The 144,179-nt window shown below is 47.9% G+C and overlaps 1 protein-coding gene and 1 long non-coding RNA gene across 2 annotated transcripts; one reads left to right on the plus strand and one right to left on the minus strand.

Annotated features, from left to right (window-relative positions):
- Nucleotides 1-27,224: 27,224 nt before the first annotated feature.
- Nucleotides 27,225-96,828, minus strand: LOC134934218 (NXPE family member 3-like). The gene is made up of 6 exons (XM_063929705.1): nt 96,803-96,828; nt 95,287-95,791; nt 92,541-92,761; nt 58,320-58,390; nt 39,767-39,979; nt 27,225-28,160 (listed from the first exon to the last, which is right to left on the minus strand). The coding sequence occupies exons 1-6, from the start codon at nt 96,826-96,828 to the stop codon at nt 27,628-27,630; spliced, it is 1,569 nt and encodes a 522-aa protein (XP_063785775.1). The 3' UTR covers nt 27,225-27,627.
- Nucleotides 96,829-100,201: 3,373 nt separating this feature from the next.
- Nucleotides 100,202-138,990, plus strand: LOC134934800 (uncharacterized). The gene is made up of 3 exons (XR_010179811.1): nt 100,202-100,274; nt 138,756-138,828; nt 138,929-138,990. It is a non-coding gene; the product is annotated as an uncharacterized LOC134934800 (long non-coding RNA).
- The last annotated feature ends 5,189 nt before the right edge of the window (nt 138,991-144,179 follow it).

The following is a 144,179-nucleotide window of genomic DNA, read 5'->3' on the forward strand; positions in this document are numbered from 1 at the left end:
GGATGTCACCTCCTAGGGGGTCGACACCAGAATGGATGCCTTTATTTATGGAATTACGGGATAGTGTCAACACGCTAAAGCAGTCGTTTGTCGACATGAGACGGCCGGACAATCAGTTAGTGCCTGTCCAGGCGCCTCAAACACCGTCAGGGGCTGTAAAACGCCCTTTGCCTCAGTCGGTCGACACAGACCCAGACACAGGCACTGATTCCAGTGGCGACGGTGACGAATCAACCGTATTTTCCAGTAGGGCCACACGTTATATGATTTTGGCAATGAAGGAGGCGTTACATTTAGCTGATACTACTGGTACCACTAAACAGGGTATTATGTGGGGTGTGAAAAAACTACCTATAGTTTTTCCTGAATCAGAAGAACTAAATGATGTATGTGATGAAGCGTGGGTTGCCCCCGATAAAAAGATGCTAATTTCAAAGAAGTTATTAGCTTTATACCCTTTCCCGTCAGAGGTTAGGGCGCGCTGGGAAACACCTCCTAGGGTGGATAAGGCGCTCACACGCTTATCTAAACAAGTGGCGTTACCCTCTCCTGAGACGGCCGCACTTAAAGATCCAACAGATAGGAGGATGGAAAATATCCAAAAAAGTATATACACACATACAGGTGTTATACAACGACCAGCTATAGCGTCAGCCTGGATGTGCAGTGCTGGAGTAGTTTGGTCAGAGTCCCTGATTGAAAATATTGATACCCTGGATAGGGACAATGTTTTACTGTCTTTAGAGCAAATAAAGGATGCATTTCTTTATATGCGTGATGCACAGAGGGATATCTGCACACTGGCATCACGGGTAAGTGCTATGTCCATTTCGGCCAGAAGAAGTTTATGGACGCGACAGTGGTCAGGCGATGCGGACTCAAAACGGCATATGGAAGTTTTGCCGTATAAAGGGGAGGAGTTATTTGGAGTCGGTCTATCAGATTTGGTGGCCACGGCTACAGCCGGGAAATCCACCTTTTTACCTCAAGCTACTCCCCAACAGAAAAAGACACCGACTTTTCAACCGCAGTCCTTTCGTTCCTTTAAAAACAAGAGAGCAAAGGGATATTCATATCTGCCACGAGGCAGAGGAAGGGGGAAGAGACACCAACAGGCAGCTCCTTCCCAGGAACAGAAGCCCTCCCCCGCTTCTACAAAAGCCTCAGCATGACGCTGGGGCTTCTCAAGCGGACTCGGGGGCGGTGGGCGGTCGTCTCAAGCATTTCAGCGCGCAGTGGGCTCACTCGCAGGTAGATCCCTGGATCCTGCAGATAATATCTCAGGGGTACAGGTTGGAACTAGAGACAGATCCGCCTCGCCGTTTCCTGAAGTCTGCTTTACCAACGTCCCCCTCCGAAAGGGAGACGGTTTTGGAAGCCATTCACAAGCTGTACTCTCAGCAGGTGATAGTCAAGGTACCTCTTCTACAACAGGGAAAGGGGTATTATTCCACTCTATTTGTGGTACCGAAGCCGGACGGCTCGGTAAGACCTATTCTAAATCTGAAGTCCTTGAACCTGTACATAAAGAAGTTCAAGTTCAAAATGGAGTCACTCAGAGCAGTGATAGCGAACCTGGAAGAAGGGGACTTTATGGTGTCCTTGGACATCAAGGATGCGTACCTCCACGTTCCAATTTACCCCTCACACCAGGGGTACCTCAGGTTCGTTGTACAAAACTGTCACTATCAGTTTCAGACGCTGCCGTTCGGATTGTCCACGGCACCTCGGGTCTTTACAAAGGTAATGGCCGAGATGATGATTCTTCTTCGAAGAAAAGGCGTATTAATTATCCCATACTTGGACGATCTCCTAATAAGGGCAAGGTCCAGAGAACAGCTAGAGAGGGGATTAGCACTGTCTCAAGAAGTGCTAAAACAGCACGGCTGGTTTCTGAATATTCCAAAATCCCAGTTAATGCCGACAACTCGTCTGCTGTTCCTAGGGATGATTCTGGACACGGTTCAGAAAAAGGTTTTTCTCCCGGAGGAAAAAGCCAAGGAGTTGTCCGAGCTTGTCAGGAACCTCCTAAAACCAGGAAAGGTGTCTGTACATCAATGCACAAGAGTCCTGGGAAAAATGGTGGCTTCTTACGAAGCAATTCCATTCGGCAGATTCCATGCACGAATTTTCCAGAGGGATCTGTTAGACAAATGGTCAGGGTCGCATCTTCAGATGCACCAGCGGATAACCCTGTCTCCAAGGACAAGGGTATCTCTTCTGTGGTGGTTGCAGAGTGCTCATCTATTGGAGGGCCGCAGATTCGGCATACAGGATTGGATCCTGGTGACCACGGACGCCAGCCTGAGAGGCTGGGGAGCAGTCACACAAGGAAGAAACTTCCAGGGAGTGTGGACGAGCCTGGAAACGTCTCTTCACATAAACATTCTGGAACTAAGAGCAATCTACAATGCTCTAAGCCAGGCAGAACCTCTGCTTCAAGGAAAACCGGTGTTGATCCAGTCGGACAACATCACGGCAGTCGCCCATGTGAACAGACAGGGCGGCACAAGAAGCAGGAGTGCAATGGCAGAAGCTGCAAGGATTCTTCGCTGGGCAGAGAATCATGTGATAGCACTGTCAGCAGTGTTCATCCCGGGAGTGGACAACTGGGAAGCAGACTTCCTCAGCAGACACGACCTTCACCCGGGAGAGTGGGGACTTCATCCGGAAGTCTTCCACATGCTGGTAACCCGTTGGGAAAGACCAATGGTGGACATGATGGCGTCTCGCCTCAACAAAAAACTGGACAGGTATTGCGCCAGGTCAAGAGATCCGCAGGCAATAGCTGTGGACGCGCTGGTAACGCCTTGGGTGTACCAGTCGGTGTATGTGTTTCCTCCTCTGCCTCTCATACCAAAAGTATTGAGAATTATACGGCAAAGAGGCGTAAGAACGATACTAGTGGTTCCGGATTGGCCAAGAAGGACTTGGTACCCGGAACTTCAAGAGATGATCACGGAAGATCCGTGGCCTCTACCTCTAAGGAGGGACTTGCTTCAGCAGGGTCCCTGTCTGTTTCAAGACTTACCGCGGCTGCGTTTGACGGCATGGCGGTTGAACGCCGGATCCTAAAGGAAAAAGGCATGCCGGAAGAAGTCATTCCTACTTTGATTAAAGCAAGGAAGGAAGTAACCGTGCAACACTATCACCGCATTTGGCGAAGATATGTTGCGTGGTGCGAGGATCGGAGTGCTCCGACGGAGGAATTTCAACTGGGTCGATTCCTACATTTCCTGCAATCAGGATTGTCTATGGGTCTCAAATTGGGATCTATTAAGGTTCAAATTTCGGCCCTGTCGATTTTCTTTCAAAAAGAATTGGCTTCAGTTCCTGAAGTCCAGACTTTTGTTAAGGGAGTGCTGCATATACAGCCTCCTGTGGTGCCTCCAGTGGCACTGTGGGATCTCAATGTGGTTTTGGAATTTCTAAAATCTCATTGGTTTGAACCACTAAAAAAGGTGGATTTAAAATATCTCACATGGAAAGTGACCATGTTACTAGCCCTGGCTTCGGCCAGGAGAGTGTCAGAACTGGCAGCTTTATCTTACAAAAGCCCATATCTGATTTTCCATTCGGACAGGGCAGAACTGCGGACTCGTCCGCATTTTCTCCCTAAGGTGGTGTCAGCATTTCATCTGAACCAGCCTATTGTAGTGCCTGCGGCTACAAGTGACTTGGAGGACTCCAAGTTACTGGACGTTGTCAGAGCATTAAAAATATATATTGCAAGGACAGCTGGAGTCAGAAAATCTGACTCGTTGTTTATATTGTATGCACCCAACAAGATGGGTGCTCCTGCGTCTAAGCAGACGATTGCTCGTTGGATCTGTAGCACAATCCAACTTGCACATTCTGTGGCAGGCCTGCCACAGCCTAAATCTGTAAAGGCCCACTCCACAAGGAAGGTGGGCTCATCTTGGGCGGCTGCCCGAGGGGTCTCGGCATTACAACTTTGCCGAGCAGCTACGTGGTCAGGGGAGAACACGTTTGTAAAATTTTACAAATTTGATACTCTGGCTAAGGAGGACCTGGAGTTCTCTCATTCGGTGCTGCAGAGTCATCCGCACTCTCCCGCCCGTTTGGGAGCTTTGGTATAATCCCCATGGTCCTTTCAGGAACCCCAGCATCCACTAGGACGATAGAGAAAATAAGAATTTACTTACCGATAATTCTATTTCTCGGAGTCCGTAGTGGATGCTGGGCGCCCATCCCAAGTGCGGATTATCTGCAATAATTGTACATAGTTATTGTTAACTAATTCGGGTTATTGTTAAGAAGCCATCTTTCAGAGGCTCCTCTGTTATCATACTGTTAACTGTTTTTGATCACAAGTTGTACGGTGTGATTGGTGTGGCTGGTATGAGTCTTACCCGGGATTCAAAATTCCTCCCTTATTGTGTACGCTCGTCCGGGCACAGTACCTAACTGGCTTGGAGGAGGGTCATGGGGGGAGGAGCCAGTGCACACCACCTGATCGGAAAGCTTTACTTTTGTGCCCTGTCTCCTGCGGAGCCGCTATTCCCCATGGTCCTTTCAGGAACCCCAGCATCCACTACGGACTCCGAGAAATAGAATTATCGGTAAGTAAATTCTTATTATTTAGCACATCTATGACCAATTACTCTGACATGCGGGGGGACGCCCAGCACAGGACTAATCCGCCCCGTATGTCAGGACCGACCCCCCAGCACAAATACAAAAGCATCGCACAGCGGCGATGCTTTTGTACTTGACAAGTAGCTCCCTACCTGAGCAGCTCCTGCACGCAGCCACCGTGGCCGCCCCCAGCATGGCCCGGGCACGCCTGTGTTGCCTAGATCGCGCCCCCAAATTTGCGGGCGAACGCCGCTGGCCCGCCCCCCCAATCGCATCTCTGGCATGCACATGAGCACTGCGGTGCTTGCGCATGCGCAGTTCAGACCTGATCACCCGCTGTGCGAAAACGCACTGCAGCGATCAGGTCTGAATTATCCCCATAGTAACTTAATAACCAGCAATGTACTGTAGATCATTTCCTATACATACAAAGTATTGAGCAAAGGCTGTGAATACTTATGTACATGTGATTTCTTCGTTTTTTATTTTTAGTAAATTTGCAACCGCAGACTGACAGCTGTTTCAACCAAATGTGGTCTTCCCCAGGGGCCCCTGAGGAAAACCACATTTGGTCGAAACAGCTGTCGGGCTGCGGCTGGATAATCTCTGCTTTTGCACCTGAAATGTGAGTGCTGGTATTTTTCTTTTTCTGTACCTGGGAGAAGTGAGTGTGCTTTTTTATATATATATATATATATATATATATATAAAACAGCAAAATGACAGCACTCAGTAAAAATCAAATTAAACTGACATGGTGGTGTAGGGTCCTGGAAGTTAATACAGACACTCACTTTTGCAAAAGAAAAGAAAAAAAGACCAGCACTCACATTTTGATGATGAAAAGAAAAAAGGGGTTTATTCCTTACAGAAGAAACATCTGGACATGATCCTAGTACTACAACCCGACGGCCGTTTCAACTCTCCGTGGTTTTCGTCAGGGGCAGCCTGCCCCTGACAAAAACCACGGAGAGTTGAAACGGCCGTCGGGCTGTAGTACTAGGATCATGTCCAGATGTTTCTTCTATATATATATATTGTGACAAGAACACTGGGATAGTGTTTGAGGGCAGGTATATTTGTCCCAGGTTCTTGTCTTACATGTTTTAGAAAATGTTAACTTCTAGGAAAAATGCTTTTTGTTTTGTCTGAACCTTTTCAGTTTGCTGTAAAGGCTCTGAGAGAGAGATAAGGCGAGTTCTAGACATTGGGCCCAGTTCGGGTCTTTGGCCTCACAGAGGGCTAATCAGGGTTTCAGCTGTGTAAGAGTGATATAGTGCTTCTAACCTGATTAGTATGGGCAGACTGCCTGGGAAGGCTGCAGGATCTGTGTGTGAGAGACACGCTTTCTGATGCAAGTAAGCTATACAGTATGTACTGAAGAACTCTGTGTTTTGTTTAGTGACAGTTAGGAACGTCTTATGTTTAGTTAGTGCCGGACAGGCAAGGTATTTTTATTTTGGGGTTTGTTTTATTTTCTGTTTCAATAAAACTGGCCGGGGTCAGTTGTACCAGAAACTGGACTTGTGTTGTTCCTCAGCTGCTGCGTGCTGCCATATTCCCCAGGAAAAGGCACCTTGCACCCCTACAGTGTTACAACTTGGTGGAGAATGCGAGCAGGCCGTTCTGCGCATAAGTGAAAGCAGCAGCTTTGTGAGGCCTGCAGAAAACGGTGGTTTATGCAGATACAGCCCAGTGTGAAGTTACTGAGACTCACCCCTGAGGGTTTGATATATGTCCTGGGTGAAAGCAGCTGCAAAGCCGCCTGAAAAATCTGTTGACATGGAGGATCTGCTTAAAGCCTTGCTGCAAGCTACAGCGGCTCAGCAGGAGGCCAACCGACAGCAGCAGGTGGCAATGGAGGAAAATTGGAGACTACAGCAGTAGGCCAACAGACAGCAGCAGGTGGCAATGGAGGAAAATAAGAGACAACAGCAGGCAGTTGTTGATGAACTTTACAGGCAACAGCGTCAGGATAGAGAGGCCTTAGCAGAAGTGGTGCAGAGACTTGCAGCTCGGGTTGGAGATGTGGCCGTCAGTGCTCCAACCAGCTCTAGTTCTATACGAGCCAGTCACTTCCTGCAGAAAATGACAGAGGCTGATGATGTGGAGGCCTATCTGACCACGTTTGAAAGGACTGCCGAGCGTGAGAACTGGCCGAAAGCACAGTGGGCCAGTCTGCTGGCACCTTTCCTGTCAGGTGAGCCCCAAAAAGCTTACTTTGATTTAAGCCCTGCTGAGGCTCGGGACTATGATAAACTAAAGACTGAGATCCTGACCCGCCTGGGAGTCACGCTGTCAGTACGAGCACAACGGGTGCACCGTTGGCTGTACGCCATGGAGAAGCCTCCGCGCTCCCAGATGCACGACCTTATTCAGCTAACAAAAAAATGGCTACAGCCAGAGACATTAACTGGTCCCCAGATGGTGGAAAGAGTCGTCATGGACCGCTACTTGAGATCTTTGCCCATGGTCCTGCGCAAGTGGGTGAGCCATGGAAACCCGGGTACTGCTGACCAATTAGTGGACATGGTAGAGAGGTATTTGGCAGCAGAGGAACTACTGATGACCACCCAGCAACCCATAGATCCTCGACAGCGCCCTTCAGTAAAGACTGGTAAGACTGTTCCGTGGGAAAACGTTGCTGGGCGGTTAAGAGAACGCAAGGCTGGAGAGACTGTAAACACTGGCCCTGGAAACAGGCCAATGGGGCTAGAACGGTCTATGCTGCCCAAATGGGTTGATAATCGTGTGGTTAAATGTTTTAGGTGTGGTATGCCAGGTCATGTTATTGCCAATTGCCCAGTCACGCAAGAACCCATGCAATGTGATGCTGCCTTTGAATGTCGCAGAATGTCTTTCTTTGCTAGGTTAGCCTGTACTGTGGTACCTTCACCTGAGCTGGAAAAACAAATGTGTGATGTGTTCTTAGAAGGTAACCGGGTAGAGGCCTTGCTAGATTCAGGAAGTTTAGTTACCCTCGTGAAAGCTGGGTTAGTGAACCCCTTAAAGGTCCAGCAAATACCTATTGGGGTAACTTGCATACATGGGGATACCCAACATTATGCCACTGCTGAGGTGAATATAGAAACTTGTTGTGGGTCAGCAATGGTTAAAGTGGGACTGGTCCCTACCTTGGTGCATGAGGCCATAATAGGGAGGGATTTTCCTCATTTTTGGAAACTGTGGGAATCACGGTTATCAACAGATGTGAGAAGTAAAAAGCCAGTTGATAATACCGGTGATTTTATGGATGTACGTGGGTCTTCGGAACTTTCTGGCCCTTTGCCTTTTGCTAGTTTGGCTGGGGAAGTGACAGATGGGGAGTCCAGTGAGGACCCTCTTGCCGGGAACAGAGACATAGTAGTTAGAACTGAAAGCGTGCCTGACCTGGAGGTAAAGAAGGATCTGTTTGCGTCTGAACAGTTAAAGGATCCTACCTTAATAAAGGCTAGAGAGAATGTTAAGATTGTTAATGGGGAACCTGTGGTACCAGGTGACAGGGTTACGTATCCCCACATGGCCATCTGTAATGAGCTCTTGTACCACATTGTCAAAAGGGGTGAGGATGTGGTGGAACAGCTGGTAGTTCCCCAGCCTTATCGGAGAACGGTACTAGATTTAGCTCATAGTCACGTTACCGCAGGACATTTAGGGGCAGAAAAAACCACTGAAAGAGTTTTACAAAGGTTCTTTTGGCCAGGGGTTTATAAAGAAGTGTCTGAATATTGTTCTTCCTGTCCTGAATGCCAGTATCATGCCCCTAGACCCCATTTCAGGAGCCCACTAGTTCCCATGCCTATTATAGAGGTCCCGTTTGACAGAATAGCCATGGATCTCGTGGGGCCCTTGTTAAAGTCTGCTCGGGGCCATCAGTATATCCTGGTAATTATGGACTATGCCACTCGATATCCTGAGGCTGTCCCTTTACGCACTATCACAACCAAGGCGATAGCTAGGGAGCTGGTGCAGGTATTTAGTAGAGTGGGAATACCAAAAGAAATTTTGACTGACCAAGGTACTCCATTTATGTCAAGGATCATGAAAGAATTGTGCAAGTTATTTAAGGTCACTCACCTCAGGACGTCCATCTACCATCCCCAAACTGACGGGTTGGTGGAAAGGTTTAATAAAACATTAAAAAGTATGTTAAAAAAGGTTGTTGAGAGAGATGGGAAAAACTGGGATTGTTTGTTGCCCTACTTGTTAATGGCCATCAGAGAAGTTCCTCAGTCCTCTACGGGGTTTTCTCCATTTGATTTGTTGTATGGTAGACACCCCAGAGGGCTGTTGGATGTTGCCAAAGAGACGTGGGAAGGACAGCCCACTCCTTATAGAAGCGTTATTGAGCATGTAACACAAATGCAGGATAGGATTGCAGCCGTGGTACCTGTTGTCAGAGAGCACATGGAACAGGCCCAAAGTGCTCAACAGAGGGTCTATAACCGGAGTGCCAAGATACGGGAATTTGCTCCTGGAGATAGAGTTCTTGTTTTGGTACCCACTGTGGAAAGCAAATTCCTAGCTAAATGGCAGGGTCCATTTGAGATTAGGGAAAAAATGAATGAGGTTAATTACAAAGTATACCAGCCGGGAAAGAGAAAACCCGAACAGATCTACCATGTTAACTTAATCAAACCCTGGAAAGATAGGTTGTCTCTGTCAGCGGAGCCTTGCCCTTCGGTGTCTTCACCCCGGTTGCTTCCCGCAGTGAAGGTGTCAGAGACATTATCAGCTGATCAGAACAATCAGGTTAAAGAATTTCTCATCCAAAATAGGGAGGTATTTTCAGAGCTGCCTGGCCGAACGACCATAATAAAACATGACATTGTCACAGAACCAGGGGTCAGGGTTCATTTAAAGCCATATAGGATTCCTGAAGCTCAGCGAGAAGCTATTTCTAAGGAAGTTAAAACCATGTTAGAACTTGGAGTCATAGAGGAGTCTAACAGTGAGTGGTCCAGTCCCATAGTGCTCATCCCGAAGCCCGACGGTAGCATACGCTTCTGTAATGACTTTCGTAAGTTAAATGAGGTGTCCAAGTTTGACGCATACCCCATGCCCCGTGTGGATGAGCTTGTAGAAAGGCTGGGAACAGCCAGGTTTCTCACCACATTGGACCTGACCAAAGGTTACTGGCAAATACCTTTATCTGATAGCGCCAAAGAAAAAACAGCCTTTTCGGTTCCGGAGGGGCTGTACCAGTATAAGATGTTACCCTTTGGGTTGCATGGGGCTCCAGCAACCATTCAACGGGCGATGGATAAAATTTTGAGGCCCCATAGAAAATATGCAGCTGCCTATTTGGATGATGTGGTAATTCACAGTACAGACTGGGGGTCACATTTGGTTAAAGTACAAGCAGTACTGGACTCAATCAGAGAGGCAGGGTTAACTGCTAACCCAAAGAAGTGCTGCCTCGCAATGGAGGAGGTCAAATACTTGGGCTTCACCATAGGCAGAGGTCTGATTAGGCCCCAATTGAATAAAGTTGATGCTATTCAAAACTGGCCTCGTCCAGTGAATAAAAAACAGGTAAGGGCTTTTTTGGGAATTACTGGGTACTATAGACGGTTTATTCCTAATTTTGCGACCACAGCGGTGCCGTTGTCAGACCTTACCAAAGGGAAGCAGTCAAATGTGGTGAAATGGAACCCTGATGCAGAAAAGGCGTTCCAAGCGTTAAAAGTGGCTTTGTGTTCACAACCGGTGTTGATAACACCAGATTTTTCAAAAGAATTTGTGGTACAGACAGATGCCTCAGAGGTAGGGATAGGTGCTGTGCTGTCCCAAACCAGAGATGGGGACGAACACCCTATCATTTATTTGAGTAGGAAACTCAATGAGCATGAAAAAAGGTATGCCATTGTGGAAAAGGAGGCTTTGGCCATTAAGTGGGCACTAGATACCTTGAGATATTACCTCTTGGGTAGACAATTCAGACTAGTGACAGACCATGCCCCTTTAAAATGGATGTATGTAAATAGAGGCAAGAATGCTCGTGTAACTAGATGGTTTCTAGCGTTGCAGGACTTTAAGTTTACTGTTGAACATAGACCGGGAACACAATTGGCCAACGCAGATGCATTGTCTCGCATCTTCTGTTTGGGGGCTACAAGTGTTCCGGCCCCTAGGTCGAAACAGGGGAGGGGGATATGTGACAAGAACACTGGGATAGTGTTTGAGGGCAGGTATATTTGTCCCAGGTTCTTGTCTTACATGTTTTAGAAAATGTTAACTTCTAGGAAAAATGCTTTTTGTTTTGTCTGAACCTTTTCAGTTTGCTGTAAAGGCTCTGAGAGAGAGATAAGGCGAGTTCTAGACATTGGGCCCAGTTCGGGTCTTTGGCCTCACAGAGGGCTAATCAGGGTTTCAGCTGTGTAAGAGTGATATAGTGCTTCTAACCTGATTAGTATGGGCAGACTGCCTGGGAAGGCTGCAGGATCTGTGTGTGAGAGACACGCTTTCTGATGCAAGTAAGCTATACAGTATGTACTGAAGAACTCTGTGTTTTGTTTAGTGACAGTTAGGAACGTCTTATGTTTAGTTAGTGCCGGACAGGCAAGGTATTTTTATTTTGGGGTTTGTTTTATTTTCTGTTTCAATAAAACTGGCCGGGGTCAGTTGTACCAGAAACTGGACTTGTGTTGTTCCTCAGCTGCTGCGTGCTGCCATATTCCCCAGGAAAAGGCACCTTGCACCCCTACAGTGTTACAACTTGGTGGAGAATGCGAGCAGGCCGTTCTGCGCATAAGTGAAAGCAGCAGCTTTGTGAGGCCTGCAGAAAACGGTGGTTTATGCAGATACAGCCCAGTGTGAAGTTACTGAGACTCACCCCTGAGGGTTTGATATATGTCCTGGGTGAAAGCAGCTGCAAAGCCGCCTGAAAAATCTGTTGACATGGAGGATCTGCTTAAAGCCTTGCTGCAAGCTACAGCGGCTCAGCAGGAGGCCAACCGACAGCAGCAGGTGGCAATGGAGGAAAATTGGAGACTACAGCAGTAGGCCAACAGACAGCAGCAGGTGGCAATGGAGGAAAATAAGAGACAACAGCAGGCAGTTGTTGATGAACTTTACAGGCAACAGCGTCAGGATAGAGAGGCCTTAGCAGAAGTGGTGCAGAGACTTGCAGCTCGGGTTGGAGATGTGGCCGTCAGTGCTCCAACCAGCTCTAGTTCTATACGAGCCAGTCACTTCCTGCAGAAAATGACAGAGGCTGATGATGTGGAGGCCTATCTGACCACGTTTGAAAGGACTGCCGAGCGTGAGAACTGGCCGAAAGCACAGTGGGCCAGTCTGCTGGCACCTTTCCTGTCAGGTGAGCCCCAAAAAGCTTACTTTGATTTAAGCCCTGCTGAGGCTCGGGACTATGATAAACTAAAGACTGAGATCCTGACCCGCCTGGGAGTCACGCTGTCAGTACGAGCACAACGGGTGCACCGTTGGCTGTACGCCATGGAGAAGCCTCCGCGCTCCCAGATGCACGACCTTATTCAGCTAACAAAAAAATGGCTACAGCCAGAGACATTAACTGGTCCCCAGATGGTGGAAAGAGTCGTCATGGACCGCTACTTGAGATCTTTGCCCATGGTCCTGCGCAAGTGGGTGAGCCATGGAAACCCGGGTACTGCTGACCAATTAGTGGACATGGTAGAGAGGTATTTGGCAGCAGAGGAACTACTGATGACCACCCAGCAACCCATAGATCCTCGACAGCGCCCTTCAGTAAAGACTGGTAAGACTGTTCCGTGGGAAAACGTTGCTGGGCGGTTAAGAGAACGCAAGGCTGGAGAGACTGTAAACACTGGCCCTGGAAACAGGCCAATGGGGCTAGAACGGTCTATGCTGCCCAAATGGGTTGATAATCGTGTGGTTAAATGTTTTAGGTGTGGTATGCCAGGTCATGTTATTGCCAATTGCCCAGTCACGCAAGAACCCATGCAATGTGATGCTGCCTTTGAATGTCGCAGAATGTCTTTCTTTGCTAGGTTAGCCTGTACTGTGGTACCTTCACCTGAGCTGGAAAAACAAATGTGTGATGTGTTCTTAGAAGGTAACCGGGTAGAGGCCTTGCTAGATTCAGGAAGTTTAGTTACCCTCGTGAAAGCTGGGTTAGTGAACCCCTTAAAGGTCCAGCAAATACCTATTGGGGTAACTTGCATACATGGGGATACCCAACATTATGCCACTGCTGAGGTGAATATAGAAACTTGTTGTGGGTCAGCAATGGTTAAAGTGGGACTGGTCCCTACCTTGGTGCATGAGGCCATAATAGGGAGGGATTTTCCTCATTTTTGGAAACTGTGGGAATCACGGTTATCAACAGATGTGAGAAGTAAAAAGCCAGTTGATAATACCGGTGATTTTATGGATGTACGTGGGTCTTCGGAACTTTCTGGCCCTTTGCCTTTTGCTAGTTTGGCTGGGGAAGTGACAGATGGGGAGTCCAGTGAGGACCCTCTTGCCGGGAACAGAGACATAGTAGTTAGAACTGAAAGCGTGCCTGACCTGGAGGTAAAGAAGGATCTGTTTGCGTCTGAACAGTTAAAGGATCCTACCTTAATAAAGGCTAGAGAGAATGTTAAGATTGTTAATGGGGAACCTGTGGTACCAGGTGACAGGGTTACGTATCCCCACATGGCCATCTGTAATGAGCTCTTGTACCACATTGTCAAAAGGGGTGAGGATGTGGTGGAACAGCTGGTAGTTCCCCAGCCTTATCGGAGAACGGTACTAGATTTAGCTCATAGTCACGTTACCGCAGGACATTTAGGGGCAGAAAAAACCACTGAAAGAGTTTTACAAAGGTTCTTTTGGCCAGGGGTTTATAAAGAAGTGTCTGAATATTGTTCTTCCTGTCCTGAATGCCAGTATCATGCCCCTAAACCCCATTTCAGGAGCCCACTAGTTCCCATGCCTATTATAGAGGTCCCGTTTGACAGAATAGCCATGGATCTCGTGGGGCCCTTGTTAAAGTCTGCTCGGGGCCATCAGTATATCCTGGTAATTATGGACTATGCCACTCGATATCCTGAGGCTGTCCCTTTACGCACTATCACAACCAAGGCGATAGCTAGGGAGCTGGTGCAGGTATTTAGTAGAGTGGGAATACCAAAAGAAATTTTGACTGACCAAGGTACTCCATTTATGTCAAGGATCATGAAAGAATTGTGCAAGTTATTTAAGGTCACTCACCTCAGGACGTCCATCTACCATCCCCAAACTGACGGGTTGGTGGAAAGGTTTAATAAAACATTAAAAAGTATGTTAAAAAAGGTTGTTGAGAGAGATGGGAAAAACTGGGATTGTTTGTTGCCCTACTTGTTAATGGCCATCAGAGAAGTTCCTCAGTCCTCTACGGGGTTTTCTCCATTTGATTTGTTGTATGGTAGACACCCCAGAGGGCTGTTGGATGTTGCCAAAGAGACGTGGGAAGGACAGCCCACTCCTTATAGAAGCGTTATTGAGCATGTAACACAAATGCAGGATAGGATTGCAGCCGTGGTACCTGTTGTCAGAGAGCACATGGAACAGGCCCAAAGTGCTCAACAGAGGGTCTATAACCGGAGTGCCAAGATACGGGAATTTGCTCCTGGAGATAGAGTTCTTGTTTTGGTACCCACTGTGGAAAGCAAATTCCTAGCTAAATGGCAGGGTCCATTTGAGATTAGGGAAAAAATGAATGAGGTTAATTACAAAGTATACCAGCCGGGAAAGAGAAAACCCGAACAGATCTACCATGTTAACTTAATCAAACCCTGGAAAGATAGGTTGTCTCTGTCAGCGGAGCCTTGCCCTTCGGTGTCTTCACCCCGGTTGCTTCCCGCAGTGAAGGTGTCAGAGACATTATCAGCTGATCAGAACAATCAGGTTAAAGAATTTCTCATCCAAAATAGGGAGGTATTTTCAGAGCTGCCTGGCCGAACGACCATAATAAAACATGACATTGTCACAGAACCAGGGGTCAGGGTTCATTTAAAGCCATATAGGATTCCTGAAGCTCATCGAGAAGCTATTTCTAAGGAAGTTAAAACCATGTTAGAACTTGGAGTCATAGAGGAGTCTAACAGTGAGTGGTCCAGTCCCATAGTGCTCATCCCGAAGCCCGACGGTAGCATACGCTTCTGTAATGACTTTCGTAAGTTAAATGAGGTGTCCAAGTTTGACGCATACCCCATGCCCCGTGTGGATGAGCTTGTAGAAAGGCTGGGAACAGCCAGGTTTCTCACCACATTGGACCTGACCAAAGGTTACTGGCAAATACCTTTATCTGATAGCGCCAAAGAAAAAACAGCCTTTTCGGTTCCGGAGGGGCTGTACCAGTATAAGATGTTACCCTTTGGGTTGCATGGGGCTCCAGCAACCTTTCAACGGGCGATGGATAAAATTTTGAGGCCCCATAGAAAATATGCAGCTGCCTATTTGGATGATGTGGTAATTCACAGTACAGACTGGGGGTCACATTTGGTTAAAGTACAAGCAGTACTGGACTCAATCAGAGAGGCAGGGTTAACTGCTAACCCAAAGAAGTGCTGCCTCGCAATGGAGGAGGTCAAATACTTGGGCTTCACCATAGGCAGAGGTCTGATTAGGCCCCAATTGAATAAAGTTGATGCTATTCAAAACTGGCCTCGTCCAGTGAATAAAAAACAGGTAAGGGCTTTTTTGGGAATTACTGGGTACTATAGACGGTTTATTCCTAATTTTGCGACCACAGCGGTGCCGTTGTCAGACCTTACCAAAGGGAAGCAGTCAAATGTGGTGAAATGGAACCCTGATGCAGAAAAGGCGTTCCAAGCGTTAAAAGTGGCTTTGTGTTCACAACCGGTGTTGATAACACCAGATTTTTCAAAAGAATTTGTGGTACAGACAGATGCCTCAGAGGTAGGGATAGGTGCTGTGCTGTCCCAAACCAGAGATGGGGACGAACACCCTATCATTTATTTGAGTAGGAAACTCAATGAGCATGAAAAAAGGTATGCCATTGTGGAAAAGGAGGCTTTGGCCATTAAGTGGGCACTAGATACCTTGAGATATTACCTCTTGGGTAGACAATTCAGACTAGTGACAGACCATGCCCCTTTAAAATGGATGTATGTAAATAGAGGCAAGAATGCTCGTGTAACTAGATGGTTTCTAGCGTTGCAGGACTTTAAGTTTACTGTTGAACATAGACCGGGAACACAATTGGCCAACGCAGATGCATTGTCTCGCATCTTCTGTTTGGGGGCTACAAGTGTTCCGGCCCCTAGGTCGAAACAGGGGAGGGGGATATGTGACAAGAACACTGGGATAGTGTTTGAGGGCAAGTATATTTGTCCCAGGTTCTTGTCTTACATGTTTTAGAAAATGTTAACTTCTAGGAAAAATGCTTTTTGTTTTGTCTGAACCTTTTCAGTTTGCTGTAAAGGCTCTGAGAGAGAGATAAGGCGAGTTCTAGACATTGGGCCCAGTTCGGGTCTTTGGCCTCACAGAGGGCTAATCAGGGTTTCAGCTGTGTAAGAGTGATATAGTGCTTCTAACCTGATTAGTATGGGCAGACTGCCTGGGAAGGCTGCAGGATCTGTGTGTGAGAGACACGCTTTCTGATGCAAGTAAGCTATACAGTATGTACTGAAGAACTCTGTGTTTTGTTTAGTGACAGTTAGGAACGTCTTATGTTTAGTTAGTGCCGGACAGGCAAGGTATTTTTATTTTGGGGTTTGTTTTATTTTCTGTTTCAATAAAACTGGCCGGGGTCAGTTGTACCAGAAACTGGACTTGTGTTGTTCCTCAGCTGCTGCGTGCTGCCATATTCCCCAGGAAAAGGCACCTTGCACCCCTACAGTGTTACAATATATATATATATATATAGTATCCAAATGATCCGGCACTCTAATTAATATCCATCTGCCTGGGTGCCATTGTCTGATGTAGTATAAAGAATGGAGTCCGAACAATCAAATGTTCCAGACAGACACGGCACTCCAGGACTGCATGTGAAAATATTTAATGGTGCAGCTTCAAAGCACAGGCATATTACAATGCGGCATTTCGGGCCATGCAAGGCCCTTCGTCAGGTAATGCTAGTGCTGGCAACAAAACGAACAAACATATACATAATGTATATGTTTGTTCGTTTTGTTGCCAGCACTAGCATTACCTGACGAAGGGCCTTGCATGGCCCGAAATGCCGCATTGTAATATGCCTGTGCTTTGAAGCTGCACCATTAAATATTTTCACATGCAGTCCTGGAGTGCCGTGTCTGTCTGGAACATTTGATTGTTCGGACTCCATTCTTTATATATATATATATATATATATATATAGTGACAAGAACACTGGGATAGTGTTTGAGGGCAGGTATGTTTGTCCCAGGTTCTTGTCTTACATGTATTAGAAAAATGAAAACTTCTAGGAATATGTTTTGTTTTGTTAGAACCTTTTCAGTTTGTTGGAAAAGCTGGGTAAGGGCCCTGAAAGAGAGATGGGGCAAGTTCCAGACATTGGGCCCAGTTCGGGTCTTTGGCCTCACAGAAGGCTAATCAGGCTTTCAGCTGTGTAAGAGTGTTATAGAGCTGCTGGCCTGATTAGGGTGTGCAGACTGCCTGGGAAGACTGCAGGATCTCTGTGAGAGAAACACGCTTCCTGATACAAGTGAGCTATACAGTGTTTGCTGGAGAACTTTGTGTTTTTTGTTTTAGTGATAGTTAGGAACATCTTGTGTTTAGTTAGTGCCGGACAGGCAAGGTATTTTCTTTTGGTGTTTGTTTTATTTTCTGTACAATAAAACTGGCTGGGGCCAGTTGTACCAGAAACTGGACTAGTGTTGTTCCTCAGCTGCTGCGTGCTGCCATATACCCCAGGAAACGGCACCTTGCACCATTATAGTGTTACAATAAATAAATATATATATATATATATATATATATAATTAGTGCCTTTCCCTGTATATAGAACCAGGGGTTCCGGTATGAATGGTCGACCATGTTATGGTCGACAGTCATTAGGTTGACCGCTATTGTTCGACATTGACATGGCCGACATGGACACATGGCCGACACATGAAAAGGTCGACATGAGTTTTTTAACTTTTTTTGTGTCGTTTCTTGCGTAAAGTGACTGGGAACCCCAATTAGTGCACCGCGTCCCCTCGCATGGCTCGCTTTGCTCGCCATGCTTCGGGCTTGGTGCCTTCGCTCCGCTACCGCTTCGCTCGGCACAGATTACCGTTCCAATCGTAGTGCACGTGGATCGTAAAGTATGGAAAAGTTCCCCAAAAGAAAAAACAGTTAAAAACCTCATGTCGACCTTTTCATGTGTTGACCTTTCATGTGTCGACCATTTGCACGTCTCGACCATGTGTCCATGTCGACCATGTCAATGTCGACAAATAGTGGTCGACCAAATGTCTGTCGACCATAACATGGTCGACCATCTGAACGGATACCAGAACCAGGATACTGTAGGTCTCCAGTCCATACACCTGAATTACTTGGTGTATTATGAACTCCCTATATTTATTCAAAATTAAGATTTCAAGTGTCTTCTGATATGCGGCGGTAAAGCCGTAGCTGTAGTTTTAAAGCCTTTAAGCTCCTAATTACCAGGGCCGCCTCTCCCTATAGGCTTAATGGCCAGATGCCCAAGGGTCCTAGTATTCCAAGATTCTGTGGCTGATAAACCCCCACCCAGACTGACCAAACTGTAGCCACAATGATAGCACCCCCATCTGGGGAGAAAAGAGAAAAAAGGCTTCCTAACAGCTTCACAGATCCGAGTGCTGCATCCAAAGCATCACAGAATCCCGATAGTTCCAGCATCGGCGCAACGAAATCCCCTGGATTACAGAGAAACCAGAAATGACAGGTGATGGCAGTGAACACAAATGTATGTTTATTGTAGGTAACACAGGAACACTTGAAATGCAGATACTGACAATGTAGGTGAATCACTGATACAGCAGGAGACGTGTGTGCATAATAAGCAAACTAAAGTCCAGAATCACAGCAGAATGCAAGCTAGCTTTAATATGCAGGGATGTCAGATGCTGATAGACAGGAGACTTGAAGCAAATGATAAGCAAACAAATATCCAGACATAACAGAAGCCTCGACAAAGCTATATGCGAAATGCGCGCATCGGCATCTCCCCCCGCTCTGATGTGTTTGCATTAACTACCCCACTTCGTTATAACTGCGGAGGTTGGACTGCTGCACGGCAAACGGGAATGCCCGTCAATCGGACAAATGCCGATTCACTAGGTGCCGCTGCAGCAGCTTCACCCCCGCAGTCTCCAGTGTCTGATTCGTTTCTTCTGTAGCATACACACAGAAGGTTGCCACTCTGCTATACAGCTTGAATGGATACATGCTGATCGAATAGACATAGTTGCAGCTAATATATCTCTGTGCTTCATAGCTTCCAATCCGTATTAATGAGTGGGAGTTGGACTGCTACACGGTAAATGGGAATGCCCATTAATTGGATAAAAACCGTCTCATCAGGCACCGTGGTAGCAGTCTCACCCTCGTTGTTTTTCAGCATGTCAATTAATTATTTTCTAACATATGTATAGGAGGCTGATATTCTGCTATACGGCAAATACGGGAACTCCCGAATTAATGTATACTGTTAGAACATATGCAGTTACAGCAGACTTACTTTTGTGTCTCATAGCCCCATATTTAGAAGATTAATTATTTCCTCTTCAGCATATGCACAGGAGGCTGACATTGTACTATGCGGCAAATATGGGAATGCCCGAATTACTAGCATACTGACTGAATATATGTCGCTATAGTATACTTAGCTTGGTGTTTCAAAACCTTATACTTTCTAATAAACATATAAAGGCCATTTGAAGGTGTACCATCAAATTTACTTTTCATAAACTCTTAAATACCTTTGTAGTCACCTAACTAATCCTGTATGCATGACATCAAGTGATAGTATTACAACCTAGTGATGAAACACTTGATACTGTAATTAGATCAAGATTAAATCAATACATGTTGTTCTGAGATCCCGAGGGGCTCCCCTTGTGTTATACCTACCTATTAATTTATATTCATGGGAGTCTGATGTATGGTAAAATCATGGCGTCTATTGAAGCTGCACAATAAGTCTATCTATACTAAGCACTCTCCTCACAGATAGTGGTATCCGGCCCCATCAACGTTGTTCATTAATTGATCGGATCACATTAGTGAATCCCAGTGGACACGTTGCCATTATATACAGTAAGTGTGTCAGGGGATCCTAGTGCGTTTTAAAGGCTAGGCACAATAGACACTATTAACCTGTATTAGGAATAGAAATCATTCCATTATAGATACGAATCAAGGTGCCAACTCTGGTACTTATATTTACAATCACTACACAGGTACAACTAATCCCATACAGATATAACTGATTTCTGGAAAGGTGGGGCAGTGGCAGCAACTTCTGCGTGTACAGCATTTTTGAAATACAATGATACACTTGCAATAATAGATATTCTCAATAGAGTCGTCTGTATAGATCTCATGACACATATTCAAATATCACCCATCCAATAATACACTTTAGGTGACTGCATGTGGCTGTTGATACAGCTGTGAAGACACTGGGAGTGAATACCCAGGTGAAACTGGATAAATAATTGAGGACACCAAAATTGGTTTTTAGTATCAAATCTCACATAACATCCAATTCACTTAATATATATAGGTTGTTCAGGGTAGAGTATTTGACTCAGATCAAGAGTTTATTATGACACTTATATTATAGAGGACACTGTGAGCTGAAAGTATGTAGCAGCCACCAATCGTGGCTTCATCCAATCAATGGGTTAATACTTAAATAATCTTTACTGGTAGTTTTTGTATCCATCAGAGCGGATATATTTTAAATCTTACCACTTTTCTATCTTAGAGCACTTGATCTTTCTAAATTCTATCTGTCATTTTAACCATATATTTCGCTACGCTGACCGATTTACGGCCTTTTATGTGATAATAAAAGTTATATTTTAAATTTCAATTTCTTTCTGTGCACCTTACTAGTACAACCCCATTCTCTTTTCTCTATAATAACAGAAGGATAACCTGAGCAGGTGCAGAAGTTCCTTAAGTGTAGCTGATACTGGAGTCCAACATGGACAAGGAAATACAGTAACCAAACTGGAAGCATGAGAAGGACCCACACAAGACCTACATAGGACCTACACAGGACCAACACAAGACCTATACAGGACCTACACTCAGGGCCGGTTCTAGACCTTGTGGCGCCCAGGGTGAAAGTTTCCTGTGCTCCCCCCCCCCCCCCCCTCCCGGTTAAATAGAGCTGGTGCGCGTCCAAAAATAGGGGTTTGGCCAGTTATCCCCTGTACTTTTGCCCCCCTGTAGCCAGTGCCGTTTCTTGCGGCACTTTACGGGTCCCTGATTCCCTCCTCCTCCTCCTTACCGAGTACTCCTGCTCGGGGGGCAACCGCGACAATCCGGGAAACTCCGCTCCCCGAGCAGGAGTACCCGGGAAGAGGAGGGGGAGCCAAGCTGGAAAGAGGACGTGCCGGCGGCCAGCGCGAGGAAGGAGAGGCGGCCTGCCCCGAGGAGCGGGAAGATCGTCTTGATATGTAAGTTGTATATCTCTCCCCCCCCCCCTCACTCTACCTTTCTTCCCCCACTTGACACTTGCCTGCCGTACTGTATAGAATGGGGACACTTTCCTGCCGTGCTGTGTAAAATGGGTACATGTGCCTGCCGTATTGTGTAAAATGGGGACTCTTGCCTGCCGTATTGTGTAAAATGGGGACACGTGCCTGCCGCAATGTGTAAAATGGGGACACGTGCCAGCTGCAATGTGTAAAAGGGGGACACGTGCCTGCCGTATTGTGTAAAATGGGGACATGTGCCTGCCGCAATGTGTAAAATGGGGACACTTGCCTGCCACAATGTGTAAAATGGGGACACGTGCCTGCCACAATGTGTAAAATGGGGACACGTGCCTGCCGCAATGTGTAAAATGGGGACTCTTGCCTGCCGTAATGTGTAAAATGGTGACATGTGCCTGCTGTATTGTGTAAAATGGGGACATGTGCCTGCCGTATTGTGTAAAATGGGGACATGTGCCTGCCGTATTGTGTAAAATGGGGACACGTGCCTGCCGTATTGTGTAAAATGGGGACATGTGCCTGCCGTATTGCGTAAAATGGTGACATGTGCCTGCCGTATTGCGTAAAATGGGGACATGTGCCTGCCGTATTGCGTAAAATGGGGACACGTGCCTGCTGCAATGTGTAAAATGGGGACACTTGCCTGCCGCAATGTGTAAAATGGGGACACGTGCCTGCCGCAATGTGTAAAATGGGGACACGTGCCTGCCGCAATGTGTAAAAGGGGGACACGTGCCTGCCGCAATGTGTAAAATGGGGACTCTTGCCTGCCGCAATGTGTAAAATGGGGACACTTGCCTGCCGTACTGTGTAAAATGGGGACACGTGCCTGCCGTATTGTGTAAAATGGGGACACGTGCCTGCCGTATTGTGTAAAATGGGGACACGTGCCTGCCGTATTGCGTAAAATGGGGACACTTGCCTGCCGTATTGTGTAAAATGGGGACACGTGTCTGCCGCAATGTGTAAAATGGGGACACGTGCCTGCTGCAATGTGTAAAATGGGGACACTTGCCTGCCGCAATGTGTAAAATGGGGACACGTGCCCGCTGCAATGTGTAAAATGGGGACACTTGCCTGCCGCAATGTGTAAAATGGGGACACGTGCCTGCCGCAATGTGTAAAATGGGGACACGTGCCTGCCGCAATGTGTAAAATGGGGACTCTTGCCTGCCGTAATGTGTAAAATGGTGACATGTGCCTGCCGCAATGTGTAAAAGGGGGACACGTGCCTGCCGTATTGTGTAAAATGGGGACACGTGCCTGCCGCAATGTGTAAAATGGGGACACTTGCCTGCCGCAATGTGTAAAATGGGGACACGTGCCTGCCGCAATGTGTAAAATGGGGACACGTGCCTGCCGCAATGTGTAAAATGGGGACTCTTGCCTGCCGTAATGTGTAAAATGGTGACATGTGCCTGCCGCAATGTGTAAAATGGTGACATGTGCCTGCTGTATTGTGTAAAATGGGGACATGTGCCTGCCGTATTGTGTAAAATGGGGACATGTGCCTGCCGTATTGTGTAAAATGGGGACACGTGCCTGCCGTATTGTGTAAAATGGGGACATGTGCCTGCCGTATTGCGTAAAATGGTGACATGTGCCTGCTGTATTGTGTAAAATGGGGACACGTGCCTGCCGTATTGTGTAAAATGGGGACACGTGCCTGCCGCAATGTGTAAAATGGGGACTCTTGCCTGCCGTAATGTGTAAAATGGGGACACGTGCCTGCCACAATGTGTAAAATGGGGACTCTTGCCTGCCGCAATGTGTAAAATGGGGACTCTTGCCTGCCGTAATGTGTAAAATGGTGACATGTGCCTGCCGTATTGTGTAAAATGGGGACACGTGCCTGCTGCAATGTGTAAAATGGGGACACGTGCCCGCTGCAATGTGTAAAATGGGGACACTTGCCTGCCGTATTGTGTAAAATGGGGACATGTGCCTGCTGTATTGCGTAAAATGGTGACATGTGCCTGCTGTATTGTGTAAAATGGGGACACGTGCCTGCCGTATTGTGTAAAATGGGGACACGTGCCTGCTGCAATGTGTAAAATGGGGACACGTGCCCGCTGCAATGTGTAAAATGGGGACACTTGCCTGCCGTATTGCGTAAAATGGGGACACGTGCCTGCTGCAATGTGTAAAATGGGGACACTTGCCTGCCGTATTGTGTAAAATGGGGACACGTGCCTGCCGCAATGTGTAAAATGGGGACACGTGCCTGCCGCAATGTGTAAAATGGGGACACGTGCCCGCTGCAATGTGTAAAATGGGGACTCTTGCCTGCCGTAATGTGTAAAATGGTGACATGTGCCTGCCGTAATGTGTAAAATGGGGACTCTTGCCTGCCGTAATGTGTAAAATGGTGACATGTGCCTGCCGCAATGTGTAAAATGGGGACACGTGCCAGCTGCAATGTGTAAAATGGGGACACGTGCCTGCCGCAATGTGTAAAATGGGGACATGTGCCTGCCGTATTGTGTAAAATGGGGACATGTGCCTGCCGCAATGTGTAAAATGGGGACACGTGCCTGCCGCAATGTGTAAAATGGGGACACGTGCCTGCCGTACTGTGTAAAATGGGGACACGTGCCTGCCGCAATGTGTAAAATGGGGACACGTGCCTGCCGCAATGTGTAAAATGGGGACACGTGCCAGCTGCAATGTGTAAAATGGGGACACGTGCCTGCCGCAATGTGTAAAATGGGGACACGTGCCTGCCGTATTGTGTAAAATGGGGACACGTGCCTGCCGCAATGTGTAAAATGGGGACACGTGCCTGCCGCAATGTGTAAAATGGGGACACGTGCCTGCCGCAATGTGTAAAATGGGGACACGTGCCTGCCGCAATGTGTAAAATGGGGACACGTGCCTGCCGTAATGTGTAAAATGGTGACATGTGCCTGCTGTATTGTGTAAAATGGGGACATGTGCCTGCCGTATTGTGTAAAATGGTGACATGTGCCTGCTGTATTGTGTAAAATGGGGACATGTGCCTGCCGTATTGTGTAAAATGGGGACATGTGCCTGCCGTATTGTGTAAAATGGGGACATGTGCCTGCTGCAATGTGTAAAATGGGGACACTTGCCTGCCGCAATGTGTAAAATGGGGACACGTGCCTGCCGTACTGTGTAAAATGGGGACACGTGCCTGCCGCAATGTGTAAAATGGGGACACGTGCCTGCCGTATTGTGTAAAATGGGGACACGTGCCTGCTGCAATGTGTAAAATGGGGACACTTGCCTGCCGTAATGTGTAAAATGGTGACATGTGCCTGCTGTATTGTGTAAAATGGGGACATGTGCCTGCCGCAATGTGTAAAATGGGGACTCTTGCCTGCCGTAATGTGTAAAATGGGGACATGTGCCTGCCGCAATGTGTAAAATGGTGACATGTGCCTGCCGCAATGTGTAAAATGGGGGCACGTGCCTGCCGCAATGTGTAAAATGGGGACACGTGCCAGCTGCAATGTGTAAAAGGGGGACACGTGCCTGCCGTATTGTGTAAAATGGGGACACGTGCCTGCCGCAATGTGTAAAATGGGGACACGTGTCTGCCGCAATGTGTAAAATGGGGACTCTTGCCTGCCGTAATGTGTAAAATGGTGACATGTGCCTGCCGCAATGTGTAAAATGGGGGCACGTGCCTGCCGCAATGTGTAAAAGGGGGACACGTGCCTGCCGCAATGTGTAAAATGGTGACATGTGCCTGCCGCAATGTGTAAAATGGGGGCACGTGCCTGCCGCAATGTGTAAAAGGGGGACACGTGCCTGCCGCAATGTGTAAAATGGTGACATGTGCCTGCCACAATGTGTAAAATGGGGACCTGTGCCTGCCGCAATGTGTAAAATGGGGGCACGTGCCTGCCGCAATGTGTAAAATGGGGACACGTGCCTGCCGTATTGTGTAAAATGGTGACATGTGCCTGCTGTATTGTGTAAAATGGGGACATGTGCCTGCCGCATTGTGTAAAATGGAGACACGTGCCTGCCGCAATGTGTAAAATGGGGACTCTTGCCTGCCGTACTGTGTAAAATGGGGACTCTTGCCTGCCGTACTGTGTAAAATGGGGCTTTTTTTTTTTTTTTATCCTGTGGTGGCCGTGATGATGAGATCAGATGAGGCCACGCTCATTTTAATGAAGCCACGCCCAGTTTAACAAGGCCACGGGAGCGCGCATGCTTTTCCTTTTTATATCTATGGGGGGAAGGCGCATTTTGAAGTCATGCACTGGGAGCCAAATTAGCTAGAAACGGCCCTGCCTGTAGTTGTGCCCTCTGTAGCTGTGCCCCCCTGTAGCTGTGCCCCCTGTAGATTTGCCCCCAATAGCTGTACCCCCAGTAGCTGTGCCCCCTAGCTGTGCCCCCAGTAGTTGTGCCCCCTGTAGCTGTGCCCCCTGTAGTTGTGTCCCCAATAGTAGTACCCCAGTAGTTCTGCCCCCTTTAGCTGTGCCCCCTGAAGTACTGCCCCCTGTAGTGCTGCCCCCAGTCGCTGTGCCTCCAGTAGTTGTGACCCCTGTAGCTGTGCCCCAGTAGCGCCACTTACAAACACACACAATTTTTTTAAAAACAACATCTACGCAATACTTATCAGCCCCGCTCCTGCTTCCGGACCACTGCTGCGCTGACCTCCGTCTCTGGCCGCCGGCTCCTCTCTATGGGAGAGATGTTATGACGTCTCTCCCATAGCAGCGCCGCACTGACACTAGAAGTCAATTATGACCTCTAGTGTCTGTCAGTGGATTCGGCTGCAGCGGGCGCCCACACAGCTCACGGCGCCCACTGCAGCCCGGGAGAGGGGAGTGGGTATCAGTAGCGGCTTTTGCCACGGCGGCAGGGGGGCCCTGGGGACAGCGGAACACCGAGCAAAAAGCCTGCTTGCCAGTGGCAAGAACCGCTACTGCCTACACAGGACCTACAGAGGACCTACACAGGACCTACACAGGACCAACACAGGACCTACACAGGACCAACACAGGATTTCAGATCTCAGGCAAGTAATATTAATGACCCAGCACTGAATGCTGAGCTAGGGAGAATAAATAGGCCAGGAACCAGGTGTTTTACATGCTGGTAATTGGAACCTGACCACAATTCAAAGATAGAAATGCAGTGTCTTAGGTAGCATCCAGTACTGCAGCACACAAAGCAGCTCCCCGGTGACCCCTAATGGTAGGAAAACATACTGCTAGGTAACATACCAAAATATAAAAGACAGAAATACTGTAACAATCGGTCATCTGAGAAAGTCAAAGGCCATCTACTAGTGAGGCCAGGAAATCTGCATCCTTCGACACAGATCCTGGCCTTTGCACTCCCAACACATCCCTATTTTTGGTAACACAAGCCAACCACGTCCCCGCTCTTTCCCCAACTGAGAGCAACAAAGCAGGACCCATTTTGCATATTTATATAGTTATTTATATAGCGCACACATATTCCGCAGCGCCTTAAAGAGAATATTTGGCCATTCACATCAGTCCCTGCGCCAGTGGAGCTTACAATCTATATTCTCTATCACATGTACACACTAACATTCACACTAGGGTTAATTTTAGTTGGAAGCCAATTAACCTACCAGTATATTTTGGGATTGTGGGAGGAAACCCACGCAAGCAAAGGGAGAATATACAAACTCCAAACAGGAACATGGTGGGAAATGAACTCATGACTTCAGTGCTGTGAGGCGGTAATGCTAACCATTACACTGTCTGTGCATATGTTTTGCGTACTACTCTGACTCAGGCCAATAGTTTTATAGTCTATATACTAACCTAACTATTGCAACGATAATTTATAATATATTTACGCTTGTGTGTATACGAGTATATTTGCAATATTTAGTTTTTGCTTTGTTTTTGGAAACCACCCTCCTGGATAGTCTTTGATTACAGCAACAGCGGCAGGGTGAGAAAGAGCAATACAGCCACCGTGAATAGGTGCCTATGAGTGGCATTTAGGAAATTTTAAATGGGTTGCACCCCCAGCATCACTAGACACTATCCTATGGCACTGGTCACACCCCCTGTGGCGGAACGCGGAAGGCACTTAAAACCATTTGCAAATAACAAGAGGACAGGCAGGCAGAGTAAACCATTGAGAATGTTGGTAACTTATATGGTTAAAGGCTTTATAGTAAAGTTCTGTAGTTGTCCTCTTAATAGTTTTAGAATAGAAACATTTTAGTAACTCATTTTGCATCATCTCCCCATCCATTTAGTAATAAAAGCTACATCATAAAAGCTGTATTTGTGTCCATAAGCTTGCATGATTCTTGTGTTGACTTTTTTTAATTAACTTTAAAATGATTTATTAGACCTGTTATGTTTTACTTCATGGTAATACAACTGTAATAATTACTATACATAATAACCAAACAGTCCCTTGTGCCTCATTGTGGACATACGTAGGACAGCATAAGGTCCACCTCATTCCTGATGACTTCTGGCCCTGGGTGCATGTCATCAGGGAGATAGTGACAGGATGTCATGTCCCAGACATCCAGGATAGTGACAGCCATTCCTTTGAAGGTTGCCCTCATTAATGTGTCCAGCTGAAGAGACAGCCAGTCACTGATATAAATGGTTTTAGGACCCGTGTTGGCTGATTTAATTATTACATTGGTCTGAGGGCTACGGGAAAGTAAAGATGCAACTGCCTGACGAAGCCGGCCCAACCTTTGTATATAAAACCTCACAGGGAAGGTGGTGAAATGGGCCCATAGGTTCAGCATAACAACGGTATCAGGCCCTCCACCAATTCCAGCCAATTCAGTCGTCTCATAATGAATGTTAGAGAGCAAGGTCTTGCGAGCCCTCACGGGAAGTCCATGGAACCTCCACCGAATGGCCAGACCAGCTTCAGCATCCACTGCTAGCAAGGGTCCTGTATACGTATTAACGTGCAAGTCTATCCCCATGAGACCTGAGAAGAAAAGATTAAATATTTATTGTAATATGAGTAGTACAAAGTTAGAACTTCTTTCATTTAATTAATAATAAAGAATTTGTGAAGTAACAATGAGTGCGCAAAAGCAGCTAGTTAGAAAGAGTTGCCCCAAAGAGGTATCCTCCACCTCTCACCTGAACAATACACACACAAGGGCAACAGTCAACTTTACCAGCGCTTGTAGAGGAACTCCTTCACTCTCATCTCTATAAATAACTCTCCAATCATTTGATATAAAAATAGAGAAAGAGGTACAGTATATAGTGAAGTACAGTTTTTTTTAACAATAAATACAAAAAATGCAATAAAATTCTCTACACAAACACTGTGTAGCAGCTATTCGTGCTTATAATATCCACAATAAAAGGCAGGTATCTACATACAGCATACAATTTGGACAATTACCAGATGTGTTGGAACTGCTAGCATACAGTTCAAAACAAGCATAGATTAGGTGGAATCCCGGTCATTCCATCCAATATCTAGAGATGGTATTCTGGATCAGGTCCTATAATTGTGCCAGTGGGTCCTGTATTCTGTGATACCAACGCGTTTCCTCCCCTCCTGGGGACTTTATCAAGGTGAATGTTATGAATCCTATGCCGCTGTGACCGGGTATTTAAACCCCTATTGTCCAATCTGAGCCTCCGGATCGCAGCTGGATCCTATACATATATTTACTACAAGTCCCATGATCCTACAGTGCACTCTGGACTTCCTGTATTGTGCTTAGCATTGTCCCAGGGAAACCATGACAACCGGAGACTCCAATACAGTTGTATCTCAGGTGTCGATACGTTACTTCCGGTCTTTAAACTTACAACGCGGCTTTATTTTAACCTTGTCCCGCGGTCAACACGGCTCTGTGGCAATGTGTATTCCGGGCTTCTGTTGTATTACATATTTCTTTAATGCCCGGGATCCATTCTGGTGAAGATAATTTGTTCCAATACGTCACTTCCAGTGACGTAACCGCATAATTAGGAACATGCAGTGATGTCCCACAATCATTCTAATGCGGTACCTGGCGCCACCTATAGTCTCCAGTCGATAATAATTATAAGAGACAAGTGATAGATTAAAAAACTTCATATAAAATTCATTATGTCTAAAACTCCAATAACCGTGGCCTTATTCATAAAGTGCTCTTAATCCAAAGTGCATATGAAAGTGCATAATGAAGTGCAAAAAGGTGCAGAAAGGATATTAATAATGGAAGAAAGATACATATTCACTGAATAGGGAAACATGTATAATAAATAATTTGGGTTTCATAGGGCTCATAAAAACCATTTAACTTCAATGTCCAGATTTAGGCCTCCTGGCTGTAGAGTGCCCAAATCGTATATGGCCTTCATTTCTGCTCTTGCCAATTGGCTGTTATCTTCTTTTTGCCTCCAATTTGGTTTTATATGTTGTAACCCACAAAATCTCTTTATTCCTGAAAAACACTTTTGATGATGTTTCATAAAGTGATCTGATAACGCATGTGTTATTAATCCTTTTCTTATATTACGGAGATGTTCTCCAATGTGGACCTTAAACGGTCTGGTTGGTCGACCGATATACCACAATCTGCATTTACATTCTGTCCCGTAAATTGTATTGCTGGTGTTGCATGACATAAAGTCTACAATTTAAATATTTTACCATTTATAGTGACTTCAGTCAATTTCATGCTTGAACCCAAACAAAGGCCAATACAAGTGAGGAATTCACAATGGAGTGGGAACGGATTTTAAAGGCTTGTTCTTTAGATTGAATAAATCCAATTATAATGGATAGGAATAAAGAGCTGGTCAAATTAGAGGCTGAAATTGAGAATTATAAAGAAATTATACATCCTTTTGTTGATCTGCAGGATTATAAAGATTTAGAGAAACGCATATCAGTTTACAAAAAGAATGAAAAAGCCATTGTAGAACGTAAGGTGAGGAAATTTAATAGAGACAAGAAGAGGGAACATTCAGGAGATTTAGAGGAGGAAATAGAAGAATTGGGTTCTATAGAGATAGAAGAATCGCCAACCCCGAAAAAGAAGGCTCAACCTAAGGTCAGAGGTGTAGCTAGGGTTTTCGGAGCCGAGGGCAAGATGGAAAATGGCGCCCCCCCCCAAAAAAAAAAAAAACAGCAAAAGAAGCATGTGCGCGCCGTGAGAAAATGGGCGTGGCCACACACCAGAAGGGGTGTGGCCACTAAAATGGCCCACAGTGCCAGTTACATTGCCCCACAGTGCCAGATACATACCCCACAGTGCCAGTTACATGCCCCACAGTGCCAGTTACATTGCCCCACAGTGCCAGTTACATTGCCCCACAGTGCCAGTTACATTGCCCCACTGTGCCAGTTACATGCCCCACTGTGCCAGATACATGCCCCACACTGTGCCTGATACATGCCCCACTGTGCCAGTTACATGCCCAACTGTGCTCTCTCTCTCCCCCCCCTCCCCCCGGTCACTCACCGCTTGCTCTGATATGTGAGGGGAGTAGAGCGCAGCGCCTCTCCTTCCCCTCACCGCTCCAGGTCTCCGTTGGCTGTGTGGCGCCGGTTCGCTAGCCAATCAGGAGCCGGTCCGCAAGCTCTGATTGGCTAACGCCGCCGGAGACCGGACACAGCAGCGCTGCTAGGGCTGACAGCGGCGGGGAGGGAGAGACGCTGCACTCTCCTCCCCTCACATTTCGACTTGACGGGGCGAGTGGGGCATGATGCCCTGGCCGCCGGCAGCGCTCCCCTCTCCTGGGCCTGCCAAGGCGCCCAGGGCACGTGCCCCACTCGCCCTACCCTAGATACGCCTCTGCCTAAGGTTGATAAATGGATACCGCCCCAATTAAGAGGTAAAGGGAGGAAAACATTTGAAAAACAAAGGAACCATTCATATAATAAAAGATATAATGACAACAGGGGTGTATATACAGACCCAAGTTTATGCCCGTTACAGAGACAGAATAACATAGGAATGGGGGCGCAAGACTATCGCCAGAAACAGTGGCATACAAGGAACCAATCAAAAAAAGATACAATCAAGGATATCTACGAAATGATCAACAGGGGAGGGGATCATCTACCCAGATAGAAATTTCAAATAGATTCAAACCCTTGTCTAGAGACCTAGACTCAACCCCTTTTTTATTCCGAAGAAGGAAACAAGACCAGCTAAGATAAAATATAGGGGATGTAGAGGAGGAAAAATTAATAAGAAATTGAATCTGAAAAAACATAGGAAAGACAAAAAGATAAAATCTAAGAAGAAGGGTATAAATTTCTTCAGACAAAATTATTGAACCTAATTTGGTAGACATAGGTAAAATTAAGATATTCAACCTCAGTGATCCCCTCCTAGCAAAAGAAGAGATTACACTTCTGGAAAAGGGATTAAAGTATGCCCCATCTTTACCCCTGAATAAGTTTGCCACCTTTGTAGATTTAAATACATTTATTAGAAAACTGAGTATAATTTTTTTTTTCATTAGTAACGGCAGTGATACCCAAATTAATGTGACAGATAAGGCTGAAACTCCTTTTAGACCTAAATCGGTTTTTAACCCTTCACATATGAGGGGTAATTTCATGGAGAATTTTCTGAAACTTGTCTCCGATGATATTTTAAAAATAGATACAAAACCGACAAGACACAATCTGATATACAAAAAAAAGATTGGCCTTAAAAAATCTAAGAGAGAATGAAGATCTTATCATAAAACGTGCAGATAAGGGTGGGGGAGTAGTAATTATGTCCAGAAGGGATTATGAAATAGAAGTACTAAGGCAATTAAATTATGGATCAACATATCAGGGATTGAGATTCGATCCTACATCATGGATTCAGGACAACCTTAGGGTCCTGCTGGAGACATATAAAACAAAAGGGGCATTAGAAGAGAGGGAAGTGAAATTTATCCTGACTGAGGAACCAAAAATCCCCATATATATTCTCCCCAAGGTCCACAAGGACCCCATAAAACCACCAGGTCACCCAATAGTATCGGGGATAGATTAAATAACCTTGAACCTATCAGAGTTTATAGACTATTATCTGCAGCCATTGGTGATAGAAAACTGCTCACATATGAAAGACACCTGAGATGTCCTTAATGTCCTGAGTTTAATTAATTGGGAAATTGGGGGACATTCTTGTGACTGCAGATGTACGCTCCCTGTATACCATTATAGAACATCAAATGGGTATTGAGGCAGTGGAAGCAGCATTACGACAGAGTAATTTATGTATAAATTTACAAAGTTTTATTGTTGAAGGGGTCTGTTTCATTTTAAATAATAATTATTTAATATTCAATGGCACATTTTATTTGCAGAAGATCGGTACTGCAATGGGCTCCAGGTTCGCTCCTAGCTATGCGAATATTTTTATGGGACAATGGGAAACCAAATTTATTTGGAATGATAATCCCTTCAGAACGAACCTGGTGTCCTGGAAAAGATATAGGGGGAGATGTACTAAGCCTGAAAAGTGATAAATATCACTGTGATAAAGCACCAGCCAATCGGCTCCTAACTGCCATATTACAGGCTGTGTTTGAAAAATGACAGTTAGGAGCCGATTGGCTGGTACTTTATCACTGTGATATTTATCACTTTTCAGGCTTAGTACATCTGGCCCATATAGATGATGTGCTTTTTATTTGGAGAGGCGGTGAAGTACTTTAAATGATTTTTATAAATATTTGAATTAAAATTCATATAATATATTTTTCACTTTTGAAAGCAGCAACAACAGTGTTAACTTTCTGGATGTGACAATATACGTAGAGAACAACATGCTGCAAACTAAAACTATACCAAACCTACGGATTCGGGAGCATACATTAGGGCAGATAGTTGCCATCATTCTAATTGGCTTGACTCCATTCCGGGGGGCTGGGGGGGGGGCAATTTAGATGGCTAAAAAGAAATTGTACACAACCAAATACCTACTGCATTCAATCTGACTTAATGCAGAAGAAGTTTGTCGCATCAGGTTACGATGCGGAAAAAATCACGGAAATTAAAGATCTAGTGGCAAAAATTGATAGAAAGGACTTACTAGAAACAAAACCAAAAGTGAAATGGGTAGATAATAAATATGAATGGTCATTTGTAACAACTTACAATAGTCAATATAAGGCTATTGAGCAGTCCATTAAAAAACATTGGGTGGTCCTAAAAAAGGATCCAGGCATAGGATCATTATTACCAGCAAATCCAAAATGTATCTATAAAAGATCCCCGAATTTAAGTAATCAATTGACAAAAAGTGCATTAATGCCTACAACACATATGACAACTGTCAAATCAAAAAGCTTCTTTAGGTGTGGCCTTTGTTTGGGATGCAAGGGTGTAAAAGGTACAAGCATGAAACTGACTGAAGTCACTATAAATGGTAAAATATTTAAAATTTTAGAGTTTGGTGGAAATTTACTAAGCTCCCGATTTTGACCGAGATGGTGTTTTTTCTTCAAAGTGTCATCTCGGGAATTTACTAAACTCAAATCACGGCAGTGATGAGGGCATTCGTATTTTTTTGGAACTCAAAGAAAAAAATTACTAATGAATACACCATCGGTCAAATACGCCTGTTATTTGGTAGAACTCGGTAATTTACTAAAAAGTGTAATTCACAAACACTGCCGGCAATAGCCAAACACTGCCGTGAAAAAATACAAATCGTAAAAAAATGCTAAAATAAAACAGACCTGCTATTTTTTACCGTGTTCTGATAGGTATGCACGGATCCATGAGATCCGTGCATGTTTATCAGTGGGAAGGGGTGGGAAAGTGTTAAATTTGTAGGAAAAAAATGCGTGGGGTCCCCCCTCCTAAGCAAAACCAGCCTCGGGCTCTTTGAGCCGGTCCTGGTTCACAAAATATGTGGAACAAAATGACCAGGGTTCCCCGATATTTCATAAACCAGCACCGGGCTCTGCGCCTGGTCCTGGTTCCAAAAATACGGGGGACAAAAAGCGTAGGGGTCCCCCGTAATTTTGAAACCAGCACCGGGCTCCACTAGCCAGGTACATAATGCCACAGCCGGGCGACACTTTTATATTGTTCCCTGTGGCCCTGGCATTACATACCCAACTTGTCACCCCTGGCCGGGGTACCCTGGAGGAGTGGGAACCCCTTAAATCAAGGGGTCCCACCCTCCAGCCACCCAAGGGCCAGGGGTGAAGCCCGAGGCTGTCCCCCCCATCCAAGGGCGGCGGATGGGGGGCTGATAGCCTTTTTGTAAAAATGTGAATATTGTTTTTAGTAGCAGTACTACAAGTCCCAGCAAGCCTCCCCCGCAAGCTGGTACTTGGAGAACCACAAGTACCAGCATGTGGTGGAAAACCAGGCCCGCTGGTACCTGTAGTACTACTACTAAAAAAATACCCCAATAAAAACAGGAGACACACACCTTGAAAGTATAAGTTTATTACATACATGCACACCTACATACATACATACTTACCTATGTTCACACGAGGGTCGGTCCTCTTCTCCATGTAGAATCCATGGGGTACCTGTTGAAAAAATTATACTCACATAATCCAGTGTAGATCGGTCCTCTTCTGTTCTTTGTAAAATCCACGTACTTTGCAAAATAAAAAAACGGACACCCGACCACGCACAGAAAGGGGCCCCATGTTTTCACATGGGACCCCTTTCCCCGACTGCCAGGACTCCCCCCTGACTCCTGTCTAAGGGGGTTCCTTCAGCCAATCAGGGAGCGCCACATCGTGGCACCCTCCTGATTGGCTGTGTGCTCCTGTAGTGTATGTCAGGCAGCACACGGCAGTGATACAATTTAGTGCCTATGCGCTCCATTGTAACCAATGGTGGGAACTTGGCGGTCAGCGGTTGACCGAAAGTAACCTCACCGCTGACCGCAAAGTTCCCACCATTGGTTACAATGGAGCGCATAGGCGCTACATTGTATCACTGCCGTGTGCTGCCTGACATACACTACAGGAGCACACAGCCAATCAGGAGGGTGCCACGACGTGGCGCTCCCTGATTGGCTGAAGGAACCCCCTTAGACAGGAGTCAGGCGGGAGTCCTGGCAGTCGGGGAAAGGGGTCCCATGTGAAAACATGGGGCCCCTTTCAGTGCGTGGTCGGGTGTCCGTTTTTTTATTTTGCAAAGTACGTGGATTTTACAAAGAACAGAAGAGGACCGATCTACACTGGATTATGTGAGTATAATTTTTTCAACAGGTACCCCATGCATTCTACATGGAGAAGAGGACCGACTCTCGTGTGAACATAGGTAAGTATGTATGTATGTAGGTGTGCATGTATGTAATAAACTTATACTTTCAAGGTGTGTGTCTCCTGTTTTTATTGGGGTATTTTTTTAGTAGTAGTACTACAGGTACCAGCGGGCCCGGTTTTCCACCGCATGCTGGTACTTGTGGTTCTCCAAGTACCAGCTTGCGGGGGAGGCTTGCTGGGACTTGTAGTACTGCTACTAAAAACAAAATTCACATTTTTACAAAAAGGCTATCAGCCCCCCATCCGCCGCCCTTGGATGGGGGGGACAGCCTCGGGCTTCACCCCTGGCCCTTGGGTGGCTGGAGGGGGGGGACCCCTTGATTGAAGGGGTTCCCACTCCTCCAGGGTACCCCGGCCAGGGGTGACTAGTTGGGTATGTGATGCCAGGGCCGCAGGGACCAATATAAAAGTGTCCCCCGGCTGTGGCATTATGTACCTGGCTAGTGGAGCCCGGTGCTGGTTTCAAAAATACGGGGGACCCCTACACTTTTTGTCCCCCGTATTTTTGGAACCAGGACCAGGCGCAGAGCCCGGTGCTGGTTGATGAAATATGGGGGAACCCCGGTCTTTTTGTTTCACATATTTTGTGAACCAGGACCGGCTCAAAGAGCCCGAGGCTGGTTTTGCTTAGGGGGGGACCCCACGCATTTTTTTTAAAAGAATTTTAACAATGTTCTTTTTTTTACGAAAGGTGCACAATGAAGCCCAGCACGGATCTCACAGATCCGGCCGAGATTCATTGTGTTAATGTCGGCAGTGTTTTACAATTCACTCCCGTAAAACACTGTCAAAAAATACGAATGACATACGGAAAATATGAAAATGCAGAATACGACAGCTTAGTAAATTAGTTGTAATAAATTCAAAAAGTTGCAATTTTACACTTTCGATGTCATTCGTGTTTGAACTTTAACCTCATTCGGAAAAATACGAATTTTAGTAAATTTACCCCTTTATGTCATGCAACACCAGCAATATAATTTACGGGATAGAATGTAAATGCAGATTGTGGTATGTCGGTCGCACAACTAGACCGTTTAAGGTTCGCATTGGAGAACATCTCCGTAATATAAGAAAAGGATTAATAACACATGCGTTATCAGATCACTTTATGAAACATCATAAAAAGTGTATTTCAGGAATAAAGAGATTTTGTGGGTTACGACATATAAAACCAAATTGGAGGCAAAAATAAGATAAGAGCCAATTGGCAAGAGCAGAAATGAAGGCCATATACGATTTGGGCACTTTACAGCCAGGAGGCCTAAATCTGGACTTTGAAGTTAAATGGTTTTTATGAGCCCTATGAAACCCAAATTATTTATTATACATGTTTCCCTATTCAGTGATTATGTATCTTTCTTCCATTATTAATATCCTTTCCGCACCTTTTTGCACTTTCATATGCACTTTGGATTAAGAGCACTTTATGAATAAGGCCACGGTTATTGGAGTTTTAGACATAATTAATTTTATATGAAGTTTTTTAATCTATTACTTGTCTCTTATAATTTTTATCGAGTAGAGACTATAGGTGGCGCCAGATACCGCGTTAGCATGATTGTGGGATGTCACTGCATGTTCCTAATTATGCGGTTAAGTCACCGGAAGTGATGTGTCGGAACAAATTATCGTCACCACAATGGATCCCGGGCATTAAAGAAATATGTAATACAACAGAAGGCCGGAATACACAACGCCACAGAGCTGTGTTGACAGCGGGACGAGGTTAAAATAAAGCCGCGTTGTAAATTTAAAGACCGGAAGTGACGTATCGACACCTGAGATACAACTATGTTGGAGTCTCCGGTTGTCATGGTTTCCCTGGAACAATGCTAAACACAATACAGGAAGTCCGGAGTGCACTGTAAGATCATGGGACTTGTAGTAATTATATGTATAGGATCCAGCTGCGCTCCAGAGGCTCAGATTGGACAATAGGGGTTTAAATACCCGGTCACAGTGCCATAGGATTCATAACATTCACCTTGATAAAGTCCACAGGAGGGGAGGAAACGCGTTGGTGTGACAGAATATAGGACCCACTGGCACAATTATAGGACCTGATCCAGAATACCATCTCTAGATATTGGATGGAATGACCGGGATTCCACCTAATCTATGCTTGTTTTGAACTGTATGCTAGCAGTTCCAACACATCTGGTAATTGTCCAAATTGTATGCTGTATGTGGATACCTGCCTTTTATTGTGGATTGTGGATATTTTAAGCACAAATAGCTGCTACACAGTGTTTGTGTAGAGCATTTTATTGCATTTTTTGTATTTATTATTAAAAAAAACTGTACTTCACTATATACTGTACCTCTTTCTCTATTTTTATATCAAATGATTGGAGACTTATTACAGAGTGGTGGGCTAACTAAGGTCGCCATCCACTTCGCCAACTCCAACTCTCTGTGAATCCCACGTGAGGAAGTGAATCCTCTTTCCTTTTTCCTCTCTTGCTTCTGGCAACAACGTCTATGGTGTCTGACCCTTCAACAGCATACAGTATACAGTACATTATTTAATTGACTAATAGCTTTGAATTCCCCAGTTGTGCCCACCATACCTCAATTTAATATTGTATAGGTAGCTAAAATTGGTATAGAGCATTATTGGGGAGGGAGGAGATGGTAAAGGAAAATAACTGAAAAGACAACCGAGGACTGAGATAAGTGGGAAGTAAATGAAACCCCTGAGGCAAGGCTGTGGATGGGCCCAAAAAGTGTTGTGATAGAGAGGGATGTGGAGGATCCCTCTCTGGGAAATTTTGTGATGGAGTTGCCCATAGGTTAATATGGTCTTAATCCATCTTTAAATTGGGTTAGCAGCTAGAGCCAAACTCTGGAATGCTTTGCATTCTGGATCTTGGTAAATTCAACAGCTAAACAACCTCCCGTTCACTTTAATAAATATGCCCCTTAAGGTCAATTCCCCAGCTGTAATGCTGCATTTTTTCCCCTAGGCATTATTTGCTCGTAACAATTTTCTGTTTAGAATTTAGATTGTTAGCGTCCCTGGTGCATGGTCTTACTTATATTATTAAATATGCTCTGTTAGCATTTAAAATCCAAATTTCGAACCACAGGAAGATCCTAACTTGGACTTGTTTTATGAGGAATCTCCTCAGGAGATCCAAACCAGGTTTTGTCTCAGTTTGGATCCACAAAATTCGGGTGGGTTTGAATTTCTAGAGAACTGAACCGCACATCTCTATAAATAACTGTTAATTATTATAATAATAAATTAGGTAAAGTACAGTAGGCTGCTTAAAAAAAAATCTTTCAAAAACTGTTAAATCATGTAAATTTTGCAAACCAAACTCGAAAATTTGGATTTCAAATCCGAATTTGAACCATGGTGAGATTCTAATCAGTACAGATTGGCTCTCCTCAGGCGGTCAGTACCAGGTTTTGGTTCAGTTAGGATCCACAAAATTTGGTTGATTTCAGGATTCTGGAGCACCGAACCCCACATCTCTAGGTAGAAGATGCAATCCTAATCTCTAGAGTTGATGGTAAAACCAAAAAAGGTTTCCCAAGGCATTAAGTAGATGGGTTGTGAGATTTTAAATAATCAGACTATCCTCCGTAGTTAGTAAAATGAGTACACTTTAAAAGGGGCAATGGTTCTCAACCTCAACCCTGAAGTATCCCTGGCCAACAGGTCATGTTTTCAGAGCTTTTGTCTGTGGAAGCAGGTGGGATAATTACTGACCCAGCGAAATAGATGAATTTACCTATACATGATTCAAGAAATATACCAAACATGACCTGTTTTTGGTGCTTGAGTACTGGAGTTGAAAAACACTCATATACTGTAGAGCAATGGTTCTCAAACTTGGGGGGTAATTCCAAGTTGATCGCAGCAGGAATTTTGTTAGCAGTTGGGCAAAACCATGTGCACTGCAGGGGAGGCAGATTTAACATGTGCAGAGAGAGTTACATTTGGGTGTGGTATGTTCAATCTGCAATCTAAATTCCTGCTGCGATCAACTTGGAATTACCCCCTTGGTCCCAAGGAACCCAAACAGTTAAAAATGTTCAGGTCACCTAGCAGGTGCACAGGTGTAGTCATTACTGACTGACACATTTTTAAAGATCCAGAGGAGGAGCTAATTACTCCACTTGTGATTCTGTGAGGACACTGTAAATAACACGGGCCTTGAGAAGAATAAAAGCTTCAATTAAGATCTTACTCAGGTTTTAATACAAATAGAGATTCTGACAGAAAATCCCAGATACAAAGAGGTCTTTACATAAAATTATGTGCATCATACATAGATAATGAATATCTGTAGGAACACATTACAGTGAAAAACATACTGGGAATGAAGTCCTTCAAATATTCCAACCACTGGCGCAGAGTGGAATCTCCAATCATATAGATATCCTTCCCCTTGAGACAGGCAAGAGCATCCGATGGCTGAAATTGGCGCGCCAAACATGTTAGGGACCTCCAGTTGTCACGATAATAAAAGCCAGAAGGCTGCGTAGATTTCTGATCAGGTCTGCAGGCCGAGAGATTAGCAGCAAGTCCTACAAGAGAGTGGACTGAATGAGGGATGAAAATAGCTCAACTCAGTTTAAAGGGTGAGCCAGCTCCCTATCTATTTGAGCTGTATTGTTTTACTTCAGATTCGCTTATACAAATAAAACTAACAAATCACCTCTAGACTGCTAACTCCTCTAGAAATCCCTGCATTTCAATAAAGGATGTGCCTCCTATAAACATTTGTAGAGTAATGCTGGGTGCACAATACAAAGACAAAAATAAGATTTTACTTACCGATAAATCTATTTCTCGGAGTCCGTAGTGGATGCTGGGGTTCCTGAAAGGACCATGGGGAATAGCGGCTCCGCAGGAGACAGGGCACAAAAAGTAAAGCTTTTCCAGATCAGGTGGTGTGCACTGGCTCCTCCCCCTATGACCCTCCTCCAGACTCCAGTTAGGTACTGTGCCCGGACGAGCGTACACAATAAGGGAGGATTTTGAATCCCGGGTAAGACTCATACCAGCCACACCAATCACACCGTACAACTTGTGATCTAAACCCAGTTAACAGTATGATAACAGCGGAGCCTCTGAAAGATGGCTTCCTTCAACAATAACCCGAATTAGTTAACAATAACTATGTACAATTATTGCAGATAATCCGCACTTGGGATGGGCGCCCAGCATCCACTACGGACTCCGAGAAATAGATTTATCGGTAAGTAAAATCTTATTTTCTCTATCGTCCTAGTGGATGCTGGGGTTCCTGAAAGGACCATGGGGATTATACCAAAGCTCCCAAACGGGCGGGAGAGTGCGGATGACTCTGCAGCACCGAATGAGAGAACTCCAGGTCCTCCTTAGCCAGAGTATCAAATTTGTAAAATTTTACAAACGTGTTCTCCCCTGACCACGTAGCTGCTCGGCAAAGTTGTAATGCCGAGACCCCTCGGGCAGCCGCCCAAGATGAGCCCACCTTCCTTGTGGAGTGGGCCTTTACAGATTTAGGCTGTGGCAGGCCTGCCACAGAATGTGCAAGTTGGATTGTGCTACAGATCCAACGAGCAATCGTCTGCTTAGACGCAGGAGCACCCATCTTGTTGGGTGCATACAATATAAACAACGAGTCAGATTTTCTGACTCCAGCTGTCCTTGCAATATATATTTTTAATGCTCTGACAACGTCCAGTAACTTGGAGTCCTCCAAGTCACTTGTAGCCGCAGGCACTACAATAGGCTGGTTCAGATGAAATGCTGACACCACCTTAGGGAGAAAATGCGGACGAGTCCGCAGTTCTGCCCTGTCCGAATGGAAAATCAGATATGGGCTTTTGTAAGATAAAGCTGCCAGTTCTGACACTCTCCTGGCCGAAGCCAGGGCTAGAAGCATGGTCACTTTCCATGTGAGATATTTCAAATCCACCTTCTTTAGTGGTTCAAACCAATGAGATTTTAGAAAGTCCAAAACCACATTGAGATCCCACGGTGCCACTGGAGGCACCACAGGAGGCTGTATATGTAGCACTCCCTTAACAAAGGTCTGGACTTCAGGGACTGAAGCCAATTCTTTTTGAAAGAAAATCGACAGGGCCGAAATTTGAACCTTAATAGATCCCAATTTGAGACCCATAGACAATCCTGATTGCAGGAAATGTAGGAATCGACCCAGTTGAAATTCCTCCGTCGGAGCACTCCGATCTTCGCACCACGCAACATATTTTCGCCAAATTCGGTGATAATGTTGCACGGTTACTTCCTTCCTTGCTTTAATCAAAGTAGGAATGACTTCTTCCGGCATGCCTTTTTCCTTTAGGATCCGGCGTTCAACCGCCATGCCGTCAAACGCAGCCGCGGTAAGTCTTGAAACAGACAGGGACCCTGCTGAAGCAAGTCCCTCCTTAGAGGTAGAGGCCACGGATCTTCCGTGATCATCTCTTGAAGTTCCGGGTACCAAGTCCTTCTTGGCCAATCCGGAACCACTAGTATCGTCCTTTCGCCTCTTTGCCGTATAATTCTCAATACTTTTGGTATGAGAGGCAGAGGAGGAAACACATACACCGACTGGTACACCCAAGGCGTTACCAGCGCGTCCACAGCTATTGCCTGCGGATCTCTTGACCTGGCGCAATACCTGTCCAGTTTTTTGTTGAGGCGAGACGCCATCATGTCCACCATTGGTCTTTCCCAACGGGTTACCAGCAAGTGGAAGACTTCTGGATGAAGTCCCCACTCTCCCGGGTGAAGATCGTGTCTGCTGAGGAAGTCTGCTTCCCAGTTGTCCACTCCCGGGATGAACACTGCTGACAGTGCTATCACATGATTCTCTGCCCAGCGAAGAATCCTTGCAGCTTCTGCCATTGCACTCCTGCTTCTTGTGCCGCCCTGTCTGTTCACATGGGCGACTGCCGTGATGTTGTCCGACTGGATCAACACCGGTTTTCCCTGAAGCAGAGGTTCTGCCTGGCTTAGAGCATTGTATATTGCTCTTAGTTCCAGAATGTTTATGTGAAGAGACGTTTCCAGGCTCGTCCATACTCCCTGGAAGTTTCTTCCTTGTGTGACTGCTCCCCAGCCTCTCAGGCTGGCGTCCGTGGTCACCAGGATCCAATCCTGTATGCCGAATCTGCGGCCCTCCAATAGATGAGCACTCTGCAACCACCACAGAAGAGACACCCTTGTCCTTGGAGACAGGGTTATCCGCAGGTGCATCTGAAGATGCGACCCTGACCATTTGTCCAACAGATCCCTTTGGAAAATTCTTGCGTGGAATCTGCCGACTGGAATTGCTTCGTAAGAAGCCACCATTTTTCCCAGGACTCTTGTGCATTGATGTACAGACACCTTTCCTGGTTTTAGGAGGTTCCTGACAAGCTCGGATAACTCCTTGGCTTTTTCCTCCGGGAGAAAAACCTTTTTCTGAACCGTGTCCAGAATCATCCCTAGGAACAGCAGACGAGTTGTCGGCATTAACTGGGATTTTGGAATATTCAGAATCCACCCGTGCTGTTTTAGCACTTCTTGCGACAGTGCTAATCCCATCTCTAGCTGTTCTCTGGACCTTGCCCTTATTAGGAGATCGTCCAAGTATGGGATAATTAATATGCCTTTTCTTCGAAGAATAATCATCATCTCGGCCATTACCTTTGTAAAGACCCGAAGTGCCGTGGACAATCCGAACGGCAGCGTCTGAAACTGATAGTGACAGTTTTGTACAACGAACCTGAGGTACCCCTGGTGTGAGGGGTAAATTGGAACGTGGAGATACGCATCCTTGATGTCCAAGGATACCATAAAGTCCCCCTCTTCCAGGTTCGCTATCACTGCTCTGAGTGACTCCATCTTGAACTTGAACTTCTTTATGTACAGGTTCAAGGACTTCAGATTTAGAATAGGCCTTACCGAGCCATCCGGCTTCGGTACCACAAAAAGAGTGGAATAATACCCCTTCCCTTGTTGTAGAAGAGGTACCTTGACTATCACCTGCTGAGAGTACAGCTTGTGAATGGCTTCCAAAACCGTCTCCCTTTCGGAGGGGGACGTTGGTAAAGCAGACTTCAGGAAACGGCGAGGTGGATCTGTCTCTAATTCCAACCTGTACCCCTGAGATATTATCTGCAGGATCCAGGGATCTACCTGCGAGTGAGCCCACTGCGCGCTGTAATTTTTGAGACGACCACCCACCGTCCCCGAGTCCGCTTGAGAAGCCCCAGCGTCATGCTGAGGCTTTTGTAGAAGCCGGGGAAGGCTTCTGTTCCTGGGAAGGAGCTGCCTGTTGCTGTCTCTTCCCTCGACCTCTGCCTCGTGGCAGATATGAATAGCCCTTTGCTCTCTTATTTTTAAAGGAACGAAAGGGCTGCGGTTGAAAAGTCGGTGCCTTTTTCTGTTGGGGAGTGACTTGAGGTAGAAAGGTGGATTTCCCGGCTGTAGCCGTGGCCACCAAATCTGATAGACCGACTCCAAATAACTCCTCCCCTTTATACGGCAAAACTTCCATATGTCGTTTTGAATCCGCATCGCCTGTCCACTGTCGCGTCCATAAAGCTCTTCTGGCCGAAATGGACATAGCACTTACCCGTGATGCCAGTGTGCAGATATCCCTCTGTGCATCACGCATATAAAGAAATGCATCCTTTATTTGTTCTAACGACAGTAAAATATTGTCCCTGTCCAGGGTATCAATATTTTCAATCAGGGACTCTGACCAAACTACCCCAGCACTGCACATCCAGGCAGTCGCTATAGCTGGTCGTAGTATAACACCTGCATGTGTGTATATACTTTTTTGGATATTTTCCATCCTCCTATCTGATGGATCTTTAAGTGCGGCCGTCTCAGGAGAGGGTAACGCCACTTGTTTAGATAAGCGTGTTAGCGCCTTGTCCACCCTAGGAGGTGTTTCCCAGCGCTCCCTAACCTCTGGCGGGAAAGGGTATAATGCCAATAATTTCTTTGAAATTATCAGCTTTTTATCAGGGGCAACCCACGCTTCATTACACACGTCATTTAATTCTTCTGATTCAGGAAAAACTATAGGTAGTTTTTTCACACCCCACATAATACCCTGTTTAGTGGTACCTGTAGTATCAGCTAAATGTAACGCCTCCTTCATTGCCAAAATTATATAACGTGTGGCCCTACTGGAAAATACGGTTGATTCGTCACCGTCACCACTGGAGTCAGTGCCTGTGTCTGGGTCTGTGTCGACCGACTGAGGCAAAGGGCGTTTCACAGCCCCTGACGGTGTTTGAGTCGCCTGGACAGGCACTAATTGATTGTCCGGCCGTCTCATGTCGTCAAACGACTGCTTTAGCGTGTTGACACTATCCCGTAGTTCCATAAATAAAGGCATCCATTCTGGTGTCGACTCCCTAGGGGGTGACATCCTCATATTTGGCAATTGCTCCGCCTCCACACCAATATCGTCCTCATACATGTCGACACACACGTACCGACACACAGCAGACACACATGGAATGCTCCTAACGAAGACAGGACCCACTAGCCCTTTGGGGAGACAGAGGGAGAGTTTGCCAGCACACACCAAAAGCGCTATATATAACAGGGATAGCCTTATAATAAGTGCTCCCTTATAGCTGCTTTATATATATCAAAATATCGCCATAAATTTGCCCCCCCTCTCTGTTTTACCCTGTTTCTGTAGTGCAGTGCAGGGGAGAGACCTGGGAGCCGTCCTGACCAGCGGAGCTGTGAGAGGAAATGGCGCAGTGTGCTGAGGAGATAGGCCCCGCCCCTTTTCCGGCGGGCTCGTCTCCCGCTATTTAGTGAATCCAGGCAGGGGTTAAATATCTCCATATAGCCTCTGGGGGCTATATGTGAGGTATTTTTAGCCTTTATATAGGTTACATTTGCCTCCCAGGGCGCCCCCCCCCAGCGCCCTGCACCCTCAGTGACTGCGTGTGAAGTGTGCTGAGAGGAAAATGGCGCACAGCTGCAGTGCTGTGCGCTACCTTTAGAAGACTGCAGGAGTCTTCAGCCGCCGATTCTGGACCTCTTCTGACTTCAGCATCTGCAAGGGGGCCGGCGGCGCGGCTCCGGTGACCATCCAGGCTGTACCTGTGATCGTCCCTCTGGAGCTGATGTCCAGTAGCCAAGAAGCCAATCCATCCTGCACGCAGGTGAGTTCACTTCTTCTCCCCTCAGTCCCTCGTTGCAGTGATCCTGTTGCCAGCAGGACTCACTGTAAAATAAAAAACCTAAGCTAAACTTTTTCTAAGCAGCTCTTTAGGAGAGCCACCTAGATTGCACCCTTCTCGGCCGGGCACAAAAATCTAACTGGAGTCTGGAGGAGGGTCATAGGGGGAGGAGCCAGTGCACACCACCTGATCTGGAAAAGCTTTACTTTTTGTGCCCTGTCTCCTGCGGAGCCGCTATTCCCCATGGTCCTTTCAGGAACCCCAGCATCCACTAGGACGATAGAGAAATGGCCATTGCACTGACTGAGTAGCCAATTAGGTAAGCTATACACACTTACTAATTGGTCGCTCGATATGTAGTGCCAAACATCACAAATGGGCGGGCAATTGAATTTGCTTGCCTTGCTATGACTATATTGTAGTGGCCACCACAGTGGGTGGGAGAGGAGGTTCACTGAGCAAGGGAAGAGGAAAAGGAAAGAAGATAGGGACACAGAAATTACTAACAGAGTTGTTGAAGTCCCAAAGATGACAGAAGAAAGGTTGGGAGAGAGAAAGTGAGTGAGACATGAAGAAAATTACTGAAAAATAGGCAAATGGTAGGTATTCCCACCATGTTAGTGGCCCAAAGGTCTGAAGTGTGGGAGAAGGCCCCCAAAGGAGAGAACAGTAGGAGAGGTGGTGTAGGTTTAGGATAGCCAGTGATAGTGATAGAAAGGAAGAGGGGAAATTAGAGAGAGAAAGAGATTCCAAACAGAGAGGCTTGTTGTACATTGATCTGGTATTCCCTAGAGGGTAGAAGAAATATTTGTATGAGGTTGCTGGGGTTTCCCATCTGCAGAGGTGGCAGTGCCAGATTAAAGTCCACACGGGCCTGGAGCTGAAATTTATGAAGGGCCTATTTTGTGTTGAGGTGATGGTATCGGGATGCAGAGAAAACGGATAGGGATGAGGGTATTGGGATGTAGGGGCAGGGTGTAGAGGTGAGGGTATCGGGATGCAGGGACAGGGTGTAGGGGTGAGGGTATCGGGATGCAGGGACAGGGTGTAGGGGTGACGGTTTCGGGATGCAGGGACAGGGTGTAGGGGTGAGGGTATCGGGATGCAGGGACAGGGTGTAGGGGTGATGGTTTCGGGATGCAGGGACAGGGTGTAGGGGTGAGGGTATCGGGATGCAGGGACAGGGTGTAGAGGTGAGGGTATTGGGATGCAGGGACAGGGTGTAGAGGTGAGGGTATCGGGATGCAGGGACAGGGTGTAGAGGTGAGGGTATCGGGATGCAGGGACAGGGTGTAGGGGTGAGGGTATCGGGATGCAGGGACAGGGTGTAGGGGTGACGGTTTCGGGATGCAGGGACAGGGTGTAGGGGTGAGGGTATCGGGATGCAGGGACAGGGTGTAGGTGTGAGGGTTTCGGGATGCAGGGACAGGGTGTAGGGGTGAGGGTATCGGGATGCAGGGACAGGGTGTAGAGGTGAGGGTATTGGGATGCAGGGACAGGGTGTAGGAGTGAGGGTATCGGGATGCAGGGACAGGGTGTAGAGGTGAGGGTATTGGGATGCAGGGACAGGGTGTAGGGGTGAGGGTATCGGGATGCAGAGACAGGGTGTAGGAGTGAGGGTATCGGGATGCGGGGACAGGGTGTAGGGGTGAGGGTATTGGGATGCAGGGACAGGGTGTAGTGGTGAGGGTATTGGGATGCAGGGACAGGGTGTAGGAGTGAGGGTATTGGGATGCAGGGACAGGGTGTAGGGGTGAGGGTATTGGGATGCAGGGACAGGGTGTAGGAGTGAGGGTATCGGAATGCAGGGACAGGGTGTAGGGGTGAGGGTATCGGGATGCAGGGACAGGGTGTAGGAGTGAGGGTATCGGGATGCGGGGACAGGGTGTAGGGGTGAGGGTATTGGGATGCAGGGACAGGGTGTAGTGGTGAGGGTATCGGGATGCAGGGACAGGGTGTAGGAGTGAGGGTATCGGGATGCAGGGACAGGGTGTAGGAGTGAGGGTATTGGGATGCAGGGACAGGGTGTAGGGGTGAGGGTATTGGGATGCAGGGACAGGGTGTAGGGGTGAGGGTATTGGGATGCAGGGACAGGGTGTAGGAGTGAGGGTATCGGGATGCAGGGACAGGGTGTAGAGGTGAGGGTATCGGGATGCAGGGACAGGGTGTAGAGGTGAGGGTATTGGGATGCAGGGACAGGGTGTAGAGGTGAGGGTATCGGGATGCAGGGACAGGGTGTAGGAGTGAGGGTATCGGGATGCAGGGACAGGGTGTAGAGGTGAGGGTATCGGGATGCAGGGACAGGGTGTAGGGGTGAGGGTATCGGGATGCAGGGACAGGGTGTAGGAGAGAGGGTATCGGGATGCAGGGACAGGGTGTAGGAGTGAGGGTATCGGAATGCAGGGACAGGGTGTAGGGGTGAGGGTATCGGGATGCAGGGACAGGGTGTAGGAGTGAGGGTATTGGGATGCAGGGACAGGGTGTAGAGGTGAGGGTATTGGGATGCAGGGACAGGGTGTAGAGGTGAGGGTATCAGAATGCAGGGACAGGGTGTAGGGGTGAGGGTATTGGGATGCAGGGACAGGGTGTAGGAGTGAGGGTATCGGGATGCAGGGACAGGGTGTAGGAGTGAGGGTATTGGGATGCAGGGACAGGGTGTAGGGGTGAGGGTATCGGGATGCAGGGACAGGGTGTAGAGGTGAGGGTATTGGGATGCAGGGACAGGGTGTAGGGGTGAGGGTATTGGGATGCAGGGACAGGGTGTAGGGGTGAGGGTATCGGGATGCAGGGACAGGGTGTAGAGGTGAGGGTATCGGGATGAAGGGACAGGGTGTAGGGGTTAGGGTATCGGGATGCAGGGACAGGGTGTAGAGGTGAAGGTATCAGGATGCAGGGACAGGGTGTAGAGGTGAGGGTATCGGAATGCAGGGACAGGGTGTAGGGGTGAGGGTATTGGGATGCAGGGACAGGGTGTAGGAGTGAGGGTATCGGGATGCAGGGACAGGGTGTAGGGGTGAGGGTATCGGGATGCAGGGACAGGGTGTAGGAGTGAGGGTATTGGGATGCAGGGACAGGGTGTAGAGGTGAGGGTATTGGGATGCAGGGACAGGGTGTAGGAGTGAGGGTATTGGGATGCAGGGACAGGGTGTAGAGGTGAGGGTATCGGGATGCAGGGACAGGGTGTAGGGGTGAGGGTATTGGGATGCAGGGACAGGGTGTAGGAGTGAGGGTATCGGAATGCAGGGACAGGGTGTAGAGGTGAGGGTATCAGGATGCAGGGACAGGGTGTAGGAGTAAGGTTATCGGGATGCAGGGACAGGGTGTAGGAGTGAGGGTATTGGGATGCAGGGACAGGGTGTAGAGGTGAGGGTATCAGGATGCAGGGACAGGGTGTAGGAGTAAGGTTATCGGGATGCAGGGACAGGGTGTAGGAGTGAGGGTATTGGGATGCAGGGACAGGGTGTAGAGGTGAGGGTATCGGAATGCAGGGACAGGGTGTAGAGGTGAGGGTATTGGGATGCAGGGACAGGGTGTAGGAGTGAGGGTATCGGGATGCAGGGACAGGGTGTAGAGGTGAGGGTATCAGGATGCAGGGACAGGGTGTAGGAGTAAGGTTATCGGGATGCAGGGACAGGGTGTAGGAGTGAGGGTATTGGGATGCAGGGACAGGGTGTAGAGGTGAGGGTATCGGAATGCAGGGACAGGGTGTAGGGGTGAGGGTATTGGGATGCAGGGACAGGGTGTAGGAGTGAGGGTATCGGAATGCAGGGACAGGGTGTAGGGGTGAGGGTATCGGGATGCAGGGACAGGGTGTAGGAGTGAGGGTATTGGGATGCAGGGACAGGGTGTAGAGGTGAAGGTATCAGGATGCAGGGACAGGGTGTAGAGGTGAGGGTATCAGGATGCAGGGACAGGGTGTAGAGGTGAGGGTATCGGAATGCAGGGACAGGGTGTAGGGGTGAGGGTATTGGGATGCAGGGACAGGGTGTAGGAGTGAGGGTATCGGGATGCAGGGACAGGGTGTAGGAGTGAGGGTATTGGGATGCAGGGACAGGGTGTAGAGGTGAGGGTATCGGGATGCAGGGACAGGGTGTAGGGGTGAGGGTATTGGGATGCAGGGACAGGGTGTAGGGGTGAGGGTATTGGGATGCAGGAACAGGGTGTAGGAGTGAGGGTATCGGAATGCAGGGACAGGGTGTAGGGGTGAGGGTATCGGGATGCAGGGACAGGGTGTAGGAGTGAGGGTATCGGGATGCGGGGACAGGGTGTAGGGGTGAGGGTATTGGGATGCAAGGACAGGGTGTAGTGGTGAGGGTATCGGGATGCAGGGACAGGGTGTAGTGGTGAGGGTATCGGGATGCAGGGACAGGGTGTAGGAGTGAGGGTATCGGGATGCAGGGACAGGGTGTAGGAGTGAGGGTATTGGGATGCAGGGACAGGGTGTAGGGGTGAGGGTATCGGGATGCAGGGACAGGGTGTAGGGGTGAGGGTATTGCGATGCAGGGACAGGGTGTAGGAGTGAGGGTATCGGGATGCAGGGACAGGGTGTAGAGGTGAGGGTATCGGGATGCAGGGACAGGGTGTAGAGGTGAGGGTATCGGGATGCAGGGACAGGGTGTAGGAGTGAGGGTATCGGGATGCAGGGACAGGGTGTAGGAGTGAGGGTATCGGAATGCAGGGACAGGGTGTAGGGGTGAGGGTATCGGGATGCAGGGACAGGGTGTAGGGGTGAGGGTATCGGGATGCAGGGACAGGGTGTAGGAGTGAGGGTATCGGAATGCAGGGACAGGGTGTAGGGATGAGGGTATCGGGATGCAGGGACAGGGTGTAGGAGTGAGGGTATCGGGATGCAGGGACAGGGTGTAGAGGTGAGGGTATTGGGATGCAGGGACAGGGTGTAGAGGTGAGGGTATCAGGATGCAGGGACAGGGTGTAGGAGTTAGGGTATCGGGATGCAGGGACAGGGTGTAGGAGTGAGGGTATCGGGATGCAGGGACAGGGTGTAGAGGTGAGGGTATTGGGATGCAGGGACAGGGTGTAGAGGTGAGGGTATCAGGATGCAGGGACAGGGTGTAGGGATGAGGGTATCGGGATGCAGGGACAGGGTGTAGGAGTGAGGGTATCGGGATGCAGGGACAGGGTGTAGAGGTGAGGGTATCGGGATGCAGGGACAGGGTGTAGAGGTGAGGGTATTGGGATGCAGGGACAGGGTGTAGAGGTGAGGGTATCAGGATGCAGGGACAGGGTGTAGGAGTGAGGGTATCGGGATGCAGGGACAGGGTGTAGGGGTGAGGGTATCGGGATGCAGGGACAGGGTGTAGGGGTGAGGGTATCGGGATGCAGGGACAGGGTGTATGAGTGAGGGTATTGGGATGCAGGGACAGGGTGTAGAGGTGAGGGTATTGGGATGCAGGGACAGGGTGTAGGGGTGAGGGTATTGGGATGCAGGGACAGGGTGTAGGGGTGAGGGTATTGGGATGCAGGAACAGGGTGTAGGAGTGAGGGTATCGGAATGCAGGGACAGGGTGTAGGGGTGAGGGTATCGGGATGCAGGGACAGGGTGTAGGAGTGAGGGTATCGGGATGCAGGGACAGGGTGTAGGGGTGAGGGTATTGGGATGCAGGGACAGGGTGTAGGGGTGAGGGTATTGGGATGCAGGGACAGGGTGTAGGAGTGAGGGTATCGGGATGCAGGGACAGGGTGTAGAGGTGAGGGTATCGGGATGCAGGGACAGGGTGTAGAGGTGAGGGTATTGGGATGCAGGGACAGGGTGTAGAGGTGAGGGTATCGGGATGCAGGGACAGGGTGTAGGAGTGAGGGTATCGGGATGCAGGGACAGGGTGTAGGAGTGAGGGTATCGGAATGCAGGGACAGGGTGTAGGGGTGAGGGTATCGGGATGCAGGGACAGGGTGTAGGGGTGAGGGTATCGGGATGCAGGGACAGGGTGTAGGAGTGAGGGTATCGGAATGCAGGGACAGGGTGTAGGAGTGAGGGTATCGGAATGCAGGGACAGGGTGTAGGGGTGAGGGTATCGGGATGCAAGGACAGGGTGTAGTGGTGAGGGTATCGGGATGCAGGGACAGGGTGTAGTGGTGAGGGTATCGGGATGCAGGGACAGGGTGTAGGGGTGAGGGTATCGGGATGCAGGGACAGGGTGTAGGGGTGAGGGTATCGGGATGCAGGGACAGGGTGTAGGAGTGAGGGTATCGGGATGCAGGGACAGGGTGTAGGAGTGAGGGTATCGGGATGCAGGGACAGGGTGTAGGAGTGAGGGTATCGGAATGCAGGGACAGGGTGTAGGAGTGAGGGTATCGGGATGCAGGGACAGGGTGTAGGAGTGAGGGTATCGGGATGCAGGGACAGGGTGTAGGGGTGAGGGTATTGGGATGCAGGGACAGGGTGTAGGAGTGAGGGTATCGGAATGCAGGGACAGGGTGTAGGGGTGAGGGTATCGGGATGCAGGGACAGGGTGTAGGGGTGAGGGTATCGGGATGCAGGGACAGGGTGTAGGAGTGAGGGTATCGGAATGCAGGGACAGGGTGTAGGGGTGAGGGTATCGGAATGCAGGGACAGGGTGTAGGGGTGAGGGTATTGGGATGCAAGGACAGGGTGTAGTGGTGAGGGTATCGGGATGCAGGGACAGGGTGTAGTGGTGAGGGTATCGGGATGCAGGGACAGGGTGTAGGAGTGAGGGTATCGGGATGCAGGGACAGGGTGTAGGGGTGAGGGTATTGGGATGCAGGGACAGGGTGTAGGAGTGAGGGTATCGGGATGCAGGGACAGGGTGTAGTGGTGAGGGTATCGGGATGCAGGGACAGGGTGTAGTGGTGAGGGTATCGGGATGCAGGGACAGGGTGTAGGAGTGAGGGTATCGGAATGCAGGGACAGGGTGTAGGAGTGAGGGTATCGGAATGCAGGGACAGGGTGTAGGGGTGAGGGTATCGGGATGCAAGGACAGGGTGTAGTGGTGAGGGTATCGGGATGCAGGGACAGGGTGTAGTGGTGAGGGTATCGGGATGCAGGGACAGGGTGTAGGAGTGAGGGTATCGGGATGCAGGGACAGGGTGTAGGGGTGAGGGTATTGGGATGCAGGGACAGGGTGTAGGAGTGAGGGTATCGGGATGCAGGGACAGGGTGTAGTGGTGAGGGTATCGGGATGCAGGGACAGGGTGTAGTGGTGAGGGTATCGGGATGCAGGGACAGGGTGTAGGAGTGAGGGTATCGGGATGCAGGGACAGGGTGTAGGGGTGAGGGTATTGGGATGCAGGGACAGGGTGTAGGAGTGAGGGTATCGGGATGCAGGGACAGGGTGTAGGAGTGAGGGTATCGGGATGCAGGGACAGGGTGTAGGAGTGAGGGTATCGGGATGCAGGGACAGGGTGTAGGGGTGAGGGTATCGGGATGCAGGGAAGGGTGTAGGAGTGAGGGTATTGGGATGCAGGGACAGGGTGTAGGAGTGAGGGTATCTGGATGCAGGGACAGGGTGTAGGGGTGACGGTACCGGGATGCAGGGACAGGGTGTAGGGGTGAGGGTATCGGGATGCAGGGACAGGGTGTAGGGGTGAGGGTATTGGGATGCAGGGACAGGGTGTAGGAGTGAGGGTATCGGGATGCAGGGACAGGGTGTAGGAGTGAGGGTATCGGGATGCAGGGACAGGGTGTAGGAGTGAGGGTATCGGGATGCAGGGACAGGGTGTAGGAGTGAGGGTATCGGGATGCAGGGACAGGGTGTAGGGGTGAGGGTATCGGGATGCAGGGACAGGGTGTAGGAGTGAGGGTATCGGGATGCAGGGACAGGGTGTAGGGGTGAGGGTATCGGGATGCAGGGAAGGGTGTAGGAGTGAGGGTATTGGGATGCAGGGACAGGGTGTAGGAGTGAGGGTATCTGGATGCAGGGACAGGGTGTAGGGGTGACGGTACCAGGATGCAGGGACAGGGTGTAGAGGTGAAATAAATGGAGGGATAGGGTGTAGGGGTGAGGGTATCGGGATGCAGGGACAGGGTGTAGGGGTGAGGGTATTGGGATGCAGGGACAGGGTGTAGGAGTGAGGGTATCGGGATGCAGGGACAGGGTGTAGGAGTGAGGGTATCGGGATGCAGGGACAGGGTGTAGGGGTGAGGGTATCGGGATGCAGGGAAGGGTGTAGGAGTGAGGGTATCTGGATGCAGGGACAGGGTGTAGGAGTGAGGGTATCTGGATGCAGGGACAGGGTGTAGGGGTGACGGTACCAGGATGCAGGGACAGGGTGTAGAGGTGAAATAAATGGAGGGACAGGGTGTAGGGGTGAGGGTATCAGGATGCAGGGACAGGGTGTAGGGGTGAGGGTATCGGGATGCAGGGACAGGGTGTAGGAGTGAGGGTATCGAGATGCAGGGACAGGGTGTAGGAGTGAGGGTATCGGGATGCAGGGACAGGGTGTAGAGGTGAGGGTATCGGGATGCAGGGACAGGGTGTAGGAGTGAGGGTATTGGGATGCAGGGACAGGGTGTAGGAGTGAGGGTATCGGGATGCAGGGACAGGGTGTAGAGGTGAGGGTATTGGGATGCAGGGACAGGGTGTAGAGGTGAGGGTATCAGGATGCAGGGACAGGGTGTAGGAGTGAGGGTATCGGGATGCAGGGACAGGGTGTAGGGGTGAGGGTATCGGAATGCAGGGACAGGGTGTAGGGGTGAGGGTATCGGGATGCAGGGACAGGGTGTAGGGGTGAGGGTATCGGGATGCAGGGACAGGGTGTAGGAGTGAGGGTATCGGAATGCAGGGACAGGGTGTAGGAGTGAGGGTATCGGAATGCAGGGACAGGGTGTAGGGGTGAGGGTATTGGGATGCAAGGACAGGGTGTAGTGGTGAGGGTATCGGGATGCAGGGACAGGGTGTAGGAGTGAGGGTATTGGGATGCAGGGACAGGGTGTAGGGGTGAGGGTATTGGGATGCAGGGACAGGGTGTAGGGGTGAGGGTATTGGGATGCAGGGACAGGGTGTAGGGGTGACGGTACCAGGATGCAGGGACAGGGTGTAGGAGTGAGGGTATCTGGATGCAGGGACAGGGTGTAGGGGTGACGGTATTGGGATGCAGGGACAGGGTGTAGAGGTGAGGGTATTGGGATGCAGGGACAGGGTGTAGAGGTGAGGGTATCGGGATGCAGGGACAGGGTGTAGAGGTGAGGGTATCGGGATGCAGGGACAGGGTGTAGAGGTGAGGGTATCGGGATGCAGGGACAGGGTGTAGAGGTGAGGGTATTGGGATGCAGGGACAGGGTGTAGGAGTGAGGGTATCGGGATGCAGGGACAGGGTGTAGAGGTGAGGGTATTGGGATGCAGGGACAGGGTGTAGGGGTGAGGGTATCGGGATGCAGGGACAGGGTGTAGAGGTGAGGGTATTGGGATGCAGGGACAGGGTGTAGGGGTGATGGTACCAGGATGCAGGGACAGGGTGTAGAGGTGAAATAAATGGAGGGACAATACAAAACTCCTATAGATCACCCTGATAAGCTCCATAGTTGCCTGTGCCCAGGTGTGTGTAGTAGTCTAAATCAGACCATCATGTGAGAGAGTCTCTAACCAATTGCTAGTGGTGCTGAAACACCTATGATGATTGGGCTCTTACCTACTGTGCCAGCAGCAGTATTTCTTTACAAGAGCTCAGGAAGTCCTTTCCCGGGAACATGTCTAAGTGACTGCATACAAAATTGTTCGAATTAGGAGTGGGAGCAGGCTGCAAGATGCAGTGCCATGCAGGGGTCTCCACGCCATTGCAATAGCAACTCGCACCCTAAGCCCACACTAGATAAGAGACGCCTACACTAAATAGTGAACAAATACATATACAGATGTGTCCTAGTACATTCCTGCTGCGGGAGGCAGCGAGTCACAGTGCTGCCGAAATGTGTGATAGCGCAGGTTCCCGTAGCCAGCGAGTCTCCCATTGACTGCTGGAAGGTGGCTTCCCCTGGAAAATATACATCTCCCGCTACCCTCGCTGAAGGAGATTCTTTGGCTCCTTGTACATAGTGTACAGGTATCGGAAGCATTGCCAGGGTGGGGTGGGTTAGGCTGTGTCAAAGGGGGGCACGGCTATGGTTAGGAACTAGGGGGTGGGTTAGGCTGCAGGGTGGGGTTAGGGTTAGGCTGTGTCAGAGGGGGGCACGGTTAGGTTTAGGCACTAGGGGGTGGGTTAGGCTGCAGGGTGGGGTTAGGGTTAGGCTGTTTCAGAGGGGGGCACGGTTAGGTTTAGGCACTAGGGGGTGGGTTAGGCTGCAGGGTGGGGTTAGGGTTAGGCTGTTTCAGAGGGGGCACGGTTAGGTTTAGGCACTAGGGGGTGGGTTAGGCTGCAGGGTGGGGTTAGGGTTAGGCTGTGTCAGAGGGGGGCACGGTTAGGTTTAGGCACTAGGGGGTGGGTTAGGCTGCAGGGTGGGGTTAGGGTTAGGCTGTTTCAGAGGGGGGCACGGTTAGGTTTAGGCACTAGGGGGTGGGTTAGGCTGCAGGGTGGGGTTAGGGTTAGGCTGTTTCAGAGGGGGGCACGGTTAGGTTTAGGCACTAGGGGGTGGGTTAGGCTGCAGGGTGGGGTTAGGGTTAGGCTGTGTGAGTGGGAGGGGCACGGATCTGGTTAGGAACTAGGGGGTGGGTTAGGCTGTGTGAGTGGGGGGGGCACGGCTAGGGTTAGGCACTAGGGGGTGGGTTAGGGTTAGGCTGTGTGAGTGGGGGGCGCTGTTAGGGTTAGGCTGCAGGGGGGTTAGGGTTAGGCTGTGTGGGAAGGCAGGGGTAGGGCGGGGGGAGGTGTGAGCGCCGGGAACCTGTACATATAACACACACACTATACATACTGTACATATACTGTACAGTGTAAACACTGTGTACATACTGCAGAAAAGGCAGCTAGTGGGGGTGAGGGGTTAAAGGAGGGGCTGCTACATATTACATATAAGGAGCATGTATTACATATATATTACATATAAGGAACATGTAGTGGGTCACGCTTACAAGAGTGATTAGCCTGCATAGTATTATACACATGTGTGTGACACACTAACCATGTTTTCTGCGATCATGTTGAAGTTCTTCTGCGCCGGGTGCCTACAATTTCATCCTTCAGCCTCCTATGCAGGCAGCCAGTGTGTGTGAGGGCGACTGTGCTCCAATTGGCTGAATGACTTGTGTGATGTGTCACTCAGCCAATAGGAGCACAGCAGAAACTGCTGAGGAGTTCCTGCACTGATCAGGAATCTCCTCAGCGTTACTGCAGGGCAGTCCATGCTCCGTGATAATAGTAGGAGGAGTCACGATGAATTTACCTGGCAGCCGAGTATGACTGTGAGGTAAGCCATAAGGTTGGCCGTGCTAGGGGGCGGAGCTACGGGCTGGTCCGGGGCGGAGCTTAGGACAGGATCTTGGGAAAGACTGAGACTCAGGAGGAGTCAGCAGGACCCCGCTGCTGTGCGTGAAGTGGTCGAGACTTCGGACGGCCGATTTGGGGTCCTGTGGGCCTATTTTCAATGGGGGGCCTGGAGCTGCAGCTCCATCCGCCCCATTGTTAATCCGGCTCTGAGAGGTGGGCAGGAGTGCAAAGAGAGGCGCACTGTGAGTGATGCTGAAGAAGAGACGGGACATGACAGAAAGAGAGAGGTGGGAGTCAAGGGGAACTGGGAGAAGGGACACGGCGTAGCAGGTGGTTACATGTAGGAGAGCATCAAAGGTAGCAACAGTGGTGGGGACAAGGCATGGGCAAGAGTTTGAATAGTGCAGGAAGAGTGAAGATGCTATGAGGCAAAACAGAGACAGAAAAGAAGAAAAGCGACAGTGAGAGAGGGTAAAAAAAGGGAAGAGGCAGGGAAAGAAGAGGGGGAGATAAGAGGTAATTCCAACATCGATTCAATTATTCACTAGTAATATTTAATTACTAGTAATATTGTTAATATAATTTAAAATACAGTTTGATTGTGAAGCACTAAATGCCCTCTGGTGTTACTATTATGAAAGCACATGGCTTATGCAGGGCAGTCGAGAGCCGGGCTGGGCCCAGGTACTTTTCAAGGGGCGTGGCCTAATCACAGGAGGTGTGGTCATGTACCCTTAGAAAAAAATACTGGAAAAAATTGCATTTTAAGCACCTCCTTGGCCACACTGCAGCCCAGTACACAGCAGAGTGTGCTGGGCTGAGGAGAAGAGCTGGCAGGTAAGGGGGAGGGGGCCTGGGCCCCTACTGTACCCCTCCATCAGACCTGGGCCCAGGTAATGTGCACCCTCCCCCCCCCCCTCTCTCGACACCACGGGGCTTATGCAACCAGTTATGTGTATGTAGGTGCAAATAAATACATGTTCCAAAAATGCTGATTTCAAACTGAGCTATAGAAAGAAAGGAGGTCATTGAGCAATACAGCTATTTCTCTTTGGGACTGAAATAAAAGATGCAGAAAAGTGATAGTCATTTGAAAAAGATAAAATAAATTGTGGCGGAGGCGAATATGTAGCTTCACGTGTCATATGGCATGTGATGTGCCAGGGACAAATTCACAGAAAAGACCCACAATGGGCATAGCTCAAGGGAGAAAGAGTACTTTTTAAAATAAAGTTCTACTTCCTCTTCCTCCCCTTTCTCTTCTTCTACTTCTCTCAATCTTGTTTGCTTGTCCTTAGCACATTATACATGTTAAAATGATGTGTAAGGCATCTTGCACCTAATTAAAATCCCCCCCATCCCTCGTAGTGTCAATATTATCCTGCAGCCAACTTACCCAATGAGCTGGAGGCTGAGAGGACCTTGATTGGAGAAACGTTGCCAGAGATAATCCTGTCGGTGACAGGGCTGGGGGAGGGGAATCGCTGGTTACACAGATTGAAATTTATCAGAGGCTTAAGAAGAGATTAACAAATTTAAAAGATACATTTTAATTGAGGATCCAGTTTTTCCAATTCATTCCTCACATACAATTATCTTGTTATACTATTTATGAAGCCAAACTGCTGATGTCTGGTGCTCGGTAAGTGAATAGTTGCTATAGAATATCTAGCCCTGCAACAACTTCATTTTATTCATCTCTGGCTCACTGCCGTCAGTAAGGCCATACGGATTACCTGTGATATCTGGCTAATAATCTTATTTCATCCCAGTATTTGCATCCAGTGCCAATTATGTCATAAATGAATAACAGATCCCTACTCTGAGCCTCACTAGAACCATGGGGTTGATGTATCCTGAGCCTAACCTCCTCTCCTATAGTCTAACCCTCCTCCTAGTACCTAACAGTAACCACCCCTCTATTAGCCTAACCTCCCCTCCCGTAGCCAAACCCTAACCCTCCCCCTAGTGCCTAACCCTAACAACCCCTCCTGTAGCCTAACCCTAACCCTCCCCCTAGTGCCTAACCCCAACAACCCCTCCTGTAGCCTAACCCTCCCCCTAGTGCCTAACCCTAACAACCCCTCCTGTAGCCTAATCCTAAGCCCCCCCTAGTGCCTAACCCTAACAACCCCTCCTGTAGCCTAACCCTAACCCTCCCCCTAGTGCCTAACCCTAACAACCCCTCCTGTAGCCTAACCCTCCCCCTAGTGCCTAACCCTAACAACCCCTCCTGTAGCCTAACCCTCCCCCTAGTGCCTAACCCTAACGACCCCGCCTGTAACCTAACCCTCCTCCTAGTGCCTAACCATAACCACCCCTCCATTAGCCTAACCCTGCCCTACCCTCCCATAGCCTAACCCTACCCCTAGTACCTAACCCTAACAACCCCTCCTGTAACCTAACCCTAACCATCCTCCTAGTGCCTAACCATAACCACCCCTCCATTAGCCTAACCCTGCCCTACCCTCCCATAGCCTAACCCTACCCCTAGTGCCTAACACTAACCACCCCTCCTGTTGCCTAACCTTAACCTCCTCTCCCATAGCCAAACCCTAACCCTCCCCCTAGTATCTAACCCTAACCTCCCATAGCCTAAACCTTACCCTCCCCCTAGTGCCTAACTATAAACACCTCTCCTGTAGCCTAACCCTAACCCCCATAGCCTAACTCTAACCCTCACCCTAGTGCCTAACCACCTCTCCTGTAGCCTAACCCTAACCCTCCTCCATAGCTTTACTTCAACCCTCCCTCCAGTGGCATAACTACCACCCCCGCAGCCACTGCGGAGGCGCAGGGCTGCAGGGGTGCCGTCACTGATTGCTGCTGTGCTGTCTGGGAAGGAGTGTACAGTCCGGGAAGGAGGGCACAGCGCGCGTCTCTCCTGACTCCTGTGTCTCCGGAGGTGGTGGCGTGTCTGTCAAATGCAGTGCTGGTTCGTGAGCCAATCAGAGCTCATGGACTGGGAGCCAATCAGGAGCCGCAGCTGCCGATCCGCGAGCCCTGATTGACTCATGAACCTGTGCTTCATTTGACAGACACGCTGCCGGAGACGCAGGACGGACACAAGAGAGGCGTGTGCTGTGCCCTCCTTCCCAGACTGTACCCTCCTTCCCGGACAGCACAGCAGCAGTGAGCGGGAGAACGGTGTGTACCTGCCACTGGTGGGGCATATTTGGCACTAGGGGCATATATGTAGCTGGCACTGGGGGGGCATATGGGGCACTGGGGGCATATGTGTTTCTGGCACTATGGGGCCATATTTTTATCTGGCACTGGAGGCATATGTGTCACTGGGGGCACACCCCTGGCAACAAGCATTACCCCCTAGCAACAAGCATGACACCTGTTGCATGAAACCCCTGGCAACGAATATTACCCCCTGGCAACGAGCTTGACACACAGCACATGATACCCTTGGCAACAAGCATAACACCTAGCACATGAAACACCTGGCAACGAGCATAACACCTACCGCATGAAACCCCTGGCAACGAGCATGACACCCTGAGTATGAAAACCCCTGGCACCATGCATGAAACAAAGAGCATGAAACCTCTGGCAATGAGCAGGTAATTTTAAAAGTAATTTGAAGCCTTACTGTATGGCTTAATGTGTAATGGGCATTGTGGTGTGTGGCATAATGTATCACGGACATTGCGGTGTGTGGCATAATGTATCATGGACATTGCGGTGTATGTCATAATGTGTCACGGACAATGCGGTGTGTGTCATAATGTGTCACAGGCATTACGGTGTGTGCTATACTATATTTCTCTGACGTCCTAGTGGATGCTGGGGACTCCGTAAGGACCATGGGGAATAGCGGCTCCGCAGGAGACTGGGCACAGCTAAGAAAGATTTAGGACTACCTGGTGTGCACTGGCTCCCCCCATTATGACCCTCCTCCAGACCTCAGTTAGAATCCTGTGCCCGGCTGAGCTGGATGCACACTAGGGGCTCTCCTGAGCTCCTAGAGAGAAAGTATATTTTAGGTTTTTTATTTTACAGTGAGATCTGCTGGCAACAGACTCACTGCAGCGAGGGACTAAGGGGAGAAGAAGCGAACCTACCTAACTGGTGGTAGCTTGGGCTTCTTAGGCTACTGGACACCATTAGCTCCAGAGGGATCGACCGCATGGAACCGGCCATTGATGTTCGGTCCCAGAGCCGCGCCGCCGGCCCCCTCACAGAGCCATAAGCAAGAAGAGTCCGGAAAATCGGCGGCAGAAGACACCAGTCTTCACCAAGGTAGCACACAGCACTGCAGCTGTGCGCCATTGCTCCTCATACACACTTCACACTCCGGTCACTGAGGGTGCAGGGCGCTGGGGGGGGGGGGGGGGGGGCGCCCAGAGCAGCAATAAAAACACCTTGGCTGGCAAATATATCACAATATATAGCCCCAGAGGCTATATATGTGATAAATACCCCTGCCAGAATCCATAAAAAAGCGGGAGAAAAGTCAGCGAAAAAGGGACGGAGCTATCTCCCTCAGCACACTGGCGCCATTTTCTCTTCACAGTGCAGCTGGAAGACAGCTCCCCATGCTCTCCCCTGTAGTTTTCAGGCTCAAAGGGTTAAAAAGAGAGGAGGGGCACACAATTTAGGTGCAATATTGTTTATACAAGCAGCTATTGGGGGAAAAATCACTCATTTATAGTGTTAATCCCTGCATTATATAGCGCTCTGGTGTGTGCTGGCATACTCTCTCTCTGTCTCCCCAAAGGACTTTGTGGGGTCCTGTCCTCAGTCAGAGCATTCCCTGTGTGTGTGCTGTGTGTCGGTACGGCTGTGTCGACATGTGGGATGAGGAAGGTTACGTGGAGGTGGAGCAGAGGCCGATAAATGGGATGTCGTCCCCTGTGGGGCCGACACCAGAGTGGATGGATAGGTGGAAGGTATTAACCGACAATGTCAACTCCTTACATAGAAGGCTGGATGACGTAAAACAGCTGTGGGACAGCCGGCTTCTCAGCCCGCGCCTGCCCAGGCGTCTCAAAGGCCATCAGGGGCTCAAAAAAGCGCCCGTTACCTCAGATGGCAGACACAGATGTCGACACGGAGTCTGACTCCAGTGTCGACGAGGTTGAGACATATACACAATCCACTAGGAACATCCGTTACATGATCTCGGCAATGAAAAATGTGTTACGCATTTCTGACATGAACCCAAGTACCACATAAAAGGGGTTTTATTTTTGGGGAGAAAAAGCAGCCAGTGTTTTGTTCCCCCATCAGATGAATGAATGAAGTGTGTAAAGTAGCGTGGGTTCCCCCAATAAGAAACTGGTAATTTCTAAAAAGTTACTGATGGCGTACCCTTTCCCGCCAGAGGATAGGTCACGTTGGGAGATATCCCTTAGGGTGGATAAGGCGCTCACACGTTTGTCAAAAAAGGTGGCACTGCCGTCTTAGGATACGGCCACCTTGAAGGAGCCTGCTGATAAAAAGCAGGAGGCTATCCTGAAGTCTGTATATACACACTCAGGTTATATACTGAGACCTGCAATTGCCTCAGCATAAATAGTGCTGCTGCAGCGTGGTCTGATACCCTGTCAGATAATATTAATACTCTAAGACAGGGATAATAGTTTGCTAACATAGAGCATATTAAAGACGTCGTCTTATATATAAAGGATGCACAGAGGGATATTTGCCGGCTGGCATCCAGAATTAATGCAATGTCCATTCTGCCAGGAGGGTATTAGAAACCCGGCAGTGGACAGGTGATGCTGCCTATAAAAGGCACATGGAGATTCTGCCTTATAAGGGTGAGGAATTGTTTGGGGATGGTCTCTGGGACCTCGTATCCACAGCAACAGCCGGGAAGAAAAATTTTTACCTCAGGTTTCCTCACAGCCTAAGAAAGCACCGTATTTTCAGGTACAGTCCTTTCGGCTTCAGAAAAGCAAGCGGGTCAAAGGCGCTTCCTTTCTGCACAGAGACAAGGGAAGAAGGAAAAAGCTGCACCAGCAGCCAGTTCCCAGGATCAAAAATCTTCCCCCGCCTCCTCTGAGTCCACCGCATGACGTTGGGGCTCCACAGGTGGAGACAGGTGCGGTAGGGGCGCGTCTCGGGAACTTCAGGGACCAGTGGGTTTGCCCACAGGTGGATCCCTAGGTTCTGCAAATAGTATCACAGGGATACAGGCTGGAGTTCGAGGCGACTCCCCCTCGCCGTTACCTCACATCAGCCTTGCCTGCTGCCCTCGGAGAAAGGTAGTACTGGCGGCAATTCACAAGCTGTACTTCCAGCAGGTGAAATCAAGGTACCCCTCCTTCAACAAGGCCAGGGTTACTATTCCAAAATGTTGTGGTACCAAAACCAGACGGTTCGGTGAGACCCATTCTAAAATTGAAAGCCTTGAACACTTATATACGAAGGTTCAAGTTCAAAATGGAATCGCTCAGGGCGATTATTGCAAGCCTGGAGAATTTCATGGTATCACTGGACATCAAGGATGCTTACCTGCATGTCCCTATTTACCCTCTTCACCAGGAGTACCTCAAAACTGTGGTACAGGATTGTCATTACCAATTCCAGACGTTGCCGTTGGTCTGTCCCCGGCACCGAGGTATTTACCAAGGTAATGGCAGAAATAATTATCCCGTACTTGGACGATCTCCTTATAAAGGCGAGGTCCAGGGAGCAGTTGTTCGGAGGAGTAGCACTATCTCGGGAAGTGCTACAACAGCACGGCTGGATTCTGAATATCCAAAGTCGCAGCTGGTTCCTACGACACGTCTACTGTTCCTGAGTATGGTTCTGGACACAGAACAGGATAAAAAGGGTTTCTCCCGGAGGAGAAGTCCAAGGAGTTGTCGTCTCTAGACAGAGACCTCCTAATACATATACAGGTGTCGGTGCATCAATGCACGTGAGCCCTGGGAAAGATGGTAGCTTCTTACGAAGAAATTCCATTCGCCAGGTCCCATGCAAGGATTTTCCAGTGGGATCTGTTGGACATGTGGTCCGGGTCGCATCTTCAGATGCATCGGCGGATAACCCTGTCTCCAAGGGCCAGGGTGTCGCTGTTGTGGTGGCTGCAGAGTGCTCATCTTCTAGGGGGCCGCAGATTCGGCATACAGGACTGGGTCCTGGTGACCACGGATGCCAGCCTTCGAGGCTGGGGGGCAGTCACACAGGGAAGAAACTTCCAAGGCTATGGAAAAGTCAGGAGACTTCCCTACACATAAATACTCTGGAACTAAGGGCCATTTACAATGCCCTAAGTCAGGCTAGACCCCTGCTTCAACACCGGCTGGTGCTGATCCAGTCAGACAACATCACGGCGGTCGCTCATGTAAACGACAGGGCGGCACAAGAAGCAGGATGGCGATGGCAGAAGCCACAAGGATTCTCCGATGGGCGGAAAATCCTGTGTTAGCACTGTCAGCAGTGTTCATTCCCGGAGTGGACAACTGAGAAGCAGACTTTCTCAGAAGACACGACCTCCACCCGGGAGAGTGGGGACTTCATCCAGAAGTCTTCCAAATGATTGTACACCGTTGGGAAAGGCCACAGGTGGACATGATGGCGTCCCGCCTCAACTAAAAGTTACAAAGATATTGCGCCAGGTCAAGGACCCTCAGGCGATAGCTGTGGACGCTCTGGTAACACCGTGGGTGTACCAGTCGGTGTATGTGTTCCCTTCTCTGCCTCTCTTACCCAGGGTAATGAGAATAATAAGAAGGAGAGGAGTAAGAACTATACTCATTGTTCCGGGTTGGCCAAGAAGAGCTTGGTAACCAGATCTCCAAGAAATGATCTCAGACCCATGGCCTCTGCCGCTCAGACAGGACCTGCTGCAGCAGGGGGCCTGTCTGTTCCAAGACGTACCGCGGCTGCGTTGGACGGCATGGCGATTGAACGCCGGATCCTGAAGGAAAAGGGAATTCCGGAGGAAGTTATCCCTACGCTATTTAAAGCTAGGAAAGAAGTGAACGCTAACCATTATCACCGCATATGGCGGAAATATGTTGCATACTGTGAGGCCAGGAAGGCCCCAAAGGAGAAATTTCAGCTAGGTCGATTTCTGCACTTCCTACAGTCAGAGGTGACTATGGGCCTAAAATTGGGTTCCATTAAGGTCCAGATTTCGGCTCTATCGATTTTCTTCCAAAATGGAACTGGCTTCACTGCCTGAAGTTCAGACTTTTGTTAAGGGAGTGCTGCATAGTCAGCCCCCGTTTGTGCCTCCAGTGGCACTGTGGGATCTCAACGTGGTGTTGGATTTCCTGAAGTCGCATTGGGTTGAGCCACTTAAATCCGTGGAGCTATAATACCTCACGTGGAAAGTGGTCATTCTGTGGGCCTTGGCGTCGGCCAGGCGTGTATCAGAATTGGCGGTTTTGTCATACAAAAGCCCTTATCTGTATTTTATATGGGAAAGGCGGAATTGAGGACTCGTTCCCAATTCCTTCCTAAGGTGGTATCAGAGTTTCATGTGAACCAACCTATTGTGGTGCCTGCGGCTACTTGGGACTTGGAGGATTCCAAGTTACTGGACGTAGTCAGGGCCCTGAAAAGTATATGTTTCCAGGACAGCTGGAGTCAGGAAGACTGACTCGCTATTTATCCTGTATGCACCCAACAAGCTGGGTGCTCCTGCTTCTAAGCAGATGATTGCTCGCTGGATCTGTAGCACGATTCAACTTGCACATTCTGCGGCTGGACTGCCGCACCCTAAATCTGTAAAAGCCCATTCCACAAGGAAAGTGGGCTCTTCTTGGGCGGCTGCCCGAGGGGTCTCGGCTTTACAACTTTGCCGAGCTGCTACTTGGTCAGGGGCAAACACGTTTGCAAAATTCTACAAATTTGATACCCTGGCTGAGGAGGACCTTGAGTTCTCTCATTCGGTGCTGCAGAGTCATCCGCACTCTCCCGCCCGTTTGGGAGCTTTGGTATAATCCCCATGGTCCTTACGGAGTCCCCAGCATCCACTAGAACGTCAGAGAAAATAAGATTTTACTCACCGGTAAATCTATTTCTCGTAGTCCGTAGTGGATGCTGGGCGCCCGTCCCAAGTGCGGACTGTCTGCAATACTTGTATATGGTTATCGTTAACTAAAAGGGTTATTGTTGAGCCATCTGTTGAGAGGCTCTGTTATGTTCATACTGTTAACTGGGTATCATATCACGAGTTATACGGTGTGATTGGTGTGGCTGGTATGAGTCTTACCCGGGATTCAAAATCCTTCCTTATTGTGTCAGCTCTTCCGGGCACAGTATCCTAACTGAGGTCTGGAGGAGGGTCATAGTGGGAGGAGCCAGTGCACACCAGGTAGTCCTAAATCTTTCTTAGCTGTGCCCAGTCTCCTGCGGAGCCGCTATTCCCCATGGTCCTTACGGAGTCCCCAGCATCCACTACGGACTACGAGAAATAGATTTACCGGTGAGTAAAATCTTATTTACTGGCATTGTGGTATGTGGTATAATGTATCAGGGGCATTGCAGTGTGTAGCATAATGTATAACGGGCATTGCAATGTGTGGCATAATGTGTCACAGGCATTACGGTGTGTGGCATAATGTGTCAGGGGCATTATGGTGTGTGGCATATTGTGTAATGGGCATTTTTGTGTGTGGCATAATGTCTAAGGGTCATTGCAGTATGTGGCATAATGTATACTGGGCATTACTATAAGGAGGAAAAATGACAAATAATGTAAGGGGCATGAATCAGGATTATTTTTTTTCCTGTGGTGAAGGTTGCAAAACTGGGGTATGAGGTGGTGTTTTCCAGCAATGCCATGCCGCTTTAAGCAAAGCCATACCCATTTCAGGAAGGCCATGCCCCCTTTTTGCGTCGCATAGATTGATCACTTTTCTAGTGGCAATTATGGGTGGTGGGGCGCCAGAGAATGTTTTCGCTTGGGGGAGAAAAATTTCTAGTTACGCCACTGCCTCCCTCCAGTGCCTACCCCCTAACCACCCCTCCTGTAGCCTAACTCTAACATCCCCTCCTGTAGCCTAACCCCACTGTAGCCTAACCATAACATCCCCTCCTGTAGCCTAACCCTAATCCTCCTGTAGCCTAACCCTCCCCCTAATGCCTAACCCTAACAACCCCTCCTGTAGCCTAACCCTAACATCCCCTCCTGTAGCCTAACCCTCCCCCTAATGCCTAACCCTAACAACCTCTCCTGTAGCCTAACTCTAACATCCCCTCCTGTAGCCTAACCCTCCCCATAATGCCTAATCCTAACCACCCCTTTGTAGCCTATCCCTAACCCCCCATAACCTATCCCTAACCTTCTCCTAGTGCCAACTGTAATCTCCCCTCTTGTAGCCTAACCATAACCTACCCTTAGTGTCCAACCCTCCACATAGTGCCTAACACTCTGCTGCCAGTCTGTACAACACGAGGACATTGCAAATGTCGACATTAAGATTACATCACGGTTCTATGTCTCTGTGTCTGCAGAATGAACCTTTGAAGGGTCTCTATACCAAAGGAAGAAAAGGAGGCCAGAAGGTGTTTCTATTTACAAGGCTATACATCCTTCTGGTTCCAGTAAGCATTGCATTCATGAGGAAGCATATAATGTAAGCCCACTGTCCTTATCCAATCCTGGGGCAGAACCGTTTTTTGAAACACCATTTTGTGAAACTCTCTAGGGTGTTCTTCATTATACTTTATTTATTATGAAATAATTGTAAAGTGCCAGTATATTCCATTGTGCTTTAAAATAGGAAACAAATCATCATGAATAAATTGAAAATGTGTATTAACAATCAGAGAAGTAAGAGGGCCCTGCTCGCTAGCTTACAATCTATTGGATAACAGGAGTGTAATACCCGAAGAGGGATGTATCGGGATCCCGGCACTTGTTTTGTGATGTCGGCCATGCACCACTTTAGCTGCCTTTCTTTGTACCATCTTTAATGTATTAATATACTTCTAAAAATATGGCCTACAGAATTGAATACAGTATTCTAGATGAGGCCGTACCAATGACCTATACAGTGGCATTATTACTTCTTTCTTTTTGCTGCTGATTCCTCTCCCTATGCAACCAGGTATTTGACTAGCCTTCCTCATTGCTTTGTTATGTTGCTTACTTGCCTTTACGCAGGGTTGGACTGGACCACAGGGGTAAAGGAGAAACCCCCGATGGGCTCCACTGCCTGGAGGCCCACTCAGATTCCAGACTGTGCAGTTGAATTATACAATTTACACTGCACAAAAAAATAATGGGAACACTAAAATAACACATCCTAGATCTGAATGAATGAAATATTCTTATTAAATACTTTGTTCTTTACATAGTTGAATGTGCTGACAACAAAATCACACAAAAATGATCAATGGAAATCAAATTTATTAACCCATGGAGGCCTGGATTTTGAGTCACACTCAAAATTAAAGTGGAAAAACACACTACAGGCTGATCCAACTTTAATGTAATGTCCTTAAAACAAGTCAAAATGAGGCTCAGTAGTGTATGTGGCCTCCACGTGCCTGTATGACCTCCCTACAATGCCTGGGCATGCTCCTGATGAGGTGGTGGATGGTCTCCTGAGGGATCTCCTCCCAGACCTGGACTAAAGCATCCGCCAACTCCTGGACACTCTGTGGTGCAAGGTGGCATTGGTGGATGGAGCAAGACATGATGTCCCAGATGTGCTCAATTGGATTCAGGTCTGGGGAACGGGCGGGCCAGTCCATAGCATCAATGCCTTTTATCTTGCAGGAACTGCTGACACACTCCAGCCACATGAGGTCTAGCATTGTCTTGCATTAGGAGGAACCCAGGGCCAACCGCACCAGCACATGGTCTCACAAGGGGTCTGAGGATCTCATCTCGGTACCTAATAGCTGTCAGGATACCTCTGGTGAGCACATGGAGGGCTGTGTGGCCCCCCAAAGAAATGCCACCCCACACCATTACTGACCCACTGCCAAACCGGTCATGCTGGAGGATGTTGCAGAAAGCAGAACGTTCTCCTTGGCATCTCCAGACTCTGTCACGTCTGTCACATGTGCTCAGTGAGAACCTGCTTTCATCTGTGAAGAGCACAGGGCGCCAGTGGCGAATTTGCCAATCTTGGTGTTCTCTGGCAAATGCCAAACGTCCTGCCTGGTGTTGGGCTGTAAGCACAACCCCCACCTGTGGACGTTGGGCCCTCATATCACCCTCATGGAGTCTGTTTCTGATCGTTTGAGTAGACACATGCACATTTGGGGCTTGCTGGAGGTCATTTTACAGGGCTCTGTCAGTGCTCCTCCTGTTCCTCCTTGCACAAAGGCGGAGGTAGCGGTCCTGCTGCTGGGTTGTTGCTCTCCTACGGCCTCCTCCACGTCTCCTGATGTACTGGCTTGTCTCCTGGTAGCGCCTCCATGCTCTGGACACTACGCTGACAGACACAGCAAACCTTATTGCCACAGCTCACATTGATGTGCCATCCTGGATGAGCTGCACTACCTGAGCCACTTGTGTGGGTTGTAGACTCCGTCTCATGCTACCACTAGAGTTAAAGCAACGCCAGCTTTCAAAAGTGACCAAAACATCAGCCAGAAAGCATAGGAGCTGAGAAGTGGTCTGTGGTCACCACCTGCAGAACAACTCCTTTATTGGGGGTGTCTTGCTAATTGCCTATAATTTCCACCTGTTGTCTATTCCATTTGCACAACAGCATGTGAAATTGATTGTCAATCAGTGTTGCTTCCTAAGTGAACAGTTTGATTTCACAGAAGTGTGATTGACTTGGAGTTACATTGTGTTGTTTAAGTGTTCCCTTTATTTTTTTGAGCAGTGTACATAGGTTACCTTATACTGCACAGGACAATGGTGTATTTTCCACAGTGCATTGTTTATATGATATATACACAAATTGACCAAGCGCTGATCAAACCCAATTCCTGCGCAGCCAGTAAAAAATAGGGGTTACTCGACCCTATAGCGTTTGAAAAGACTAAAAAACACAACAATATTACAGGGCACAGGAGTTGGATATATTCAATTTATTTAAAACATATAAAGAATCTGTATAAAAAGTATATATAAAAACAGTAAATTATATCCACCGGCCTGTAGTATTTTCCACACTAAGAAATTAGTGACATACGTTATAGATCAAGCAGAGAATGTAGCAGAGATAGCTCCTTTCTAGTTTGATTTGCTACTATTTAGATTACTTGAATATAAATCAACAAAGTGTCAATTTAAGTATCAACCAATTTCACCTGAGCTGCTACTAAAGTTACATTCCTTGCTGTGCATAAGCCTACAATGCCTAGGATTCCTTTTCAGAGGGCCGACATTTCTGTATTTAAAATCCTTTTTTTTATTGATTTTATGTAATATTCTAATTTTCTGAGATTTTGGATTTGGGGTTTTCTTAAGCTGTAAACCACAATCATCAAAAATAGGATTTTAATTACTATACCACCAGTAAATCCTTTTCTCGTAGTCCATATGGGATACTGGGGTCTTAGTACGATGGGTACAGAAGGGGTCCAAAGGAGCCAGTGCACTTTAATTTTTTTCAACTGGGTGTGCAGGCTCCACCCCTCTATGCCCCCTCCTACAGGCAGTCTAGGTAAAACTGTGCCTGAAGGAGAATGGACATACTTGAGAGAAGGAACATAACAAACAACGAGTGGTGAGATTCACACACCAGCACACCAATAACATAAACCAACCAGCAATGGCTGGTAACAAAACAGCAACAGCTGAACAGGTAACTTCAAGATGAGAAAAAACATGCAGAAAAGTCAACACACTGAGGCGGGCGCCCAGTATCCCTTATGGACTGCGAGAAAATTATTTATCAGTAGGTAATTAAAATCCTATTTTCTCTAGCATCCATAAGGGATACTGGTGTCTTAGTATGATGGAGACGTTCCAAAGCTTCCAGAATGGACGGGAACGTGCGTAGACGTCTGCAGCACCACCTGCTTAAACTGGGTATCCGCTTTGGCCAGGGTATCAGACTTGTAGAACTTCACAAAGGTGTTCTTCCTCGACCAGGTAGCAGCTCGGCATAGTTGCAAGGCCGAGACTCCATGGGCAGCCACCCAGGAAGACCCCACCGATCTTGTAGAGTGGGCCTTCAGTGACTGTGGAACAGGTAAGGTGTCATGACTGAGGTTTTTGTGAACCCAGCGTATGTGTGTATTTGGCTGGTCTGTGAAGATCAGTGAGATGAAGTAGTATAGAGCAATCCCTGACCGGGGATCAAACCCAGGCCTTGGCAGAGAGAGCCGTATACTGACTACTGGATCACCAGGGACATGGTGTGGTTAACAGGATGGTGAATGTATTGGTGAGAGTGAACTGGATATACTGTCACATGAGTAAGTGTTAATGTACCCAAGGTTGCTATGAAACAGGTTCTCTGGAGTTACACAGATCTGGGGAAAGAGCTGAAGACGTTGAACTGGACTGTTTACTGGTGGGACTGGAACTGGGCTGGTTACAAGCGAGACTGAGAACTGGGCTGGTTACTGGCGAAACTGAGAACTGGGCTGGTTACTGGTGAGACTGGAACTGGGCTGGTTACTGGCGAGACTGAGAACCGGGCTGGGTACTGGTGAGACTGGAACTGGGCTGGTTACTGGCGAGGCTGGGAACTGGGCTAACTGGAAACGCAACTGTATGTAGAACAATGACTGTGGCTGTGACTTTCAGACGAGGATGAAGATGAATTGAAGTCTGTGGCTGTGTCTTTACGACAAGACTGAAGAATACTGCAGCTGTGGCTTTAAGACTAGACTGAAGAATACTGCGGCTTTGGCTTTAAGACGAGACTGAAGAATACTGCAGCTGTGGCTTTAAGACGAGACTGAAGAATACTGCAGCTGTGGCTTTAAGATGAGACTGAAGAATACTGCAGCTGTGGCTTTAAGACGAGACTGAAGAATACTGCAGCTGTGGCTTTAAGACGAGACTGAAGAATATTGCAGCTGTGACTTTAAGACGAGACTGGATAATACTGCAGCTGTTGCTTTAAGATGAGACTGAAGAATACTGCAGCTGTGGCTTTAAGATGAGACTGAAGAATACTGCAGCTGTGGCTTTAAGACGAGACTGAAGAATACTGCGGCTGTGTCTTTAAGATGAGACTGATGAATACTGCGGCTGTGTCTTTAAGACAAGACTGATACTGGATATCAATGGTAACACAACTGTAATCCAGACTGGGTAGCTAAAAGAGCAGAGTTTTACAGGAACCAAAGTACAAGTGTTACCTTACGGGAGCTCAGCTTCTAAGCCCGCACATAACTGTGTGACACAAGGAACTGGCAGATTCTGTAACTCAAGTCTCCTGACTTATATTTCCTGGTCCTTGGTGATTGGTCAGCAGAGTCAGGTGATTCAGAGAGTCTAGGGCTGGCACAGGATTGGATAACTCCAGGTCAGGTGATCAGACTCTGTCATGTGAGTACTCCAGATTAGGCTCTGATATGGAGTGAGGCCTAGCAGGCCGAAAGAACACTGAAGCCTGAACTTCTACTGAACTTCTACAAATGAACAGAGGATGCTGGCTTTTAGGCCTAAATGCCAGCTTGCTGAATTCAGATTCACACAGAAGGTTAATCACCACAGATGGAGCTCGTTAACTCTGCACTCAGGAACCTCACGGTACTGGCAAGCTGTTTATCCCAGTGAGCAGAAAAGACATAGGATCCAGGATAGATGACAGAGGTAAGTCACCAAATATGAGAACTACAGTCAGGATCGTGACAGTAGGCTGCTGAAACATAGGCCTGTTGAATAGTCAGTCTAAGCCAACGAGCAATGGACTGCTTAGAAGCAGGGCAACCCTTCTTCTGTGCATCATAGAGTACAAACAGGGAATCCGTCTTTCTTATCTGAGCCGTCCTCTTGATGTAGATCTTCAAGGCTCGCACAGCATCCAATGACTCCAAAGGAGCAGAAGTGCCAGAACCTGACGGAACCACAATAGTTGCTTCAAATGCAAAGCAGAGACAACCTTCGGCAGGAACTGCTGCCGAGTCCTGAGCTCTGCTCTGTCTTCGTAAAAGACCAAGTATGGGCTTTTACACGATAAAGCCACCAATTCAGAGACAAACCTAGTAGAAGCCAGGGCCAGTAACATTGCTGTCTTCCATGTAAGGTGCTTGTCTTCTACTGTCATCAAAGGTTCAAACCAGGAGGACTGTAGAAATGCCAATACCACATTCAAATCCCAGGTTGCCATTGGTGGCACAAAGGGAGGCTGTATGTGAAGTACCCCTTGCAAGAAGGTCTGAACTTCAGGAAACACTACCAACTTCTGCAAGAAAATAGAGAGGGCTGAAATCTGGACCTTAAGGGAGCCCAGACGTAAGCCCATATCCACTCCAGCCTGCAGGAACCATAGGAAATGTCCCATGCGAAAATCCGCAGGATTATATGTGCGCTCCTCGCACCAAGAGACATATCTTCTCCAGATATGATGGTAGTGCTTTGACGTCACAGGCTTCCTAGCCTGAATCATGGTTCCAATAACCCTTTTGAAAAGGCCTTTTCGAGCTAGTATGTTCCACTCAACCACCATGCCGTCAAACGAAGCCGCTGTAAGTCCGGATAGACGAATGGTCCTTGTTGAAGAAGATCTCATTGGCAGAAGCCAAGAGTCCTCGACGGACATGTCACAAAGTTTTGCATACTACACCCTCTGAGGCCAGTCTGGGGCAATCAGAATTGACAGGACTCTTTGATACCTGATTCTCTTTAGCACCCTTGGGAGCCACGGAATCGGAGGAAACAGGTAGACCAACCGGTAAGGCCATGGCGTCATCAGTGCATCTACTGCTATTGCCTGAGGATCCCTGGTTCTTGAACAATACCATAGAAGCTTCTTGTTGAGCCGAAATGCCATCATGTCAATCTGCGGGCAACCCCACAGGTCGGTGATCTGCCGAAACACCTGTTGGTGGAGGCCACACTCTCCCGGATGGAGATCGTGATGACCTAGGAAGTCCGCTTCCCAGTTGTCCACCCCCGGAATAAAGATGGTCGACACTGCTGTTGCATTTCTTTCTGCCTAGAGGAGTATCCTTGACACTTCTTGCATGCAGCCTCTGCTCTTTGTTCCTCCCTGTCGACAGATGTATGCCACCGCTGTGGCGTTGTCGGACTGAACTTGAACGGCCCAATACCAGAGCAGAGGAGAGGCCTGAAGCAGCACATTGTAGATTGCCCGTAGTTCCAGAATGTTGATCGGAAGTAGGGCCTCGTGAGCTGCCACCTGCCCTGGAACTGAGCCCCTTGGGTGGCAGCTCCCCATCCTCTCAGATTTGCGTCCATTGTGAGGAGGATCCAATCCTGAATCCCAAAACTTCGACCAACCAGCAGGTCTGAGGACTGTAGCCACCACAGGAGGGAAATCCTGGCCTGAGGGGAGAGACTGATGATACGGTGCATCTGAAGATGTGATCCGGACCACATGCTTAGGAGATCCAATTGAAATGTTCTGGCATGGAACCTTCCATATTGGATCACCTCATATGAGGCTACCATCTTTACCAGCAGTCGAATGCAAAGATGGATGGAGATCCGATTCGGCCGTAGAACCGCTCGGACCATCTCCTGGAGCGTCCTTGCCTTGTCCTCTGGGAGGAATACCTTCTGAAACATTCCCAGGAACAGGAGCTGCTGAGTAGGCTCCAGGTGAGACTTCTGCAACTTGAGAATCCACCCATGATGTGACAGAAGCTGAATAGTGCGGTTGATATTGAGCAATAGAAGCTCTCTGGATTTTGCCTTTACCAAGAGATCATCTAGGTAAGGGACGATGTTGACCCCCTGGATTCGGAGCTGAAACATCAATTCTGCCATCACCTTCGTGAAAACCCTCGGAGCTGTGGACAGGCCAAAGTGCAGTGCCTGGAACTGGTATTGATCAGTCAACAGGGCAAACTACAGGTAAGCCTGGTGAGGCAGTCAAATTGGGATATGGAGATAAGCGTCCTTTATTTCCAGCAAAACCGTGAACTCCTGTTCTTCCAGACCCAAAATCACTGCTATCAAGGACTCCATCTTGAACTTGAAGACCTTTAGGTAAGGGTTCAAGGATTTTAGATTCAATATGGGCCTCACTGAACCATCCGGTTTTGGTACCACAAACAGGGTGGAGTAGAAACCCTTTCCCTGTTGTGATAGTGGCACAGAAACAATGACTTGGGACTGGGCCAACTTTAGGACGGCCTGTTGCAGTGTAAATCGTGTATCCTCCAAAACTGGTAAGCTTGATTTGAAAAATCGGTGTGGGGGAGCACTGTCGATCTCCAGCTTGTAGCCCTGAGAAAATAGCTCCTTTACCCAGGCATCCTGACAGGAGCTTTCCCAGATGCAGATGAAGTGATGCAACCAAGCTCCCACCTCGAAATTCCCTCGGGGTGGGGGAACACCATCATGCCGAGGCCTTGGTGGAAGCAGAACTGGTGCTTTGTTCCTGAGAACCTGCAATGGCAGGTTTTCTTGTCTTGCCTCTGGTGCCTCAAGTAGCATTTGAGGCACCTCTGGCTCTTGACCTAAACCTAGCGGTCCGAAAGGACTGGGTAGACGGCCTGGCCGGTGGGGCCCTAGAGGGGAGAAACGTGGATTTCCCCACAGTAGCCTTCGAAATCCACGTATCCAACTCAACCCTGAATAGCCACTCTCCTGAGAAAAGAAGAGCCTCCACACTGCACTTGGAATCTGCGTCTGCTATCTACTGACACAGCCACAAAGCTCTGCGCGCAGACACGGCCATGGCAGTAATCCTTGCATTAATAGCGCCTATCGCCTTGATAGAATCACACAGGACGCGTGCAGTGTCCTGAATCTGTTTTATCAGAGTAACCATATTCACCAGAGACGTATCCCCCACCAGGCCCTCTTGAATCTGGCCCGCCCAGGTGTGAATGGCATGTGTCATCCAGCAACTCACTATCACAGGTCTTTGTAATACACCAGCTGCTATGTAAATAGACTTTAGTGTAGTCTCAATTTTCCTATCCCCAGGGTCCTTTAAGGCAGAGGAGCCAGGGACTGGTAATACCACTTTTTTTTTTTATAAGCGTGAGACTGATACATCCACAGCAGGGGATCTTCCCAATTTTTCCTACCTTCTGGAGTAAATGGGAAAGTTTTATCAGGATTTTTTCAGGATAACTTAAACATGTCATCTATTGCCTTAGAATCAGGTAAAGTGATGTTAACCTTTTTCTGACAGGAGGAGAATGACTGCTGTGCTGCATCATCTAACACTGGGATTTTTAATACATCCCTGATAGCAAGAATGAGGGGTACAATCCCCTGTGCTGGAGATGAATCCTCTGTAATAGGGTCCAGCCAGTGGCGTAACTAGAAATTTTTCTCCCCCAAGCCAAAAAAGTATTCGCCCCCCCCTCCCCAATCCCCCATAATTGGCACTATCAAAGGGATAAAAATGTGCGCGACGCAAAGAGGGGGCGTGGCTTCATTGGAATGGGCATGGCTTCACATAAAGGGGCGTGACATTGCAGGAAAAGACTTCCTTATACCCCAGTTTTGCAACCTGCATGCCCAGACGTTGGCCACCACAGGAAAGAAAAATAATCCTGATTCATGCCCCTTACATTATTTGTCATTTTTCCTCCTTATAGTAATGCCCAGTATACATTATGCTACATACTGCAATGGCCCTTAGACATTATGCCACACACAATAATGCACATGACACAATATGCACACACTGTAATGCCCCCAACACATTATGCCACACACCGTAATTCCTGTGACACATTATGCCACACACTGCAATGACCCTGAGACATACCACATATCACAATGCCCGTGATATAGTATACCACACACCATAATGCTTGTGACACATTATGACACACACCGCAATGTCCGTGATACATTATGTCACACACCGCAATGCCCATTACACATTAAGTCCTACAGTAAGGCTTCTAATTACTTTTAAATTACCTGCTCGTTGCCAGGGGTTTCATGCTCTTGGTTCCATGCACGGTGCCAGGGGTTTTCATGCTCAGGGTGTAATGCTCGTTGCCAGGTGTTTCATGCACTGGGTGTCATGCTCGTTGCCAGGAGTTTCATGCACTGGGTGTCATGCTCGTTGCTAGGGGGTAGTGCTTGTTGCTAAGGCTGTGCTCCCAGTGCCACATATGTCCCCAGTGCCAGATATTCCCCCACGGTGCCAGGTACTCACATGCCCCCAGTGCCAAATATAGCCCCCCCCCATGTGTCAGGTACACATATAACCCCCCCCCCCCCCCCTGTGCCACATATGCCCCCAGTGCCAGATATTCCCCCACAGTGCCAAATATACCCCCCCGAGTGCCACATATGCCCCCAGTGCCAGATATTCCCCCACAGTGCCAAATACAGCCCCCCCCCCCCCCCCCCGCTGCTGTGTTGGAGGGACACGGAGGGCACAGCGCGCGCCTCTCCCATGTCCCTCCTGCGTCTCCGACGGCTCTAATAAAGGAAGTGCTGGTTCGTGAGCCAATCAGAGCCCACGAACGGCACTTCTTTTATTAGACCCGCCGGAGACGCAGGAGGGACACGGGAGAGGCGCGCGCTGTGCCCTCCGTGTCCCTCCAACGCAGCAGGGAGGGTTAGTGACAACAGATTGACATGCGGACGCTCGTCCGCATGTCATTCTGCTCTAAATGAGTGGCGGCGCCCCCGCAGCCCCTCACCCCCAAGCCACCGCGAGGACTGCGGGGGCAGTAGTTACGTCAGTGGGTCCAGCTCCTCTCCCTCCTCCAGTTTCTCTTCATCAGATTCTGAGAATAATTCAGGGAGCCCACGTTTATGCGGCCCTGAGCCAGGGAGAGGGGTCTGTTTGTCATCTGCCTTTGCAGCCAGATCTGCTACAACTTGCTCCAGCTGCTGTGTCTTTTGACTATTTGCAGTGAGCTGAGAAGACGTATCAGCAGGGCCGGCTCTACCATTAGGCATCTTTAGGCGGCTGCAATGCAGTACAGCACAATGCAGTACAGTGGTAGGGGGGTCAGTAATGTGGAGGTAGGGGGGTCAGTAATAAACTTACAGACGGGGGAATGGAACACAATAAGGAGCAAACAACTACATGTATGTGTGTGTGTGTGTGTGTGTGTGTATATATATATATATATATATATATATATATATATACACACACACACACATATAATTAAATATCCTCACCAGACCCCATATGCAGATGCATTTCTCTGCACTTAGCGAAAATGTGAAATTGGCCTCAGTGTACTATACAATACCTAACATGCCGGCTAGCGTGTATACATAGGCAGAAAGAATGGTCGCCAATCAAGGATTTGAAAGTGAAAGCATACTGTGAATAAAGTCACAAAATGTTGTAACTTTGTTTACAATATACTTTTTCACCTTAAAAGTCCTTGAATGTTGTCCCTTTTCTCTGTATATGTATAATGATGCAATTCACCCCAGCTCACCTAGTGGCCACCTGCATCTCCCCTCCGAGAGGTGGTCGTGTTTTTTCTTTTCTTTTGCAGGTTAGGGGGCGCCAGGCTGAAGCTTTGCCTAGGGTGCAGAGAGACCTTGCACCGGCCCTGCGTATCAGCCATCATGGATTTTATAATAGCTAACCAGGATGGCTCCTGAATCTCCCCCAGCGTCCTCACTAACTTGGGAGGATTGGCTGCATTGTTCACATGAGAGGGAACCAGCCACAGAGGGGGAGAATCTGGTATTACATACCTTACATAACTGGTGTTTTACCATGTTTACAGGAGACAAGAAACTCACACAAAAACACACAGACAAGTATATAGCAAGCCTGCCCAGACTGGTATGTGAGTAGGAGACCCAGAGAGAAAGTTCAGCACACCCACGACTAGCAGATTCAGTGAGATTGCAGGCTGTATTTAGTTCGCTGTAACACCGGAGTTTTTTCCTTCTCAGAACACTATATCATGTATAATAGCGGCTCTCCTCCTTATTTACACCCTGAGTGTCCTGGGGGAGCTGTGTGCCTTGCTGCTACAGCTGTAAGCAGAGGAAGGCGCCAAGAAGCCGCTGGTCCCGCTCTGAGTTAGCTCCGCCCCCTGTAATGTCGGCAGAACATTGCATTTATTTATACTGGCATATTTCTCCTTATGGTGTAAAACACAATATAAATACTTGTTTTCACCAAACCGCTGGCCAGTTTACGCAGGGGGGCTATGAGACCTCCCCAGGAGGGGTCCGGATGCCGCCCCTGCGATTGCCCCACGCCCAGAACTGGGGGACCCCCTAGCGGGGCCCCTGGTTTGTACTCACCACTCTTCTCACCTTCAGACAATGTTAGGGGTGTACGGCATGTTGCAATTGCGTTCTCTAAGGCGCCGTGCCCACGGTACCACAACCTCTCAGGATGGTGGTCCTGCAGCAGGGAAGCGGCTCTGACACCTTACAGTGGCTGGTGACCGTCCCCCCCACTAACTGCCACAGTGTAGGTATACTGTTGCCCAGGGTGTAGTACGGCTGACCGGCGGTCAGGAGACCGCCGGTCAGCTTACCGATGACGGGATCCCGACAGCATACCAACGCCGGGATCCCGGCGGGGAGGGGCGAGTGCAGCAAGCCCTTTGCGGGCTCGCTGCGCTCGCCGCGCTGCGGGCTCGGTGGCGACCTGCGGTCGCCACGGGTTCTATTCCCACTCTATGGGTGTCGTGGACACCCACGAGTGGAAATAGTCCCTGTTGGTCGGCATGCCGACCATCGGGATAGTGAGCCGTCGGGATGGTGGAGGAGGTCATGTGACTGTCGGTCAGTAGACCGCCGGTCACATGAATACCACCCGTTGCCCAAGCAGCATACCGAAAATAATAAAGTTTAAAATAAACTGAAGAAATGAGCTCTGGAGTGTGCATCCTCTCCTCAGCAGTGACGTGCGGTGAGGTCATTGGCTGGGGAGGCACTGATATAGATATAGATATATATATATATATTGCACCTCCCTGTACCTGCAGCCCAAGTGACCTGGGGGTGAGCTGCCCAGTCACTTCCGACCAAGTCCAACTGCCCAACCCCCCCCCCCCCACCCCCTCCCCACTTTCTGACCTAGGTGGTCCTGGGCTCCAGGTCCGGGAGAGTGTAGGTGCCGGTGAATCACCGGCGGTGATGCTGCTGCATAGGAGGGCAGATGAAGAGGAGGGAGAGGTAAGAGCACTGGCCACCACCGCCGCCGCACGCTCTCTATCTCTGGGGTTCCCGCTGGCTCCGGGGCTGCCACTGCACATCAGTAACACCGGGTCCCACCGCCGCTTCACCCCGCCACGTGTGGGTGATTGGACCAGCGGATCCAGCACTGGATGAATCACATAAGCCTCGCTGACAGGGGTGGGTTTCCTCTGTCAACGAGGCACTTGTGTGCCGCTTTCCCCTCTGTTTTTAATGGGCTTTTACAGCCCAGCACTTTGCCCTGCCCCCCCCTCCCCCCTTTAACCTGTCCCTATTGAAAAATGGAGGCACTGCTGTCAGTGCCTCCCAAACTACTTTTAAGCACTGAAATGGATAGGATCATATAAAGAAACTACTTATGACACAGAATATGTGTCATAAGTATTTTCTTTATATTATTTTAATCATTAAAGACAGGGAAGGCACTGTCTCCTACCTCCCCTGCCTCCCCTGACTGCACGTCCCTGCTCCTCAGGGCACATTTTTCTAAACTGGCTGTAGGAGGGGGCATAGAGGGGAGGAGCCAGCACACCCAGTTGAAGAAATTTAGTGTGCACAGGCTCCTTTGGATCCCTTCTATACCCATCGTGCTAAGACCCCAGTATCCCTTATGGATGCTAGAGAAATTATAACAAATAAAGGCTTGAAATATCTCACTTTGCATGTAATGAGTCTATATAATATATTTTTACTTAACAGTTATAGGGGTATATGCAATTGCGGTCGAATTCCCGAAAATGTCGAAAAACGGGACATTTTCGCCCCCCCAAAAAAATCGACAATGCAATTCAGTACTTTCCGTCAAAAAAACTGACTTTCCAAATTCGACTTTTTGAAATTCGACATTTGTCAAATTCAACATTTCTGCAATGGTACAAATGCGGCAATTCGCCAAAAGTATATTCAATTGAAGTTTGGAAATTTGACAACAGTGCTTTTTAGACAGTAAATTCGTCATTTTCAATCCGCCACACTTTGGTGGCGGAATCTAATAAAAAAAAATTAAAACATGTTTTTTTGTGTGTTTTTTTTTTTTTGGTAATAGCATATCTATTTATATTAGAAGGTATTAGGTACTTGGTTTGTCTATTTTGGAGGCACAAGTATTATTTATATATTTTAAAAAATATATATATATATTTTTTTTAAATGGTAAAAATCCGAAAAAAAATTGCGTGGGGTCCCCCCTCCTAAGCATAACCAGCTTCGGGCTCTTCGAGCCGGTCCTGGTTCTAAAAATCTGGGGGGGGGAAATGACAGGGATCCCCCGTATTTTTAAAACTAGCACCGGGCTCTGCGCCTGGTGCTGGTGCAAAAAATACGGGGGACAAAAAGAGTAGGGGTCCCCCGTATTTTTTACACCAGCATTGGGCTCCACTAGCTGGACAAATAATGCCGGGGGTCACTTTTATACAGCGCCCTGCGGCCGTGGCATTAAAGCCACCCAAGGGCCAGGGGTGAAGCCCGAGGCTGTCCCCCCCATCCAAGGGCTGCGGATGGGGGGCTGATAGCCTTGAGAAAATTGAAAGAATATTATTTTTTCCAGTAGTACTACTGCTGTCACCTTTCTGTGACAGCAGTCACGGGGGGGTCTCTGCATTCGGGGAAAGGGGTCCCATGTGTAAACATGGGACCCCTTTCAATCCGCCTGGTTCGGGTGTTCGGTTTTTTTTTTTTGCCAAATACGTGGATTATAATCTGGACACTGGATTGAGGTGAGTATAATTTTATTCACAGGTACATGTGGATTCTACTTGGACAAGTGGTCAGAGGTCGGCGTGTGAACATAGGTAAGTATGTGTGTGTCGACATGTGTGAAATAAACTTTTACTCACGGTGTGCGTGTCCTGTTTTTATTTAAGTATTTTTTTTTCAGCAGAACTACAGGTACCAGCGGGCCCGTTTTTCTCCGGCATGCTGGTACTTGTGGTTCTCCAAGTACCAGCTTGCGGGAGAGGCTTGCTGGGACTTGTAGTACTACTGAAAAAACAATATTCTTTCAATTTTCTCAAGGCTATCAGTCCCCCATCCGCAGCCCTTGGATGGGGGGGACAGCCTCGAGCTTCACCCCTGGCCCTTGGGTGGCTGGGGGGGACCCCTTGATTGAAGGGGTCCCCACTCCCCCAGGGTACCCCGGCCAGGGGTGACTAGTTGGATATTTAATGCCACGGCCGCAGGGCGCTGTATAAAAGTGACCCCCGGCTGTGGCATTATCTGTCCAGCTAGTGGAGCCCCGATGCTGGTGTAAAAAATATGGGGGACCCCTACTCTTTTTGTCCCCCGTATTTTTTGCACCAGCACCAGGCGCAGAGCCCGGTGCTGGTTTTAAAAATAAGGGGGATCCCCTGTCATTTCCCCCCCCGGATTTTTAGAACCAGGACCGGCTCGAAGAGCCCGAGGCTGGTTATGCTTTGGAGGGGGGACCCCACGCAATTTTTTTCCGGGTTTTTTTTACTGTTTTCCGGTTTTTTAAAAATCGGATCAAAATCCGTCAAATCGGCCGTTTTTTGACAGCGGGACTGTCGAATCCGTTTTTTATTGAATATGTTGAATTCCGGCACCCACTTGCCGGAATTCGACGGTCGAATTGTGTCGAATTAAAAAACGGCCAAAAAATTGCCGCGATTCGCCGCTAATTGCATATACCCCATAGGCCCTACACACTTAAATATCTAACTGAACGATATGAACGTTCTCGTTCATTAATTAACAAGAACTCATTCATATTGTTCAGTGTGTAGGCACCAACAATGAATGATGCGCAGCCCCGCGCTCATTCATCATTGGTGCTGGCTCATTTATACATGCAATCAGGGGTTAAAGTGAGCCGGAACGGGGCGGAACTGCGTTCCGTCAGTTCCACTTGGAGACAGAACGCAGTTCCGCCTCCTCCGGCTCACCTAACCTGCTGTGTGCCGCCGCCGCTGCTGGAAGATGCCGGGCGCCCGCTGAGATTGTGTTACCAGCGGGCGCCCGACTCTCCTCAGCGGCAGCCGGAGGCAATAGCTCAGTACTGAGCTCCGGCTTCCGGCTCTGTCAGAGTGCGCTATGGGAGAGACATCATGACGTCTCTCTCATAGTGCTGAGGAGCGGGTGCTGGAAGGAAGGACTGCAGCGGTCTGGGAGCGGGGATCGATGAGTATGGTGATTTTTATTTTATTTTTTCCCAATGTGTAGCGGCGCTTCTATTGGGGGTTTTACTACTGTGGGCAAACTACTCTGGGGGCATTACTACTGGGGGGCATTACTACTGGGGGGGGGCATTACTACTGTGGGCAAACTACTGTGGGCATTACTACTGGGGGGGCATTGCTACTGTGGGCGAACTACTGGGGGCATTACTATTGTTGCAAACTGCTTGGGGCATTACTAATGGGGGGGCATTACTATTGTGGGCAAACTACAAGGGGGCAAGCTACTGGGGGGCATTACTAACGGGGGCTAACTGCTGGGGGCAAACTATAGGAGGGCATTACTACTGGGGGTATAACTACAGGGGCATTACTACTTGGGGGGCAAACTACAGTGGGGCATTAATACTGGGGGCTAAACTACATGGGGGCTAACTACTGAAGGCATTACTAACAGGGGCTTACTACTGGGTGCATTACTGCTGGGGGCATTACTAACGGGGGAAAACTACAGGAGGGCATTACTACTGGGGGCAAACCACAGGAGGGCATTCCTACTTGGGACATTACTACAGGGTGGCTAAACTACTGGGGGCATAACTACAGGGGTTAAACTACTGGGTACATTACTACTTGGGGGCAAACTACAGGAGGGCATTACTACTGGGGGTATAACTACAGGGGTATTACTACTTGGGGCATAACTACAAGGGTTAAACTACTGGGGGCATTACTACTGGCGCTAAACTAAAAGGGGGCATAACTACAGGGGATGAACTACAAGGAGGCAAACTACAGGGGGCATTACGACTGGGGGCATTACTACTGGGTGCTAAACTACAAGTGGGCAAACTACTGGGGGCATTTACTAATGGGCAAACTACATGGGGGCTAAACTACTGGGGACATAACTGCAGGGGCATTACCACTGGGGGCATAACTACTGGGGCTAAATGACTGGGGGCATTACTACAGGCAACATTACTACTGGGAGCATTACCATTAAGTGCATTACTACTGGGTGCACTACTAATGAGGGCATTGTAAAGGGGGCATTTCATAAGGGGCATCACTCCTGGGGACATAAGGGGCACCACTACTATGGGTTCTATATAAGGGGCACTACCAGTACAGTGGACATTGCATAAGCAGCACTACTACTGTGGGCATTGTATAAGGGGAGCTACTGCTGTGGGCATTATGTGTATTACGGGGTGCTACTACTGTGGGCATTATTACTATTGTGTGACCACGCCCATTTCTTTTTTGAGACCATGCCCCTTTTTGAGACCACGCTCCTTTTGTCCTGGCGCGCACCTGCGGCGCGCGCAATAACTTTATTGCTTTTTCTCTTTGGGGAGGGGGGGGGGGGTGAGTTCCACCACCTCTCTAGGACCACTTTAAGCACTGCATGCAAGCCAATATGGACAATCTCGTCCATATTAGCATGCACTGCTATGGGGCCAGGTGATGGGGGGAGTGAAGAAACTTCACACCCACCCCCGGGCACCTTGGCGGCACATCGCGCTGTGTATAGGGCCCATTAGGTACCACCCGGATTCTTTTGTTCATTACAAGTATAATTACTATACCCTATTGGCACAGTATAACAAAGCACTTGGTGTACAACAAATATTCATTTCTTGCATGTTAATACATTAAGGGGGACATTTACTAAGCAGTGATAAGAGCGGAGGAGTGAGCCAGTGGAGATATTTCCCCATCAACCAATCAGCAGCTCTGTATCATTTTACAGTATGCAAATTATAGATGTTACTTCAGTGATGATTGGTTGTCACGGGCAAATTCTCCACTGGCTCACTTCTCCGCTCTTATCACTGCTTAGTATGTGTAAAAATGTACCCCTAGATCAATAATAATAATAACTCTATCAATGGTCCATAACATTAGTACATAGCCATAAATGTGTGCTAGCTGCAGGAATGTGAGTATGAATTTAAGATTATAGATAGATAAATAGATAGATAGATAGATAGATAGATAGATAGATAGATAGATAGATAGATAGATAGATAGATAGATAGATTGTATATTTTACTGTATTTTCAGTACTGAGAGTTACCATCTGTATATAAATAGGATTAAGGTCTGCATAAGTAGTTAGACGTATGCTATCTCCTCTACTAGATGTTCTCCTCTGGACAGGATATTCAGTATAAATGTTACTTCACATTGGTGATACTTTATCCCATAAATCAGGGGTCTTCAACCCGTGGCCCGCGGGCCACAGGTGGCCCGCTGCTATGGTTTCCATGGCCCGCCGACGCGCCCGCCCGCAGCGCACATATGAACACAAAAAAAAATAAAAAATTTTTTCCCTTTCCCGGAGTCATGTGACTCCCCCGCACTGTCACTGGTTGCCTGTGAAGAAGGGGAGTAGCTCCTCTTAGGCTGGTCAGTGGTCTGGTCACCCTTACTGTGTCTCCCTCCCTGTGTCTCCCTCCGCCTGCAGTGTTGAATAGGTGGGTGAGAGCGGCGGGGACCCGGCTGGGGGGGGTGCGGCAAGTTACCATTGAGAGCAGGGGGCAGTGCGGGAACCCGGCGGGCGGGAGCGGAGGGGGTGCGGCAGCATGTATGCAGCCTGAGCATGGCTGTGTGCAGCGGGGACCCGGCGCGGGGGGGGGGGGGGGGGCTGCGGCAGGAGAATAAAAGTGTATAAGTGTTGAGGGCAGGGGGCAGTGCAGGAACCCGGCGTGCGGGAGCGGCGGGGACGGGGGTGCGGCAGCCTGAGCATGGCAGTGAATAAATTAGTATTGAGGGCAGGGGGCGTGGCGGGGGACCCAGCAGGGGGTGTATTAAGTATTAAGAGCAGAGATGGCAGGGAGCATGCTTTGACAATGCTGCTGTCTGTCTGTGATGGGGAGGAGGGAGGGTATGATAGCACCTATGTCTTGACATAGGCGCTATCATACCCTCCCTCCCCCCATCACAGACAGACAGCAGCAATATTGTGAAAGCATGCCCACATTATACCCACCAGTCCAGTGATACTGCCGTATGAGTCCAGTTCAGTGCTTACAGACCAACATCTTGAGAATACTCTGCGCATAGCGACTTCTAACATTGATGCCAACATCGACAAGCTGGCCAAGCAAAAACAATGCCAAGTTTCCCACTGATATGAACTTATTATAATAACAAAGGTAAAGTAGACCATGTTTCATTCATTAAATTACAATAATTATCTTTTGAAGTCTTTTTTATGGTCTTATGAGTCTAGAAAAGGTCTCATTACAATCATAAATTAAAATTTAGATTCTAAATACCGCAGTATAGCTTAGTGGCCCTCGGCTTCGTTTCATTTTTTTATGTGGCCCACACTGTCTTAAAGGTTGAAGACCCCTGCCATAAATGGATACTTGCTGAATTCTGGGGATGGGGAACTTGTTCCAACTATTTGTAAATAAATTGTATCCACTCACAATGTATGATTAATGCAACCACTGAAATGTATGACAGTTACTGCCTGTAGGTAAGTCAGTCTCTAGAGGTCACTGTTGCACGTAGTTTAGCTTACCCTCCAAACACAGTTAAAGCTGATAATGTTATTAAATCAATTTAAGGGTGCAAATATACTTAGGGGTCTATTTATTAAAATTATTTTTACTAAAATAATGTGAAACGGGTGTGAAAACACCCTTTTTCACATTATTTTAGTATCACCTGAATGTATTAAAGGGCACTTGGAGCAGTTTTCATGAAAAACTGCTCCAAACCCTTTAATTCCCTTTTTTTTAGTAACCCACAACGCATTACCCATACTTATAATGGGAAATGTGATGTGGCCAAATTTACTAAAAAAAATGTGAAGAAATACCGCAGTGTTCCCTGTGATAAGCTCGCCAGTTCAGGCTGGCGAGTTCACACGGCAGCACTGCGATAATGTGCCATTTGCCCGGCTTTCTCTGCCCCTGGCAGAGAAACCTGAGCGGGGACCAGGCAGAGTGATCAGCTATGTGTGTCCGATGGAAACACAAGCTGATCACAGTGTAAAAAATAAATAAATAAAATAAAACCATACTCACCTGTCCAGGGAGCCGGTGTCCGCTGCTCCGGTGAGCGCTGCCGGGCGCCGGGTCCCCCATGTGCTGCAAAGTGACCCCAGTGCAGTAAAGTGATGCTGCTAAGCGGCAGCACACTTTACAGCACCGGGGGTCACCGCAGCGCACAGGATCCGGCGCCGGGCAGCCCAGCAGGAACAGCGCGGACCAGCTCCCTGGAATGGTGAGTATATTGATCTTCTGGGGGGAGGGGGTCCACGGGGGTAGTTGCGACGGGGGTCAACCGGGTGGCGGTGGTAGCGGCGATGTCGGTGGGGGCGGCGCATGCGCAGCAGGACATCGGGGTATTTTTTCCAAAAAATACCCCGATGATACTGCGGAGTATCATCGCAGGGACAGAGCTTGACCGCAAGCTCTGTCCCTGCACGCGATAATTGATACATCTCTGCGATGTAATCAGTTATCGCAGTGCGAGATTGGGCAATTTTATCACCTGTCATCCGCATCCTGGATGCGGATGGTTATAGATAGGCCCCTTACTCTTTAACTGGACATATACTTCCTAGGTCAACAATATTCCTTTGTATTTGACATTGCAGATGCTGGCTCCAATGACATCTATTATCCTATGAGGTAAGTACTGGAGTCAAGGGTGCTGCTATTGAAATACTTGAGGTGATCCCTTTTTAGGTGTTAACTGGATTCAATAGTCAATTACTCCTTTACCCATAAGTATTGCCTGCTCAATGTGTGTGTGGTTCCGTTACAATAAGAGATTAGTTTTATCCCACTTTCAGACAGAAAAGTCTGAAAGTCCCGGCAATTACCTGGCATTTCAGTGCCGGGTCGTTTTGCCGGAACCTGCCTGACCCTCCCCTTTCACACAGACATGCAAATTACTGGGTCGAGAATTTCGACCCAGTAATTTGCAGATCAACACGGGTATTTTGTCTGTGTGAAAGGGTCAACCCGGGTCAAAATTCCCGTGTCTCCAACCCTGGTAAATTCCAGGGTCGAAGTCCCGGGAATTACAACCCAGGTCGACCCTTTCACACAGAAAAAGGACCCGTGTATTTCATGAAATTACCGGGTGGAACTGCTTCACCCGGTAATCTCTGTTTCTGTCTGAAAGGGGTAATTACAGACCTCAGCTCAGTGACTGCCTCCAGCCAGTCTCTCTCTTATAGCCTCCTGACTCCGCCCACCTTTTCTGTCATTGGTGGGCAGTGAAGTCTCTGCTGATAGGGCTACCTCTGCTTTCAGCGCATGAGGGAAAACATGCGGCGGTGCCCACTGACTCCACTGACATCGCATAACTTTGGAGCCTCTCCTCTTGCTCCTGCGGAAGGCAGCTAGCGGCTCTGAGATAGCGCAGCTTCACCGGAGTTCTAGCGCTGAAGGGGGAGGAACTTAGCGGCGTCTCTCAGGTACACAGGGGCACATTTATTAAGCCTGGTGAAGTGACAAAGTGGAAGGTGATAATGCACCAGCCAATCAGCTCCTAACTGTCATTTTTCAAACCCAGCCTGTAACATGGTAGTTAGGATCTGATTGGCTGATTGGCACGTGCCTTGTTCCTGGGGACACCTCCAGTGTGCATGCGCAAATCACTCGGAAATGGCTGCTGCGGCCATTTTCCGAGTGATCTGTGCCCACACAGCAGGGACTCCGTGGTGGGACTCCGAAGGGGTAAGTATATTCACTGGGTACAGTGTGTGCGGTGTGTGCCCCCATGGACCGCACACACTGCACCCATTATAGAAATGCCTATGTCACCATTACTTTGGTATTGGCTAGACGCCGGCCAATCAGAGCCCGGGGGTGGCGTGGCTTTGCGGGTGTCAGGGTGTGGAGCTATGCTCCGTGTCCCTGATACCCTAGAGAAAAAAATATGTGATAGCTCTTTATCATCGATGGTGGGAAACCATCTGGTTCTCCGCCATCAATGGTAAAAGTAGTTACCATCGGTCATAGATCATTGATGATTTTGAATTGTCGATGGTGGCCATCCCTACTCACAGCCCACATATAACATTAGTGAAACTCACCGACTGGATCAGCTCATCCACGGTAGCCCCCCTGACCGCAGGCATGATGCTCTGGGGCTGCCTCACTGAAGATGCTGCTCTTTGTCCCAGCTGGATCCAGAATTCTAACTCCCCAGGCCCAGCTACTGCTAGGCCCCGTCCCTTCCTCTCACACAGCAGGGGACGGGGCTGCACTTTCCATGGCAATGCTTCAATCCAGATGGAGGAGTGTGGAGTGGGTTGAGGGGGAGTCCGCAGCAGCCTACGGGAAGTGTGTAGAGGTGAAGCCTGCAATGATGCTGCCAGAGCGACCAGTGTTAGGTACTGAGCCTGCAGTGGCTATCATGCAGCCCGGCACCAGGATACTCTGTAATAGCAGGCAGCACTGGGGACCCCCTTTCCCTGAGAGAGAGGTGGACATTTATACTGGCCCAGAGGGAACTGTCAGGAGCCCAATCCGCCCATGGGCATAGCTGCCACGGAGTACAGCTGTCACTCCGTGGCAGCTGTGGATTGTGTTGGAGAGGGCATGTCCGGCAATTAGCCCCTGCTGCTGGCTGTGAAGTCCTAGGCTTGCATGCCTCTAGGCATTTCCAAATGCTCTAATTTGCCTATGCCTAGGGCCGGTTCAGCCGCCACCCCCCTGTTATCTCCCAGGAACACCCACTATAATTCCCAGACCCTGCCTGCATATCTGTACTGCGTCTCTGTGCACAGATAATCGGGAGGCATGTGCTGCGTGCATATCGCCGCTGCGTCCATCGATGACTCAAGCCCAGCTGGTGTTTCTAGCACCACTTTTTCGATTCACTCTAATTCCTGTTACATGTGGATCTGCACACCGGGCCTGATCCAAATGCGGCAGCATTGCGGCCATTGTACGCAAATCGGTCGATGTTTTCTTACAGCGCATGCATGTGAGCTGCAGTGCGCATGCACAGCGATTGCATTGCTATAGCGGTTGCAACGAGAAATTAGTCGCAAGGTGAGTGACAGGAAGGCAGCGTTTGGGGGTGGTAACGGGGTAAATGCAGGCGTGTCATGGCCGTTCAGATGGCATTTTGTGAGCGTGCATAAATTAGCAGTTGCAATCTTACTTGCTACTGGAGAGCCCTCTGCGTCCCGGGAGAGCAGCTCAGCCGGCGCGTCTACAGAGGCACTCAGACTCTGCGGCATGACCCGTTTTACGACGATGGTACCAATGTTTTAGCAATTGTACGTTGCCGGACGTAAATGATGTGACAGCAGTGGGAGTCCCTATGCGCAGGTTAGCATCTGCCCATATATGTGATGACCTAAAATGCTGGAATATAATCTTTAATGCATCAGAGTTTTGTATGTTGAACCCTTACTTGGCCCTTACTGTATTTCAATGTATAGGTCTAGTAACTGTGAATCCAGAAGATTTTGGGGAGGGGGGGATGATTATTTCTTATAGCATGAAGAGAGATAGGGGGTCATTCCGAGTTGATCGCTCACTAGCAACTTGCTGGCTTGCGATCAGATAGTCGCCGCCTACGGGGGAGTGTATTTTCACTTTGCAAGTGTGTGAACGCATGTGCAGCCGAGCGGGCCCAAAAAATGTAGTGCAGTTTCTAAGTAGCTCTAGACTTACTCAGCCGCTGCGATCACTTCAGCCTGTCTGGTCCGGATTTGACGTCAGACACCCGACCTGCAAACGCCTGTACACGCCTGCATTTTACCTACCACTCCAGAAAACGGTCAGTTGCCACCCACAAACGCCCTCTTCCTGTCAATCTCCTTGCGATCGCCCGTGTGAATGGATTCTTCGTTCAATCCATCGCCCAGCAACGATCCGCTTTGTATTCGTACGACGCGCCTTCGCATTGCGGTGCATGCACATGCGCAGTTTAGATGATTGCTGCACTGCAAAAAGTTGCTAGCGAGCGTTCAACTCGGAATGACCCCCATAATGTGGAGAGAAATAAAACACTAAGAAAATTAGAGTTAGCAGCTGATTGGTTATTAGTATTACTTTATTTCTCTCCACTTTATCTCTCTCTTCTGGGGAACACATACTAAGCCTTGGAGTGTGATAAAGTGGAGAGAGATAAAGTACCAGCCATTCAGATCCCAACTGCCATATTACAGGCTGTGTTTGAAAAATGATAGGAGCTGATTGGCTGGTACTTTATCTCTCTTCTGGGGAACACATACTAAGCCTTGGAGTGTGATAAAGTGGAGAGAGATAAAGTACTAGCCATTCAGATCCCAACTGCCATATTACAGGCTGTGTTTGAAAAATGATAGGAGCTGATTGGCTGGTACTTTATCTCTCTCCTGGGGAACACATACTAAGCATTGGAGTGTGATGAAGTGGTGAGAGATAAAGTACCAGCCATTCAGCTCCTAACTGCCATGTAACAGGCTGTGTTTGAAAAATGACAGGAGCTGATTGGCTGGTACTTTATCTCTCTCCAAGGCTTGGGTATTGGCAGATGTACTAAGTCTTTCCAACTGCCATATTAGAAAATGACAGGAGCCGATTGGCTGCTACTTTATTTCTCTCCACTTTCTCACTCTGCACGGCTTACACCTGACCCTATATGCGTTGATAAACACTCCTTTTACTGTGTGCATGTTTCTCCTTGCATGCCTTCTGATATAGACTGATTTCACCAACTTCTCTGTAACGCCCCTTTCAGACATGGCCGGGGCTCTGTGACGGCACTGACCCGGGTTTTTTGAACACTGCTTTAACCCGTGACTCAACTAGGGAACCACTTTCACACTGCACCTTGGACCCATGAAATTCCCAGGTGAAACCCATGTCTGCCTTGACATTCAGTGTGAGCCATTGCTGTTTGTGCTCTGGCGCCTCTAGATGAGGTCATCTGCAAGCACCCCAAACAGCCAATTAAGTATTTTCAGCGAACCCGGGTCTAAAAACCTGGGTCACACTATTCACACTACAGGTGACCTGGCTCAGTTCCGGGAATAACTTGGTCCTAAGCAGGGTCGCAGACCGGGGACATCCGAACCTGATCGGGCCTGTTCACACATACCCAAGACCCGTGTCGAGCCGCAAGCCCAGGCAATATCCCAGGTCAAAAGGCTATGGGGTCTATTTACTAAGTCTTGGATGGAGATAAAGTTGCTGGAGATAAAGTACCAACCAATCGGCTCCTAACTGTCATTTTTCAAATACAGCCTGTGACATGGCAGTTAGGAGCTGATTGGCTGGTACTTAATCTCCATCCACGGCTTATTAAATAGACCCCTATATCTGAAAATTGTATTAGTTATAAGGAATGACAGACTCCCTAACATCTCACTCACCCACTCAGCAGAGCATCCTCCAGCTGGCTTGTCACATTGCGGAATAAAGTAGTTCCGTGATAGACCCTGGACTCACACGGCAGCTTCTGTGGTCTCACACACTGCCACGTGTTCCCAGAGGCGGGGTCCTGGTATTTGCACACATCCCTTCCCGGCAGTACCAGGTTACACTCTGTCACTTCACTGCTGTCATTAAGTTGGAAATAGCCATAGAAATACAGCTGAAAAGCAGAACATATATGTGTACTGTATTCTCTACCAGAAGAAAAGCAAGATATAGTTCCACATCATAAACATGTATGAAATACACCATGAAACATGCATATTAGCACTCTCAATATTACTGGATCTAACAACATGGGAGGAAAAAAACAACTGTACTTGCCGCTGAATTTGAAAACCTGGTGATATTCCATCAGTTTTACAGCAAGTTCCAAGCTGCTGCATGTTACAAAATGAGAATATAGAAACATTGGGGGGGGGGGGGGGGGGGGGCTTGGACTGCACACCCTAATGCTAAACATAATGAGAGCTGCTACCTTGCTGAGATTTATAGTTCGACACAGAAAATAGAGAAAATAATGATAATAAACTCTGCAGTCTAACATAGGGTAAGTTTGAGGTGCTTAGTGTAATTTTGGCCAAAAGTATGGTCCCACCAATTGCGACCACGTGGCCTCATCTGGTGGGTCCCTAACACTATTGTTCTACTACAGGGGTTCCCATACCCTGGACGTGAATATTAATATTAGGGACCCACCAGATTAGGTCACCTGGTCTCAGTTGCTGGGACCATATTTTTGGCCAAAATTATCCTAAGCAATTCAAATTCTCTCTATGTTATATTGCAGTTCACTATAATTATTCTGATTTAGCAGTGTTTAGTATTTAGAGTGTGCACTGGCATTTTCTCTTTTTTCAAACAAACATTGTAAAAACATTCGCAAGAAATCCATCAGAATAAAACTCGATGCAACACAAGTTACCGTCCCAATCTATTGAATGTGAAATATTTAAAGTATCTTCTAATGCAGCTATCTCATCTGCTTATGTATTTAAAATATTGTTAGAAATAAATAATTGGAATAAAAAAATATCTAGGGTTCCCTCCTTCCCAAGTGAAACCAGAACTAGAACTTCTGAAATTGCTGGTAAGATGGGGAGGTCAGACAGAAAGAGTGAGGGGGTCTCTCTCTAAATTTCCATAATTGACATTAAGCATTACCAGCCAGGACTGTTGGCGCTATAACAGAGGGGCACGCTCGGCAAATGGTTACATAGTTAAATAGTTACATAGTTAATGAGGTTGAAAAAAAGACAAGTTGCCCATCAATTTCAACCTTTATATAATGACCCTATACTATTCCCTATATAACCATAGCTTAACCCATAGTGACTTAAGTGTAGACCGTTTATCGTCTAGTTGACAACTAGAATTCTTAGTTTTTCTAAAATAAATTTTTCTAGAATACACTATCTATATCTACATATCCATAGATTAACCCCTAATGACTCAATTGAAGACCATTACAATTTCTAAAATACATTAATTTAGAAGTAATATCCTCGGATATCTTTTTCAGTTAGAAATTTATTGACCGAGTCCGACATTAATACATTCACTGGCAAAGAATTCCAGATTCTTACTGCCCTTACTGAGAAGAACCCCTTCCTTCACTGGGTATGACATTTTCTCTACTCTAACTTCAGAGGATGGCCACGTGTCCTTTGTAGAGATCTCTCAAAAAACAGATCTCCTGTTTGCTCCATGAATTGTCCTTTTATATATTTATATTTATATACTGTATGTTATATTGTTAATCAGTCCTACTGTAGGCTGGTCAGCACTGGAATGGTGTCCTTATGGAAGTGGGGCCCCACAAAAACAAATCATGATCCCATTAGGACTAACTAGCCCTCTATTGATAGCACTAGGGCTCTTCCCCATACCCCTTGGATGGTGGGTGTGTTATAAATAAATGTATTTAAAATTAAGAATTAAATGGCTTTACCATGCTGTGACAGCCAATCAAATTGAGCATTAGAGTCTTAACTGGAACCAATAGTATACCAGTAAAGAAGAATGTTAATTTTTGATTGATAATTAACTATAACAGAGGTTCTCAGACACGATCCTCAAAGCACCCCAACAGTCCAGATTTTATGTATATCCATTGCTCAGCACAGACAGGGACGGATTTAGGCGTCAGGCCGCCCGTAGGCACATTATTAGGCACCCCACCCCCCTTCATCACGTAATTGCCCCCTTCATTTCAAGGTGCCAGTCCGAATGCCTAGAGACCACCAAAGCAGCCCCAACCTCACCCTACTACTATCTCCTGGACCAATGGTCATTTACTGACCGAGGTTTATATATTGATAAGTTACCATCTGACCTTCTTTTAAGCATGTATTTTGGATTGCTGATTTTGGCACTATGTGTGCTATGATGGTTGTACTGTATACAATGTCTTGTCATTTTCTATGCTGAGCCACCATTCCATGAATTTCATTTTTGAGTGCCCATTCTGCCAGGTGTGCCGCCCCCCAGGCAAGTGCCACCCCTAGGCCCGTGCCTTACGTGCCTAGTGGGAAATCCGCTACTGAGCACGGATAGTTCAATCAAATTGACTGAAGTGCTCATTAATCACCTGTGGCCAAGCATGGATAAACGTAAAACCTGTACCGTTGTGGTGCATCAAGGACCGCGTTTGAGAACCTCTGAACTATAAGAACTCTGTATCACCTTCCCTGGATGGTTCTCCCTCTTCTTCTTCAAAACAGCCACCGCCTCACTGGAGTGAATGAGCCGGATTTGCACCTCTGCTCTCCCTGGCCATGGGAGGAGGAACGTGGCCAGATAGCTGCCATTACCGTGGTCCTTTACGTGTCCAGTCACTCCAGCCTTCAGTGCCGGAGAGTGCAGCTTGGCTCGGAAGTAATCTCCACCGTATTCCTTTGGCCGACCATGGTGGTCCCGAGCTGTGATGAGCACCTCCAATGTCTCCCCAATCCTGTACGTGTCCCGTGCATTCAGAAGATGGTAATCACAGTGTCCAGGGCTGGTAGATAGGTTATAGTGTGTCACAGGGGATGGCGGCTCAGGCCAGTCAATCAGTCTTAATAGTTCTTTAAAATTAGGATCAGCAGATGTGGAAGAAACAAACGTGGTGTTACTGGAATTTGTGTGATGCGTGCGCCTCTTAGGGGATGGTGCTTTATACTTTTTCAAATATTTCAGTGTTTGCAATCTGTAAATGAACTAAAGATATCAAAGTTACGAACACTAGGTGTGAAAAATTGAACAATATCAGGCAATAATACAATGCACACAGAAATCACTGGGCCTGATTCAGAACCGCCATATGCCGGTGTTCAGGTAGTTAAGTGATATTTTGCAATTGCGCATGGGTGAAAAATAAAAAAATTGGTACGGTGCCTGCATTACACAGATGATAGTACGATCGCAATGTACAGTATCAGAAATGTTCTGGAAAAGTGATGCCCATTCTTGGATGGCTACTAGAGCAGCAAAAGTGGTCTGTTCAGTGGGCACATTATGTTGAACAATGTCGATATGCTAGTGTTGACATTGTGGTGTCAACATTATGACTATTGGGATGGTAACTGTCAACCATGTGACTGGACACCGATGTGCCATTCTGGAATTCACTGGCACTGAAAGTTTTTTCTCACACTCCATAGAAGTGCACAGGGGGGATACATTCAGCAAACCGGTGGTCGGGATGCCAGCAGTCAAAATCACGGTGACGGAATACCGACATGCGGCCAGAATACCAGTACCGGAACTCTGAAATGACTAAAAATGCTGACAACGGATTCCCGACTGCCAGCATCCAGACCGTACGTATGCCGTGGATTCCTAGGGTTGGGCCACGGGGTGGGGGGTAGGGGGATGGTTTAGGCGCCACCGGGGAGGGTTCGGGTTAGGCTGCGGGGAAGGGATGGGTAACGTTAGGCTGCGGGGAGGGGGGGTTAGGTTTAGACACCACCAGAGAGGGTTAAAGTTAGGCTGCGGGAAGAGGGTTAGGGTTAGGCTGTGGGGAGGTGGGGTTAGGTTTAGGTACCACTGGAGAGGGTTAGGTTGCGGGGAGGGGGGTTAGGTTTAGGCACCACTGGGGGGAGGGTTAGGGTTAGGCTGTGGGGGGAGGGTTAGAGTTAGGCTGTGGGAGGGGAGAGTTAAGGGTAGGCTGCAGAGAGGGAGGGTTAGGGGATTTGGTGGGGAAGGTAAGTATACTTACCGAACCCGTATCTGGATTTTCTCCATCGGGATAACACTGTCGGTCTCATGACTGCCGGCATTCCGAACGCCAGTGACACGTACAGCGAAACTTGTAATGTCAGGATTATTGTAGCTGGCATATATCTGTCATTGACATCAGTGTTGCCCCTGGATCTACTCAGGGGCAGATCCAGGGGCATCACTGATGACAGTCAGAGCCGGCCTTAGCTATAGGCAGGCTAGGCATTTGCCTAGGGCATCCAAGCATGTCTAGGGGCATCCAAGCATGTCCCTGCAGTATCTCATGCTGGGAGGGACAGTCCGCAAACTAACTGTTACTTTCCAAATGTAGTCAATCAGTACTTGTATACACTGCTGTTTACATTTGTAAAAAAAAATGCACACTGTGCCTTAAACTTCCTCTGACATGCTTGAATGCCCCTGACTTGTGAGACCTCAGACAGACAGCAGAAGCCAAGTAAATGCAATTCCTGGACCTGTGACATTTTTTGACTATATAAGGTTATTACTGGATGGCTCCTTATGATACCACATGTGTATTTTGGAAGACTGCTTCACAGAAACCTGACATCACCTATACTGCTTGTGCACATGGGGGAGGGGGACCCTGCCATCCTGTGTGTGTCCCTTATCCCTGTGCAAACCCCAGGTGTCTGCAGGGACATAACATGGGCAATGTTCTCCCCACACTTTATTTCCTAGTCAGTCCATGCCGTAAAATTCCCCTGCCACCCAGCACTGTAACGTGGTCAGTAAGTTGCGTTGTGCTTTTCTATATGAAACATCAGTGCAGCATGACTTTCGGACACATCAGACTGGAGGGCAGAGCATATCACTCCCACAGTATAAAGTAAAGGGCATGCAGTAACAGACACCAGCAAACACACTGAATAGTGAAGAGAATGGACAGTTTCTACATGTTTGATACTGGTCTTTTTGTATAACCAGCAAGTGTGGCAGTATCTGTGGCAGTATATGTGTATTATGGGCATTACTAATGTGGGGCATATGTGTAAGGTGCATTACTGTGTGGCATTATGTGTATTATGGGCATTACTAATGTGGGGCATATGTGTAAGGTTCCTTTACTGTGTGGAATTATATGTATTATGGTCATTACTGTGTGGCATTGTGCAGAGTTGAACTGGCCCACAGGGTAACCCCCCGGTGGGCCCCACTACCTGAGCGTTGCAGGTACAGATGCAGAACTAGCGGCGGAGCTAGGGGGCACCAGACAAAATTTTGCCTAGGGCATCAAATTGGCTAGGGCCGGCTCTGATGACAGTGACACCCGGTGCTCTAAACAGCCCTCCTATCAAAAAGTGTAATTGGTCTCACAGGAAGAGGCGTGGCCTCACGGCCATCCGCAGCATGCAAAGGGTCACCGATCATCGGCTCCTGGACTGATAAGTAAGGGTTTTTGTTTATTTATATATTTTTTGTTTGTTTTAAGAAGCGATCAGCCTGTGTGTCCATCGGACACACAGAGCTGATCACCGGAGACCAGGGGCAGAGAAAGCTGGGCATAGGCTGCAGATCGCTGTGCTGCCATGTGATTTCGCCAGCCTGAGCTGGCAAGATTACCACGGGGCCAGGGGCGTAGCCAGAACTTTGTGGGCCCCATAGCAACATTCTGAAGGGCCCCCGTCCCAATGCTTCTAGAGAGACACTTCTCTGCAATATATATATTCTCTGCCCTATAATAGTGCCCTTGTTCAGCTACTGAACCCTAGCAGAGCCTTATTTAATGTTATGCCCCATAGCAGTGCCCTAGTTTCTTTTATGAATCTCAGTAGTGCTTAAGTTCACCCTATGTCACATTTCAGAGCTGCCAGTACACATTATGCCGCACAGTACCCCCAATTCACATTATGATATATAGTGCTCCCCGTTCATATTGTGCCTCATTACAGAGCCCCGGTTCATATTATATAACATTAAAATGCCCTCCAGTTCATTTTCTACCACACTACAATGAGCAGGTCTAGGGGCATACCTAAATACTATATATTGCAGGCTCCGAGGAAAACGTTTAAAAGGAGCCCTACCAGTAGCGGATCTTGCTATGGGCAAGCAAGATTTTTGCCCGGGGCGCCGCCTTCTGGAGGGCGCCACCGCCATGGCAAGATCCTTTACTGATGTCACCCGGTGCTGTGCGGAGCTCGATTAAGTCATCGTGCACCGCACTGCATTGTGGGAGCAGCACATAGACGCTAGAGGTCATAATTGACCTCTAGTGTCTATGCGGTGCTATGGGAGAGACGTCATGACGTCTCTCCCACAGATCCGTGGAGCGATGCCGGCGGCCGGAGATGGAGGGCAGCAGCGGTCAGGAAGCAGGAGCGGGGATTGTAAGTATTAATTTTTATGTATTTATTCTTTTTTTTTTGTAAACGGCGCAACTAAGCGGCACAACTCTGCAGGGGGCACAACTCTACAGGGGGCACAGTACTGGGGGCAATACTACTGGGGGCACAGCTACAGGGGGGCACAACTGACCATGCCCCTTCTCCATGAAGCCACATCCCAAGGTCTAGATCCGGCCCTGACCCCTACGTACCACCCAATGGTGAAAAATGTATGTAACACATGTAACTGTGACAGGGAAGGTGGCCCCTCTCAGCTCTGGGCCCATAGCAGCTGCACTCCATGCACCTATGGTAGCTATACCCTGTATATAACACATGTAACTGTGACAGGGAAGGTGGCCCCTCTCAGCTCTGGGCCCATAGCAGCTGCACTCCATGCACCTATGGTAGCTATACCCTGTATATAACACATGTAACTGTGACAGGGAAGGTGGCCTCTCTCATCTCTGGACCCCATAGCAGCTGCACTCCCTGCACCTATGGTAGCTATACCCTGTATATAACACATGTAACTGTGACAGGGAAGGTGGCCCCTCTCAGCTCTGGGCCCCATAGCAGCTGCACTCCCTGCACCTATGGTAGCTATACCCTGTATATAACACATGTAACTGTGACAGGGAAGGTGGCCCCTCTCAGCTCTGGGCCCCATAGCAGCTGCACTCCCTGCACCTATGGTAGCTACGCCCTGTATATAACACATGTAACTGTGACAGGGAAGGTGGCCCCTCAGCTCTGGGCCCCATAGCAGCTGCACTCCCTGCACCTATGGTAGCTACACCCCTGTGTATAACACATGTAACTGTGACAGGGAAGGTGGCCCCTCTCAGCTCTGGGCCACATAGCAGCTGCACTCCCTGCACCTATTGTAACCCCTATCTCACCACCCAGGGGTACTTAATACATATGTGCCTCCACCCAAGCTAATATTTTATGGCTTGCCTGGGTAAGCCTTACTTATTAATGAATATTAATTACAAATCTATCCTATCTGTATCAATAGTGTATGTATGTTCAAAGTCCTTTCAGTATAATATTATACCTGTTCTTCTGTTTGCACTTCAGGATCCCCGGACGAAACTCCGACTCACATCAACATATATGGTAAGTATAAGTACATACATTTATTTGTCACAAAAGAGTATTTTAAAACTGAGCATTTCTTACTTACACAGTAGAACAAATTACATTTCAATTATGTCTCACTATACCCTGTTCTTAGCCTATACAAATTATTTTGCATGCAATATACAAAAAAGTACCTTAAAATGAGTATAAGAGTGACCCGGGTACTCAAAAATTAAGTGCAGTGTCTGGACCCTTAAACTAGTGTACACTAGCTAATACCTTGCATAACATTAAAAATTAAACGGGCAGAAAGCCCTTCACTTTCGACCAGGTTAAATTCCACAACGAGACTCAGTCATAGAAGGAGTTGTATAAGTAGTAGAAGTTCCTCCTCCTTAATTGTGTTAGTTTCTCCACATTCTAACCAGCAGATAATGGGGTAGATGTATTAACCTGGAGAAGGCATAAGGAAGTGATAAACCAGTGATATGTGCAAGGTGATAAAGGCACCAGCCAATCAGCTCCAGTATGTAAATTAATAGTTAGGATCTGATTGGCTGGTGCCTTTATCACCTTGCACATATCACTGGTTTATCACTTCCTTATGCCTTCTCCAGGTTAATACATCTGCCCCAATGTCTCTTAAACAGCCTGCATGAAATTGCCTGCTCTCTGCTACAATTGTATCTCTTCTTCCTGAAGTTTTATGTAGTCTGTCAACTAGTATTTAACTACTGTATCCGTCTTGACTGTAGCTGTAGTAATGTTTCGATTATTCACAACACTGTAAGTGGATATCTTGTAACTGCACATTTCCTGGCTGTTCTTTTTACTGCTAGGTTCCCTTTAGTGACACCATGCGATTTATGAAGTTGTTATCTCTACCTTTGGGGCTTTAAGACTGTATATATAATAAGCAATACAGTTATTTCTCAGTTTAGATAAATTAGTCTTTTCCACTTCACTCTTCCTGCTGATCTCTTAAGCTATTACCACTGTCCGATAGCTCGTTTAGTAGAGCTGCAGCTGAGCGCTCCCCCGACTCCTCCTTCTGTTCTATGATGCAGTGGTGGGCAGGGCTGAGGTCCCACTGGGTGTCACTGGCACTGACTCGGCTTCCCCCTCTACCAACCAGAATGGCGTCTCTGGTTGCTATGAGCCGCCGTCACTTAGCAGGCGCCGACCAGCCTCTGGGATGCCTCCGTAATTGCCGCCTCATGGATCACACAGCTGCCTCTGCTGTGCGCACCTCCACTCCTCCGCCCCGCCGAGCGCCGAGCCTGCTCAGCCCGTCCACGTCTGGATCACACTGCACCTTTATGCTGCCCGATCACCGCATGCACGTCGGGTCACAGCGGTGAGTACTCTCGCTTGTACCCGCCCCGCTGCTTTTCCGCCCTCCTCCGTCAGTCCTGTCCTGGCTACATCACCTGGACTCCGCCAGCCACTTTGACAGCTAACATCTCTGTCAGTGGCATAGGAGATCCAGACGTGCGCACTCACAGGGGAACAGCAATCTAATCTCCCCAGCGCAGGTGAGCTTCCTTTATACTCACAGCCAGGTTGACTCGCGCTGCTCAGCCGTCCTCCATTGGTTCCCTATCCTCAGTCGCTCGCGGTCAGTCCTCAACCCGGCACGGGGACCCACTCTTCCCGCCCTGCAGGTTGTTGCTCCCGCAGCACGCGACCCTATTTGCCGCCTTTACTACCCTGCAGGCTATTGCTATACAAAAATGCCTCGAGCTCACCCTGAGGTACACACAATAACCTATAATAAAGCCAGGATGGCAGCTGACATTTTCACAACTGCTCCACTTATTTACTAATAATTTCTACACATATATATATATACCTATTTCATATATCTATACATATGAGTTAATATATAATTTCTCTTAACAAAATATTTGTTTATAGGCACATTAGTAATAATGAAGAGAAAAAATGAACAACAGATTCATTCTAATACTATTAAATTGAATATAATAATTTAAGGCTAACAAATGAAATTATAAATATTCATGTTACACTATGGTAGCTACACACTGTATATAACACATGTAACTGTGACAGGGAAGGTGGCCCCTCTCATCTCTGGGCCCCATAGCAGCTGTACTCCCTGCACCTATGGCAGCTACGCCCCTGTATATAACACATGTAACTGACAGGGAAGGTGGCCCCTCTCAGCTCTGACCCCATAACAGTTGCACTGCCTGCACCTACTGTAGCTACACCCTGTATATAACACATGTAACTGTGCCAGGGAAGGTGGCCCTCTCAGCTCTGGGCCCCATAGCAGCTGCACTTTCTGCACCTAGGGTAGCTACACCCTTGTATATAACACATGTAACTGTGACAGGGAGCGTGGCCCCTCTCAGCTCTGGGCCCCATAGCAGCTGCACTTTCTGCACCTATGGTAGCTACGTACTGTATATAACACATGTAACTGTGACAGGGAAGGTGGCCCCTCTCAGCTCTGGGCCCATAGCAGCTGCACTCCCAGCACCTATGGCAGCTACGCCCCTGTATATAACACATGTAACTGTGACAGGGAAGGTGGCCCCTCTCAGCTCTGGGCCCCATAGCAGCTGCACCTATGGTAGCTACACCCCTGTGTATAACACATGTAACTGTGACAGGGAAGGTGGCCCCTCTCAGCTCTGGGCCCCATAGCAGCTGCACCTATGGTAGCTACACCCCTGTGTATAACACATGTAACTGTGACAGGGAAGGTGGCCCCTCTCAGCTCTGGGCCACATAGCAGCTGCACTCCCTGCACCTATGGTAGCTACACACTGTATATAACACATGTAACTGTGACAGGGAAGGTGGCCCCTCTCAGCTCTGGGCCCATAGCAGCTGCACTCCCTGCACCTATGGCAGCTACGCCCCTGTATATAACACATGTAAATGTGACAGGGAAGGTGGCCCCTCTCAGCTCTGGGCCCCATAGCAGCTGCACCTATGGTAGCTACACCCCTGTGTATAACACATGTAACTGTGACAGGGAAGGTGGCCCCTCTCAGCTCTGGGCCCCATAGCAGCTGCACCTATGGTAGCTAAACCCCTGTGTATAACACATGTAACTGTGACAGGGAAGGTGGCCCCTCTCAGCTCTGGCCCCATAGCAGTTGCGCTGCCTGCACCTACGGTAGCTACACCCTGTATATAACACATGTAACTGTGACAGGGAAGGTGGCCCATCTCAGCTCTGGGCCCCATAGCAGCTGCACTTTCTGCACCTATGGTAGCTACACCCTTGTATATAACACATGTAACTGTGACAGGGAGGGTGGCCCCTCTCAGCTCTGGGCCCCATAGCAGCTGCACTTAATGCACCTATGGTAGCTACGTACTGTATATAACACATGTAACTGTGACAGGGAAGGTGGCCCCTCTCAGCTCTGGGCCCATAGCAGCTGCACTCCCTGCACCTATGGTAGCTACGTACTGTATATAACACATGTAACTGTGACAGGGAAGGTGGCCACTCTCAGCTCTGGGCCCCATAGCAGCTGCACTTCCTGCACCTACGGTAGCTACACCCCTGTATATAACACATGTAACTGTGACAGGGAAGGTGACCCCTCTCAGCTCTGGCCCCATAGCAGCTGCACTCCCTGCACCTATGGTAGCTACACGCTGTATATAGGTGGTCATTCCGAGTTGTTCGCTCGTTGCCGATTTTCGCTATATTGCGATTAGTCGCTTACTGCGCATGCGCAAGGTTCACAGAGCGCATGCACTTAGTTATTTTACACAAAAGTTAGGTATTTTACTCACGGCATAACGAGGATTTTTCATCGTTCTGGTGATCGGAGTGTGATTGACAGGAAGTGGGTGTTTCTGGGCGGAAACTGGCCGTTTTCTGGGCGTGTGTGAAAAAACGCTGGCGTTTCTGGGAAAAACGCGGAGTGTCTGAAGAAACGGGGGAGTGTCTGGGCGAACGCTGGGTGTGTTTGTGACGTCAAACCAGGAACGAAACTGACTGAACTGATCGCAATGGCTGAGTAAGTCTGGAGCTACTCAGAAACTGCTAAGAATTTTCTATTCGCAATTCTTCTAATCTTTCGTTCGTAATTCTGCTAAACTAAGATACACTCCCAGAGGGCGGCGGCTTAGCGTGTGCAATGCTGCTAAAAGCAGCTAACGAGCGAACAACTCGGAATGAGGGCCATAACACATATAACTGTGACAGAGAAGGTGTCTCCTTCGCCCACAAATTCGGCCACATCGCATTTCCCATTATAAGTACGGGGAATGTGATCTGGGTTACTAAAAAAATGACAATAAAAGGGTTTGGAGCTGTTTTTCATGAAAATTGCTCCAAATGCCCTTTAATACATTGGAAAGATACTAAAAAAAAATGGGAAAAGGGTGTGAAAACACCCCTTTTCACATTCTTTTTTGTAAAAATAATGATAATATATAAGGCCTCTTACTAATCTCAATCTAATGGAATGGAAGAGAACGTGGCAAAGTCTGATCATTTAAAGTAAAACATCACCATACCAGTTAGGAGAGATCTATGCTTACATTTTAAAGCAATCTGATGTCGCTATCGCCGGCTCTAGATTTGGCAGGGGAGATCGCTCATTTCACCGCTGGGTGAAATGAGCTCCCCCCTTCCCCGTCCTCACTCAGCACACATCGTGCTGAGCGCTGAGCGGGGGGGGGGGATGGAAGATGTGTGCTCCTATGGTGAGCTGCCTGTGCTAGATCGCTCGGCACACATCTCCTCCGTATAGATATATGAGAACAAGAATTGATAGCTGCCAACCTACTTCTGCAGCTGCTGGAAGAAAGGAAAAGGAAGCATAGAAAGGAAAGTACTTTGCCCAAGGAGCTAAACATTGTCATCACACATGAAATCCAGCAAACGTTACAGGACATGCTGAGCAGCCGTGATCGGCAAAGAAAATAACAGAATAGATGTCCAGTCACTAGTGATCCTTCTTCTGAACACTTAAAAGACGTTCTAATTGCAGGCGTCAGCCTTGGAGTACAGTATGGAATGTTAGGTATTTATCCTGTGACGTGGGTGAGGTCAATAGCTGTGAAGGTACGGGCTAGAGCCAGATTTACACACACATGTATGAACCCAGTGGTTCATGTGGGCATTATACAAAGGTGCAGTAGTATATATTTGTTACTACAGATGTGTCCTCTTAAATACCTCCCAACTGTCCCGATTTTCGCGGAACAGTCCCGCTTTTTGGGGACTGTCCCGCTGTCCCACCCGCGGGCCGCAGTGTCCCGCGGTGGGGGGGGGGGGGGGGCAGTTGGGAAACTCATGCACTCGCTGCCCTGCTTAGCAGAGTGGCGGTGAATAGACGCTGGGCGCATGCGCACAGCGTCTATCAACTGGAGTCGGAGGGAGAGAGGGCATGCCAGCGGCTCACAGAGCGCTGGGCATGCCCCCTCAGTGGTGAAAATGGGGGCGTGGCTCGCGTTTGCGGGTCTTTCCGTGAAGCCACCCCCCCTTTTCTTAGGCCACGACCCTTTTTCAGGAGTGCGCGGCTTCGCCGCACGCGTGTCCCTCTTTCTGCAAATGACAAGTTGGGAGGTATGCCTCTCATGTTCTTGTAACGGGAAGTATCGCGACATACTGCTGCCTCCCACAGTCTCTTGCAGTCGCCAGTTCTCCATTCATGTGTACAAGTACCAGGAGCATGCGTACGCGTGCTCCTGGCTACGATATGTAATGCGGCAGCACTAAGCCCCCATGGGCAACAGTACAGTATAAAGGGACACACAAATATTATATACTAGGTGCTTCATCGCGCCCTACGGGCGCTCTTCACACCGTCGCAAGGGGCTACGCCCCCTTAACCCCTGCATGCCTTTCTGGGGTTCAATAATTGTATTATATGGCGTATGACCTGCGTTGCTAGTTTTGGTAGTGGTTAAATACTGGAGGACGAAAGGGCGTCCAATGTTGAAGGGGGCGCAGTCCCTTGAGACGGTGTGAGCAGCGCCTGCAGGGCACGATGTACAGAATGTAGCGGGTGCGGGGGGGAAGGCGGATGAGGCAGGGTGTCTGTAGATGCTGCGGGTGGGCGGGTGGAGGGGGGGTGGATGCAGATGGAGGGGGGGGGGGTGGGACCTATAACTATGTGATTGTATGTGTAACAATATATAGGACACGGATAAGGATGTATGTGGTATAGACATACCCGCATGAAGAGGTATGTGGTGTTATTAGACACAGAGGGGAGTGCTGGTACAATGAGGAACAGGGGCAGCTGTGTCCTCTCTCTACACCGTCTGATCCTTCAGGTGAGAAACGCGGGCACGTGACGCACGCGAGCCCTCCACGCAGCCTCAGGTGCACCAGTCCCCTCTGCATGCGCTATCTGTGCGCCCCCCCTGAGGTGCAGTATGAGGAGGGGGCGGGGCCTTGCACTGCTCCCAGGGACAATGGGCGTGACCAGCGCAGTCACGTGCTCGGTGTGTGAGGGATAAGGAGGAGATGGCAGAGCATCACCAATATACCGGTAATTACAAAGGGGGGGGGGGCTCCTGGCCTCCTGGTGCCGGATTGTCAGGGAGGTATCCAGGAGCCGGTGGTATGGACCCTGCATGGGAGCAGCAGAGCATAGACAGGGGATGAGTTGAGGTTGGATGGGTTCTCATCAGTGAGGGTCACACAGACACACAGCGAGCCGGGCACGGTGTGAGGGGAGGAGAGGGCGCTGTATGGTGCTGGTGTGTGTGTCACTGGCAGATTAAGGTCATCATAGGCCTGGAGCTGAAATTTCTGCTGGGCCTAGTAAGGGCCACTGTAGGGGGTGTACCAGCACGGCGGGTGTGTGGATAGTGATATGGGGGTGTGATCAGCGCTGTCTAAATATTTTGTACATGATTGTGTAGGGCGGTAGGGAGGGGACAGAGAGACGTGTGGCGACAGGGAGCGGATACAGAGACACGGGGCGGTAGGGAGGGGACACACAGACACGGGGCGGTAGGGAGGGGATACAGAGAGGCGGGGCGGCAGGGAGAGGATACAGAGACGCAGGGCGGTAGGGAGGGGATACAGAGACGCGGGGCGGCGGGGAGGGGATACAGAGACACGGGGCGGCGGGGAGGGGATACAGAGACGCGGGACGGTGGGGAGGGGATACAGAGACGCGGGGAGGCAGGGAGGGGATACAGAGAGGCGGGGCGGTAGGAAGGGGATACAGAGACGTGGGGTGGTAGGGAGGGGATACAGAGAGACGCAGGGCGGCGGGGAGGGGATACAGAGACGCAGGGAGGGTATACAGAGACGCGGGCGGTAGGGAGGGGATACAGAGACGCGGGGTGGCAGGGAGGGGATACAGAGACGTGGGGCGGCAGGGAGGTGATACAGAGATGCGGGGCGGGAATACAGAGATGCGGGGCGGCAGGGAGGAGATACAGAGACGCAGGGCGGTAGGGAGGGGATACAGAGACGCGGGGCAGTAGGGAGGGGATACAGAGAGGCGGGGCGGCAGGGAGGGGATACAGAGACGCGGTGCGGTAGGGAGGGGATAGAGAGACGCGGGGCGGTAGGGAGGGGATATGGACACGCGGTGCGGTAGTGAGGGGAAACAGAGACGCGGTGCAGTAGTGAGGGGATACAGAGATGCGGGGCAGTGGAGGGGAGATACGGAGACGCAGGGCAGTAGGGAGGGGATACAGAGACGTGGGGCGGTAGGGAGGGGACGCGGAGAGGCGGGGCGGCAGGGAGGGGATGCGGAGAGGCGGGGCGGCAGGGAGAGGATGCGGAGAGGCGGGGCGGCAGGGAGGGGGCACGGAGATGCGGGGCGGTAGGGAGAGGCTCCAGTGAGGAAGGTGTTGGAGAGCAGGGAAAGTAGTGGAGGGGGTGGACACCAGAAGCGGAGACCTAGGGAACAGAGAACAGGAAGTGATACTTCACAGGCTAGATAGGGCAGTGACCCGAGTCTGCTCCTGATCCCGGGGATACAGGTAAAGTATGGGGGGCCTGGTGGATGTGGGCAGTGGTGGAAGTGCTGTCAGCGTGACCCCAGACACCTAACCGGGGTGGCAGCTCTCTCTCCTGTCCCCCAGCTCGTATCTGTCACTCTCAGTGTTGCACTCACAGTCGGACGCACGCTGTCTGTGTCCCCATCTCAGTGCTTTCGGGCGGCAAGGCAGGCCCTGTGCTGTGGAGTCCGGGCCTCTGGCGATGGTGGGAGGCAGCGGAGTAACTTCACGTGTGCGGAGGAGGAGTAGGCGGCGGGTGTGTGTACGCTGACAATGCTAAATTCCTTTGTCGTATAAACAACCCTTAATGAAGTCTAAGAACACTATACGCTGTTCACTTAAGAAGTACCGGAAGGGTATGCTAGTTGCGTAACGATCGCTCAGCCGTAGGCGAGACGCTCAAGCGTCACGTTCGCTCACGGCCCAGTGATCACAGGACAGCACGTTGTTGGCTATGACTAGAGTAATGCTTCGCTATGGCGTAGCGGACGCTCGAGACCACGAGGAGATCACCAGCGGCGCTGACGCTCACAACGCTATACCTTTATGTCTAAACGTTATACCAATGAAATGCACAGAATACCTTAATGTGAATACAGGGTGTAAGTGCAACCTTGTGTAACCTGACTAACTACAAAGCTGCTTGAGCGTCTCCGACGCTCAAGTGAACACTTAATACTATAGAAAATACACAGATACTGGTTTAGGGTCCAAAGCCTATTAACTGTATTATATCTAATATACTTGTAAAAGGAGATAACAGTACAAATGATACACTACAATATAACAGAGACTTCCTAACCAAAATACAATACTATCTAATACAATTCGATACTAGTCTAGGGGAGATGTGAGAGAAAAGAGAAAGGAGAGAGAGAGAGAAATGGAAAGAGATGAGAGAAATTGGCTCACAGTAAGACAATGATTACGGAGAGAAAACTTACGCACAAGGGGAAACGATCGCATGCGCCTGGACATCCAGCACCCGATTTTCAGCAATGAGAACCGTTGAAGAGTGAGAGCTGGATGTGGTCGGCCTGCCTATTTATGCCCCACACACAATGCAATCCAATGGTCCCTACAATCTTGTCGTCCATTGGACACAGGAATCCGGCTTCGCATCATAACAAAAGGTCATAGGTTGATTCATACAGGTGGGCTGTGACGATTTCCAACAGCTCAGGTGGGTGGGAAAACTGGGTTTCCCGCCGCATACCTGAGTATGTGTAAATAATAGAAATGGACATAAACTTTTTATGTCCATAACTATCCGCACGAGCGATTAATACGCTCCAAACCAACACCGGAATATTGTTAATTAAATACTCTTCCGATGGGTACCAAACACTGCTATATGATTCCTGTTAGACCCTTCGTACCATACAAAGAGGGATTCCTCCGTTCAGGGACGTTTTATGTTAACTAAACTTTCAGAAATCATTAAAGGGATCATGATCTATAAACTACATTAATTATGAAAATGTGTAACGAATGAGTCGCACGCTACGACTACATAAACTCTACCGTAAATACGCATACCGTGCGCCCGCGGGTGCACGCTATTGCGGGTATGCGCCTTCACGGGAGAGCGTACGCATGCGCAGCGCGGACCAGTGTGCGGTGCAAATATGGCAACGTGTATAGAGATATTTTTCTGACTTTGACAGTCCACCCTTTGGCAGTCAATAATAACTGCCACCTTCTAAAACATTTCAAAAGGAGAAAAATATATGTCAGGGGTTAATTCATTTCCATGGTTGGGTAGGGGAGGAGAGAGGAGTAGGTGTGAAGAGGGTATGACCTAGTGAGAAAGCAGAAGCATGTGTGTATGAGTCCATGTTTGGAGGGTCATGTATCATCGTGCCGTACGTGTGGTAAATCAAGCTTCGAAGTATTGCGAAGTATACATTTGAATTCCTTCTTATCCTGTGGTACAGGTCTGTGGATGGGCTGTCAAACTTTACCGAGCTCTTTTCGGATTTTTTTTTTGAACAAAATGGGGAGCACATTTTAGTTGATGATACATGAATGGGGGAATATGTGATTGTTGATATCTGTGCCTGTATTCCCTATACTATGTGTGTTATTACCTGAGGGTTGTAGAGATGAAGATGAAGAACACTTATGGAAAATGCAATGATATTCTATGTCAGGTAAATGTACATCTGTCGTCGAAGTTTTGTTCGGTATCAGTTGAAAGTCGTCTTCTTTGCGCTGTTTTGCTCCTTAGGCATGAGCAACAAGCTTTGTCAGTGCCATCAGATTTACAAAAAATGTTGGGCTAGCGTGAGTTTAAAAATACTAGGGAAACTGGGGATCCATGGCAAAGTTCATCAAGTGTCCATATCATAGGTTGTCAAAACTTCATCTTTGGTGCTTGTCTGTTGTCTGTATGGCGTCTCGTCAACTTCCTCGTCCAAGGGGTCGTTGTATCTTGGAGAAAAGCAGAAAAACAGGTGAAAGAAACGGACCGTATAATCGCATTTTCATCACATCCTGGTTTCTATCATTGGGTCATAAATCAGATCCAGGTTAATTACGGTTTCCTCACTCCTCAAGCTCATCACTTTTGTACTTTGTTTGCACCTCATTAAAGCTTGCCCGCATCTAAATATCAATCCAATGGATATAACAACACCCAAGATACATAGTAGAAACTTTCCAACATCCATTATGACTCCTTGAGCCCAGTCTCCTAAACCGGAGAACCAATTTCGCGGGTTCAACCATGACACCCAACCAGTCAGCTCATTACCTACAGCAGCAAGGGTGAGATTGTGTTTTCGACGAAATTCCCACTTTAATTGCAGAATATCGTCCATCTTTTGGTCTATGACCTCTACCGGATCCTCGGTGCTATTTGTGATATACGTGCAACACTTTATGCCGTACTGTGTTGCCAATGTAACACAATATCCGCCTGTTACTGCTGTAAGATAATTAAGAACCATCCTATGCTGAACTAGTTCTGTTTTATAGGCTTGAAGTTCTCTTCCAGTGTATCTAAACGTGTGATCATACATTTCAGTGATATTATCTAACAAATTGGCGAGTGCGGAAATGTATCTATAATTCATCACTCCTCGAGCGGTGCGAGTGAAATCTAACGCTACCAGAACCTGAATCCCGGTGGATTCATGAATAAGATCAGAGGCCGGATGCTCTAACCTTTCTGACAGTTGTCTTTTAACTCGGTGCTCGTAATGAGTGTGAGTATAAGGAGCTTGGGCACCACGGTGTATATCCTTCATTTTGTCATGTGTTACAGTCATCACTTCAGGCAATACTTTTCCAATATAACACAATCCTTCAGAGTTTGGGGCAAGCCACTTGTACGCCTTTCTCCCGCATATGAAATATGCATCATCGGGGAGAACATATGGGACGGAGAAGGACATTACCATGTTACACACCTTCCAGGTGAACTCTCCTGACCCTAATTCTTCCATCTGCTTAATGCACGTATCAGTTTGTACGATATGTGCACAGTATCCTGGTGATACCTCTCCAACTCTAGTAATCCTATTTCCTAAGGTATATCGATACCGGAAAGATTTTCCTCTACTGGCTATGTGGCGTACAAGCTCTGTATCTGTAGGCATTCTATCTGCTCTATGCGAAAAGGTCATGGTAAGGTTGCTCCATGACACTTCCCAATTTCCCGGCTTACGGGGATTGGAGATATTAAAACATAAGAGGGACCTATCCACATGGTATTGGTGGAGCTTCAAACTAGGAGGGCTGGAGATGTTAAACCTCCGGTCCACCAGTCTCCCACCACTTAGCTCAAGTACCTCCCCTAACGTTAAAGGAAATGGTACTAGCCCTGATTTGCTGTGACCCTGAGGTACTTGAGAGCATACCCAACAATCTGTTTGGTTTAATACGTTACCCACTAAGGAGTGATAGTCACTCAATGGATGCCGGTCCATATGGATATTAAGACTGGATTGGCATTTCTTTATGCATCCATCTTCAACCAAATTATCACAGAGCCTACAGATACAGTTTTCTTCAGCTAACAATCCATCACAATTTCTTCTATCGGATCGTTTTCTGATACTCGCCTTTGCTTGTTGGTTAGGTTGATCTTGGAAAACTACGCCTCCATCATCATAATCGGAACCCATTCCAGAACCTCTCTCGACCTCTATGGTACTCTCGCCGGAACAGACTGCTCTGGTCAACATCATGGTTAACATCAAAATCCGGATCACAGACTCTTGGGGCAAGTCCATCTTTGAGGAGAAAAATAGAGAAGAATGAGAAGGGGGAAAAAGAAATTTCAAGGGAGAGGGGATGGGAAGTGGAAAAAAACAATAAAAGGGAGAGGGGATTTGACAACTGCTTTCGGTCTTCAAGGCTCAGGTGCCGCCTCAGTCCTCCTGGAACAGACACTCCAGTGATACAACCTCTACCGTCTGTTCCTTATCACGGGACTTCTCTGGATCAGCAACCTTCTTGCAGTGGGATGAATGGACCCAAGTCTCTCTCTCAGCAACCTTCAATGCTGTGGTGCTAGTCAATAAGACCTGGTATGGTCCTTCCCATCTATCAATAAGACAACCTGAGCGTAGAAAATTTCGTATCATTACATAATCCCCAGGTTCAATGTCATGACAATTACTATCTGGTAAATCAGGAATCACCAACTTCAGATTATCATTTTGATTCCTCAACTGCTTACTCATGTTAATCAAGTATTTTACAGTTACTTCATTGTTACATTTCAAATCATCCTGAGGGTTAATCATGACATGCGGTTGTCGACCAAACAAGATTTCAAAAGGGGACAGATTAAGAGGGGACCTGGGAGTGGTTCTGATGCTATACAAAACAATGGGTAAAGCTTCTGGCCACGTCAATCCTGTCTCTGCCATTACTTTACTCAATTTATTTTTAATAGTGCTGTTCACTCTTTCGACCTTCGCGCTCGCCTGTGGACGGTACGGAGTGTGCAGCTTGCTATCAATACCCATCAACTTACACATTCCTTGAAAGACATCACCTGTAAAATGGGTACCCCTATCACTTTCGATTATCCTAGGGATACCGTATCTACATACAAATTCCTGCACAATTTTCTTAGCTGTAAACATAGCGGTATTTGTAGCTGCTGGAAATGCTTCGACCCAATTTGAGAAAACATCTATACAGACAAGTACATATTTTAAATTACGACATGGGGGTAATTGAATAAAGTCAATTTGTATTACCTGGAAAGGGCCGCCGGCAGGTGGGATATGGGATGGTTCTGTAGGTATTGCCTTTCCAATATTCTTTCTCAGACAGGTAAGGCATGACATTGCTCTTTTGCTCGCATGAGAGGAGAATCCTGGGGCGCACCAGTATGCTCTTACCAATTTGCACATCCCCTCCCTGCCTAGATGAGTCAGCCCGTGAGCTGCTTCAGCCAGACATGGAAGGTATGCCCTGGGGGCCACTGGTTTACCATGTCCATCCGTCCAGAGCCCTGAGGACTCCTGGCCATATCCCTTTGCCTTCCAGACTGCTCTTTCCTGTGTGGAACACAAATTCTGCATCTCACACAACTTCTGTGTGTTGATGGTATTAAATACCATCAGTTGTGTGGTGTCTGTCTGTATGGGGGTAGCAGCTGCAAGCTTTGCGGCTTCGTCTGCTCGGCTGTTACCAAGGGATACTGGGTCTTGACTATATGTATGTGCTTTACATTTGATAACAGCCACTCTGTCGGGTTCCTGTATCGCTGTTAGAAGCCTTTTTATATATGCTGCATGCGCTATCGGTGTACCAGCTGCCGTCATGAAATTTCTGAGGCGCCATAGGGCTCCGAAATCATGTACTACCCCGAAGGCGTATCTAGAATCGGTGTAGATATTGGCTGACTTACCCTTAGCCAATTCACATGCTCTGGTTAGGGCGACCAGTTCAGCAACTTGGGCTGAGTGAGGTGGGCCTAGCGGTTCCGCTTCTATGGTGTCTTGGTCATCTACGACTGCGTATCCAGTACACAAGTCTCCCGAGTCTGACTGTCTATGACAACTACCGTCAGTGTAGAACGTGAGTTCTGCATCTTCCAGTGGATTGTCACTGATGTCAGGCCTTGCGGTAAAATTTTGGGTCAAATATTCCATACAATCATGTGTATCTTCCTTTGCATTAAATCCTCCTTCCCCATCACTCTCACCTTCCACCCTTTGTGTCTGACCAGGCACACCTGGGAGAAATGTTGCAGGATTTAATGCGCTGCATCTCCTTATGGTGATGTTTACTGGGGCCATTAATGCCAATTCCCATCTTGTAAACCTTGCAGATGAGACGTGTCTGGTTTGGGCAGAATTCAATAAGGCAGATACCGCATGCGGTGTATGGATTGTGAGGTTGTGGCCTAGCACGACATCTTCGCTTTTTGTCACTAGCAATGCTATCGCCGCAACGCTACGCAAGCATGTGGGGAGGGATCGCGCTACTGTGTCTAGCTGAGCGCTGTAGTATGCGACTGGCCTGCTGGCGTCACCGTGTTTTTGGGTTAGTACACCTGCTGCGCACCCAGCACTTTCTGTTCCGTATAGTTCAAAGGGTTTCCCATAATCTGGCATACCTAGTGCTGGTGCCTGCGTTAGGCACTGTTTAAGTCTCTCAAATGCTGTTTCGGATTCGTCTGTATGCGAAATCCGATCAGGTTTGTTTGAAGAGACCATTTCCTGCAAAGGTAACGCCAATATGGAAAACCCTGGGATCCAATTACGGCAATACCCACACATTCCTAAAAACGTCCTGATCTGTTGCTGGGTTTGTGGCAGTGTCATGTCTCTAATGGCTTGGATTCTATCAGCGGTCAGGTGTCTCAGTCCTTGTGTTAGACAGTGTCCCAAATATTTTACCTTAGTTTGGCATAATTGCAACTTGTCTTTGGAAACCTTGTGTCCTGTGTCTGAAAGATGAAACAGGAGCTGTTTCGTATCCTTCAGGGATGCCTCCAATGAATCAGAACACAGTAGTAGATCATCCACGTACTGTATCAACACTGATCCACTCTCCGGTTGGAAAGACTGTAAACAATCATGCAAAGCCTGAGAAAATATACTTGGACTATCTATGAAACCTTGGGGTAACCGAGTCCACGTGTATTGGACTCCTCTGTATGTGAATGCAAATAGATATTGGCTGTCAGGGTGCAGAGGTACCGAAAAGAATGCGGAGCAGAGGTCAATAACAGTGAAAAATTTGGCAGTGGGAGGAATTTGCATTAGGATGACAGCTGGATTAGGCACTACGGGGAACTGACTCTCCACTATTTTGTTAATCCCCCTTAGATCCTGCACTAGCCTGTAACCCCTCCCCCCACTCTTTTTAACAGGGAAGATGGGACTATTTGCTGTGCTGGACGTTCTTACTAGAATGCCCTGTTGTAGCAAGCGCTCTATTACTGGGAAAACTCCTAACTCCACCTCTGGCTTCAGAGGATACTGTGGGATTTTTGGAGCTATCCTACCATCTTTTACTTGTACAACTACTGGAGCTACGTTTGCCATTAATCCAGTGTCCTGTCCATCTTTTGTCCAAAGTGACTCTGGTATCTGAGATGTCATCTCTTCTACTTGGGATGGATTCCTATTTGTCATAATGGTATGTGACATTAATTTTGATGGGGAGTCTAACATGTCTCGCACTTCCTGAGCGTGATTCTCAGGAATGTCCAAGAATACACCTTCAGGAGTACAATAAATGACGCACCCCATTTTACATAGTAGGTCTCTACCCAGGAGATTGGTTGGTGCAGATGCAGCCAGCAAAAAGGAATGCTTGGTATGCAAAGGCCCTATTGTAATCTCGGCTGGTTTGCTAACAGGGTAGTGCTGGACTACTCCTGTTACTCCCATGGCTGGAACTGTCCTACCAGTGGTTCTCATGCCCACTGTCGAATTTATCACTGACTTGGCCGCCCCTGTGTCTACAAGAAAGTTTAAAGTTTTACCAGCTACATTGATTGCAATCTCTGGTTCACTTCCAAGACTGGCAATCAATTTAACTGGCTGCAGATTACAGGTATGGCCACACCCCTATTGGGTATGCTGACCTCCCTGAATCCCGCTGGCAGCAACTACTTGTGAGGGAGTTAGTTGGGAACTATCAGAGGCATGCCAGTCTCTGTTCGGGGGATATCTTTTTGTTTCCCCTGTATGTGGCTCAAAACTCCGCCTCTGTAGACCCTGCTCCCAATGTCGTGTGTCATGTCGTTGTCTAGGGGGTTGAAAAGATCTTTGTACACTCTTTGTTCTACAGTCTCGTGCATAGTGTCCCTGTCTGTTACAAGAAAAACATGTTATTACACTTGCCTTACCCACAGGATTCGGTGGTACATACGCAGGCTGCCTTGTGGTCAGCGCCTGTATACTTACTGACATCAACTTATCACTTTGCGACTCCCTGTGCCTAGTGATGCTTCTGTCGTGATCAATAGCAGCCTCTCTCAATGTGGACACCGACAGACCTCGCCAACATGGCTGCGTGGTCTGGACCCTAGTCTTTAATGTTTCCTTTAAACCATCCATCAGTACGGATACTGCTACTTCTCGGTGGTTTGGGTTGGTCTTAATGTCTTCTATACCAGTGTACTTTGCCATTTCTACTAGTGCCCGGTGAAAATATTCTGCTGCCGTTTCGGACTCTTTTTGTCTAATGGAGAATATCTTGTTCCATTTAACAACGGCTGGGAAATACTCCTTTAGCTGTAAATTTATCCTTTTTACATTATCCTTGTTGTACACGTCTGTAAGCGGTACATCTTTATCTAGTCCACAATCAGCTAAGAATTGAACTGAGTCGACATTGGAAGGTAAACAAGCTCTCAGCAGTATCTGCCAATCCTTGTTGTTGGGTTCTACAGTGTTACCTAGATCCCTGATGTATTTTTGGCTAGCAACTAAGTCTTTCCTGGGGTCAGGAAATTCGGACACTATTGTTCTTAATTCCATTCGGGAAAATGGAGTGTACATGGCAATGTTCCTTATGGGAGTGGCTCCAGACACATCTGTTTTTCCATTGGGAACTGCTATTACCCTTACAGGAGCAATTCTAACAGCCTCATTCTGCGTTGATTCTACAACTTGTGGTACAATTGTTTCAGTGTAGTGCATGGTGCCGTACTTACCCGTTGACACGACCTCACCTATCCCTCCGCTAGGGGCTTTTGCTAATCTCGTGGGTGTTGCTGTGCCTACTGTGGTCTCTGCTATGGTGGCCGCAAGAGAGAGAGCTGAAATTGTTGCTGAATCGTCTTCTTGATCACATTCCTGAGGAAAGTTCAAAACAGGGTACAACTTGCACGGGTTAATAATTGCATGAGTTACTTGGTTACCATCATTTACATTTACAGGGTTACTAAGTGTTTGTGTTTTACAACCCAGTGCGTTTCTCTCCGCAATCAACTTCTCTCCTGCTATATATGGTGGTGGCGGGGCTGTGGCTATCAGTTTCCTTACTGCCCCAGATCCCGCCGCCAGAGCCAAACCTCTCTGTATCTCACCTTCCTGGTGCCATAACTGTAAATAATCATGATGCTGAATTCGTCTCTTTGTTGATTTTATGAGACATATCCTCCTCCTTAAATTTTGTAACACTTCTGGACTGAAGCTACCTATTCTTGGGAATTTGTCCCTGTCTTGTACAGTCATTCTCTCCCATTCATCACATAAAACCTCTGTGTGACTTCCGTATTTTTCACACATGATGTATCTTGCCGACCCGACTGGCCGGTTCTCTGAATCAACCCGAACCGAGGTTGATCGCCCCCTACCTGAACAATTGGCCCCCATAATCTGCAGGTGTTGCTTACTACTCCTTAGATCTTTAAATCAAGGTCTTCAGCGAACCCTTACAGCAAACCAAATTATTCACAATAGGCCGGCGGTGGCGGTTTACCGAGTACCCCACTCACTCGCCCACCTCGACCAATACGACCTGATCACACCGACGTGGTGCTGGCGTACTCGATACAGGGCCCTACCAAAAGAACCTTCGGTTTACTGGAACATATGAGGGTTACCCGCAGGACACTTACTCTTTCCAGTAAAGGTGGGGTTGTTAGATAGTTCCTGAGTGACCAGCGAACTTCCCTTAAAAATAAAAAATTACACAAATCACGTCAGAATGTACAAATAGCGTTTGTGACCACTTTACTCTAATGGTATTAGGTCAGATTACTAACTACTGCACACAATTACGTGCGGTACAATCGTTCAGTACATAAGCACTACCTGTTATGTACTGAGAGATCAGTGGAATCGATGTTTCCGGCCGCGATTCCTTCAGCAAGAGCTTATGGCCTATATGGGTTCTGCACCAACCCCCGGGGTTGTGCCTCTTGTATGTTTATATAGCGGACCTACTTGTACCTTATGACCTCCTGGTCTTGTTACCTTGTGACCTCCTGGTCTTGTTACCTTGTAGTCCGCTATACTCTACTTGCTCAAATATTATTCAACCAAGGATGCCTCCTTAGCCACCGTATATGTCACTTACACGTGTGTCCTACCAGATTTCTATTGGTTCAACCTCTAAGTTGTATAACTTGTATACAAAAACACACTCACTCAACACATGTACACTTTTGCTTCCACTCCTATTTCTGCGCAGAAATTTTTCTTCAGCCCAGCGGTGTTACCAATTAGGAGCAGGATCTGTTAAACTAAATTTCAGTTTTTCCAAAAATAGATTTGCGTTATTTACCGCGTCGCGTTATCTACCGCTGTGCATTACTTATCGCCTTTGCGCTAACTATCGCTTTGCGCTAATTCACCTTTTTCGTGACTTTGAGCTACGTGGGCGTAACCGGACGCTACGTTGCGTAATGTACGCTGCGTGCGTCTGCCTTTGGATTGCGTACGCAAGTCTTTTGTTAGGGACACGTGTACGCAAAACAAAGATCCACCGTAACACAATTTCTACTTTTATCAATGTAAATGATCCCTGATCATCTACCGCACACCACACTGACTGCCTTGTCTCCCAGACAAGCCGTGTGTTGGTCTATACTTTAACTATTACCTCTACTATGAAATAACAGCAAATCTCTTTTAGCACTTTCTATCAACTATAAAATTGGCAACAGGAATAGTGATATACGAAATTTGAAAAAGAAATGCAGATAATGTATGCGTGCGTGTATACGCAAGACAGAAGAGAAATAAAAGTTTTAAAAGACACAAGCGTTTTGTTCTTACTTCCGGTTCCCGGATTCCTTCAGCACTCTTTATCTAAGCGAAGCAGACGCTTATCCCGTCAGCACTGGGAGACAACCTCCCACCCTTTGCTGGGGGATAATGTCTGCTGATCTACCTAGTGCAGATATGAGAAGGATAGGACGAGTCCCCAATTGACAATGCTAAATTCCTTTGTCGTATAAACAACCCTTAATGAAGTCTAAGAACACTATACGCTGTTCACTTAAGAAGTACCGGAAGGGTATGCTAGTTGCGTAACGATCGCTCAGCCGTAGGCGAGACGCTCAAGCGTCACGTTCGCTCACGGCCCAGTGATCACAGGACAGCACGTTGTTGGCTATGACTAGAGTAATGCTTCGCTATGGCGTAGCGGACGCTCGAGACCACGAGGAGATCACCAGCGGCGCTGACGCTCACAACGCTATACCTTTATGTCTAAACGTTATACCAATGAAATGCACAGAATACCTTAATGTGAATACAGGGTGTAAGTGCAACCTTGTGTAACCTGACTAACTACAAAGCTGCTTGAGCGTCTCCGACGCTCAAGTGAACACTTAATACTATAGAAAATACACAGATACTGGTTTAGGGTCCAAAGCCTATTAACTGTATTATATCTAATATACTTGTAAAAGGAGATAACAGTACAAATGATACACTACAATATAACAGAGACTTCCTAACCAAAATACAATACTATCTAATACAATTCGATACTAGTCTAGGGGAGATGTGAGAGAAAAGAGAAAGGAGAGAGAGAGAGAAATGGAAAGAGATGAGAGAAATTGGCTCACAGTAAGACAATGATTACGGAGAGAAAACTTACGCACAAGGGGAAACGATCGCATGCGCCTGGACATCCAGCACCCGATTTTCAGCAATGAGAACCGTTGAAGAGTGAGAGCTGGATGTGGTCGGCCTGCCTATTTATGCCCCACACACAATGCAATCCAATGGTCCCTACAATCTTGTCGTCCATTGGACACAGGAATCCGGCTTCGCATCATAACAAAAGGTCATAGGTTGATTCATACAGGTGGGCTGTGACGATTTCCAACAGCTCAGGTGGGTGGGAAAACTGGGTTTCCCGCCGCATACCTGAGTATGTGTAAATAATAGAAATGGACATAAACTTTTTATGTCCATAACTATCCGCACGAGCGATTAATACGCTCCAAACCAACACCGGAATATTGTTAATTAAATACTCTTCCGATGGGTACCAAACACTGCTATATGATTCCTGTTAGACCCTTCGTACCATACAAAGAGGGATTCCTCCGTTCAGGGACGTTTTATGTTAACTAAACTTTCAGAAATCATTAAAGGGATCATGATCTATAAACTACATTAATTATGAAAATGTGTAACGAATGAGTCGCACGCTACGACTACATAAACTCTACCGTAAATACGCATACCGTGCGCCCGCGGGTGCACGCTATTGCGGGTATGCGCCTTCACGGGAGAGCGTACGCATGCGCAGCGCGGACCAGTGTGCGGTGCAAATATGGCAACGTGTATAGAGATATTTTTCTGACTTTGACAACGCGGCGCAGGGAGGGCTATGAAACCCTTCTCCTGCACCACCCGTCCCTCGGAAATGTGTATGGCAGTGGCGGCGGCGGCGGCAGCAGTTGTTGTTCCCAGGCACCGCGGCCGGTGAGTGAGAGTTGCTGATGGGGGACTTGGAGTGGGGAGATGGACAGGCAGCAGGAGCAGAGACTTCCTGCACATGTGATGGACAAGCGCTGTGACTCCGCCCAGCGTTAGAAATGCAGGCACAGAGTCACAGGGCTATTATATAGGATAGATATATATATATATATATATATATATATATACACTGCTCAAAAAAATAAAGGGAACACTAAAATAACACATCCTAGATCTGAATGAATGAAATATTCTTATTAAATACTTTGTTCTTTACATAGTTGAATGTGCTGACAACAAAATCACACAAAAATTATCAATGGAAATCAAATTTATTAACCCATAGAGGTCTGGATTTGGAGTCACCCTCAAAATTAAAGTGGAAAAACACACTACAGGCTGATCCAACTTTGATGTAATGTCCTTAAAACAAGTCAAAATGAGGCTCAGTAGTGTGTGTGGCCTCCACGTGCCTGTGTGACCTCCCTACAACCCACACAAGTGGCTCAGGTAGTGCAGCTCATCCAGGATGGCACATCAATGCGAGCTGTGGCAAGAAGGTTTGCTGTGTCTCTCAGCGTAGTGTCCAGAGCATGGAGGCGCTACCAGGAGATAGGCCAGTAGTTCAGGAGATGTGGAGGAGGCCGTAGGAGGGCAACAACCCAGCAGCAGGACCGCTACCTCCGCCTTTGTGCAAGGAGGAATAGGAGGAGCACTGCCAGAGCCCTGCAAAATGACCTCCAGCAAGCCACAAATGTGCATGTGTCTACTCAAATGTTCAGAAACAGACTCCATGAGGGTGGTATGAGGGCCCGACGTCCACAGGTGGGGGTTGTGCTTACAGCCCAACACCGTGCAGGACATTTGGCATTTGCCAGAGAACACCAAGATTGGCAAATTTGCCACTGGCGCCCTGTGCTCTTCACAGATGAAAGGTTCTCACTGAGCACATGTGACAGACGTGACAGAGCCTGGAGACGCCAAGGAGAACGTTCTGCTGCCTGCAACATCCTCCAGCATGACCGGTTTGGCAGTGGGTCAGCAATGGTGTGGGGTGGCATTTCTTTGGGGGGCGCACAGCCCTCCATGTGCTCGCCAGAGGTAGCCTGACTGCCATTAGGTACCGAGATGAGATCCTCAGACCCTTTGTGAGACCATATGCTGGTGCGGTTGGCCCTGGGTTCCTCCTAATGCAAGACAATGCTAGACCTCATGTGGCTGGAGTGTGTCAGCAGTTCCTGCAAGACGAAGGCATTGATGCTATGGATTGGCCCGCCCGTTCCCCAGACCTGAATCCAATTGAGCACATCTGGGACATCATGTCTCGCTCCATCCACCAACGCCACGTTGCACCACAGACTGTCCAGGAGTTGGCGGATGCTTTAGTCCAGGTCTGGGAGGAGATCCCCCAGGAGACCATCCGCCACCTCATCAGGAGCATGCCCAGGCGTTGTAGGGAGGTCATACAGGCACGTGGAGACCACACACACTACTGAGCCTCATTTTTACTTGTTTTAAGGACATTACATCAAAGTTGGATCAGCCTGTAGTGTGTTTTTCCACTTTAATTTTGAGGGTGACTCCAAATCCAGACCTCCATGGGTTAATAAATTTGATTTCCATTGATAATTTTTGTGTGATTTTGTTGTCAGCACATTCAACTATGTAAAGAACAAAGTATTTAATAAGAATATTTCATTCATTCAGATCTAGGATGTGTTATTTTAGTGTTCCCTTTATTTTTTTGAGCAGTGTATATACACAATACTATCCTTATCTTGCGCCAAATTGGGAGCAGCACAACGGGAGAGATCCCTGTTGAAATACCTCAATAGCATACAAGATAAAAACAATTTCCCAAGTGTGCTAAATAAAATGTATTTACAAGGGTTCTTCCAGCATTATTTTCGTAGGTATGGATTGTATACTGGAGAATGTTTGTATCTGGGGACCTGTAACAGACACCCCTCACCAAATAGTCACTCAAACAATTAACTCTAGATACTCCTAGAGATGAGCGGGTTCGGTTTCTCTGAATCCGAACCCGCCAGAACTTCATGTTTTTTTTCACGGGTCCGAGCGACTCGGATCTTCCCGCCTTGCTCGGTTAACCCGAGCGCGCCCGAACGTCATCATGACGCTGTCGGATTCTCGCGAGGCTCGGATTCTATCGCGAGACTCGGATTCTATAAAAGGAGCCGCGCGTCGCCGCCATTTTCACACGTGCATTGAGATTGATAGGGAGAGGACGTGGCTGGCGTCCTCTCCATTTAGATTATAAGAGACTGAGAGAGATTTACTGGAGCTGACTAGGAGGAGTACTGTTACTGTAGAAGTGTAGAGACTGAGTGGAGAGAGTTTACTAGTGAGGACAGTGCAGTTTACTTTATAATCCGTTCTCTGCCTGAAAAAAGCGATACACAGCACACAGTGACTCAGTCACATACCATATCTGTGTGCACTGCTCAGGCTCAGGCCAGTGTGCTGCATCATCTATTATCTATATATAATATTATATATATCTGTCTGACTGCTCAGCTCACACAGCTTATAATTGTGGGGGAGACTGGGGAGCACTACTGCAGTGCCAGTTATAGGTTATAGCAGGAGCCAGGAGTACATAATATATTATATAGTGAGTGACCACCAGACACACAGTGCAGTTTATTTAATATATCCGTTCTCTGCCTGAAAAAAGCGATACACACAGTGACTCAGTCAGTCACATACCATATCTGTGTGCACTGCTCAGGCTCAGGCCAGTGTGCTGCATCATCTATATATATTATATATCTGTCTGACTGCTCAGCTCACACAGCTTATAATTGTGGGGGAGACTGGGGAGCACTACTGCAGTGCCAGTTATAGGTTATAGCAGGAGCCAGGAGTACATAATATTATATTAAAATTAAACAGTGCACACTTTTGCTGCAGGAGTGCCACTGCCAGTGTGACTAGTGACCAGTGACCTGACCACCAGTATATATAATATTAGTAGTATACTATCTCTTTATCAACCAGTCTATATTAGCAGCAGACACAGTACAGTGCGGTAGTTCACGGCTGTGGCTACCTCTGTGTCGGCACTCGGCAGCCCGTCCATAATTGTATATACCACCTAACCGTGGTTTTTTTTTCTTTCTTTATACATACATACTAGTTACGAGTATACTATCTCTTTATCAACCAGTCTATATTAGCAGCAGACACAGTACAGTGCGGTAGTTCACGGCTGTGGCTACCTCTGTGTCGGCACTCGGCAGCCCGTCCATAATTGTATATACCACCTAACCGTGGTTTTTTTTTCTTTCTTTATACATACTTACTAGTTACGAGTATACTATCTCTTTATCAACCAGTCTATATATTAGCAGCAGACACAGTACAGTGCGGTAGTTCACGGCTGTGGCTACCTCTGTGTCGGCACTCGGCAGCCCGTCCATAATTGTATATACCACCTAACCGTGGTTTTTTTTTCTTTCTTTATACATACATACTAGTTACGAGTATACTATCTCTTTATCAACCAGTCTATATTAGCAGCAGACACAGTACAGTGCGGTAGTTCACGGCTGTGGCTACCTCTGTGTCGGCACTCGGCAGCCCGTCCATAATTGTATATACCACCTAACCGTGGTTTTTTTTTCTTTCTTTATACATACATACTAGTTACGAGTATACTATCTCTTTATCAACCAGTCTATATATTAGCAGCAGACACAGTACAGTGCGGTAGTTCACGGCTGTGGCTACCTCTGTGTCGGCACTCGGCAGCCCGTCCATAATTGTATATACCACCTAACCGTGGTTTTTTTTTCTTTCTTTATACATACATACTAGTTACGAGTATACTATCTCTTTATCAACCAGTCTATATATTAGCAGCAGACACAGTACAGTGCGGTAGTTCATGGCTGTGGCTACCTCTGTGTCGGCACTCGGCAGCCCGTCCATAATTGTATATACCACCTAACCGTGGTTTTTTTTTCTTTCTTTATACATACATACTAGTTACGAGTATACTATCTCTTTATCAACCAGTCTATATATTAGCAGCAGACACAGTACAGTGCGGTAGTTCACGGCTGTGGCTACCTCTGTGTCGGCACTCGGCAGCCCGTCCATAATTGTATATACCACCTAACCGTGGTTTTTTTTTCTTTCTTTATACATACATACTAGTTACGAGTATACTATCTCTTTATCAACCAGTCTATATATTAGCAGCAGACACAGTACAGTGCGGTAGTTCACGGCTGTGGCTACCTCTGTGTCGGCACTCGGCAGCCCGTCCATAATTGTATACTAGTATCCAATCCATCCATCTCCATTGTTTACCTGAGGTGCCTTTTAGTTGTGCCTATTAAAATATGGAGAACAAAAATGTTGAGGTTCCAAAATTAGGGAAAGATCAAGATCCACTTCCACCTCGTGCTGAAGCTGCTGCCACTAGTCATGGCCGAGACGATGAAATGCCAGCAACGTCGTCTGCCAAGGCCGATGCCCAATGTCATAGTACAGAGCATGTCAAATCCAAAACACCAAATATCAGTAAAAAAAGGACTCCAAAACCTAAAATAAAATTGTCGGAGGAGAAGCGTAAACTTGCCAATATGCCATTTACCACACGGAGTGGCAAGGAACGGCTGAGGCCCTGGCCTATGTTCATGGCTAGTGGTTCAGCTTCACATGAGGATGGAAGCACTCAGCCTCTCGCTAGAAAAATGAAAAGACTCAAGCTGGCAAAAGCAGCACAGCAAAGAACTGTGCATTCTTCGAAATCCCAAATCCACAAGGAGAGTCCAATTGTGTCGGTTGCGATGCCTGACCTTCCCAACACTGGACGTGAAGAGCATGCGCCTTCCACCATTTGCACGCCCCCTGCAAGTGCTGGAAGGAGCACCCGCAGTCCAGTTCCTGATAGTCAGATTGAAGATGTCAGTGTTGAAGTACACCAGGATGAGGAGGATATGGGTGTTGCTGGCGCTGGGGAGGAAATTGACCAGGAGGATTCTGATGGTGAGGTGGTTTGTTTAAGTCAGGCACCCGGGGAGACACCTGTTGTCCGTGGGAGGAATATGGCCGTTGACATGCCAGGTGAAAATACCAAAAAAATCAGCTCTTCGGTGTGGAGGTATTTCACCAGAAATGCGGACAACAGGTGTCAAGCCGTGTGTTCCCTTTGTCAAGCTGTAATAAGTAGGGGTAAGGACGTTAACCACCTCGGAACATCCTCCCTTATACGTCACCTGCAGCGCATTCATAATAAGTCAGTGACAAGTTCAAAAACTTTGGGTGACAGCGGAAGCAGTCCACTGACCAGTAAATCCCTTCCTCTTGTAACCAAGCTCACGCAAACCACCCCACCAACTCCCTCAGTGTCAATTTCCTCCTTCCCCAGGAATGCCAATAGTCCTGCAGGCCATGTCACTGGCAATTCTGACGAGTCCTCTCCTGCCTGGGATTCCTCCGATGCATCCTTGCGTGTAACGCCTACTGCTGCTGGCGCTGCTGTTGTTGCCGCTGGGAGTCGATGGTCATCCCAGAGGGGAAGTCGTAAGCCCACTTGTACTACTTCCAGTAAGCAATTGACTGTTCAACAGTCCTTTGCGAGGAAGATGAAATATCACAGCAGTCATCCTACTGCAAAGCGGATAACTGAGTCCTTGACAACTATGTTGGTGTTAGACGTGCGTCCGGTATCCGCCGTTAGTTCACAGGGAACTAGACAATTTATTGAGGCAGTGTGCCCCCGTTACCAAATACCATCTAGGTTCCACTTCTCTAGGCAGGCGATACCGAGAATGTACACGGACGTCAGAAAAAGACTCACCAGTGTCCTAAAAAATGCAGTTGTACCCAATGTCCACTTAACCACGGACATGTGGACAAGTGGAGCAGGGCAGGGTCAGGACTATATGACTGTGACAGCCCACTGGGTAGATGTATGGACTCCCGCCGCAAGAACAGCAGCGGCGGCACCAGTAGCAGCATCTCGCAAACGCCAACTCTTTCCTAGGCAGGCTACGCTTTGTATCACCGCTTTCCAGAATACGCACACAGCTGAAAACCTCTTACGGCAACTGAGGAAGATCATCGCGGAATGGCTTACCCCAATTGGACTCTCCTGTGGATTTGTGGCATCGGACAACGCCAGCAATATTGTGTGTGCATTAAATATGGGCAAATTCCAGCACGTCCCATGTTTTGCACATACCTTGAATTTGGTGGTGCAGAATTTTTTAAAAAACGACAGGGGCGTGCAAGAGATGCTGTCGGTGGCCAGAAAAATTGCGGGACACTTTCGGCGTACAGGCACCACGTACAGAAGACTGGAGCACCACCAAAAACTACTGAACCTGCCCTGCCATCATCTGAAGCAAGAAGTGGTAACGAGGTGGAATTCAACCCTCTATATGCTTCAGAGGTTGGAGGAGCAGCAAAAGGCCATTCAAGCCTATACAATTGAGCACGATATAGGAGGTGGAATGCACCTGTCTCAAGTGCAGTGGAGAATGATTTCAACGTTGTGCAAGGTTCTGATGCCCTTTGAACTTGCCACACGTGAAGTCAGTTCAGACACTGCCAGCCTGAGTCAGGTCATTCCCCTCATCAGGCTTTTGCAGAAGAAGCTGGAGGCATTGAAGAAGGAGCTAAAAGGGAGCGATTCCGCTAGGCATGTGGGACTTGTGGATGCAGCCCTTAATTCGCTTAACAAGGATTCACGGGTGGTCAATCTGTTGAAATCAGAGCACTACATTTTGGCCACCGTGCTCGATCCTAGATTTAAAGCCTACCTTGGATCTCTCTTTCCGGCAGACACAGGTCTGCTGGGGTTGAAAGACCTGCTGGTGACAAAATTGTCAAGTCAAGCGGAACGCGACCTGTCAACATCTCCTCCTTCACATTCTCCCGCAACTGGGGGTGCGAGGAAAAGGCTCAGAATTCCGAGCCCACCCGCTGGCGGTGATGCAGGGCAGTCTGGAGCGACTGCTGATGCTGACATCTGGTCCGGACTGAAGGACCTGACAACGATTACGGACATGTCGTCTACTGTCACTGCATATGATTCTCTCAACATTGATAGAATGGTGGAGGATTATATGAGTGACCGCATCCAAGTAGGCACGTCACACAGTCCGTACTTATACTGGCAGGAAAAAGAGGCAATTTGGAGGCCCTTGCACAAACTGGCTTTATTCTACCTAAGTTGCCCTCCCACAAGTGTGTACTCCGAAAGAGTGTTTAGTGCCGCCGCTCACCTTGTCAGCAATCGGCGTACGAGGTTACATCCAGAAAATGTGGAGAAGATGATGTTCATTAAAATGAATTATAATCAATTCCTCCGCGGAGACATTGACCAGCAGCAATTGCCTCCACAAAGTACACAGGGAGCTGAGATGGTGGATTCCAGTGGGGACGAATTGATAATCTGTGAGGAGGGGGATGTACACGGTGATATATCGGAGGGTGAAGATGAGGTGGACATCTTGCCTCTGTAGAGCCAGTTTGTGCAAGGAGAGATTAATTGCTTCTTTTTTGGGGGGGGTCCAAACCAACCCGTCATATCAGTCACAGTCGTGTGGCAGACCCTGTCACTGAAATGATGGGTTGGTTAAAGTGTGCATGTCCTGTTTTGTTTATACAACATAAGGGTGGGTGGGAGGGCCCAAGGACAATTCCATCTTGCACCTCTTTTTTCTTTTCTTTTTCTTTGCATCATGTGCTGATTGGGGAGGGTTTTTTGGAAGGGACATCCTGCGTGACACTGCAGTGCCACTCCTAGATGGGCCCGGTGTTTGTGTCGGCCACTAGGGTCGCTAATCTTACTCACACAGCTACCTCATTGCGCCTCTTTTTTTCTTTGCGTCATGTGCTGTTTGGGGAGGGTTTTTTGGAAGGGACATCCTGCGTGACACTGCAGTGCCACTCCTAGATGGGCCCGGTGTTTGTGTCGGCCACTAGGGTCGCTAATCTTACTCACACAGCTACCTCATTGCGCCTCTTTTTTTCTTTGCGTCATGTGCTGTTTGGGGAGGGTTTTTTGGAAGGGACATCCTGCGTGACACTGCAGTGCCACTCCTAGATGGGCCCGGTGTTTGTGTCGGCCACTAGGGTCGCTTATCTTACTCACACAGCGACCTCGGTGCAAATTTTAGGACTAAAAATAATATTGTGAGGTGTGAGGTATTCAGAATAGACTGAAAATGAGTGTAAATTATGGTTTTTGAGGTTAATAATACTTTGGGATCAAAATGACCCCCAAATTCTATGATTTAAGCTGTTTTTTAGTGTTTTTTGAAAAAAACACCCGAATCCAAAACACACCCGAATCCGACAAAAAAAATTCGGTGAGGTTTTGCCAAAACGCGTTCGAACCCAAAACACGGCCGCGGAACCGAACCCAAAACCAAAACACAAAACCCGAAAAATTTCAGGCGCTCATCTCTAGATACTCCCTCACCTCTTTTCGAGCTCGCACCTTGTAAGAGGTGAGGGAGTATCTAGAGTTAATCATAAAACAAACGTACTGGTTGTATTTTATTGACATCATTTTAGACACATTTCTTGTGAACATTTACATGATGAACTATGTGTAAAATTCCATTTGTTCAAGTTGGCCTTGGGCCTCTTGTTTGGGTGACTATTTGATGAGGGGTGTCTGTTACAGGTCCCCAGATACAAACATTCTCCAGTATACAATCCATACCTACGAAAATAACGCTGGAAGAACCCTTGTAAATACGTTTTATTTAGCGCACTTGGGAAATTGTTTTTATCATATATATATATATATATAGATTTATAGATTTATAGATATCTTATTTGCCTACTCTCCCGAAAATCAGATGGCATTACCAGCCCCCCAGGGAAGTGGGCAAGTCTCACGCATGCCTCTCATCCCCCGCCCGCACCTCACCACTCACCTCATCCCACCGCTCACCGCATCATCCTATTGCACAAAAGGGGGTGGGGCAATGACACGGTTCCTGCTAAATGACACGACGAAGCGATCACATCACCACTCCCCCGTACCGCCTCCTCCACTCCCCCTCTTTTGTCACCTGGCTGCTCCCTCCCGGAGGCAGCAGCCAAAATGTAGGCAAGTATGGTCATACAGAAAGCAATAAAAAGGTTTTAAAACCCATTATACTGCACTAGTTCTTTTGTCCTCTAGGTTCTCACTCATGGGGTCTAATTCAGAGGCAATCGCTGCACCTAGCACAGCCCTGTGCTGGGCGTTCCCCCGCATGTCAGACAATCTGACGTAGATGTGCTAATTTTAGCTAGAGATGTGCGGCGGACTCTTTTGGGGGGTTTTGGTTTTGGATCTGGATTGGTTTTGGTTTTGGATCTGGATGATTATTGAAAAAAAACATAAAAACAGCTAAAATCACAGAATTTGGGGCTAAGCGACACAAGTGGGCGGCACAAACACCTGGCCCATCTTGGAGTGGCACTGCAGTGGCAGACAGGATGGCAGTTTTAAAACCTAGGTCGCAAAGAGCACATAATGCAAAGGAAAAAAAGAGGAGCAAGATGGAATTGTCTTGGGCCCACCCTCCCACGCTTATTTTGTTTAAACAGGACATGCACAGTTTAATAAACCCATAATTTTAGCGACAGGTGGTACCCCTGGAAAAAGCTCGACAAATTCTCCAAATCATAGCTAGCTACAAACATACCACCTCCTTCTTTGATGACTTTCCACATTATAAGAGGCAAGAGGAAGAGGACAGTGTCAAGAAGGTGATTAAAAATTAGAGAGGGGGCGTGGCCTAGACACCAAGCTGAGAGGACGTGATTCCTGAGAGCTCCTGCAAGCCCTGCACTTTGAGCTCAATTCCTGCCCTTTTGGGGACTCCCACTACCCCCATTGTCCCCAGATATCATCCACCAGCGTTTGTGATTGTAAGGCTGCGGCTACGGAGCCGGGGGACTCTTTTAAGGGTCCCTGCAGGTTGTGGCCTTCCCCTCACTGTGAAGCCGGGGACTGAAGTAGATCTCTCCCCCTGGACTGGACGCTCGGCCGAGGAGATCCTTTTGACGGCGGAGCACTGAGGAGTTTACCTCCACGAAGTCAGCAGCGGCAGCACCCGTGACCCTCTCCCCCGGGACCCGGCGGCTGAAGTGCGGAATCTACAAGCCCGGCGGCGGCCCCGTGCGGCCGGTGAGTACCCCCCCCCGCGCCTGCTTCCCCTGGGCGCCCGGAGGCCCTGCAGCACCCCCGCCCTTACAAGAGTCCGCCCGCGGCTGTGGGCGACGTACTGGGTGGTGCGGGAAGATCGCGCAGCTCCCTCCGTCGCTGGACGGCTGCGGCCTACATCCGCCTCACACTGGATCCAGGAGCTGCAGTTTGGATGTGATCCGGCGGTGGGGGCGACCGTGGCGGGCCCTGAATATTGTGACTGTAAGCTCACAACCGCCTCCCCCCTCCACCTAGACCTCTATATTGTGGTAGAGCTGGGAATTTGCCACCCCTCTGTCTGCACCTGGGGTTCCTGGGAGTCCTTGCACTTTTACATTGTGGCAGCCTGGCTGAATATACATAACCTGCTGTCCTAACCTGATTGTCGCCTGAACACCTGGGATGGTGGACGGGAGCTCCCCCTGGTGATTCTTCTGCATACATGAAAAGGTGGCTAATCTCATAGCCCTATCAGTCCTGTCCATGCCAATGTAATACGAATGTTATCTCCTGCCCTTGCCATTATCTACGAGATGTCTTACTAATCCTCGGAACAGTGGAGCCTTCTGATTTATCTATCTCTCGTGTTTGGTAACGTTGAGCTGTTTTCTTCTGTGCCTTATTATGCCTTCTCGACGCAACAAACCCTCAAAACCTGTCTCGCAGCTTTAATTTTTTAAGTCATCTCCGAAAACGTCCCGTCCTAAAGCCACTGGACCCCCACTATGGAAGCAGTTCTTCAAACTCCTCCCCCTATGGTGGCATCCCCCTCTGCATCTACAGTTGCTTCAAGTTTGGACACAGTCGGAGATAGAGATGCCCTCATTGTGGGCACTATGAAGCTACTTTTGTCTCGTTTTAAAGATGAGGTGGCGGCCGAATTTCGTACCACCTTAACGGCATGTCAACAATCTATAGATGACCTGGGGGGTCGCACTGATCATTTGGAAACTAAAATGGAGGAAGTCGTTGGGTCACATAATGGCCTACTGGACTCTCATGATGCGCTAGAGGCGGAGGTGAAACTTTTACGGGACAAGGTCACGGATTTAGAGGATAGATCGCGACGGAGTAACCTTAAATTGCGTGGTGTTCCCGAATCTGTGTCACACAGCAGTTTACATGATTAGGCAGTGGCCTTATTTAAAGCTCTATTACCTCAGTCCCCCTCTACGGACTTCCTTATTGATCGGATACATCGGTTACCAAAGGCCAGAGCGGCCCCAGATGATGCCCCTAGAGATGTCCTAATGAAGCTGCATTACTACCACGTCAAAGAGGCCTTACTCAAAGCATCTAGACCGACGTCTGACACATCTTCTGCTCTTCAGGGACTTCAACTCTTCGGAGATTTGTCCGCAGCCACCCTCTATAAACGACGATCGTTTCATCCCATCACTGCTGCCCTCAGAAAGGCTAATATCCCTTACCGTTGGGGTTTCCCGACTAAGTTGTTGATTTCCCGAGATGGCTCCACTGTTTCTATTTCTACTGCTGAGGATGGGGCAAAATTGCTTAAATCATAGAACATTGCGGGACCCCCTTCGGACTCCTACCCCCCCCCCCCCCCCCCCCCGTCGAGTTCAGCAGGACTGGTCCTCGTTGGGGCGAGAGTGCCGTCTATGGGTCGTGCAACGTATATGGCTGTTATATTTTTGCTGTTATGACCCCAGTGGCTCTCCAGATATAGTTGGCTTGCTGTTTAATTTTTGATTGTGTCCCTATCAGAATTTTTGATTACTGTTGACCTGACGGGGAATTCTGATATGTTGTGAGAGTCGCTGGGCTAATTCTAGTGTTTTGGTTCCTACGTTATGTTACCATGCCGGAGTGCTTTGCTCCGCCTTATCTGCTCTTAATGTTTTGCTCAAACATCTGTGTATTCATCTGTTTCTGTCTTATTAAGATGTTCTCATGTTCACTATTTTACAGTATAAATGTACGGGGGCAGGCGGGAGATATGCCACCAACCCCCCCTTTAGCCCACACAGCCGCCATACTATGGTGACTGGTTATGATCTCAGGAGAGATCAATTTAGTTTTGTCCCTTTTTTTTTTGTGTGTGTGTTTTCCCTCCCTCATCAGGTACATCGGTTTATGCAAGGAAGCTGGTCTGCAGAGTCGACAGCTCTATTTGTAGTTAATTATGGTGTACATCAGGGGTCTTCAACCTTTAAGACAGTGTGGGCCACATAAAAAAATGAAACGAAGCCGAGGGCCACTAAGCTATACTGCGGTATTTAGAATCTAAATTTTAATTTATGATTGTAATGAGACCTTTTCTAGACTCATAAGACCATAAAAAAGACTTCAAAAGATAATTATTGTAATTTAATGAATGAAACATGGTCTACTTTACCTTTGTTATTATAATAAGTTCATATCAGTGGGAAACTTGGCATTGTTTTTGCTTGGCCAGCTTGTCGATGTTGGCATCAATGTTAGAAGTCGCTATGCGCAGAGTATTCTCAAGATGTTGGTCTGTAAGCACTGAACTGGACTCATACGGCAGTATCACTGGACTGGTGGGTATAATGTGGGCATGCTTTCACAATATTGCTGCTGTCTGTCTGTGATGGGGGGAGGGAGGGTATGATAGCGCCTATGTCAAGACATAGGTGCTATCATACCCTCCCTCCTCCCCATCACAGACAGACAGCAGCATTGTCAAAGCATGCTCCCTGCCATCTCTGCTCTTAATACTTAATACACCCCCTGCTGGGTCCCCCGCCACGCCCCCTGCCCTCAATACTAATTTATTCACTGCCATGCTCAGGCTGCCGCACCCCCGTCCCCGCCGCTCCCGCACGCCGGGTTCCTGCACTGCCCCCTGCCCTCAACACTTATACACTTTTATTCTCCTGCCGCAGCCCCCCCCCCCCGCGCGCCGGGTCCCCGCCGCACACAGCCATGCTCAGGCTGCATACATGCTGCCGCACCCCCTCCGCTCCCGCCCGCCGGGTTCCCGCACTGCCCCCTGCTCTCAATGGTAACTTGCCGCACCCCCCCAGCCGGGTCCCCGCCGCTCTCACCCACCTATTCAACACTGCAGGCGGAGGGAGACACAGGGAGGGAGACACAGTAAGGGTGACCAGACCACTGACCAGCCTAAGAGGAGCTACTCCCCTTCTTCACAGGCAACCAGTGACAGTGCGGGGGAGTCACATGACTCCGGGAAAGGGAAAAAAAAAATTTTTTTTTTTTTGTGTTCATATGTGCGCTGCGGGCGGGCGCGTCGGCGGGCCATGGAAACCATAGCAGCGGGCCACCTGTGGCCCGCGGGCCACGGGTTGAAGACCCCTGGTGTACATAGTCTCTATTAATGCTAAAGGGCTTAACTCCCCCCAAAAGCAGAGAGTGGCCTTAAATTATTTTCATAAGCTTAAGGCGCAGGTGGTCGCGGTGCAGGAAACACACTTTGAGAGTCAGAATCCCCCCCCTCTTCACTAACTCACGTTACCCCTATTGTTACACGGCTAATGGCCCCGTCAAGAAAGCTGGAGTTGCCCTTCTTATAGCGCAACATTGCCCGTTTGTTTTGTCCTCTAAATATGAGAACCCTGACGGGAGATATTTAATTTTAGTGGGTCGGTTAGATAATGTTGAGACCACTCTGGTTTCTTGCTATGCCCCAAATACCAAACAAATCTCATTTCTTAGAACCTTTTGTAGAATTCTCCAGGAACATTCCAGGGGTGCGCTTTTGATTCTTGGAGACTTTAATATGGTGTTAGATCCAAATATTGACCGCTCCCGTCCAACCCGAACCCTTCGCAGAAGCCCAACCCAGGATCCCTCAGGCAAATTCGGTCAACTGCTAGCTGAGTATGCGCTGTATGATGTATGGAGATCCAAGCACCCTACAGTGCGAGACTACACCTTCTATTCCCATGTCCATAGCTCATACTCTAGAATAGACTTGGCATTGGTGGATAAGTGGAGGTTAGCGTCTATAAGTAAAGTTGATATATTGCCAATGTCTTGGTCGGATCATTCACCACTTGTAGTAGTTTGGGACATCAGTAAACGGGTAGTCCCCCATGGTCCCTGGAGACTGGGTTCACACCTTCTTGCCCGCCCGGAGGCTCACCAGGCCATCCTGCAATCTCTAGATCTATATCTGGCTACTAATCGCCCCGAGGATACATCCGTTTTCACCCATTGGTGTTCCCTGAAGGCAGTGGTTAGAGGCTCTGCAATTCAAATAGCGGCTAGGCTTAAACGGGATTATAGAGATAGATATGCTTCAGCTGAAAGGGAGGTCTCCCGAATGGAATCTGCACATAAAATCACCCCTACTGACAAATCCCTCTTTAAGCAACTCCTAGCTGCCCGTGATAAGGTAAATATGTTTGCCTTGGCAGAGGTTCACCGCAATCTGCAGCGGCTTAATCAAAAATATTATATTTTTGGCAATAGAGCGGGGCGCCTGCTGGCACGTAAACTTAAACGTAGGGCTAAAGAACGCATACATGCTATTCATACGTCTACTGGCATTAAAGTTACGGACCCGGTTGAGATAGCTAATACATTTGCCGAATATTATTCGCGGCTATATAACCTCAAAGATGACCCTGGCACCCCTCAGCCTACTCTGGCAGATATTAATGGGTTTTTGGAAGGGTTGTCTCTCCCCGCTATTGATTCTAAGACTTGTGAGTCCCTTAGCTCTCCCTGGTAACTCGAAGAAGTCGAGGCAGCCATAGATTCCTGTCCCATGGATAAGGCCCCCGGCCCAGATGGGTACCCTTCCAATTTTTATAAAAAGTTTAAATCGACCCTTGCCCCCCTTTTAACGTCAGTCTTTAATGAAGCCTCCGACTCCACATATTTTCCGAAGGAGATGTTGGAGGCCCGGATAGTCACTATCCCTAAACCAGGCAAATCACCCACAGTAGTTCAGAATTACCGTCCAATAGCGTTGCTGAACACTGACCTTAAATTATTTGCTAAAATGGTTGCGAATAGGATATCCCCTCTTTTGCCTAGTTTGATTAACCCTGACCAGGTGGGATTTGTTTTGGGCAGGCGTCGGACAACACACGGAGGGTTATTAACTTAATTGAACACTGTCAGACCCAGGGGGAACCTCTCGAAGTAATTTCTTTAGACGCAGAAAAAGTATTCGACAGGCTTCATTGGGATTATCTACGGGCCACCTTGTGCCGTTTTGGGTTTGCGGGCAGGATACTCGACTCCATCCTGGCTTTGTACTCCTCGCCGTCGGCTTCAGTTTTCACCAATGGTTCCAACTCCTCTATATTTAATATTACTAATGGTACTCGTCAGGGTTGTCTCTTGTCACCCCTGATTTTTGTCCTGGCGGTTGAGTTTTTGGCGGAGCGGATTAGGGTACTAGACTGAGTTGTGGGCCCGATTGTGGGAGGGGTGCCGCATAGAGTCTGTCTTTTTGTTGACGATATTTTAGTATGCCTTAGAGAACCACATTTACATTCCCTCCTGGATTCCTATGCGGCGGTCTCCTACTATAAGCTGAACACTGCTAAGACTGAGGCCCTCCCTCTGAATATTTCTGATAGCGTGCTTAGACATTTAAAGAATGATTATAAATACGCGTGGCAACTTAAATCGCTTAAATATTTGGGTGTACATATCTCCAGGGAGGGGGATCTATTGGGATGTAACTACGATCCACTCTTTCGGGCATTTGAACTGTTTATTAAGGATTGGATGATGCAGGAGGTCTCCTGGGTTGGACGGGTGGCAGCTGCGAAAATGGTTCTCTTACCAAAATTGATGTACCTTTTCCGTACTATCCCCAGGTCCCTCCCTAAAACTATTTGTAATAAGTTTAATCGTTTATTATCCAAATATATATGGGGGGGTTCGAAGCCGAGGATAGCGAAATCCACCTTAATTGCTTCAAAGTGTACAGGTGGTGTCGCTTATCCAGATTTAGAGAGGTACCATACTGCTTGTTTACTCACTCAGGCCAGAGATTGGTTCACACAGAACACTTTTAAACCATGGGTATCCTTAGAACAGAACACTGTATCTCCCTTTACTCTGCCGGACTTGTTCTGGCTGCCCACCAGTTTAGTCCCTCCTAAAGTTGCTGATTGTTCTGCGGTCCAAGCAACGTTGTCGGCTTGGCGAACTGTAACTAGATCCCTCCCAGCGGGATCTCTGCCCTCTCCCCAATTGTCTCTCCGTGCTATAGCATTATTGATCCCGGATTTACACCTACATCATTGGCAGGACCTAGGCCTTTCCACCCTACAAGATGTCCTTAGAGAAGGTGTTTTAGTCCCCTTTTCCCTACTCCAGGAACAATTTCATATACCTAAACAAGATTTTCACAAGTATCTGCAACTGCGGCACTGGCTTCAAGGCTGCCTTCCCAATCAAGTTCCCAACGCTGGTCTCCCTAAAGTAGTGATGTCTCTTCTAGTGCCCAGGGGTAATAGAGGTGGCATCTCTAGATGGTACCAAAACCTTGTAACTGAATTCCGCCATGGAGTATTCCCCTCACAGACTAAATAGGAAAGGGACCTCCCTAAGGTTTTCACCGAACAAATATGGAAAGACATATTTCAATCTTGTTTCAAAATTTCTAAATGTGTGAATCATTCTGAAATGTATTACACATTGGTTCATAGAGTATATTTTACACCGGAGCGACTGCATAAGATTTGGCCTGATGTCTCCTCTGGTTGCTGGAGGAACTGTGGGATGGTGGGAGATATCCTTCATATTTTTTGGTTATGTCCCGCAATCCAACCGCTCTGGCGTGAAGTGTTTCTTCTCATCTCTAATATACTAGGAATGATTATTATAGCTGACCCCCTCTTGGCACTTTTCCATCATTACTCTGGTGAGTTGTCTAGTTGTGATAGATACCTTTTGGGACATATTCTTATAGCCTCTAAGGCCGCTATTGCTCACAAGTGGAAGTCGGCGGTTGTCCCCAATATAATGATGATAGAAAATAGAGTCCATCAACATTACGTTTTTGAAACAGCGGAGGGTATTTGCTCTTCAAGGGCTTTCTCTATTAGTAAGAAATGGTATAAATGGTCCCTTTATAAGGAGAGATCAGGCCAAATTGGAGTATCTGGTGCCTCGGCTGACTTACCTGACCTTTCTGTGCTGCGATCCCCGGCTCACGCAAGACCTTAAATTACTAAATGATGCAGACTCCCTTACTTTACCTTTATTATATTCTGCTTGCATTGTTATATTATGATTATTATGACTTTCCTGATGTACACCCTTCCGTCCCCTTGTCTCTATTTGTTCTGTTCTGTTAATGTCCTTTTTGTTTTGTTTTTTTTGGGGGGGGGTTTCTCTTTATGTGTTTTATTATTTTCTATCTACATATTTGTCTGTAACTTTACTGAAAATCCAATAAAAATGTAATGTTAAAAAAAATATATATTTATATTTTCCAGTGCACCAGTCAGTCTATAGTAGTTAAAAAATTGGTTGGTAAAAGTGTGTCACATGAAATGCTGCCATTTTGTCTTATTTCAGTAATGGCTACCAGGCATCAGGCAGACACTGATTGTGACCACTGATTATCTATTGCTGTTTTCTGAAAACAAAGGTAAAAAACTTGGATTATTGTAGTTTATAACAAAAGTTGAGGACATGTACTGTCAGAAATTATATGTTGATAATCAGTGTTTCATGTGGTTTTATTTTAGTGAAAGAGTTAAAACAAAGATGATGAGATATGGTACCCACCTGAAAACATTGTTATAAAGGTAAATGACCCTGTACCAGTTAATGCAAGGGGCCTTTTTTCATTTCCTGATTAATGTATTTGATGGTTACGTCCGTGATGATTTTCGGGTTACATCCGTTACATATACATTCCATTAAATATCGTCGAGGTAATAAGAATGACTTTCCTGAAAAATGTACTAAAACTATCTGTGTGGTTTATGCTTTATTGTAAAAAAGTATGGAATAAATATCTGTTGTAGTTTCAAAAAAAAAAAAAAAATTAGAGAGGAACATGCAATCAGGAACAACACACAGGCTTTCACCTCTACTCCTATATTGGTGTGGAACAGAAAGGACTTCAACCAAGCAAATATATAATTATTAATTACCACATTACTGGACAAACTGAGAAATTAGGGGCCAAAGCCTCCAAATTTGTACCCCCTTCTCCACTTTCAGGGATTAAGTTAATCTCGGATTAAATGCTGGGACGCAAATAAACTGGTGTATACCACAGGATCAAGATTTGATATTTCCCCTCCACGGAGTCTGAAGACTTATTTTGTGAAAATCTCGTGGGTTTCTTTTTTTCCATTTGTTAACTGCATTTTTATTTACATATTTTGTGACAGATGCCTTATTTTTGTTTTTGACAGGTCCGAGTTACATGCATGTGAGCATACCTGTGTGTCTTGTTTATTTTATTCATATTTAATTACTAAAGCAGCCCCTTAGATGTTTTAGCAGCCCCTCGTAAGCCCCCACAGCAGCCCGGATGGGGAAAGTTGAGTTTGGGTGGGTTCAGTACACTACTAAGCAGGACTGTGTAGTGAATTTTTTGTTATTGAGCCCCTGCCCTAGTGGAGCTTACCACTCTACAGTCAAAACTCATTTCATACTATAAGTAGGACTGTGGGAGGAAGCAATGCTAACTTCTGTGCCCACAGCATGTCCCAGCCTGACAAGCCAGACATCGTCCTGGCTGTAAACCACCATAAGACTCCATACTGGGCCCTTATTCAGTAACTGTTTGTGCTTCACAGGAGCTCCTGGCCCATCTAGTGCTGCAGTGAAATGGAAAGCTGATGCAATGCAATATCACTGAAACTCTGTTCTTCTAACACCACGAGGTCTTGCGATAACTCTACACAGCAGTTAGGAAAAGAAGATCCCTGTACAACAAATGCGCATCTTCTAAATAAATAATCCCAAAATGTGGAACATCAATAATAAATCAAAATTAAGGTTGACTAATTGGATCCATTCCTTTGAAAGAGTCCCTAACATGAAAAAATTGAGAAAACCCTCTCTATAATGCTCTGGCAGAAAATATCACTATTACCTCTCCAACAGTTGCGCTGGATTATGATTAAGGGCCTAATTCAGACCTGATCGCTAGGCTGTGTTTTCGTACAGCCTATGATCAGGTCTAAACTCTACATGCATATGCACCGCAATGCACAGGCGCGTCACTTAGGTACAAAGCGGATTGGTGCTCAGCGATGGGTTTGTGCGAAGAATACATTTGCATGGGCGTTCGCAAGGAGATTGACAGGAGAGGGCGTTTGTGGGTTGCAACTGACCATTTCCAGGGAGTGGTTGGAAAAACGCAGGCATGCCTAAGCATTTGCAGGGAGGGTTTCTGATGTAAAGTCCGGTCCCGGACAGGCTGAAGTGATTGCAGCGGCTGAGTAAGTCCTGGGTTGTGCAGATACTGCACAAGATCTGTTCGTACAGCTCTACTACACATGCGTTCGCACACTTGCACAGCTAAAATACACTCCCCTGTAGGTGCCGACTATCTGATCACAGCAGGGCAAAAATCACCTGCTAGCGATCAGGTTTGAATTAGGCCCTAGGTTTCTTCTGAGTCACACTGACTTTGGCCACAAATGTGGTCTCTCCCCACTTTATTTAAAACACTTAGTCAAAAAAGCAATTTCCATTTCCACCTTTGCAGCTATGTTTTTTCACAAATCTGTTTGTGATGTTGAAGCTTGTTTCATGTCTGCTCTAGGCTTTCATTTAAACCTAGGATCAAGTACAGCAGCACCCCTGGAATTATACGGCAGCACCCCGTGCCTTATACAGCATAGGCAGCACCCCTGGAGAATTACACAGCACAGCAGACAGACAACAACACCCCTGGACTTAAACGGCAGTGGGGCAGTACTCCTGGACTGATAGGTCAGAGGGGCAGCACCCCATAAAGGTCAGCACCCCTGGAATGAATGGCAAAGAAAAGATGTGCAAGATGGAATTGTCCTTGGGCCCTCCCACCCACCCTTATGTTTATAAACAGGACATGCATACTTTAACAAACAAATAATTTCAGTAACAGGGTCTGCCACTTGACTGTGGCTGAAATGATTGGTTTGTTTGGGCCCCCACCAAAAAAAGCAATTAATCTCTCCTTGCACAGACTGGCTTTACAGTGGCAAGACGTTATCCTCATCCTTAGATCCCCCCTTAAGTGTTTACATCCTCATCCTCACAGATAAATAATATTCAAATAAACCACATCATTTAAGTGTCAGTGGACTGCTTACGCAATTACCCAAAGTTTCTGAACTTGACAATGACTTATGATGAATGTGCTGCGGGTGATGTATAAGGGAGGATGTTACTAGGTGGTTAACATCCTTACCCCTACTTATTATGGATTGACAAAGGACACAGATGGTTTGACACCTGTTGTCTGGATTTGTGGAGAAATAATTCCACACTGAAGAGGTGGCTTTTTTGGTATTTTGCCCAGGCATGAAAATGTGCTTTTTCATCCCTTTGCCAACAATTGTCTCCACTGGTGCCTTATTCAAACAAACCACATCACCATCAGAATCCTCATCGTCAACATCCTCCGCAGCGCCAGCTCACCCATATCCTCTTCATCCTGGTGTACTTCTACAGTGACATCCTCAATCTCAATATCAGCAACTGGACTGGCAGCGCTCCTCCCAGCACTTGCAGAGGCCGTGCAAATTGTGGTAGGAGCCTCCACTTCCCATACAGTGTTCTGAAGGTCAGGCCTAGACATCGCAACCACGGACAGTGCCAGCACCCCTGTATTTTCACAACACTCCTGTAATTTTACAGCAGTACCCCTGTATTTTTACAGCATACAGGACCAGTGTACTTTTATTTTAACAACAGCACCCCTGTATTTTTACAGCACACAGGACCAGTGTACTTTTATTTTAACAACAGCACACCTGTATTTTTAAAGCATATAGGACCAGTCTACTTTTATTTTAACATCAGCACCCTTGTATTTTTACAGCATACAGGGCCAGTGTACACTGATTTTACAGCACCCCAGAATTTTTACAGCATACAAGACAGGGCCAGTGTACATTTATTTTCACTGCTCCTCAGATTCTTTTACAGCTGGACTCCCTGTATTTTCACAGCATACAGGTGTACAGTGCCCCTGCCCCCTGTACAACACAGTGACACCAACACCCATGTACAGCTGCAGCACCCCTAACAGCACATGAAACACCAGTTACAGCCAGGACAGCACCCCTAACATCACAGTGACAGGACAGCACCCCTAACAGCACCCCTAGAGAGCGCACGCTGACCCCACCCGATGCTACCACCCACAGAGAAAGACAAAGGTCTGTCTCCCTCACTCTCCAAGTCTGGAGTGAAAATGGTGGCAACACACAGCTGTTTATATGGAATCCAAATCCTGTGAGAATCCGACAGCGGCATGATGACATTTTACCTCATTCTGATATCCAAGTCTGGCGGAAATTCCCAACCCGGACTCGGATCCGGGCTCGGAGTGTGATGTTCGGGGGGGGGGGGGGGGAGGGGGACATCAGTTCTCTGGAACCGAACCCACTAATCTGTAATTTTAGCACATCTATGATCAGCTCTGAATCACCCCTATGGTCTAAACATTGAGATCTCGCACTTGCTGTTGTATCTCTGTTTTTAAGCATGCTGGCCCCTGGGCTGACTTAAATCCCCTGCTAACAAACAGAAACATGTAAATACAACAACAGATCTTATGCTTGAAGACATCAGCCCACACCAATTGTTACTATATTTTGAACTTGACTATGTAAAAACTCCTTGCAAATACAGAAACCCTTTGTGTGCTGATAGCCAGTAACACCAGTTAGGGGTTATTCAGGGGTTATGCAAAGGGGGTTATTCAGAGTTGTAAGCAAACCCAAAAAGCACACTAATGAGCAAAACCATTTTGCACTGCAGGTGGGGCAGCTGTAACATGTGCAGAGAGAGTTAGATTTGGGTGGGGTGTGTTAAAATTGAAATCTAAATTGCAGTGTAGAAATTAAGCAGCCAGCATTTACCCTGCAGAGAAACAATACAACCAACCCAAATCTAAATCTCTCTGCACATTACATCTGTCCCACTCGCAGTGCAACATGGTGTTGCCCAATTGCTAACTTTTTTGGTACAGTATACTAAAAACTCTGAATAACCCCCTAAACTCTGGAATGAAGATAGTCTTCATTATTTCTGACATCAAGTCACACTATACAGTAGTTCATAATTTATGAAAATTGTACAATGGGCTGCAATGACCATTCTAAATGTGCAGTAAATTGCGGATACCTTGCTGTTTGAACATAAATTGCTCTTTGCATCATATATTATAATAGATAGACTAGTTTGATGTGATGGACAAGTTTCTAGGGGAATGCTTTTATATGAACACTGACAGTGTACTGTGATAAAAGCAAACATACTGTATTAACCTGTATATCACAGGAAATAAAACTAGTATGGGGCAGCAGCATCATTTATGTATAATCCAAAAAACAAAATCTCAAATGACTGGTGAACTATCCCTATCTACAGAGAAAATTGTCCTTCTAGCCACTGATCGTGATTACATGAGCTACTAATAATGCATATCACTATCTGGTGCCATGCCGGGTGGTGCCCTTGAAAGAGGTGCCCACCATAAGATAACACATAAAACATGTTGCAGAACCTTCACAGACGCAGCTTAAAACTTGTTGTACACTGTCTGCTTCCACCCCATGGCAAGGGGTAGGTTGCCCATAGGTTGGGAGAGGGCCAGCTCTGTGCCCTTCTTTCCCAGTCCCAGCAGCCACTCACCAGCACATTCCCCTGCATTTTAGCCATCTTGATCATAAGCTTCTCATACATGTTGGCTCCCCCTGGTTGGCTGCTGGGGAACTTCATGGATAATTCACCTAAAACTTCAGCAAGTAACACCCCCCTGAG

This window comes from Pseudophryne corroboree, chromosome 6 (assembly GCF_028390025.1).
Source record: "Pseudophryne corroboree isolate aPseCor3 chromosome 6, aPseCor3.hap2, whole genome shotgun sequence".
NCBI classification, from domain to species: domain Eukaryota; kingdom Metazoa; phylum Chordata; class Amphibia; order Anura; family Myobatrachidae; genus Pseudophryne; species Pseudophryne corroboree.

Bases quoted from the DNA above. Each gene is read 5' to 3' on its own strand.
- LOC134934218 (XM_063929705.1), bottom strand. From the start codon at position 96,828: ATGGAGAAAATCCAGATACGGGTTCG. The intron at 95,792-96,802 runs GTAAGTATACTT...GTTCATTTACAG, and splicing joins AAAATCCAGATACGGGTTCG to ATTGCAAACACTGAAATATT. The intron at 28,161-39,766 runs GTATGTTTTTCA...TTTTCTTCTCAG, and splicing joins TTTGAAGGACTTCATTCCCA to GTCTCATGGGGATAGACTTG.